Source organism: Pelecanus crispus, chromosome 10, assembly GCF_030463565.1.
Source record: "Pelecanus crispus isolate bPelCri1 chromosome 10, bPelCri1.pri, whole genome shotgun sequence".
NCBI classification, from domain to species: Eukaryota; Metazoa; Chordata; class Aves; order Pelecaniformes; family Pelecanidae; genus Pelecanus; species Pelecanus crispus.
In genome coordinates this window covers 22,395,973-22,536,307 of record NC_134652.1, presented here as the reverse complement: position 1 = coordinate 22,536,307, position 140,335 = coordinate 22,395,973, and the positions used below count along the sequence as shown (strand labels likewise).

General features: G+C 47.7%; 6 protein-coding genes across 8 annotated transcripts in view; 3 read left to right on the top strand and 3 right to left on the bottom strand.

Moving 5' to 3' along the window:
• Positions 1–7,216, bottom strand: part of WNT8B (Wnt family member 8B) — a 12,554-nt gene extending 5,338 nt beyond the window's left edge. Inside the window, exons 1-2 of the mRNA XM_009490642.2 lie at positions 7,158–7,216; positions 801–834 (exon numbers count right to left, since the gene is read on the bottom strand). Coding sequence (XP_009488917.2) covers positions 801–834; positions 7,158–7,216 — 93 coding nt within the window. The remainder of the gene's footprint in view (positions 1–800; positions 835–7,157) is intronic.
• A 29,314-nt stretch (positions 7,217–36,530) lies between these two features.
• SCD (stearoyl-CoA desaturase) lies at positions 36,531–54,278 on the bottom strand. The gene is made up of 6 exons (XM_075717773.1): positions 54,252–54,278; positions 50,148–50,436; positions 43,022–43,152; positions 39,388–39,593; positions 37,872–38,104; positions 36,531–36,730 (listed from the first exon to the last, which is right to left on the bottom strand). The coding sequence occupies exons 1-6, from the start codon at positions 54,276–54,278 to the stop codon at positions 36,531–36,533; spliced, it is 1,086 nt and encodes a 361-aa protein (XP_075573888.1).
• Positions 54,279–77,057: 22,779 nt separating this feature from the next.
• Positions 77,058–94,964, top strand: PKD2L1 (polycystin 2 like 1, transient receptor potential cation channel). Its single transcript, XM_009479092.1, has 15 exons — positions 77,058–77,352; positions 81,263–81,376; positions 83,303–83,430; positions 84,603–84,859; positions 85,747–85,971; positions 86,340–86,568; positions 86,929–87,099; positions 87,825–88,006; positions 90,225–90,345; positions 91,035–91,133; positions 91,866–91,987; positions 92,316–92,433; positions 92,674–92,810; positions 93,597–93,744; positions 94,752–94,964. The coding sequence occupies exons 1-15, from the start codon at positions 77,058–77,060 to the stop codon at positions 94,962–94,964; spliced, it is 2,559 nt and encodes an 852-aa protein (XP_009477367.1).
• A 10,868-nt stretch (positions 94,965–105,832) lies between these two features.
• Positions 105,833–121,473, top strand: LOC104032990 (broad substrate specificity ATP-binding cassette transporter ABCG2-like). The gene is made up of 15 exons (XM_075717627.1): positions 105,833–106,116; positions 106,690–106,749; positions 108,049–108,163; positions 110,531–110,683; positions 111,448–111,605; positions 112,698–112,849; positions 114,044–114,160; positions 115,003–115,268; positions 115,821–115,903; positions 116,286–116,375; positions 117,673–117,797; positions 118,165–118,319; positions 118,704–118,793; positions 120,040–120,152; positions 121,326–121,473. The coding sequence occupies exons 1-15, from the start codon at positions 105,833–105,835 to the stop codon at positions 121,471–121,473; spliced, it is 2,109 nt and encodes a 702-aa protein (XP_075573742.1).
• Positions 121,474–123,187: 1,714 nt separating this feature from the next.
• BLOC1S2 (biogenesis of lysosomal organelles complex 1 subunit 2) lies at positions 123,188–127,052 on the top strand. The gene is made up of 5 exons (XM_075717668.1): positions 123,188–123,239; positions 124,132–124,248; positions 125,082–125,201; positions 125,690–125,794; positions 126,333–127,052. The coding sequence occupies exons 1-5, from the start codon at positions 123,188–123,190 to the stop codon at positions 126,362–126,364; spliced, it is 426 nt and encodes a 141-aa protein (XP_075573783.1). The 3' UTR covers positions 126,365–127,052.
• Positions 127,053–135,976: 8,924 nt separating this feature from the next.
• LOC104029913 (cytochrome P450 2H1) overlaps positions 135,977–140,335 on the bottom strand; it is a 7,641-nt gene continuing 3,282 nt past the window's right edge. Inside the window, exons 4-9 of one of the 3 annotated variants that reach the window (XM_009481429.1) lie at positions 138,898–139,067; positions 138,321–138,491; positions 137,748–137,889; positions 137,269–137,456; positions 136,650–136,791; positions 135,977–136,158 (exon numbers count right to left, since the gene is read on the bottom strand). In XM_009481429.1, coding sequence (XP_009479704.1) covers positions 135,977–136,158; positions 136,650–136,791; positions 137,269–137,456; positions 137,748–137,889; positions 138,321–138,491; positions 138,898–139,067 — 995 coding nt within the window. Of the gene's footprint in view, positions 136,159–136,649; positions 136,792–137,268; positions 137,457–137,747; positions 137,890–138,320; positions 138,498–138,897; positions 139,068–140,335 lie in introns of all 3 variants that reach the window. The other 2 variants (XM_009481430.1, XM_009481431.1) reach the window with 2 other exon arrangements.

Below are 140,335 nucleotides of genomic sequence, written 5' to 3'. Positions count from 1 at the left end.
CTTGCCACCAGCAGCAGCAAATGTATTTTCTGCTGTGCTGTGTCAGAGCCTGAGCCTCCCGGGGGAGATGGCCAAGCTGTTGGCTCCTAGCCACATTAGATGTGCCAGCCAGCCCCTGCAATGGGGAACCCTTTATCTCTCCAGTATGAGAGGAGGCAGAGCCTTCTCCTCAGAGACCAGGGAGCCCCAGGCCAGCAGGTGCCTCAGCCTGCCTTCACCACAGCCCCAGGGGGACAGACAGTACTTTGGGGCAAGGTCACTCCACCAGCATTGAGACCTGTAGAAATAGCTAGGTGGGCTTGGAGGTGTTCCTGAGGAATAGCCAGAACAAAAATCAGGTGAATTTTACAGCTGGTCCTGGCTAGGAAAAAAGGCTTCTGAAAGAAGAGTGCAAGGAAGAGGAGGGTCAAAAATACTGGACAAGGTCCTGGCAATTCCAGTTGTGCTCCTCAGGGAAGTATGTTTTACAGCTCAATAAATGTGGGTCCTGATGCTAACCTGATCATCAGGAAGCAATAGATGACAGGTGAGAGCCTCAGCTGGTGCTAATAGACAAATCTCCAAAATCTGGCCCCAACCAGCTGAAAAGGGCCCCAGGCCAGCTTTGTTTAGGGCTGACACAGCCCAGAGAGATGCAGCACATAGCAGGTCATTCCTGGCCCTCCTCTGCCTTGCTGCTGGCAAACCTGGGGGTGAGGGGAGTTCTGGCCAAGGCTGGATGGAGAGGAGTGGGAAGGAGGAGCCCCTCCCGCCCTGGGTCTAGTGGAATCAGGGGCAGAGATCAAAGGGATTTCTCTTACCTTGGGGCCTGTCATCAGGAAATTATTCACTGACCTGGAAGACAGAGACAGTGTCAGCAGGGAGGGGGTGGTGGTGGAGGGGCCTGGGGAATGCCTGGCATCCCAGGGCTTTCCTTTTGCCCCAGCAGCCTGCCTGTCTCCTGGCTGCAGGCACCTTTGGTCTCTCTCCCTGTCTCCCCTTGCTGCTCCCTGTGAGCCAGGACAGTGCCCTCTCCTTCCCCCCCTGGCTCCTCCAACCAGGCTGTACTGCGCTGCAATGCCCTCACTGCTCCCTCCTTTTGCTTTCCTCTGCACAGCTGCCCTTGGTACCAACCCCCCCATTTTTTTAGTGCTTTCCTGTTCCCCCATCCTTGCTTTTTACCTTACCAAACTGATAGTTGGCTTAATTCAGGGTAGTGTTGCCCCCAGCCTCAGGAGCTGGACCTTGTGCCAGCACTGCTCTCCCTGTAGGACCACGCTGAGGGAAGGAGGAGGTCACACCGCTGCTCCTTCACAGTGTCTGTCCTGGCAGCGTCCCCCCAGATCACAGTCCCTTAGTTTTCCTGCGGTGCCGGCTGCCCACACTTTCCTCTTGGTCACGTTATGGTGACGGCTGAGCACAAACATGCTTGTCCTCCCCGCCCTGCTGGGCACTGTGCAAGGGGGAGTCGGGGTAAGGGGATTGGGGGTGGTCCTAGCCAAAATCCAACTTTCTGGTGTTCCCACTGAAGGTGTGAAGAGACCACCTCCAAGGGCCACAAGGCAGTGTGGCTGGTCTCCAACACTTCCTCCCAGGGGCTTGCAGAGCAGAGCTGATGCTGGCCAGTCTGTCTCTCCAGCGAGAAAGACTATTTCAAAAGTGCAAATGGTCAGTCAGCGTTAGGACTCCATGTGGTGCAGTGACCACCATTAAGAATCTGGAGGGTGGCTGGGTGAATCCAGCTTAGCTGTGTCATGGCAGAAAGGACTGAGGCTTTATAAAAGCCCAAGAGCCAACCCCAAATATCTCTAGCCAGAAATGAAGCAAGAAAAGGGAGGTTTCTCCTACAAACACCTCATTCCAGTCTCCCCAGGTTTGCAAAATAACCCTTGTCACTGTTTCTGGTGAGTCTCTGGAGTGTCTCCCTGCCGGCACCCCGGCACTCCAGAGAGATGGGTGAGTGCTCTTATCCCCAGGGGAGGGCTCTGAGGCCAGAGAAGTGGCATGAGTGGATTAAGACCTTGCAGTGAGTAAGTGAATGGGGAAAAAGCTAGAGCATGCACTGAGAGAAACTGGGCTCTTCAGCTTCTTCTCGAGATGATGTTCTGCTTCAAATGCTGGATGTCTCCCAGTGGAGGATGCCTCTCCTTTTCAGCTAATCCTCGCAGAGCCTTAACCCATGCTGTCCCTTCAGTGGAGCGGCACGCTCTGCTCTGCAGTTGGGCTACCTGGCATGCAGTGATGCTTGCTGCTTTTCTAGCTCCTCTCCATTCCCTGAAAATCCCAGTAGCTGGGCAGACCATGGCTGGATGTGGGGGACAGAAAGGCACAGGTTAGGGTATGGGTTTTCCTCCCTGTGTGTTTTCAAGCGATACCAGGTATCCCTGGTAAAGGAGAAAAAGGCACTGTCCTGTTGTGCTACAAATCCAGAGTGCAGAGTGCGGGGGCATCCCAGGGTGGGCTTGAGCACAGGCAGAAGCAGGCACTGCCGTCCCAAGCCGGGGGACAAGGTGTAGCCATGCTGCAACCCTGCCATGGACACGGGGGCAGACAGGGTGGCAGGACCGGTGCCCAGACATCAGACACGAGAGATTTAGGGAGGATGTTTCCCTGCCCTGGAAAACCGCTCCTGCAGTCAGCGAGCCCGTTTCACCTCTGCTAGAACTGCCCTCACGGAGATCCTCCCCAAGGTACATCACAAAAAGGAGGTCTCATTATTTTAGCTTGGTCAAAATCACAAGCAACCTGATCTTTGCTATTAGACACAGTTTAGAAAGAGTTGAGAGAACTAGTTTGCAAAGTTTCACTCTGGCAAGTCTAACTTTTTTTCTTTTTTTTGGTGGAAATGTGTCCATATTGATGAGGCTTGCTTTGGGAAAGATTCCCCTGGGTAAAAATGGGAGGGAGAGGGCTGTGCCAGGGCACTGCGAGAGCAGGAGATCCTTTCCCTTTGTTCCAGGCCTGGGATTCAGACCCGGCAGCGTTCCAGCCCCCATGGGTACTTTAGCACGAAGTCGATGGCTGTTTTGCAGAGGAATTTTCCTTTGGGAGCTGCTTCTGCATTGTACAGCTAATTAAATATTTCCTGGGACTTGGAGAGACGGCATCTGTAGCCGGGTGATTAGAGCATCGGGTGACCTGAATCACACAGGGCCATGAACCTGGGGCTATTCAGACTGTGTAAGCTCCATGGGTCCCCATCCTAACGCAACTGGGTAGCAGCATGAACAAGTCATTTTTCCATCTGGTTTCCCTCCTGTCCTTTGCCTTGACCTTAAGTGCTTTGCTATGGGGACCACACTCAGGATGGTGTCAGTGTGAATCTGAGCCCCTGGTAGCAGCTGTGAGAAAACTCTGGTAAAATATCCCTGTGTAGGCAAGATCTAGAGAATTGCAAGTCCTCTCTTGTCTTGCTTTTGCGGCCAAAACAAGAGATATATCCCATCTGCATTGTTTCCCACCTGGGTAGGAAAAAGCCAAATTCACAGTGTGCAAGAAGGATTTGTTTCAAACCCTCGCTGAGCAGTTGCAAGGGTGGCTTTAGGAGGGGTACGGTAATCCACAAGTTCAGGGTTTACAGCAAACCAGCCTGTTAGCAGGTGTCAATTGACATAACTGCATTGAAGCAGAGGATCTCTTCCTCCTGGGATAAACCTCAAGGTTCACAAAAAGGCCAAGTTCAGGATATGCCAATTCACCATCTGCAGCTGAACAAATGGTACAGTAGCAATTTCCCAGCAGGATATTCTAAACATTTTTATTAAGTCGGAGAGACAGAAGGCATTTTCCCCTGAGCCCTCTGATCAACAGGCAGGCACGCTGCTGGGCGGGTTTGTAGGACTTAGACGAGTAAAGGATTCATTTACACTGGTACACTTGACCCCCACTTTTAACTCTTGCAGCTGCAAGTGGATTCAGGAGAAGGGGAGATGGAACAGTCTGAGTATCAGGGTGCTGTGTGCTGCAGAATGGGCTGTCATATGGCTGGACGGTAGCTGAAATTTTTATTATTTATGCTGAGAGGGAAGGAAGGAGAATAACAGCGACAAATTCTGTGCGCTTTGTCTTTGCCCATACGATCTAGCTAAGAAAAAAATGCATCTCTATTCTGGATATAGGCTCCAGCAAGGACAGAGAGTAATTCAGCCACTGGTTCCACAGATGTAGTGACAATGCCACTAGAGTAATCTCTGTGCTGCAAATAGGAATTACTATGAAAATGAATCTCTCTTCACTTTTGTCTCTGTGGTGTGATTTTTATTCATTTATTTATTTTTACTAATTTTCCATACCACTGTAAAGGAAAGCAGAATGCAATCCTAAACTAACTAGCTAGCTGCATCCACAACGGGTGTAAACCAGCCCAATTAGCATGACTTCAGTGTCACCACACTGATTTAAAACTTTTTGAAATCACACACATGAAACACTTGAAATTATTTCTCTTCTCTGACAAAGCTTATAGGGTTTCTAGCTATCTAAACCCTTTTCCCTCCACTTTCAAACTCCAGGACAGCGTTACACGGACTGAAGTGGAGCAGAGACAGACCTCAGCAGGTAGAGCGAGGAGCCCCACCAAGTCCTTCAGCCCCCTCCCCAGCCCGTGCAGGGCCCTGGGCAGGGCACGCTGCTTCCCTCACTGCAACTCTATGCATGCATCCAGGTAAAAAACAAATCTGTTTTCATTGCATCCGATATTAGGAGATTATCTCAAAGCTAATGAATATCTATAGCAGGAGTTCTCTATCATAGTTTTATTGAACCCGAAAGCAAATAACCCTGCCAAGCAGCTGTCCCATTACATTTTACATGTCAAATAATAATAAGCCTCTGATAATTTCTGCTCAGTTACAACTTTAACCAATAACAGCACGCTGCTCCTCAGTTTAACATGCCCCAAGAGCTTTATCAATCCTCCCATTAAAGTATTTGTTTGATACTTATCACCCACTCATGCTACTATGCTGCTGGTTCAGCTCTTTAGAAAATTATAAAGCTGGATTTAGATCTTTACTGTCATTATTGTAAATACAGAAAATGGATACAATTTCACTTTGGATCTGAGTTTCGTTCTCAAGTACAACTCCCCCAAGTATTTAGAAAACCAGTGACACTGGAAACTAAAGGCAATCCCACCGCAGAAGTGTAAAAAAAACATTTAGAAACAAGCTGCTCCATTAGGGATTGTTATATTATTCCCACAGGATAAGAGACCTGGAGGCAACTCATTAACATTTGGAGCTTTACTCTTTTTTTTCTTCATATCTCTCTATTTTGTTATAGTTATTTGGTTTTTAGTTCCTTAATGCAACCCTGACATTTTGCTCGTCTAGGAACACTCTAGGACCAACCTAGCTAATATGGCAGAATCTAATCCACACTCAGAGAAGGGAAGTGGCCACATATATATATATATAAAAATTATTATTGATCTATATTGCTCCCCGCTCCCAATTCTCATGATTAAATCACAGGAAAAAAGAATCTTGCTGTGTTTTAAGCTGTTGGATTAGATAAAGAAGACCAAAAAAGTTTGCAAGTGGGATTATTGCATGATTCCCATGAACCTTGGTTTTTTTCTTCAAGAGTTAAGGGACAGGGTCTGTAATATGATCATGTCGAATAAAGTTTGCAATTTTCCTTTCTCTCAGGAAATCATGACCTATGAGCAAGACATGGAGAGAAGCAGGGCTGTCTTGGTCTATAAAATTTTCTCTTAGACAAAAACTTCTGAAAGGCAGACAGGGAATTTAGACATCCAACTTCCATTGAAAATGCCTGGGATTTCTGTATTTAACTCTACTTTGTGCTCTGAAATTTCTCCTCTTTGAACTGTTTCTTTAAAATGTTGATTTTTTTTTTTAATCTTTTAATGTATTCTAAACCTGTTTATATTAAGGAAAGCAAGAGACATACACAGGAAGAACAGAAAAATAAAAATAAAATCAGCATGAGGGTTTGCCTAGCCGTTCTGCATAACATACATATTCCCCTTGTTCCAGAAGGGAGATTTATCTTGAGTTTGCTACTGTATAATATTTAGACATGTACAAAATGTTGCACATTCTTTTAATGAAGGGAGTAGAAAATCTCTGAAAGAACATAAATTTCATTCCCAGCCTAACAGGAATGAATTCCCATTTACTCTTGAGTTTCTCTTTCTGTAATTTTGGTTTCTACATCAATGGTAATAGCCCTAGAGATCTGCTGTGGGGGAGGCAGGGGATTTTAGTAATTGAACAGGAAAATACTTCCCTTGCTGTTAGAGATAAGTCTGTAACCCACTGAGCAGATTCCCCAGAGCATCATAGAAATGGAGAATAAAGTTTGGGTACTCAGTAAAAATCACACAGGAAAAAATACCTACAGAGCCAGGTCATTTAAGTCCATCTCCATTTGAGCATGGAATAGATATACTCTGCAAGGAATGATACGACATTTGATGCAAGTGTAATCTCCTTCTGCTCACCCTTATAAAACCTTTCTGAAAAGAAATGTAAAACCACCCTTAGGACAGAGCAAGAGGCCCACAGGAGATGACCACAGGTTTGTGCACGGGAGAACTGGTCTGACGGGACCCAGGAACCAAGCTGTGGCAATCTCCATACTGAAAGGTTCTCCCCAGGAAATCCTAATACATGAATTTCAGACATGTGTAATCCTGACCCTGTGCCTGCCAAGGAGTCCGGGTCTCAGGCTGCTCATCCGGAGTGACGCTCCTGTGGATCTAACTCACCCCTGCTGGCTCTGAGCTCTTAATCAGGGACTGTCCTCTTCGGGGAGTGCGGGAGAAGCCCCACTTGATTTGATTAAGACAAGAGACAAGCAGACTGTGAGCCTTTGGAAAAACAGAGATCCATGTCTCTGCCATTGGGTTATCTTCCCAGTTGGAAATGAGGGGCTAGATCTTCCGCTCTCCTCTATTTTACCCCAGCTCAGGATTTGGCCCATTGAGTTACTTCTGGGAGGTGAGGGGGAAGAAAGGGACTTTCACTGCTCAGATTAACCTCTCTGCCAGTGAATGTGTTGGGACTTAGTTAAATATCTGGTCCCATTAAAGACCAGAACTGAGCTAAGTGGAAAAGAGGGGACATTTAGGAAGGTGAAGAGGAATTTCCTTAGGGTGTCCGGGAAGAGCACCTGCCTGTGACACAGACTGAGGTGCTCTCGATACTCACCAGGCACAGCAGGATTGGAAGAAGGGAGTGAGGAAGAAGATGCACAGATAAGGGTCCATGTGAAATATAAAATCCAAATAAAGAGGGAGAAAGGAGATCCTAAAAAAAACCTTGGGTACCACCACCACCAAAGAAAAGAAAAAAAAGAAAAAAGAAACACAACAAAATTAGGGAAAGGATGGAGTTATTTTCCACCCGGCGCTCCTGGTGTGATGAAGAGGCGTATGCCCCCTGAATCCCAACTTCTGCAAAGGGTAACCAATCCTAAAGTAAGAGCTAAAGGGGGTTGGTGAAATGGAGCCGCAGAACTTCCTAAGAAGAGATTATCTACTTAATTAAAGATTTTTTTTTCCCCTAAGTCCTTCAGCCAATCAGGACTCAAGTGCCAGAGAGAGACTGAACTGATGAAAAGAACACCCCAGGTTCCTCGAAGACAAATGCACCACGAAAGGGATAAGAGGGAGGGAAAAGGGGAAAACAAAAAAAAAAAAAAAAAAAGAAAGAAAGAAAAAGAGAGAGGGATAAAGAAAGAGACAGCAAATCCCTTAAAGTAATCACTAGATTCAATCTCCACCAGCACTGCCCTGCCTCTCCATCCCCTGCAAAGGCAACTGGAAGGGCTGCTTTTGGCATGCCCTTGCCTCCTCCTGCCTTGGAGACATTGCTGGGGCCAGGGTGCGCTGGGTGCTCTGCAATGGGGGGCTTGCGTTCAGGCTGCCCACGCCCGCTGCTTGGAGACCATGCAGCGTGCTTCAGGGAGAAGGCTGGGAAACAGATACGTGAACATCGTCTCCGCCTCAGACTACCCCAGGAGTTTAAGGGGAATCGGGGCCAGTTCCTACCTCCATCTGCTCCTCCTTCATCATGGTGACCTGCTCTTCCCACCTCCTCTTTGCAACACACCACCCTCACCCCAGGAGAAAGGCCTCTGTCTAAACCTTCCCTTTCTGCCTTAAATTTTTGCTTTTTTTGGCCATGTGGGACATCCCAGTTACTGTCACACTGCCTGCCACAGCCTCTTTGACCAGCCATAGGTCAACAGGACCAGCCACGCTGCCCTGTCCCAGAGCCACAGGAGCACCTTTGCACTGCACAGCTGATTTTCATGCTGTGGACATAATCAGCTAAAACATGGGCTGAGACCAGTCAAACTCATTTTACCTGGGCTGCAGCTGCTGGGCAGAAGGGCTCAACCAGGGCAAGATTTGAAGGGGAGCAAGACCTTGTGGCTGGGCCATCAGGCAGGGCTGGCTGGAGGCTGAGTTTTGCTCAGGGCCACCACAGGCAGATGAAACATCCCTTCTGGGTCGTGCAGTCTTGAGGAGGGAAACCTGCTGGCCAGAGATTTGCTCTCAACCAGACTTTGGCCATGCCAAGACTGGCTCTGCCCAGGCCAGGGAGCTCTGGCTGGGCAAGCACAGGGCACAGCATGCAGGGCACAGCATGCAGGGCACTGGGGGCAAAATGCTACCTTTGCCCCCCGCACTACCCACCCACCCAGCAGGGCCCCTCACCCTGGGGGATGGCTGGGCAGTTTGCAAGCACCTAGGTGAGGAGAAAATGCAGCCGCCAGCAATTGATCCCAGGGCCAGCTGTGCCTCCCAGCTGCATCCTATTACAGCAAGGCTGACGGTATTTGCACTAATTAAAGCCCCAGCTCCTGGAGCCGTGAGCATTTTAAAAACTAAGGTGTTATGTACACCAAGAAAAAGCTTGAAAATTTTTCTAGTAGAAGATAAAACCCCAGAAACTGAAAGGTGAGGGAAATAAGCCCTTTATGTTTTTCTTTTTAAATTATTGTTTATTATATTGAAAGCAAATTTCAATGCTGTGATGTTTAGCACAGTTTAATGATTTTGGTGGCCTAATTCAAGTACTGGGGGTGGCTGTGCTCTCCCTGCCAGAAGAGGCTCTCCCAGACTGGGTGTAGGGAGCTGCTGCAGAGGCTGATGCTGCTCTAGGGGACCTGAGGGGCTGCCCACCCTGCAGGGGCTCAGCCCCACCAGGCAGCGCTGGTGGGATGCGGGGATGCTGCCACCCTGCACTTGGCATTTATTTCTAATGGCAGGAAGAGGAATAATTTCCAGCTGTTTCTTGTAAGCCTCCAAACGTCTGTTTCAGGACTCTTGAACTGGAGTTTTCTCATTCCTTGGGTCCAGCAGCGACAGCATTTTGAAATCATACAGCACTTCAGGCATGTCTTGACCAACTGGAAAGGAAGGATACCACTGGGTTTGCTGGGGTGAGCTATTTTTGTTTACTCCAAGACAAATTAAGGGGATTGCAAAAATGAGGACAAAAATAATTGTAGGTGGATCCAAAATAAAGAGGAGGAATTTATGGTTTTATTAGCTGTTACAAAAGGCAGCCAGGCCTTCCTCCAAGCTCGCAGAAGCACCAGCAGCACCAGGTCACTTTGGAGCCAGCAGCCTCCCCAGTCAACTTCTAATTTCAATTAAATGCAATAGTCACTTTCCTGGAAACAAGCATGTTTTTCAAGCCAAAGAGGCTGCAGGCAAAGCCTGAAACAAAACTGTCCCAAACGTGTTTCAAAGCACTTAATTACAGCTCTCAAAGGCTGTTTAATTTAATAGACTCTAGGAGGTACTCTTTAGAGAAATGGGATGGAAAATTGTGTTATACTGTTCCTCAAATTTTGTTATTGTTACCAACAAAAGCTCTGCAAATTTTCTAAAATGGGCCCAGAGAGCATTAAAATTCATTTTATGGCCAGAAGGACTGGTATATTATCCCATCTGACCTGTTGGCCAATACAGATCTCTGTTGACCTTTGCATTGAGTGCTGTAATGTGCGTTTGACTATTTGCTCATCTCCCAGAATGGCAGACAGGGTTTGAGGACGACAGGAGATGTAGAACCTACACACCATCTGTGGTAATCTGTTCCAGTTTGTTAAAAAAACAAACCATACCATTAATATAAGATGTCTAGGTTTAATTTCCAGAGTATAGAGAAGATCTGAACTGTCCTTAAAGAGCTTGTACAAGTAATCACAGAATGAATAAAAAAGAAAGCCTCTAACGCTCTTGCTGCCTTCCACCTGGTACAAATGCAACTGATGGATATGAAAAATTAGGTTAATAAGTGGGAATAAAAATTCCAAGTCTGGCTCACAGATATCTCAAAAGTTTCTTGGTGTCAATGCAAAGTGCCTGAAGGACAGATTTTTAAAACAAAATGGCCATTAAAAAGGTCAAGAAGTAATTCAAAGTCTCTTATTTTAACAGCTATGCAAAAGCTATGAGGTCAAAATAAAAAGAAATTCATCTTGTCTAGGGAGCAACTGAATTCAACCCTGAAAGAGCTGAAAAATTTTCAGGAAGGTCTGGCTTCTCAGTGCAGTAAGCAGATTTCAACTGACTTGACTGAAGCTTTGCCTTTTGCACCAGCTAAATACGGCTTCATTAGTGCCTGTCAAGACATCCCCCAGCACCCCAAGAAAGTCTAAGTGTTGCTTGCAATCCTGTACTGAACATGGCCTGTGCTATTCTGCTCCTACAGTCAAGTGGTTCCAGAAACAGATAGACAAAGGCTGGGTAAATATAATAGCTTTTATTAGATCAACTGACACGCAATGGAAGAAGCAAACAGGTTTTTTTCAGCATTTTGGCTCTGAAAAGGCAGAAGAGGTGCTGGTGTGCTCAGAAGCCTGTCTGTCTATTTTTTTTTTTTTAGCTATATCAATCTGAGATTGTGCCATTAAAGACAGTATTGACACACCAGGACACGCAAATGGCTGTGTGACCTCTTTGCTGTAAGCTTGATTTTGTAACCTTTACGTTCCCTAATGCTGCGCTCTGCATGGGTGACGCATGCTCAGCGGCCTCCTGTAAGGTCTGCTTGTGCTTTACCAGTATTGAAGTTACCCTCACATTTGAAGGTTCTCCTTACGGTTCATGCAGGGACAGCTCAGGAGATCCTTGCCTACTGCAGTGAACTGTGTGACTGGACACATCCATCACACATCTCATAGGAAGTGACTTCTGCCTAACTGTGGGGAAAAGGAAGGAGGGTCAGATGTTTAGGCTGTTCTTCAGTTGCTGGAGAAAAGCCTAAGGTGTGCACAAGAAACAAGAAAATTATTTCACATCAGAAGGGACAGAAATATTGCAATGGCTGTAGAGGGTTGGTTCAAAGTTCAAGGCATGGACACCTACAAAGCACTTTCCACCTGCAGCTCTCAAAGTGCCTCAGTGAAACAGCTCCCCCACTTTTCCCATTTTACGGGATGCAAAACTGAGGCCCGGAGCTGGGCAGCAGTTTGGGGAATAGATCCAGCCTCCTGAACCCTAGGCTGGCCCCAGCGTCCATCTGCCTAGTCTGACGTTCAAGGCAGCCAGTTTTAAGGGAAAGGCAAAGGTCTCTAGGGAAACATCCTCTTTAGCCATGGTATGTAGAAGTTGGCCGTGCCCTGGAGCAAGTGAGTGTAGAGCACTTCAAAAGCTCCAGTTCATCCTTAGCCTGGGCTACCATGATTCCTTTACCACATATTCTCAGTTACAGTACTAGAGGATATTCCCCCTGAATGGTCTTGACTTGCCATGGCAGTGACTTGCACAGGCTCACACTGTGTTGGTCAAGAAAGTATTTCTTTTGAGAGTCCAGAAAGCAAGTATGGGTCCAGGGCATCTTTTTCCAGCACCCACTGACCAGGTGGTTGAGAGCTGTGAGAGGGAAAGGGACAGAAGTGCTGAGAGGTGGGGTATGTGGGGATGAAAATCAAAGGAAAATGAGAAGGTGGTGTGCCATTAAAGGACAAGCAGGATCAGCTTGGAGAAAAAAAGGCTGTGAGGGTGGGAGAGAAATTGTGTGTAGCACTCCAGGAAGGTGTAATTAGGATGAGCAGGACTGAGCAAGTCAAAGCACATTCCTGGCTGGCTCGCAGGAGGTGAGATAACCCTGGAGGTGAGAGGGACCATACTGAGCTCCCAGGTCTAGCAACACGCCCGGGCCACTTGCCAGCCACACCTCACTCCTGTCCCCATGCACCTCAAAGAAAAGCCAGACTCCCATGCAGAGTGACAGCTACAGCGCTCCCCAGCATGTCCCTTTGGGGACCAGGAGCCCAGGCCACATGCTGCTGCTCATCCTGGACATGGCCACCATCCTTTAGAGAGCCTTGCCTGGGCCACCACAGACAACCTCAGGGTCATGGGGAGTAAATGTCACAAGAGTCAATGCGGGTGGCTCTGCAAAAGGAGCCTCTCTTCAGCACCTGTGAGGTGCACCCTCTCAAGGGGGAAACGTGCTTGGCCCCTGCACATGAAGATTTGGGGCATGGCCAAAAAAAAAAAAAAAAAAGGCAGAGATATCCTTCTGTACTGGCCAGAAGGATTAGTAGGTGGAGGGGGAAAGGGCTATGGGTTTGAGAAGCGTGTGGAGCTCGGTGGAGCAGAGGATGAGGCTGGTAAAGAAGGAAGATGGCTCAGCAGTGCGGTGTAAATAATTGCTAGCTTGGGTGTTTGGCAGACCTAAGGAACCCAAGAAAAATCTACATGGGAGCTGCTTAAATGGGTCCACTGTTGCACCAGAGACATACATTTTGTTTCCCTTTCAGGCTCCCTGTGCTCCCCTCAATATTATTATTATCAGGAATATTTGGAAACAAAACCGCATTTCAAACTGAACAAAATCAAGCCCTTTTATTAAGAAAACTGCCCAGTGGCATGCTTTGATCTTTTTTAGCTGAAACCATCCACGAGCTCTGCAGCAGCTGCAAATAGCTCCATCCGACTTACAACTGGGTATCCTTCACCCAAGCGATTTTGCTCCGCTCTAGTGCAGAGACACTGACTGGTTTTGAGTCCCTTTTGTAACGCAGAGAAGAAGAGGTTTAGCTGACGGTTTTACGCAATCCTATGGTCGTCTTAATCTCTAATTTGCTATGCGGTCTAATGACCATGCAGCGGCATGGGTAGCTCCGAATTCCCCTGCGATTTGTCCCTCAGGCGAGCCAGCCATGTGCCGCAGCCGGCAGATGGTGCTCCCTGCTCAGCCTGCAGCTGGGCTGGGGCTCAGCGCTGCTGCTGAAGAGCATCCTTGGGTCACAGGCGTGCAGGGAAACGCTCTTGTGCTGGGCATTGCCATGCCCAGCACCGACAACAGGCTCTGCAGAGGATCCAGGCTTAAAAAAATCTTCTCTCCTCCTCCCTCCTTCTCCGGACCAAGCGCCTTGAGGCCTCAGCATGGGCTAAGACCAGAGATGATCATGAATGGTTCAGCGTTGACAGCAGTGGTGCAGAGCCGCTGGCGGCTGTGCCGGCGGGTGGAGGGCCAGCGGTGCCCTGATGTGAGCTCTCTGCAGCAGCATACTGTGGTGCAGCCACCACTTGTGTGCTGCAGCACACTACCCCATGGGCCAGCTGCTGTGGCAGCCGATGAGTCTTCTACCGACACCTGTCTTAGCTCGGGAAGGATCAGGTGCTCATCAACCCTCAGCAGGGAGATGGAGGTAAAACCATCAGCAGTATGCACAGAACATCTGGATCCACACTTTTTCACTGGTGTGCCCCCTAACAGGTCCTAGGATAAATTCCAAGGTCAGGGACCTGCAAATCTGGCTCAGTTCTTTGCCCTAAAACAGCAGTATAAACTGCACTGGCATAAGTCCACTGAGGTCCTTCCTCTTTGCCTACGGATGACTAACATGACTAAACCTCGGCATTTACCTGGAATGAGTCAGGCCTGCAAAATCATGAGACTGGCTTGAAAATAATACACAGTGGGAGCTATTTGTGTCCATGCCTTTAAGGGACTCTTGGGGCTTGTTTCCTCTGGAATCAGCAGGGCTGGGAACGTGCTGTTCTCTTGCATGAAAGGCAAGCTGAGAGTCTTGGGCTGCAGGCAATCAGGCTTTCTGATGAACACTGCATGTCAAAAGGCTTGCCATGAATCACAGGAGGCAGCGAGGCTGAGAAGGCATGTAAGACCTCTCTGTGTTGCCCAAAACTTGCAGAGTGTGGGTCCTGGCTGTTTGCCTGAGAGATCTCACGCGTTCAGTGTTCGTACATTAAAATACCAGATCTTTTTTGCTCTGCCCTTGGCCAAGAACTCTTGGCTTTCAGTGTGTTACTTGTTGCTACTCTTCACTTTAAGTAGCTGCATTTCAGTGGTGAGCATCAGATCAGCCCACGGGGTGCTGTGGCCCCAGCGAGCTGTAAGGAACGCTGAATCGTTTCCCAATATAACCCAGGGCTCAGGATCTGGCTCCAGCTCCAATGTTCCCCAGTGCCATCTGCACTGACTGGGACCTTCTCTTCTGCCAAAATAGTCAGTCAGTCCCAATAAATGGTCATGAGGAGCTTGGAGGATGAATCAGACAGCCAAGATGAAGAAACAGCCTCAAGATGGTCAGGGTAAACTGGCACCACAAAATCTATCACCAATCCTTTGCAAATGCCATTGCTGATGGAGCCAGAATCCAGCTTCCTATCAAAATCTTAAGCATGAGGCACTGTTATGGATGGTTTTTGCAAAAACGTTGTGGACGCTTTGTTTTTGGACAACCCTGACCTCTTTTATAAGGAATGGTGTACTTTAGGTAGTTTTGTCCTTACCTGTTGCCGCTGTGAAAGACGTGCCAACTCCCAGACTTTCTACTGTCAGATTTCATTTCACCCATTTGGAGGCAGAGTCCCTCTCTTCCTCTCCTCATTTTTCAGAAATATGGCAACATGATTCAGACCTCATGCCACCAGGGTGAGCAAAGAGGAATATGTAATGCGGAGTGGCACTGAAGGCACCAACTTTGGACATGTTTCCCCTGTAAATTTCCTCTCCGACTCGGGGATGGTGATGCTGTCTCAGCTCTTACTTCAGCCAATAATGCACACTGTGTGCTCTGTGAAGGGTTTTTTTTTATTAGCACCACAGGATGTGCTCATAGATGATTGCATATGACAGGAGTCATTCTTACAGCCACAGTCTGCCTGCCATTGCTACATCCAAAGCCTTGCATGCAGCTGCTGGAACAGCCCTTGTGCACCCATGGTTTGTAACCAGAGAAAGAAAAACATGTCCTCAGGAATTAAGTGTGCCTTGTTTCTGGGAGGCTTTTTATTATGAGTATTTACAGACCGTATCAGTCATTGGTAGGTAGTGATGCTAAGAGGAGACAGCAGATCCTGCTCAGGACACAGGAGCTTCTAGTTCCAGCTCAGCCTTTGACCATAGATAAATTATTCCTCTTTCAGGTGCTTCAGTCTCCTCCCCATTCAAGTATCTACTTAGACCATAAGCTTTTGGAGACAGTGGGTATCTCCCAGTGTGTGTTTGTACAGCACCCAGCACAATGGAGACCTTGGTCTTCGTGGCAGCCTTCACTCATAATCTTAATAGAAGCATCAAAGTCTTTATATGAATTAATTTACCTGAACAATCCTTTGGCCATATTGACACCAGATCACATGTGTGATAAGTAGTGACAGAGGAAAGCGTGTGTATATAAAATCACTTTCTGGGTTTGGAGTGACTGAAGGTGTAACATCTGGGTTGTGAGTGGAGGTGACTGCCCTCCAAGTGGCAGCACTGCAGCTCAGAAACGACGTGTGTGCCATCTCCACTGCCTGCTAGAAGCTTTCTTCTGTGTGGGAAAAAGAAGTCAATTCCTGGTCTTGGATCCCAAAGAGCAATTTTATAGCAACTGTGGTGGTTCTCTGCAGAGAGCAACTCCTTAGAGAGCAGGACTAATAGCACACTGGCACTGGAGAATTAACTGGTACCTTCATTACAAAGGGATACCCTTGACCTCTCTGAAGAGGGAGCAAAAACCAAAGGTTTGAGGAGACTGGACCCTCCAGTCCCTTTTCCATTTTTCACCACGGAGGAGGTATCAGTTCATAAGGGAAACTCCCTTTTGACTAAAAGAAGCCTGACAAAGGACATTTTTAACAGGAGGTTTTGTCCTTTTTCCATAAATAATGGGAGGACCACTAATACTGCTCCACCTGTCATTAAGAGAGTGAACTTCCTGTCTTGCACGGCAGAAGAGGGGATGCCACTGTACTCCTCACCTCCAATAGTACGACTTCCAGCTTTGCTGGGCTGCAAGGAGCTGATCTGTGTGCAGTCTCTACCAGAGAGGGCCTATTTTATTGGCTTACTACCTCTCTTGATCAAGACATCAGTCAGTCATCCAAAAGACCTGGTCTTGTTTTTCGCTGTGCTTCCTCAGACCAGTCTTGTGTCTTCTGTGTCTCCTCTGCCCCAGCTTAGCAGACGCACATCAGTACTGTGCAGGATCTTTGTGGCAACAGTAGGCATCCTGAAGCAACAGTAAACTTCTGTTCCTCATCTGCCAGCCAGTTTCTAATCCAAGTCTTGCTATTTTTATCCAGTTAGGATTTCTTCACTCCCTTAATAAATATATAATGTGGCACTCCATCAAATGTCTGGCCAAAGGCAGAGCAGATTGCAATCATTTCTGGCCATACCAGCCCAGAAAACAACTGACTAATCAAATGGCATCTTGTTTGCTGAGTTGACGCTAATAGCAAGTCTCCTCTCAGAGAAAGGATCTGGATATCAGGACTCTGTCAGCATTTCCAACAAACTGGGGGTCTCTCCCCCTTCTCTTCCAAAGCAACTGCATTAATGATGTAGTAGAGGAGAGTTCAGCAGCGTCCTACCATGCCCACCATCTTCCCCATGCACCGAAGGAGCAAGCGCCCTACATGTCACAAGAAAGGTTGTAGGACCTCCAAAAATATCACTCAGTCCTCTGAGATTTCTGCCCTCAATGTCCCAACAAATGGGAACAGTGCCCACTGCCATGTCCTCTAATAACCTCAGCCCCAGCGTGCCTTTCATGTGCTCTCTCTCATGCAGAGCTGACTCTTCTGTTTGCACCACCAGCAGACATTGCTGGGGCTTCATCTGAGCTGAGTCAAAGCACACACATTCAAAATGTGATAAGCCCAGAAGTCAGCCTCAGATATGTTGTTTGTAGCATCAGCTAAGTGGTAATTTGGAGCTGTTCTCCCTCCCCATTTGCTGGATTATTTTGAGAGGACAAAAGCCAGAATTCCCAGGGAACTAGTGATTACTAGCAAGTTTCCAAGAGCAGAACTCAGAAACATCTAGGGAAAAAAAGCCCAATCATAAGACCCTCTCTAATCCTGATTTCCAGAAAAAATAGAGCCACTTCCCTCTAAAAACCAGGACTTCACAGTATCTTTGACAGGATTTCCAAAATTATTTTCTGCATATGTAAACCTTGGGCTGGATGTCCTCTATACAAGCCTAAGAGATGGATCATTCTCTTACGCTCACCCAAATGTTAATACATTTCTTTCAGGCATAGCTAGGGGCTCAGCCTGTGTAGTTCAGGGAGCTTGTACTGGAATTAGTATAAGCTTGTAACTTCTCTGCTGAGGAAAGGTGGATTGACCCCTTACCAGGAGCCAGGCTGAACCTCAGCTGTGCCTGCTTCCCCATTCCAGGTGGGGGTATCGGTGGGGATACAGGGCAGCTGAGCAAAGTGGGATTTCCTCTAAAAAGAGCCTGCTGGGACAGGAACTTCTGGAAGGTTATTTGGGGGATGAGAGTATGTAGGATGTTGCTGACATTATGTGCTAGGGAAATGATGGGCTGCAGCAAAACTCTCAGTGCAGGTTTAGAGATTAAGCTTCAGAAATTCTGGTTGTGGTTTAGGCAGTTGTTTAAGGCTAGTAAAGCATCTGCTAGAGAAAAAGGGAGGCAGGTGTATTTGGAAATTACCTATTATGACTGGTAGCAATGTGGGGTGAAGGGGAGCAAAGCAATGCATGGTCTGCTCTCAGGAAAGAAAGCATACTTTGTTGAGTAGGGCGTTATCTTTAGCAGTTGTCCCTTGTTTCCATCTCTTTTCTGGGATCAGGTATATTCTGGGTAGTGTGAAAGAGAAGCTTTTAGGCTTTGATATTAGGAACCTGAAGCAATCATGAGGCTCCAGAGCCTGTAAGTGTTTCTGAAAGTCTAGATTCCCCTGTCCTTGTGGAAAGCAGTGCCTTTGTGCCCTTGGCCTTACATGCAGTCAAGGCTTCTGAAAGTCTCTCTTCTGATGATGATGTGACAGTCTGACCTCCTATGTGGCATTTCTCTGCATGTTGCTGGAATATCATTAAGGTCTAGAAGCTTATGAATTAGTTCTGGGGACATAGCTGCTATTTTAAGTGTCTTTGTGCCCTCTCCCAGGGGCATAGGAGAACTTTGTTTCTCGGGTCTCTGAACAACTTAATAGTTGACCCGCAGGCTCTTCCCCATGCTAAAGCAGGTCTGTTCTGGGGTGTCGTTGGCCAAGCCTGGACTGGATGATCTTAGAGGTCTTTTCCAACCTAAATGATTTTATGATTCTAAGCCAGGAATATTTCTCAGCTGATGACCTTGCAGATACTGGGGTGGAGGGGCAGAGCTCAGGAAGTGTCATCTGAGTAGCTGGAGGCTGAAGCCACACTTCAATGGGGTCTGTCCCTGAGCTGCTATCTTGGCTGGGTGATTTCAACTTTAGCGAGTGTTTGTGTGCCAGCAGTGCCTGATAAGGTCATTTCACTTAAGTAACCCCTTGCTCCTCCCATGTCAGAGAGTGTGGGGTGTGCATCAATCAGCTGGTTTCCTTGTTGCCTGGCATCAGTCTTATCGCCCATGAAGTTTACTGTTCTCAGGTTTCTGTGGTCAGCCAAAGACTCAGCAACTTTGTGGTGCTTGTAGACAAACAGAAAATCTGGCACTTTTGTTAGTGTGACCATGTCCCTGTGGTAGTTGGCAGGATGTCCTGTCGGAGGGAAAATTACAGATGTTTGATCTTTAAACAGTGTCCATAGGGAATCTTACTGGATCTGAACAGCTATCATATCTCCTCTGATATCTGAAGAGCAGATACACTAGCTGAAAGGTTTCCAGTGGCTATATTCTCTGCTGTTTCATCACTAAGCAAATAATCCAGTTGCAATGCTTCATATTACTTAACTACGTCAAATATTTAAAAGCATTTTGATCTGAAATTGACTTTTTTCTCCATCTGCAAAGAGTTCTTAGGCAAGAATGCAGAACCAAATAGGCCTTGGGATGGTTCAGAACCAAGTGATTTGCCAAGCCTCTGGCCATATAGGAGAGGTCCAATTATTCCTTTAATGGGTGCAGCAGTATCACATAAGCTGCAGTGTGGGTGTACTGCATAAGGCTCAGCAAGGTGGGGATCATTCCTTCTTGTGAAGAAGGAACAAGAAGGCATGGCTGATGTTGCTCAGCCAGTCAGTGGCAGAGTGGGAATGAACATCCAGACTTCTTGAGACCTAGTCCAGTTCATGTTTCATGCATCAGACTGGGGCAGGGGGAGGGGGGAAGTGCCCTCATGAGAATGAGAGAGGGAAGGGGGAGTTAGGAATTTCTACCCTGTTGGTGGAGGAGCTGGTATGTTCACCTTGTTGCATATAGACCCAGACCAGAGACACTTCTCTGAGGGGAAGGAGTGGGTGTCACTGGGGTTTAACTTGAGTAGGTGTATTGCTTAATTACTTCATACAGGTTCCCTCACCCATTCCACCTGCATTGTAATTAATTTAACTCCTAAAGTCTGGGATTTAATCTGAAGGTTCTTGCTGGCTCCTCTCTAGCAAGTCTAGTGACACAGCCTTGGAGAACTCTCATTTGATACCCTGTGGCTTTCTAAATGCAACCCTGCCAGACAAAGATGGCATCTGCTTGGGTTGCTGGCAGCAGTGGTTTGGAAACTTTAGAGGGCACTGGAGCCATGCCATCAACTACCCTGCTCGCTGATGCATGGGGGAAGTAGAGGGAAAGGCATGTTTCTTTCTGAAGTAGGAAGGCTTCTGCTTGAAGTGTGGGGATTTGATGTTTTGGCACCAGTAGAGAGGATTGGAAAGGAGTCCCTTTGGCTTTACAGCTGCTGATGTCCCACAGGCTTTTCTTGAAGTCTGAGGTAGAGATGCAAGTGTCAAAGTTGAGCAAAGTTTTCAGGACTGTCTCAGTAAGATTGGCATCACCTGTGTTTCACACAGATGAAAGAGATAAGAGGGGGGGGGAAAGGAAAGCATGCTTTGAGAACTTTGAGTAAAAATTCATGACTAATATCATTAAAGCAGAGCTGAGCCATCTCACTCTTCCCCTGTTCTTCAATCACACCCAATTTGGCTTCTTTTACTTGGGCATTAACTGAATCCAATGGCTGTAGGCAATACATAGACTCAGGAAGTCCCACAGGCTGAGGAATCTTCTTTTGCCCTTGGAGCAAGGTGCTGGGCACAAAAATGAAGGGCTTTGTTGTCTGCCTGAGTAGGCAGGTGACATCAGGAAGTCAGCTGCTGATTGCAAATGTTTGCTGACCGCAGCTCACCGGGGGTGCCAGCTCCGGCTGCCTGAACCCAGAAAGCTCTTAAAGCCAGGACCTCATCAGTGATGACAATGGAGGGGGGGGAACCCACTGGAAAAACACAGCTCCACGTCTTAATAGATCATGACGTTGCTGATATCAGTGTGCTGGGATTGAAGGAGTTACTGGAGACAACAGGAAATACGCTCACCAAGCAGAAAGTTTTGCTTGAATGGCGTTTCAGCTAGGCGTGGGTTAGCACTGCATTCACGTGCTCACAGAGGTCAGGTGTGCATGTGAAATTTCAGTGATCAAGGCTGGAACACCGCCAGAAAAGCTGGAAGGAAGTTTCACCTGTCAAAACCTTTGGTTTTTTAGTTTACTAATTTCCATCATGTTTTGGACAGATGGGTTTGAAACTATAACCTGGTGTCAAGAGACTGCATTTGAGTCTCAGCTTTGCCATGAATGCTTTGGGCTGCTTCTTGCAAGGCAAGGCAGCTCTGTGCCTGCATCTGTTTGTGGGGGTTTTTCCTCTTGGGTTATAAACTCTCTCTAGGGTAGGAGCTGCTTTTATGTGCAAGACCGTGTGATCCGGTTCAAACCTTTCAGCACTTACACGGAAGGAGTGCTTCACAGAGGATGAGGCTGTTGGTAGTTATTAAAAATGAAGGTCCAGATATAATCTGACTGTTCTTCTATAGGTCTCTAAGCATATGCTGCTGGCTGTGGTTAGTCAGAGGATACTTTTGGTCTGACTCAATAAAGCTAGTTTTGTTGCAATAGTTATTAAAAAACCCTCACGTTCTTTTTATAGATGGAGAAATCTGTCTGTTCCTTAAGTGGAGGTACAGACTTGACAGCCCTCGAGAGATGGGAACGCAGGTTACCTGGAGGCAGATTGAGGGGGAGGATTACAAGATAAAAAGTTGCGGGTCTCATTTTTTTGCAGCAGTGTGACTTGCAACACTTGTTGTTTTCCTGCATTAGAAATGCTGAGTCTGCATAGTTTCTCTGGACATCAGTGGCAGCCATAAGGCATCACCTATGAAGATGCTCTAAAAAAACAGCAAGACTCCAGCGACAACCCATGTCTGTAGAGTGACTAAGTGGCAGAGTTAGGTCTGCCAGTTCATGGTCCCCAGCCATGCATTGAAGCATGCAGAGAAGACAATGTGTGGGTGATGGAGCAGACAGCGGTTAGCTGGCTCTTACGTGGGACCTTCTTCCTTTGAACAGATCTTGCCCTTACAAATGCTCATGTGGTTCCTGTCAAGTCCCTCCGCAGGGCTGGATTTGACTGAATTTCCTATAGCACATTTCAGGAGGAAGAACATATTCCCACAGCCACCAGTTCCCTCTGGCAAGGAGTGGCAAGGATTTTACTGGGATTTCAACAAGCCATTTCATGGCTGATGGCTTGTTTGGTCAAAGAAGCTGTCCTGTGCTAACACTGTCTGACCTAGCAGACCTCTGGGTCTTCAGGTCCCACCATGAAGAGGTATGAATGCCACACTGTCTTTAGCATGTTTCTCCCAAACAGGTGGTATAAATCCCTTTTTTCTTGATAGGGGATAGTGTTAGGGGAAAACACAGATGACAACTGCTATTTCTTAAAATATCTCTTATTCATTAGCTGCTGCTGTTAATAGAATCAAGGTGTTATTAGTAATAGCAGGTAACTATTCACATAACACACCACTCATTCATGTTCACTTATTAGCTGGAGCAACCGTTGGGAGGCCAACCCCAGTGTGCACACTCAGAAGCAGAAGGTCATCCTGACGCACCAGTGGCTTCTAGGTAGGCTTCTAAATTCCTTCAGAGGGCACTTTGTTTCACCAGCTGTATACATAACTCTGTAGTCTTCATCTGCGTATAGCAGCCACCGCCCTCCTGGGTGTGATCCAAGTTGTATAACCTGTTGTAGATGCTAATGTGTGCTGGCAGCCTTGTACAGCACCAGGCTCTGGTCTCAGTTTTGACAAAACTGATAAAAGAACTGATTTCTTGCAAATTCATCAGGATCACCTGTCTCCAAAGCTTATCATTCCTTGGGAAACTTTCACATAATATCTTCTTAGCATTTACCTTTCTTGTCTTTGGCCTGTGATGTTTTCTGGTAACTATTTCTCCATCCAAATCTATAGAAACATATAGAACTTAAACACATAAACTTGTACAAAGGGGGCTTTTATGAAACCAGGCGGTAGCGCTTTAAGGGGGTGGTGGAAGATATATGTCCTTGGCAGAGTATGTGAAGTTTTGGCATGAGGCAGGCTCGAATTCTTGGGGAATAAGCTGGATCAATAGGTGGATGGATCAGTACTTGGGCACACTGACACCATCATCTTTACATGGATGGAGTCAACATTTATATTACTCCATCTGGTCCCAGAGCCTATACGTGACACTTCCAGACTCAAAGAAAAGGCTCCCCGCCACAGCTATCCTTTGTGTTTTGGAGACTGTCCAGGGTCCCCCCTTCCTTTGCTGCTCCCTGGATCTCTCCATCCATGGAGATGTAATTCCCTTCCCATTTTAAAGCCTGTGCATAGGCTTGTGACCAATGTATGACCAATCTTCCTGTCTCCCCTTTTGACAAAAACTATTCGGTTATACCTTTGGAGATGTATAAACATGAAACAAGTTCAGGCAGACCAAATCTGGTTCCTGATTTTTAATAGTATCCATGGACTTTTGTCCTGTGTCAGCATTTCTGTCTTCAGGACACTCCATCTAACACTTTATGGATTTGAATCTGGACATTCAGAGGTTTTTCTTGGTGGTCCAGCTATCTCATATGTGGAGCAATGACCTCCTCCCATAGCTGTGCTGTAATGTACAGCGGCCCAGCCTGACTGCTGGTGAAGAAGAGTTCCTTGCAGACTCAAGAAGGGTTAAAAGGAGCACTGTAACTGCACGACACCTAGCAAATTACATCTGTGCCGTATATGGGAACATAGTAGAGCGGGATGGCCCAAGCTTTCAAACCAGGAGAGAGCTTTCTGGGATCTTAGCCATATGGCATGCTGTGCTGGTTACTTGTGAATAGGTTTGCTTGGGGCTCTTCTATACATGTGGTTAATGAGATAGTCTACTTCTTCAGCAGGTCTCAATTAGTCTGGCTCCTTTGTGAGCAGCACTGGCTCAGTCTGGCAGCTTTGTCAATGGTCTCGGTTGGCTTTCCCTGGTTTTGCACAGATGAGTCTTGGTCTCCTGCTGCTGAAGGAGGAAACACCTTTGCTGGCTGCACAGCAAGGGTCTCCAAAGAAGTCCGGGCTGTAGCTGGTGCGTAGCTGGCAAGCCTGAATTTAACGCCAGCCATCAAGCCTGGAGAAAGGAGTGTTTATCATCTTGGGTGTCTACAGTGGAGGAAAGGGGTGAGTGCTCTGAAACTCTTCCTAATTCCAGCCCTGCCTTTTCCCCTCCATGGAGTCTGACCCTCCAAGAGGTTCCTGCCCTGAGCAGCCAAAGTGGCTGGGAATAAGGGTTGGGTAAAGGGACACTGCAATAGAGAAGTCTGTGGGCTCCTGATCACCATTACACGGGCCCTTCCCTACTGCAGGATCCCTCAAGTGTTGCTCCTTGTCTTACCAGGAGGGCTGGCCTGCCAGCTGGCTGGCATTTGGTGTGACTGGAGTAGCCAGCGGGGAGAGAGGACCCACGTGGTCTGATTGATGCTCTGACCCACATCACGGTCAGCTGCAGGGGAGCCAGAAGGTACAGGGGGATCTGACTAGTGTAACCAAGAGAACAGGAGGAATTGGCTTTTTAGAAGGAATCAGAATGGAGAAACTCTCTGAATGAATGATGTCATTTTTGGTGGGGAAAATTGAGAGGGTTGTGATGCCATGCTTGACAGCTAGCTGTGCAGCTATTGCCTATGACGGTGGAGGTGAGGTCGGCAGGTGTGCAGGTTAGCACATGTTTCACGTCTTTACATTTCTAGCATTTTCTGTTAGCATTCAGAAGTCCCACACAGAATCAGAAATTAAAAGCAGGTGGTGGTTTGTGGTTCATATGCTAAAAAGTATAAACCAGCAGGAAAGTGTGAAAAGGCCAAGCTGACATGCCAGTAAAAAGTCACTACTGTGGACTTAAGTGCTAAGTGAAGTGCTACAGGTTGTTTCTCAAAGCCAAGTTTCTTACCCAGCTTATTACAGAGCTGTTGTTTGGGAAGTCAGAGGCACATGCAACCCTTATTGACAGACTGTGCCCCGCATGGACTTTGCTGAGGGTTGCAGTGCCAAACACCTTCTGTTTTATTATTTGGTTATGTCACTGTGATAGACACCCTGCAGCCATGGCAACTGTGCTATTTGTTATCTGTCATGCCCTTAACTGGAATTAGCTCCCAGCCCCATTTCCCCACTGGCTCAAACAGCTAGCCAGGTTATTTCTCAGCCTCTGCTGCCTGTTTCTCGGAGATGGTACTCACATCGCTATCTTGCAGTAAGAATATTTTTGCATTGGTATCCCCATCTCCCCCAACAGGAAGAGCTGCCTAACCCTGTCCTGTCAGCCATGAAAAAGCTATTTCCAAATACAGGAGGAAGGAGACACTTTTTCAGTAGTTGTAAATCTGAGCTTTTACTGGGAGGTGCTTAATCTATGATAGTTGATCTAGCATGTCTCAGTATTTTTCAGTGAGGATGGGGGAAATTATCTTTAAGGGGGTGGATTATCTTTAAGGGGGTGAATTATCTTTAAGCTAACTCACTTTCTAAGTGAGCACTGCTCTCTTTTACTGCTGCACTGGGGCCCCCTCATGACCACGAATGGATCCTTTTCTCCCCAGTAGCCTTTTACAGAAGGGAAGCGAGTGCATTTAATAGGCTAATGTGCTCTGAAGTGGGGTTTGCATGAAAGATGCAGTGCCTGATTCCAGCCTGACCTTATAAATATTTACTATTTGATATGTCTGGAGCAGTCCTATGCATTTAAGTATGGCAGTGAACAGCAAGCACATGTATAAGTATGTGTGTGGTACTACCCTTTGTGCTAGAGCTGATGCCATGAGGCCAAGAACACTATCTGCCCTACTGCTTGGAGACCAGAGAAGGTCAGAGGCCATTGGCACTGACACCATATTCTATGCCCAGGCAAACATTTGGGTTAGAAATATTCGTATGTGCTGGCCATACAAAAGGAAGGTGTATCTTTATTGTGCAGCTGAAGGGCAAAGAGACTGTCCTTAGAATTTGCTGAGCTTAGAGTTTGCCTGTGCTCCAGCCCAGTGACTGTGCTGCTGAGCGGCAGGGCAGGGCTGGGCAGGTGACAGAGAGGGGTTTCTCCAGCCGAACGGAAATCTGTTACAGCACAACATGATACTGAGGCTGAGCAAAAGTAACTCAGCAGGGCAGGGAAAATTCAGCTGAGCTGGTTACTGGCAAAGACGTGTCAGGCAATTAGTGATCCTTGCAGTATATCCTGTACCTGCTCAGGTAGAAGAAGGAGCTGACAGTAAACATGCTGCTAAGGAATGAAATGTGTCCAGTTCCCATGGCAGAAGCATTCATTACCAGGCTGTGCTGTTCTGTTAGCTCAAGACACCCAGATCAGGATGCAGGCATAGAACAAACAGATATTAGGAGAGCTGTACCTCAACCCATCAATCATTCAAAAGCATTAAGTATTTAAATATGGAGTTAGAACTGATTTGAGTCTCTTGAGAGAAAAACCTGTGCATGCACCTCCTGGGAGGGGGTGCTTTAGTTTCAGTGGTTCAGTGTCTCTCATCGCACAGGTGTTTGGTTCTGGCAAGGGTTTCTGCAGCAGCAAAGGACAGGATGCTATTCTGCTCTGGTTTTCCTCAAAGGCTGAGAGATGTCCTGAGGACCTGCCTTGTGAACCTCACAGAAACAGGAATGTCTGAACTCTAAACAGAGCAGATAAGACAGAAGGTTTCTACCACAGCCGTTTGGGTTATAACATCCCTAACCACACGCTGGCTTCCCTATGCTAGATGTGGAACGTGAAGTCTCTCCTCCATAGAGCACTGCAGAAAACTTGGGAAGGAGGAAAGCAGCATCTGTGCCAATTCCTGGAGGATTAGGAGACCTGCCCAGCAATATGTGAGAAGCCAGTAGCAGAGGGGGAACCAAATAAATGCATTAATAGTGACTCAGACTCCAGACTGGCCCAGCCCAAGGGGTATAAGACTGCATCATCCTTCTGACCAGCTAAATTCCACTGAGGGGACCTCTTGCCAGCAGAATATGTGGTCATCATAACTGAAACACTGCCTGAAACAAGAAATATTATCTTGGGCGGGGGAGGGGGGGAGGAAACAAATGTTCTGGCCATTTTGAAATGTTCTGGTTTGAGTATTTTTGAAATTAAATGCTTCTAGCTTTTGCTTGGAAAGGACTTTTCAGCTATATTTGTGTGCAAAGGTGCTGATTATGTATATTATGATGGAAGGAGTCAAAATAAAAAAGAATGGAAGGAAAGCACTGTTAAGGCTGAAAGAGAGGACTGCCTCACAAACAGCCAACCAGTCTAAGACAGCTGGGAGGGCCTGGCTTTTTGTATATCTTCAGATAAATCGGAAAAGACTGGGAAGGTTTTCCTTTGATTTTTCACCTTTCAGGCTCGTTCTGAATCCAAATGAAAGCTAGTGGTGATATAGGTAATTTCTGTGAAACCAAAATTTCCATTTTTGATGCTCCTCTAATACAACCCCTTATGTTCTGCCTGCACGTGACTCAGTTTAATTGGAATTGGAGAGATTAGAGGCAAAGAAAAATCTCATAAACACAGAAAATAAATCCCACATGGATATTAAAAGAAAGCTAGTGCATTGTTAGTAGCGGTTCTAAAGAGCCTTGATATTTTCTGAAAGCTCCCATGTGTCTGCAATATCTTCCACAACATCTATCCCAGCATGTCATGTGGTCATTAGTCCAAAGAACATATTCATTCATTTATGAGTTTGAGATGGGCTCGTTAGTCAGGAGTGGCAAACTGGGTTATGAGCTTCATTCCCAAAGATTCAATATTTATTGTGTGCCATCAGGCATCTTGATAATTTGATGGCTGGACTTCTCAGAAGCTTGGAGTATTAAAAACAAAGCCTGGGGGAACTGAACTGGAAGATCTGGAAGGAATAACATGAAGGAATATGAGCACTGTCTCCAAAGCCGGGTGGGATCCTGGGGCTGTGATTCCAGCCCTCTGTGTCCCCACGCTGCGACAGGGGCCATTATGAGAGCAGCATTCAGAGTAGGGTAACTACTGGCAACTACTCCTTATCCCACTGTACCTGCCTGAAAATGGTGTGAAGCCTTCCTTTGGAAGGCTTCATACCGATGGTCCATCCTGCCCCATGTCATGCTCTCCATCAGTGGCAAGCGGAGAGGCTGTTTAGGGAGAGCCTGCAAGCCTGGGGGCTGTTTGAGGTCTGCTCCACTCAGACCTGTGTCCACAAACCTTTTCTGCGTGTGTGTGTGTGTGTGTTAGAGGGCATGTTTCTGCTTTTAGCATCTGGTTATGGACCTTGTTTACTGTGATTCTCTAAACCCTTTGTGAATCTGTTGATGCTGTGTGCTGCCACAACATCCTATGGCAACAATTTCAAGAAGTTTATCACCAAAAGTACCCTTATCTGTCAAGCACATCTAAAATTTTCCAGTTTCAAGTTTCCAGTAATTCTTCTGGCATTTTGAACCTCCTTAGCTCCAAACAAGGAAGCTGAGTCACAGACCAAAGCCACTGAGGTGCCTCAGATGACATGTTTTCTCACTCTGAGCACTCGGAGCCTGCACTTTCGTGGGTCACTGGAGAGTTGAGGGCTCTCCTTGATTAAAATCCAGGAGTGGAACTCATTGCACCAAACTCATCATCTAAAAGACAGGCATCCAACAACTAATCCAGGTATCCGTATATAGAAGTTACAGATGCGCCACCAGCAGATGATTCACCCTTTTCTAAAACAGGTATCTCAGATTGCTGCTGTGAGTCACTGCGGGAACCGCCTCCCTGCCTCTCTTGACTCTAGAGGATGCTTATTTAACCAGAGTGGATTTTTCATACATAAGTTTAAAATTGCTGAAGTTAGTTGAAACCTGCCCCCACCATCTTTGCCCTGTGAAAAGAGACACCTGAAGTGTCTAAGTCATCTCAGAAGAATTTTGGCTGAAGGGGGATAGTGGGCGGGTGAGTGCTGGGTAGCCTGATGCTCCGTCACCTGCTTGAGGTGGGAAAATATCCTGACCTCTGTCACAGCTGTAGCCTTTCAGGTCTTTTAAATTAATTATCTTCATTTTCTAATGATGCACTTCCCAGTGGTCACCCAAGAACGATGTATCTAAGCATAGCCTTTTTGGGATTCAAGGTCAGGCCAAATCTATTTTCGGTGATAAAATGGCGGTTAAATACATGATATTTGGATCACCACTATTTAATTAGGCAGCTCAAAAAGACAAGGAAGAAGTGCAATATTATGACTGTGCAAGTCTCTTCCTGTTTCTGAATGTTAAAAATCACATGGCAGGTGTCACCAGAATTATGTGTTTAGCCTAGAAACCATTAATTAATTTTATATATCTGTGTAAATGTGACAGGATGTGAAACCTCTCTGTAGATGACGGGACAAGTATTTACAATCATTTGGTCAAAATGACAATTTCACTTAGCTTATAAAGTGACTGGAGGTCACAGACATTTTGAAAAGGGATAGGCATTTCTTCTGAGTGCTGAAGTCCAGGGTTTTGTAAAAAACTATTTTAAGAGAACTGAAAAACTGTAAAACAAGCAGATGTGTTTGTTACAAAGCCAAACTGGCATGTAACAGCTGTCATCACTACCGTCTCCATTACGAAATACTATTTGTTCTGCAAAGTGCTATGTTTTTCCATACAGTCTAAAAAGAAATAAAAGACATAGTTTTACAGGTTGCTTTTTTTTGGTTAAGAATTCCAAGTTAAGGGAGGATTTGATCGTTGTCATGTAATGCCAACTTTCAATATACAGTCACAAAATGACCGGGTTATAATACAGCTAACATCTATGTGTATGAAAAATCTTGTTTTTAAGCCTCTCTCCCAAGTATCCTGCTTTATGATTGATACTCGTGTGTATTTATGTATGTATACATATTTGAGCGTGGCTATGTGTGTCCACACGCATACCGGATTATAATGTTTTGTTTCCTGGATTTTTTTTTTTTAATATACCGTCTTTTTAAAGCTAAAGCCGGAGCTCGTTTTTAAATGAAAGCCGAGGCGCTCCTTATTGCCCGAGACCCCAGCACCTGATGCTCTGTGCGAGAGCGCCAACACGGGCAGCAGCTGGGGCGGCTCTGCGCCATTAGCGGGGCGGGCTGCCGGCCCCCGGGGCTGCCGGCCCCCGGGGCTGCCGGCCCCCGGGGCTGCCGGCCCCCGGGGCTGCCGGCCCCCGGGGCTGCCGGCCCCCGGGGCTGCCGGCCCCCGGGGCTGCCGGCCCCCGGGGCTGCCGGCCCCCGGGGCTGCCGGCCCCCGGGGCTGCCGGCCCCCGGGGCTGCCGGCCCCCGGGGCTGCCGGCCCCCGGGGCTGCCGGCCCCCGGGGCTGCCGGCCCCCGGGGCTGCCCTCGGAAGGGGCGTTCGCGGCCTCCCTGGCGCCCGGCTCCGCCTCTCCCTCTCGCAGCCCGTCGGAGGCGGGGAGCAGGCGCTGCCCGCAGACACCGGTGGGTGGCTGAGACCCCTCCGAGCGCCGCGGGGCTCAGGGGGACGGCTCCGGGCCGGGTTTTCCCCGGGGGGCTGGCGTCAGGGCGGGCCGTGGCGCGGCGTGGGCCGGCGCCGTGCCGAGCGAGGCCGGCGGGGGCGGGATCGGAGGAGGGCGGCGCGTCGCCCGTGGGCCCCGCCTGGGCCGGGAGCGGCCGGCTGCGGTAAACAGGCGGCCGACACGCTGCTGGAGCCGTGGCGTGACCGGCAGTAACCCTCAGGGAAACTCGGCCCACTTCGGTTTTGTGGTTCCCCCCCCCGCCCTTCCCTTTTTGCGCCCCGTCAGCCGGCTGCGGCTCTGCGGGCGGGCGGCCCGGCCAATGGCGGGGGGGGCGTGCGAGGCTGCGCCCCGCTCGCCCGCGGCGGCCAAGGCGAGGGGCGTCAAAAAACGGGGCCTCCCGGGCCAAACCCGCTTCTGTGCCAGCGGCTCGTTCGAGCCCGAGCGGCCGGGGCTCAGCTCCCTTATGTGAGCCAGCACCGCGGGAGCGGGGAGCTTGCGGCGGGCCGGGCGTCGCTAGCATGGGGTACAGCCTGCGGGCGCCCGCTCTTTTGGGGTGCGCGCCGGCACCCGTGGCCCTGCTGCTGGCCACGGCAGTCGTGTGCTGGAGCGCTGCCCACCGCGGCAGGGCAGCTGCCGGGCTCCCCAGAGAAGAGGTCGCGCTGGGGCAGGGCTGAGGCTACTTGGCTGCTCATGAAGCAAATGCCGCCCACCCCATCCGTCGGGCACGCAGGGCTGCTGTAGTGCCGGCTCCTCCATGTGCTTTCCTGGGACTTTGTTCGCCCCCGGCGCCCCAGGTGGTCCCCGAAGCCTTCCTGGGGTCCTGGCCCCTCTTGGAGGGGCAGCAGCAGCCGCTGGTTTCCTGCTGTGGTGGGAGCCCATGGCTCAGTGCAGAGCTGGCACCCAGCCCTGCTGCTGGGCAGCTCCAGGTGGGACCTCTGCCCTTCCCAGGGCACCCTCCCTGGTCCCGCTCCCAGGGTCCTGGCCTGGGGATGCTGGGCCCCTCACCGCTGCGGTCACTGCATCCCTGCTCCGGGGAGGGGGTTGTGGCTGCAACCTGGTTCCGCCCCGGAGACCACACTGGCATCTCCTGCGCGTTGTGTCCAGGGTGAGAAGATGCAGCAAACCCTCCACCTGGCCGCTGACAGCCAGCAGCGCTGGCCCACAGCCCTCCCTGCGCTCCCTCGGATGGGGCTGAACAAGCAGGCACTTGTTTGCCTGTCCTCTCCTTCCCAGAGAGCTGCCAGGCGCATTAACCCTTCCCTTCCCTCCCCTTCCCTGGCGGGTGGGAGATCTTCAGAGAGGCAAAGTCGGGGTACATCGTTATTGCAATGCTAACTCATGGATTACATAGGAAATCAGGAGCAATGATCATGCGTGAAACACTTCCAGGCAACGAGCTCAAAATGCTGAGTTGGCGCTGCTGAAGGGCTTGACAGTATAGAACAATGTATTTTTGGGCAGGGGATTTAATAACAGCCTTTAACGAAGAGGGAGAGGCCAAGATCTGAGTTCCACTCATGAAATCTGGACAGAGGGATAATTAACTTTATTTTTAGGCTTGGCTGAGTAATCAGAAGGTTTGAAGATTTGCCTTCTCTGTTTCATTTGATTTAGGAGGGACTGTGCTGGCATAGCTGGGATCAAAAGTGCACTGGACTATCAGAAGCAGCACCTCTCTGTTGCTTCCAGGGGTGTACTGCTGTGACCAGAGCATTTTGTTTGCTTTTTTCCCACAGCTCAGGGCAGCCGCGCACCTCCTTGCCTGGGCTCGTCACACATCTCCGGGTGGAGAACGGGGCAGCTGGAAGAGCCCAGACCTTCCTCCCAAATAACCCTCTTCTCCTTTTGTCCCTCCCACAGGTGCACAGTCCCGTGCTCTCACCTGTGTTCCATTTTGCAGCATGCTGGCTTTGGCCTTCCCACCCAAAGGGCTTTCTAGCAGCAGAAGCTGCAGCTGGAAATCAAAGCATGGGCCAGTTTTGCTGAGGAATTCAGCATGCCGGCTGCAAGGGGCCAGCTGTGCCAGCGAACACGGGCTGGCTCAGTGGTTGCTGGGTGTTGCAGGTGTAAAGTTGCTGCAAACAAGGCCATCCCCTCTGTCTGCTCCCACATGGAGCAAGCTGGTGCCATGCAGAGATGGCCTTATTGGCTGCTAGGATCGCATGTTTGAAAGACGGTTGGGTGGGGGAGTGGGCAAACCAACATCAAAGTGAGATTTTATCCGGGGATTTCCCCCTTCTCCTTTCACTTCCCTCCAGCTGTGAAAGGGGTGGGGAGAGCAGGGATGATCGCTCTTGCAGGAGGAAAATTCCCCCTCGCTGAGGTTAATGAGCCCGGCTGATGCCATGACGGCCGTGCCTGGCCAGGGAGACGGGCTGCTGGTATTACGTGTTATGCTGCATGTATATCCGTCAGCCGCAAGGCTCTGGCAAGAGGCCCTGGCTGGAATTAACCTGCAGTAACCCCACGGCGCAGGGGCAGCCTTGGCAGGGCATGCTGCCCGGGCTGCGCGGGAGTATGGAAGCCATTATAATCTGTTCATTCACGGTGCTTAAAGAGCCAGAGGTTTTTTCCCTGGTTCTCCTGGAAGGGAGGAGGGTTTGGAAACGGTAACATGTCGCGTTTTCCATCCCGATAGGGTGCCATATGCTTTACCGAGCCCAGCCTGCCATGTCATCAGTTCAACAAGTTTTAAAGTAACGTTTTTATTATGAACAAATAAAATTTCAGATCAGCACAACCAGATGTCTGTTTCCATATTAGTAGAAATTATTTCAAAAAGTTTTTTTTTTTTCTTTTCCAGTACACAAAACAGAGATACTACTATGCAGAAATCTCTAGGCTGTGAAAAATCGTATCCTACTCACATTTCAACAGTGACAGAGCTTAGACAATGTGCAGATTCAACTTTCCAATCCTTCCCTGAACACCCAACACTTGGACATCTGCTCTTCACAATACCAGCGGGGCTGGGAACGGTTTTGGAAAACAAACCAGTCCATACTTCTGCCAGCAGCGGTGTGCGTGTGGTACGTACACCGCCCTCCGCCGTGCTTGCCCGTTTGGCAGCGAGCCTCACCACGCTCCTGGGAGGCAGGGCGTAACTCCCCGTTACAGGTAGGGAAACTGAGGCACAGAGAGTTTTTAAGTGACTTTGTCCCACATCACACAGTGAGCGAGTAGCTAGGCCATGAACAGGTCCCAGGAGAATGGCTGCTCTAGCCACGAGGTCCCACTGCTGCCTTCTCTGTTTCCACCTCTCACAGACTCATTTAGGCTAAACATACAGACGACGCGTCCAGGATACAAACATGCCACCAAAAATATATATATATTTATAGTTGTGTGTGTATATATATATCTCTCAAACAAGGTTCTACTTAAAGTGTTGTATCTGTTTCTTAATCTAACAAAAATTCTAACTCAAATACATTCAAAATCACCTGCACCCACAGTTCAATGTAGGCAATTAAATAATTAAGATACCCCTCAAATGCTCATAATTCCGCCAAAAAAAAAAAAAACAAAACCAACCTGCAAATAGCTGTCAATACTCCTATGTATATTAAAGAAAGATTTAAGGCACCCAGAGATATTTGCCAATCTACCTTTAAAGTGACTGGGCAAACACCAGGACTGTTTGGTTACTGCTCCTCAGCTTCCACCCTAATTCCAGATTCTGGACCCAAATCACTTGAAATTTGAAAAGAACCCTTGATGTCAAACCCTGCTTCTCTGCTGAGAGGATGTGAAATATTGCAGCATGTCACAGCACGCTTCTCTACCACAGGGAATGTCTCTCAACATGTTAAGGGCACCAGGAGCAAGGAACTAATTCTCCCCACCTTCTCCCTTCCCCACACCCCTTTCAAATTACTGACTGAAGCAAATTCATTGTCCCTGTAGACTTCCATCAGTTCAGAAGGGTTTAGACTAGAGCGAAGTCAGCCCACAATTACAGAGCTAACAGTGTTTCTTTTTTTTTTTGAGGGCTTTTTTTTTTTTTTTTTTTTTAAATGGTAGGATACAATTCTAGCCACAGCCCCTTTGCCCCAGCCAGCCCCCAGGCAGTCATGAGCCTGGGAGCAGTAAGGATGCTGTCTCCTGACCCCGTGAGCTAAAGGGCTCCCTGCTTTGCTCCTCCCTGTTGTACCTCTCGGCTGGAGACCACGTTGCTCCTGACGGCTCAAAACCTTGAAGGGTCCCATTGCTGAGCAATAACAAGGCAGCGGCAGGGAGGGAAAGCAGAAGAGAAGGACTTCTTTTCTGAGTAACAAGCGTTCTCTTGTTAAGGAGAGCACCACAGAGCTGTCCTGGCTCCTGGTGAGTTTTGCAGCAGCAGGAGCAAGTAAAGCTGCAGAGACTCGCTCCCACGAAGCTTCCCTGGCTGCTACGTGGCAGAGCTGAGGCGAGGAAGCTGGCAGCCACTCCGCCTCTGCCCAGCCTGGCCTGCCTGAATCAGGCAGACGCTGCAAACCGCACTCCAACATCACCTCGTTCTGGCCACCTCTTGTGCTTTCCTCCAGCTCCATTTGATGCATTTAAGCAGCAAAAACAATACTATTGCTACAACTAATAATAATAATAAAAAAAAATTAATAATAGTGGGGAGAGTTAAGGGGGGAAAAAAAGCACGTTCAGCCCAGTGAGGGGCTTGGGGCCACGACACCCAGAACCAAACCCACCGCCTGCACTCAAGCTGCGGTCTCTACAACTTGCAGGAAACAACACCCACAAGGACTTTTTTCCTCCAGCTGCGTGCCTACATCGGCTCGGTGATATAAGTGACCTTTCCACAGGCTCAGCTGCCCTCACTGCCGGCTGTGCCGGCGAAGGAGCCAGGTGGCAAGACAGCTTGCCGAGGGAGCCAGGAGGCAAGCTAAGGGACTAACGAGGAGCTGCTTTCACCTCCCATTCCTGCTCCCTCAGGAGTACCTCCTAGTCCCTCAGAGGAGCAGGGAATTGCAAACCACCCCGGTGGACCCTGGGCCCGAAAGCCCGGAGGTGGCCCACACTGGCGGCACTGTCTCGTCTCAGAGGTCTCAACTCCCTCAAGGCCCCTGTGCTGCCTGGCCCCGCATGGGTGTTTCTCAGGCACTTGTTACTGACCAAGCAGAGCCCGCAAGGATGGGGAGGCCTGCTCCCTTGGACACCCTCACCGCTCCCTATGCCGGCAGACGCTCCCTTGCCCCGTCCCTGCACTCAGCACAGGATGCGGATCCGCAGGGCGAGCACGGACACCAGGACATCCACCTGCCACCCAGCAGGGACCCTGTTCCTCCAGCACATAAAGCAGCTTAACTCAGTGGTGGAGCTTTGGTTTACATCCTTTTCCCCCCTCTCCATTTTGGCAAAGTTGTGTTTGCTGGCAAAAATCTCGGCAGCGGTGCCGAACAAAACCACCCCGGGCCGATGCTGCCCCGCAGCAGCCAGCGGCACAGCCCTCTGTCTGCCCCTCTCCTCGCTGTGGCTCTCCAGAGCGGCTGCAGAGCCTGGAGCCAGGCTCTGCCTTCAGTCCCTGGCTGCATGGGGCACAGCGGGCAGTGCAGGGAGGGAGGCTGTGACGCCAGAGGGAGGAGGTAATAAGGCCACCAAGGCTGCCCCTCCAGGGCTCGCTGCTGCCACCAGACCACCCTGGCCACTGTGGAGCTGGCTGCAGCCCTGAGAGGGTCCGGGGGCTCTCCTCTCCCCAGCCAGAGAGGCTATGCGGTGGGGGCAGGCGGGGAGAACACTTCCCAAGAGACACCTTGGAAAGAGACAACTCTCTTTCCAATTGCAAGGGAAGCGGATGGGGCTGCTTTTCCCAGGGAGGACAGTCTAGCCATGCCACATGTGTCAGCAGCCCTTGAGAAAGGAGGAGGGACAGAGGAAGGAGTTTTGGGGGGAAGGTGGTGGGGAGAGGGTCACTGACTTTGGCTCAACTCTTCAGCTGGCTGGCAGAGCCTTCCCTTAGCTCCATGGTACGTAGCCGGCTGCGATGGGCCTTCCCGGGCTGCTTCCAACCAGCTCCTCCTGCCAGGGGGAGACCAGGACGACATAAAGCAGGACACGGGGTAGAGGGGCTAGAAAGAAAGAACGGAAAAGAAAGGAGAGGAGGGAAAGGGGTGGCCTTGTGTTATAAAGGCAGAGTCCTAGATCTTAAATACATCACGTAAAATACAGCGTGGGAGGGGGATTAAAACTCATTATCATTATCTTAAGCAAACTGGTAGCATTATTCAGTAGTTAGTAAACAGAACATTAAACCTTTGTCCAGCGTGTTTGGAGGGGTCAGGGAGGGAGAAAGGGAGAAAAAAGGAGGAAGGAGAGGTGTGGATGTGTGTGTGAAGTGGTGCAGGAACTCAGCCACTCTTGTGACTCCCATCTCCAGTCCGCATTTTCCGAGCCAGGATGACCTCCTTGGAGACCTTCTTGCGATCGCTGGCCAGCCCCAGGAGGCACATGAGGTCGATGAAGGCTGTGGTTAAGTTGAAGCGCCAGCCAAACTCACTGGTGGAGTAGTCATAGGGGAAGGTGTGGTGGTAGTTGTGGAAGCCTTCTCCTGCAAAACACGACCAGGGAGAGGATGTTGCAGAGCTCTAGGCGATGGCCCCTTTCTCTTGGCCCAAAGCATCACATTCCTGAAACAGGCTCTGGATTGAGTCCAGGCTCCTCTCTCAGCCCAATTTCACCTCTCTACAATCCACCCCATCAGCATGCCCAGGCTGGCCCAAATGAGGCAATGACAGTCACAGAGGACCTATGGTGCTTTAGACGAAAACAAGCGTGTGGCAAGGAACCAAGAAAGGCTCTGGCTCACAGGCTGCACCAAAACACCAAGGGAATCCTAATGGCTTTTCCTCTGCCACCACAAGAAACCTTCTAGTATTGCTAGATCTGCAGCAAGTCCCCAACAAGCCAGGCCAGTCAATACCCCTATAACACTGGCACTCCTAATGCCAAATCCAAAGGCCATTTCCAGATGACAATAAAACAGACTTCTACTTCTACTTCTACTTCAGTGCTCACCCCTTCAATGACATCACCTGGACTCCTGCTCCTATTCCCTGAGTCTCTACAGTTCAAATCCCTCCCTACAAAAAATCCAGGAGCAGGTCCTTCAGTGGTGGAGATCAGTGCAGCCCCAGTGGTGTACACTGATGCAAACCAGCTGGGGATTTGGGCTTGGGAGAACAGATCAGGGCAAATGCTGACCCTGGGATGTACCTTCCTAGGTCCCCAAAATTTTGGGGAAACACACAAGATGATCTGGCTTGTCTCATAGTCAAGTACCCCCAAAAATCACCAGCTGCCCTGAGAACATGTCCAAATGTACATCTGCTGGTTTTCAAGTTGACAAATCTAAGGCAGATAAGCAGAGACTGCAGCACATGTTTTTCAGTCTGGTGAACGGGGCAGAAAGACCTTCGAGCAGGGTAAATAAAATATTGCTATTGAGATAAGGAGGTGCTGCTAAATGTAGCAGAGTCCTTTCCAGCCTGGAGAGAGGCGGGTGGGAGCTGATAACCCCACTGCCCTTATGTACTCAATGGCCCGCCTGGGAAACACACCCAGATGCAAAGGCTGGAGGGGAAGGGTGCAGGGGGGAATGGATTCACAGAAATTCCCAGAAGCTGCAGCCCTAAGGGGCAGTCCCCACTCTATAGTCTACTGGCAGCGAAAGACACGGATGCTGAACGTACCTAGGGCCCCCAGGCTGACCAGGGGGTTCTCCCGTGGGTTGATGTTCTGATCATAGGGCCGGTTGCCAAACATGTGAGCAGCACTGTTCACTAGCCAAGTGGCATTGAGCCCTATGGCGTAGCGCAGGATGGCTGGAATGAAGAAGCTGATGACGATGGATTCATCCCAGAAGTACCAGGGCACTACAGTGGGCAGCGTGAAGCATAGCAACACCACCGAGGGCTTGTAGAATCTGTAAAGGAAGGGACCAGGAAGAAAGTGCTCAGTGGCAGAGGCAGGACAGGAAGGGCTGGCTCAGTCCCCCCTTTGGAGGATTCACGCTCAGCTATACAGGGAAAATCAAGTGCAGAAATATCTCACCCCTGAGCCCTGCATCGTTTGCCCTGGATGTGCAGAAGCCACTCCTGGAGACTCTTAAGTCTCATCACTGGGCAGGAGACTCAAACTAAAGTCCAGCTCTCCCTGTCTCAACCTCACGTGCACAAAGCAATGTCCCCATCACCATGAGTCCAGACACGTGCTGCTGCTTTTGGCCTCATCTTCCATTTGCCTCTCAGCTCTATTGGTCCCCATAAAGGCAACCCCATACTTGCAGAGTCCTACAGAAGGTCCCTTCTTCACCTCTGGCCCAGTGCTGCAACTCCTTGCAGACTTGGCCATGCCTACCAATACACCCCACCAACAAGTGCAAGCAAGGGACACTTGTGCCATCAAACAGATGAGCATGTAGGGTCTCTCACACTGGAGGGGTGGGAGTAGAGGAAGCTGAACTACTCTGACGACCCACAAGAAAAATCCCCAGCACAAAAAGGAGGGAAGCCATAAGAGTTGCTTGGTTTGTCTGGGACTGAGCTAGGGACGTCCCAAGTGAAGGTGGTTACCGTATGGGTTCGGTCCCCCATCCCTGCAGCCCTAGTGACAGGCTCGCCTCCTCTGGGGATCAGTCCCACTATAGCTCCAGACAGCTGACAGACAGCCCATCCAAGAGGCACGAGTGAATCAAGACTGTCCTTCCCAGTGACTGCCTCTCTCATGTCCCCGTTTTCAACTCTTCATTCACCACACTGTTTCCAGGAGACTGATGGGAGCAGGGCGGAGGCACGGCCTGGAAGGTGTACCACAACATCTCCAAGGATGGCCTGGAGGCACCCGCAGGTGGGCTCTGGGCCAGCCAAAGCAGCAGCTGGGCTGTAGGCAGGCAGGTGTGGAGGTGCTTTGCTGTGGGAAACTCAGCCCGCCGCTGGCAAGATGCCACATGGTAGGCGGGCAAGAAAGGGGTGTGGGAGGGCTAGAGGTAGCACTAGCTCCTAAATACTTCCTATAGGAGAGGCACAGCTCATTTCTCACAGGGTTCATCCCACAGCAAAGCCTCGGACAGACCAAAGACTCACATTCCTCACCTGAAGCCCTCAATCCCATCATGCTCCATCAAAGGTGCTTGGGGTCCCCAGCCCATTTGCAGAGTCCCTGCTCCATCCCATACGGCTCTGTGCTGGGGCTGACCTCACCACTCACCTCCTCTGGAACATCACCACTTTGTCAGCCTTTATGTCGCTCAGGTCCAGCTTTTGGCCCTTCTCTATGACGTCCGGGTGCTTGCGCACCAGCAGCCAGCCAATGTGGGAGAAGAAGAAGCCCCGCATAGCATTGTGAGGGTCTGCATCTGTCTCGGAGAACTTGTGGTGGACGCGGTGGTCACGGACCCACTCGTAGATGTCATTCTGCAAGGCAACAGGAGTGGTGACTTAGGGCCAAGGCTGGAGATGTTCCCTTCAAATTAACAACAGGGCCTAAAACATTTAGATGCCTAAATCCCATTGACCTGAACTTGTATCAGTCATTCTACCTTTCTTTAGAATTTGTGGCTTTTGGCTTTTAAAATAGAGGTTGGATCTTCTTTGCTCAACCACTTCAATTTTCTTTGAAATCTGCTTCTTTGGTGGGCTGCCTTTTCTCTTTTTTTTTAATTGGTTACCTTTAGGTCTTGATTTGCACATCCTCTACAGCATCACAGGCTCTGATTGGTCAGCCTGTTCCCACACCCCTGCAATAGCCAGCCCTCATTGGCCAGTCGCCTCCTCCCTCACACGCTCAGCTCTTGTTGGTCACTTGTCCCCATCTCTACATGGTGCCAGCTGGGATTGATCAACCTGCCCCTTCCCTCCGCCCTGACATTTTCCATGGGTCAACCTGCCTTGCTTTTCCTGGGATTGCCAAATCAGATCTGTTTAACTTGGGGGCGAGTTTTTTTAACTTCTTTTATTCTTGGAAATCAAATGGTCTTAAAACGAAGGCCCCTCTTTAGAAATAGAATAAACACACAATTTCAATGACAATTATAAAAAATACCCCCCTTCAGCTCCATAACCGTTCTGTTTAAGCTGCAAAATCAATACAGTTTGGAAAATATCAAAGCTTTCATCATTTGTATTAAGAAATGATTGCTTTGGCCAGTTTTAAGAATAGACTTTAATGAGCCTGTGCTCATGCCTTTACACCAAGATTTTGATGTGCTTAAAGCCGTGTATTACACTCTCCTAGAAAATATGAAACAGAGATCCAAGCACACCTCTGTTGCCTGTATTACAGAAGATGCTCCTTAATCTCATACGTACATAGGACTTCTCCGCAAAACACTTTGAAGGTAGAGAGGTGGCATTATCATCCCTATTTCTTGCCTGGAAAGACCAAATTACTTTTCCACACAGGGAGCCTGTAGCAGAGAGACAACTCCTCAAGTCCCTCTCAAGTGCTGTAGCCACTCCTCCTTCAACTGAGATTAAATGATTTACCTGCAGGCCATGCAATAAGGCAATGACAGACATGGGCCAGGATTCAACTCTCCCTTGTTTCCAAATACTGGGAACTGCTGCCTTCCTTCCAGCCAAATCCTGAGCACCTCCAAGTATCACCAGCCCTCACTGATGTTAGCTGGAGCTTGGTCACTCAGCATCCCCTCTGAAGAGGGTGGCCCAGCAGCCTTCCCTATCCAGTAAGCAGAGAAGCACAGCCAGTACCTATGCTGGAAATGTTTCACCTGTGACCCAAAGTCTCTCTCACATCCCAGACCTTACACGGCATCACGTAATGTGAGAAATCCTAGCCTGAAAGCCGACAGAGAGCTTGGGTTTACACATCTGGGGAGGCTGTCTCCTGGAAATCCTTCTGCTGGAGGTAGGAGGCACAAGTTCGGAAAGAGACCATATACCCCACCTGGAGCACCTCATGCGCCATACTCTGTGCACAAACACAGATCAGGCGTCTCAAAGTTGCAGAGTCAGAATCTTGACCCAAACTTTAGCACATATCTTTTCTACAGATCTTATTTTGGGACCACCTCTAAACTGCAACCTTGTCTGAAAATCATGGCTTTCTGAGACGAGCAAGCAAAGACTAGGAGAATGCTTCCTTCCTTGAGAGTTTCCAGCTACAGGCTATAAGCAGGAGAGCTTCTGCTGTGCTGCAGCTGCCTGGTCTTGCAGGTGGAGGAGTCGATGAGGGGCAGAATTCCCTGAAATCACAAGCCACAGGTCTCCGAGCAGCCAACAGGCATTTTTTGGAGGACCTCAGATAATATAATTGGTAGTCTTCTCTGGCCTGAAAAGTTACCAGTCTGATCTTAGAGCTGCTGCCACTAACAGGAATGAGGTAAATTGAAAATAAACCTTCTCTTGATCTCACTGAAAGCACCTATTTAAAAAAAAAAAAAATCCATGGGGAATGGTACTGAATTTTCAGTAAAACTTTGGATTAGTTCCCATTGAAGCTGAAATATCTGTCTGTCTCTCATCTTTGTCTATTCCTATCCGCTACAGCAATAGCTCAGCAAATTCTTTCCCCCTCTGCCCTATAACCCTGTGAAAGATGGCCTTTGTGTGGGACTAGCCAATACACAGCAACCCATCCTGTTCCCTTGCTGAGTGCTGGACCAGTAGCTGGAATCAGCAGCTTGGTCCTTCCTCCTCCTCATGAAAGACTCTGGCTTGGTACTAACAGAGAATAGGAAAGTGAATTGTGTTTTAGAAAGGCTGAAAAAAACATCCCCACCCTGTTCTGATTACCTGTCAATGAAGTGATACCCTCTATGGCTACAGAGTGGGGAAAGGGAGATAATGTCTCTAAAATACCCGGTCCACTTGGGCTTTACCCTCCACCCATGCCTCAGCTGGAGAATTACTTAGGGGCACAGCACCGATACTTTTCTGTTTACCTTCTAGCAGAAGGTGCTGCACCCTGCCACCCTCCTGAGTACCTCCTAGACATGAGCAAGCCTGCATGAAGGCCCTTCAAGTACAGCTGGAGGATGGAGTGCCATTAGAGCTGCTTCACAGCAGCAAACCTGAGAGACCATCAGGATTTTTCTGTGCCATGCCAATCTGGGTTTTCACTCTAACTTCTTCAAAAGGGCCATCTCTGCTACTTTCTACAATCCCTAAGGACTTCCAGTTTGTTTGCTTTGTGGACTCTGAAGTGCTCTGGTGAGTGCTTAGGCAATACCCTGAGGTGCTTATCAGCTGTCTGCAGTCACTTGTGCCACTCTGAATGGGCCCAACCCTTCTCTCCTTGAAACATCACCGACCTGGGATGACTCTCTGGAAGCCAGTGGCGTGCCTTATAACTCACCACTTATTCCTAAATATCACTCCTCCAAACTGGACAAGCATCCCCCTAACTGTATCATTTCAACAAGTTCTTGGTCTTTCTGCAGCAGCAAATTCCACAGCGTGGCTCCCTGGGCTGTGCAGATACCTCCCCCCTTACAGGTGTGCAGCAGGAGGAGGGTTAGGCAACCTGAACACCAGGAGAGCACTTTGTACTTCCACACCTCTTTCACAGGACCTGGAGTAAGCATAGGGAGACTACACCTGGAAGGGAAGGGTACATTCCTGCTTTGGAGAGATTTCCTACCACTGGTCTTGGCCAACAGTCCTCTCCCCACCCACTCTGTCTCAGAGTCACCCTCTGAAGAGACAAGGTGAGGACAATGAGACAGATGCTAGCACCTCAGTGTTAGATGGAAAGGGTTGTTTCCTAACAAGAGGTTGTAGGAGAGAGAAACCTCTCCATCAGCTTGTGCCCTGTACCTGAGACATGGATTCAGGGGAGCACTTCCTTCTGAGGACCAGTGGCACATTGAGGAGGTTCTTACCTGGAAGGCCACGGAGTTTGCAATAGCCAAGAAGATCCGCAGGGGCAGCGTGGCTTTGTAGGACCGATGGCTCCAGAGGCGGTGAGATCCAGCTGTTATCCCCAGAGCACTCACCAGGAAACACAGAACAGCTGGAGAGGAAAAGAAGGTGTTGGAGCAGTTAGAGCAAGTCAGCCTGCAGCAAAGTTTCAGGCAGAGCAACACACAGGCAGGCCTTCCCCCAAAGCTGTATAAGCAAGAGAGGAACCCATGGAGAGCACAGATCGGGGCAACAAAAATCGATGTGAGAGTGCCCAAGCTACCACAGGCTTCCTAAGCAATGTGGGGCAAATCACTTCAGCTCTTCATCTCTGACAGGGGAGGAGGCTCCCCCTTACAAGACTTGTCACAAGGGCTGGTTCTTCAGCATAGTGCCATCTGTCATGGTGCAGGATTGTCAAAATTGTATAAAGCAACTGCTTCCGTGTAGCCCTGTGGCAACAGCTCTGTAGTCCACCAGGGAACAGCTTCCCCCTTTCCTCCCACCCCGAATAATCAAGGGTCTTGCTTTCCTATCTCACCACTCCTCACTAAATCTCTTTTGCATTCTTTTCACCTAGAGGTGGTAGATGATCTTACAGTTCTTCAGGGGGACAGCTCAACCCCATGGTTAGGCTTCTCTTCTGCTCCCTTTCTGAGCACACACTAGCTAGAAAAAGATCTAACCCACCATCCCACTGAAGCCTGGGCTTCACCTTCAGCTCCACCACTGACTTAAAATCTGCCCAGAGGCTCCCATTCCCAGTGTCTTTTTGATCTCTCCCTGTGCTCAGCTCCTGCACCATTTATGGAAGGAAACTCCAAGGCCAACAACTCATTGCAAGTTGTGCCTACAGCAGAGGCAGATGTTGCTGGGCCCAGTTGAGCTTTGAGGCTACTTCATGCATTCCCTCTCCACACAGGTCAGAAGGAATTCCTTGCCTCTCTGGCACCTAGTAAAAAACCACATCCCTCTCCCTCTGGATCGTGTGTTTATGTCTGCCCTGGTCTGTGTGTTCCCACATGTCCTCCTGGACCTCTGGAATTTAACCTGGGTTCCAGCATCTGGTCCTAGAACTAAAATGGAGAAAAGACCCCAATAGGGTCATAGCAGCATTACACTAGGAAGCTGGGGATAAAAAGAGAATTGGACCTGAAAACTAACTCTTTCTCTAGGAAGGAAGGGTCAGGAAGTTTGGCAGAAAGACAGAGGGCATTCAACAGCTGGTTTGCCCTGCAAGCTCAGACATGGAGAGGGAAGGGTGCACAACTGTGTATAGGTCAACTGATCCACCTTCAGTTCCCTGGGGGAAGTGACACCTTGTTCCCAGTTCCCCAGGGGAAACTCTTTCCTTGGTATAAATTTGCAGATTTCAGCCAATTGAATCAATCATGAAAACAGCTCCTTATTCTTACACATAAACCCATGGATAGGAATCGCTCGTATGCTTGACAATACCATTCAGTCCAGCCAAATGGCTCTCATCAAGCTTATCTTGAACCCTGAAAACAGATACTCTGCCAGAAACTTGTCTGGAATCAGGGATCTGAGATATGTGAAAGGCACTGTTGCCCTGTTCTTTCATTCAAAGTAATCCAGACTTTATTTCCTATCATCTCCCGCTCCCTCTTCCTTCTGTCACCTCCTTTTTGTTTTTCTACATTCCAAACCTAATCTCTTATCCACTAAAAGCCGGTCTCGGCTGATTTAACATCCTCTTCTGGCCCCTTAAACTTGCATGAACCCTCCTCACTCCCATCCTGCTGTCTAACAGCAACTTTCCCTGTCTACTGACCTGACCATGACTTCCCATCTTCATCTTCTCCCTTGCCTTCCCCACCTGCTGCCAAACGCAGTGCAAGCCTTGGACCAGCGCACCTCTGCCTCCTGTGTCCCAGCACCTCTGCCCTCTCTTGGAGGAGCCAAGCAGTCACTGGTCATAGCTATTTATAGGGCATGAAGAGGGATGAAATGCATGCAAATGCAGCAGGATCCAGCCTTTGTAAGAGAATGGAGCTGAGCAAAGGTCACAAAGCTGGCCAAACCTGGAAGCAGAGAAGGGAGGAATGCTGGAGCAGGACGTTTGGTTCAGGTCTCCCTTTGGCCTTACTGACAGGAAAGTACTTATGCTGGACACCTTGAAGGTCTCACCCAGCCCCATGATGCTGACTTGAAAGTTATGAACCAGCTCATGACCAGTTCCCTGTTGGTTTTAGATTTTAAGACTCATTTTAAATCAGTCACTACCCCCCCCAGACTCATACAGAAGCTCAAACCTTGAAAAAGCACCTAACGTGACTGATTTACAGAACCTCTCTGGCCTCAGACACTGCAATAACAACAAAACCGGCTCCTGGATGTTTCAGACACTTCTTACTAGCGGCAGAAGTGTGACTCACCACCATTCTCCCTTTAGCATAAGCTGCTATACCCTGCAAACTGCATTTCATAAAACCTCTGGGCAACTTTAAACCTACAGTGCGTACCTCAGTAGCTGAGGTAGATTCCCAAGGGTGACAAACAGTTTATGGCAGAGCTGAGAGCAGCATCCAGGAGTCTGGATTTAACATCCAGCCTATATGGACTCTATGAGAACATATATCCTGCCCATATACAGCAGATGTAGTTTACCTAAGGAGCAGACACTTTCTGTGGGAAAGGAGCTGATTCTCAATCTATGCATACGTGGCACCCAGACCCACAGAAACCCATACCCTACTTGGGGGCTATTAGCTCCATCAGCCATACCTACGAGTTGTTGTGACAGTGACCGGATACGGACAATAAGATTGAAAAGCCTGGTGGAAAACAGAAGAGCACCCTAATGATTCAGAGGGTTAATCCCCACAAACAGGTACAATGATGATCATTGCACAGCCAGGGAATGAGCATCTCAAAGAAGAAGAAAATCTCCTCCAAGATCATCCATTAGGAATGAAATTGGAAAGAAAATAGAGAAGGTGAAATAAAGTAGCACAGATTTTCACAGGTGCCTTGTGAAGCTGCTCCAAACTGAAGGACTTGGGGGCTCTACCAGCTGAGGTTTCAAAGTCATCTCCCACACCATGTTTTGAAATATCCAAGATCCAAAAGATTGTCACCTCACAGGTGATGTTCCCAATGACCCATTCAACTAGAACACAAATAATTATGACCACTGTCAAGAATACGCACTCAGTGCTCCAAGAATTAAACGCAAACCATTCCGGATTCAGTCACGTCTATATGACTCACTAGCCTTTACCTCTTCAGGGCCCAGATTCAGACCTCAAGTTATGATGGGAAGCCAGGAATGTGCTAAAGGCATTGTCACCTGCAGTCAACACCAAAGATGTTTACATGAAAAGGTGTCCTGGCTCCAGCAGGTGTCCTTGAGCTTCTGCTCAGTGCAAGGGAAAACTATAGCTTTAGACTGTTCTCTCCTTGCCTCCCAGCCCCTGCTCACCAGGTGGGTCATGCTGCTCTCAGGAGAAAGATAACAAGAGCAAGGAAATGTGCAGGCTGCGTAAGGGGAACAGTATTTAGAAGGAGCAATAGGAGCTACTGTTGCTAAAACCTAACTTCCCTATCTGGCAAAATCAGAAGTTCCCCTCCATGCTCGGAGGAGAAGCATACCACCTGCTAGTTAAGCCTGGAGAGGACTAAGTGGGGAGGTGTTGCCAGCAGTAGTCTTGATGGGAAAGTAACAAAAAACTTCTGTAAACATTCTGCTAGACACATCCCTGGGGGTAGTACTGGCTGAGACTTTCAGGCTGTCAGAGCTGCCCGAATTACCCAGCAAGATTCTCCTTGGTCCAAAGCAGCAGCAACAAAAAATGGTATCAACCCATGTTGCTGCCACGGCTGGCACTGCAGTGAGCTGGGGTATTGTCAGAGCACCACGTCACCATGAGAAGAACCGTCACTGTTTTATACACACTGTTGGCCAGGCCAACAGGGGTTAACAAAAATATCATCGGTCTGCTGCACCCGAGGGCCAGGAAGACAACCTGCAAATCATGTTTCCAGGGAGACTCAGAGCACCTAGAGAAGAAACCGTCAATCACCTTTCACCCTGGGCTTCCAGACTCAATCTCTATGCCATTTGGCACATGATGTGAAATCTGCCCATGATCCCTGAAAAGACTGCGCAAGACTGTGTCAAGTGCAGTGGGGAAGACAGGAAATAAAAGGCAGCTGGCTAGAAAGCCATAGTGCTGGAAGGGCTTGGAGAGCTCTCGTTATGGTGAGCTCTCACCTGATCAACAACCCCAGCTCGTTCTGGGAAGCTCTGTACCAGAAAGAGATCGGGGGATACAATGCACACAGCAACGCAGAACAGCAAACAATGCTGAAGGCAGGGCTGGAGAGCTTGCGAGACAAAGAGGAATTAGCACACAGAGAAATGAAAACAAAAGAGGACACAGTCACCAATATAACTGGTTTCAGAGGGACAGGAACATCAAGGAGATGGTGGCCTGGATGAAGAGGGTATAAGCAGGGGATTTCTCCTTACAATAAAATACAGAAGGTAGATGAGCTACCCGGCACCACAGCTGCCTGTAGCATCACAGCAGGGAACATTTGGGGCCATGTTAATTTCATATTATATGTACACAGCCTAAGGAAGGAATGATCTGAAAAACAAACAAAGAAACAAGCAAAAACCCCAGCAGCTCCAGAACTACCACTTGGAGAGCTCCTCTGCCATGAGCCCATGGTGTATTGCCAGGAGCAGCATAAGTCTCTGCTGGTCTATCTTTGTGTGTAAAATGGGAACTGTAGCCCTCTCCTTGCTGCCAGGGGGTGCTGAGAAAATAACAGCAAGTCACTGAGGTGACAGCCATAGATGCTTTGTATGTGTTAAAGAAAGGTATGAACTGAGAAATGCAAGAAGGAGCAAGGAGCCTTGCTGAGAAGTCAGACCTGTGGAGGATCAGAGTATCCCAGCTCCAGTCAGCACTGGAGGAGAATGGACTGTAGGGGAAAGCTCTGACTTGCTTGCAGGGTGCAGGGAAGGGTGGTCCTTTCCCAGAACACGTGCCACGGATGCAGGACAGGGAGCTCTGTGGAACTACTCCAGCTTTGGTAAGGCTGGATGTATCTTCAGCCAGTCCAAAACAGTGCAGTTTCCCCAAACTCCGTGTCCTACCATTCCCAGAGCATGTCGCTCCAGAAGCCACCGAGGAATCTTGCAGTGCCTCACAGTGGCAGGAGAGCAACTGGCACTCCACATCAGAGTTGACTGAGACAAGGCAGCATGGGGGACTGGCATCAGGTAAAAAGCAAGGCAGATTCCCATGGAATGCCATGGGATGCCATACAGACATCCTGAACAGGCAGGCAGTAGCAAAGACACTGCCTCAGAGACCATTTTGGGGTAAGGCGGGGCTTGGCAGAATGCAAAGCAGCATTAACCTTCTGGATCAAGATGATCGAGCCCACTTAGGTGTCTCAGGGGAGCTCAGAGAAGGGTTTGATGGATTTAGAAATCACAGCGCATCTCAGCAGCTTGAAATGAAATCAGTAAACCCGACTCACCTTTTCCCTCCTCCTTGCCCCAACGCGCTGGGGATATTTGGCTGGGGTTGGGAGGACCCAGGCTGTCAGTTCAGTGAGTGAAAGAAGCCAGCAGCCACTGCCAAGCCTCCAGCTGAGAGACCAGGGATAGGACACACAGAGCAGAACCGAGAGCCCTGAAATGCTCCTCCAAGGTCGTGCTGAGGCTGCATGTTCTGCCCAGCCCTGCCACCCCGGGGAAAAGTGCAGCCTGTCAGGTTTTCACAAAGGAAAGGCCTTGTAAGGTCTTTTGTAACAGCCCCCCGAAAGGCCATGCCGGCTGCACAGGGAACACGTCGGTGCCTCTGCCTTTGCAGATGCTACAGCCAGCCTCTGACCGAGTCCTGTGGCCTCCAGTGATGCTCATCCTCCAGGCCTCTGCCTGTGAGAAGCTGAGATGGTCCAGAAGGGAAAGAGTCAGTCTGGCCATCCAGGGAGCCATCTCCTTCCCAGTCCAGCTGTGATGCTTGTTGCTCACAGCCATCAAGAGGACAGACTTTGAGAGTGTGACAGACCAGGTGGATCTCTCCAGGGCCTGTCTGGGCTGGCCAGGACCCTGCTCCTGGCCAAGCACTTTGCGGGAGCATCGCTGAAACCAAAAGCCATGCCAGAAGGTCTCAAATTAGACTGTCGCTTTTTGTTTCAGGATGCTCTGTTTCACAGGAAGGCAGGGGCTGGATGCACTCTCTTGACCTTCCCACTGGGAGCTATTTGGCTTCTTGACTCCTCTGGGGATCCACACAAAGCCGCGTGGAAAGCGAGGCTCTCCTGCAGCTTGGGCCCTGGGCCCAGCTGCCTTTCAAGCAGTCAAAGGAGAAGTTTGGTTCCTACCCAGGGCAAGGTCTCTGAGAAAGGAGAGCTTCGCCTAGCTACCTTCTGCTGGGTTGTGCTTTCCACTGGAATTTGCTGCCTGGAGAGATGCTTATTTATTTTTCGAAAGTTGTCAGGCTTAGTTCCGGGATGATGGGGGCTAATCTGTGCTTTTGTAAGAATGATAAAAGACCTGAGCTTCAGACTTAACTCTTGACTTTTATCTTCAGCACAACTGTATTTTCTCTTTCCCCTCACACACACACATGGATGCTCTGCAGGATTTATCATCCCTTGGTAAGGGCAGGAAAGGTTCTTGTCTGTGGGCAGCAGCCTCGTGCCAAATAACATCCTGTACCCCCCCTCCCCGCCCACCCCTTAAAGTGCTCTTGATAGCACCTTTCTTCCTAACTTTCTGGGACCGTCACAGCACTCCATCAAACATTTCCTGTGTTTCACCCTGGAAGTGGCTGCACATTCAGTTGTGGGCTACTTCCAAGCCTAGTGCCTGTGAATCAAGTTTGCTCTTTAAGCAGCCAAGCAGTCCCCAGCCAAATCCTTCTCTCTCATGCATGACCTTACAAGAGACACTAGCAAGCCCTCCCACAGCTTGCTATGAAGCTGGCTGAGTAGCTTCTTCTAGCAGAAAACCTCCCTTCCTTCTTTCTCCTCCTCGAGTCTGTGGGCCTGAAGGACAAAAAATACCACCCAACAAACGGGTTTGCAGATGCCAAGAAACAAGTGGAGGAACGTGCTTACCCCACACCAATGTCTGGATCTTTGCAGAAGGTATCAGCATCAACCCGAATATGGCCCCTAGATGCAGCAGGCTCATGAGGATGATATTCCTCCAGACGTATCGCATGGGGGGCTTGGGGCCCTCCTTCTCCCGGTAGGTCTCATCAAAGATATCGTCTACCATGCCCCGGTCTCCTGCCAAGTCCTCGTGATTGAGTAAGTCCTTCTTCTCCATGACGGCATCCCCATTCCTGGTCACCCGGGAGGTGACGGTGCCGACAGCGGTGGTGCTGGAAGCGGAGGAGAACTCCTTGGAGAGGCGGCAATGGACATTTTCAAGAAAGGAAAAAGGGAAAACCAAACAAGAAGTTGGTGGTTACCAATGCAGGGAATTGAAACACAAATAGCTAGGCTGGCAGTACCAAGACTTGCAGCCTGCAGTTTCCCTGGCAGGCTCCATTCTTTCAGCTGGGCCCTTGGCACCAAGAAGAGCCCGCTCTGGCCCCACGGAGTCATGGCCTGAGAGGGAAGGGGCCTGATCTTTATGGGGAGAGGAGGTGAATGGTGGACAGGGTGCTGAAAGTAAAGTAAAAGCCTTGAAAGCCAGTCTTTTTTCCATCAGTGGCTTCAGTGAGATCATTTGCAGGCTGAAAGGATTTTCATTGTCCTTCAGTTTTATTAGTAGGTGTTTTTAGGTGGGCTTGTGGTCTGTGTTTGTGCATAAGCAGACAACAATAAAGGAAATACTGTGAATGAACAAAGAGGTGGGAGAGAAATACAGTCTGAAACACAGTTTTATTATAAACCATTGGGCTGCTCCTGATATCCTGCATCATTGTGTCACCTCACTAGGGATCACCAGAGGAACATCAGGAGGATGCACAGGGGGATTCCTCTGGGGTGCCTCCTTATCTCCCCCTGCCTCACCTTCCATGCTGGGACATGGCAAGACCAACACGCCTGGAGGTCAGCAGACAGAAGCAGTTGAGCGGTGTGCTACCAGTTAGACATCCTATCCCATGGCTGCTGCTAAGCCTCTCATCCCTCTCCCGCTTTCCACCCACAGGCAATCTGAGGCACGTGAAGACAATCCTGCGAGCCAAGGCCACCAGCACGCAGAGAGGAAGTTTTGAGCAGCAAGTTGGCTCAGCCTGGCTCCCAGCTCCCTCCTGCAACCGTAACACAACATTCCCTCTGCACACACTTGTTTGCCCTAGCTGAGTGACAGCCTGCCCGATCAGGCATGCATGACGAAAGGAGCAGGCAGGACTGACCCTAATGAGACAGGTCAATGAACCCTGAATCACCAATTTCCATCTCCATCATGACAGCCGCGTGCTTGCTGGTGCTCGCAGCCCTTTGTCAGGCCCGAGCACAAGCACCCGACTGGGCTCGACCCCGGGGGTGCCAAGCACGTAGGATGCGGGCGGTGGGAGGGCATGCCACGCCCATCCCCTCACCTCCCAGGAACCTGCCCAAAGTCCCTCCGCCGCCCATGCCGCTGCCTCCATGTGCGAAGGGGCACTAAAGGTCAGCCAGCAGGAACGGGAGAGCTGGGACGACACGAAGGAGCGTGGCCAAGCTGGGAAAGCTCCTTTCCCAACAGAAATCTCTCCTGAATTAACAGCAGACTCCCACCCAGGCACCCGGATTCATAAAAGACCACCATCCTGCCACAGCCTAGTTTCCTGAGGGAGGCATTAAAATCAGGCCAGGCAGCTTACGTGGCCACCCCAACTCCTCCCTTTCCCAAGGGTAGAAACTAGAGGGCTACAGACATACCTTCCTATGGGGAGGAGCTGGCAAAGCTGACAGATTCCCCACGTTTGGGAAGTAAAATGATCTCTACAGAGGCAGCCCTCTAATTTTTTCCTTCTGGAATCAAAGTTTAGAAAGGAAAAAACCTGGACGCGAAGTGTCCTGCCGCCTTCACTGAACCCAGGCAGCTGCTGAGCTTGGGACCGGCTCCTCTACATCCTGGCTACAGGCTGTCTCTGCCTGCTTTCCTAGTTAATGTTTTGAGCATAGGATACTCTGAGCTGCTGGAGAATTTAGAAGCAATCTACCTCCCCAAAAAAGTTGTGCAAAACATCTTCTAATCCCGAGCTTAGGCAAGGAAAAGTCCTGCCCATTCGAAAGTGTCAGATCCTCTCATCTGGCATTTTGGCAGGAAGGCACAATTTTCTTCCTTGGCTCGAAGACAATCTACCAAAAGGACCCAAGACTTGTCTACGCAGGAAAAATCCCCAACAGAGATCTGGTGGTATAATTAGACGGGTAACACTCCCCATATGGACATGCTGCTTCCAGAGTAAGAATGTGGGGTTGGAGTTGCATTTTTCTCCTCCGCGATAGCTTATGTCACTGTCAAAGTTACACAGGGGCAGAGGAGGAGGAGGGAGAGCGCAAAGGAAACAGCAGAGAGGAAAAAAAACCTCTTCCTCCAGAGTCGTAGTAGCCACATGAGGAATTTTACCAGCATACCTATGCTGCTGGCATTACACTCATATAATCAAACTGGTAATTTCTCACATGTAAACTAACCTTAAATCAAAAGGGCTATAAAACAGTTGTGAAACACAGCTCCACCGTTACAGACTCGGTGGGGGGAGTAATGGGGGAGGAGGGAGGGAGAGAGTAGGCAGCTATTTAGCTGGAGACCAGGGAAATGAGGAGGAAAGAGAGGATTTTTACCCCCTTATGGCCATAGTGGCTCCTGCAGCTCCTACCGAGGAAAATGGGGTGGGGATTGATCTGGGGTCTAGAGCTGAAAGGGGGAGGAGGCCAGCTAAATCATTTTCATGAGCTCTCCCGCATTTCTGAATGACTTTGCAGCTCTCATCTGCAGAACAGATGTGTTCCCCCATCTCCACACCCCCCCGCCCCGTACCCTACCAGCCCTGAACACGCCATAGGTGATCCTGGCACCCAGCCAGCTTATACAACCAACAGCAGCTCAAAAGGCTCCTGTGCTGGGTTTAGCCTAGGGGCCCCGGGGCACTCAATCTCGGGTCCAGTATATTTGAATATGCCCAACATGACCCAGGGACAGGATTCCTTCCAGCCTCCAGGACATGCCCCAACATACATGCCAAGACCATGAAATGTGGTCTGAGCACGCTGCCCTTGGCATCCATTTCAGGTGGGGAGAGGAGTAAAGTTTGTTACATCACAGTATCCCTAGAAGGTCATGGCACCTGCACAAAAGGACGGGGGAGACCCTGTCCGCTGGCGACAGGCAAGAGAGCAGGGCTGTGATTTACCTCCACTCCTCAGCATAGACAGAAGGGGGAAGGATGGGCAGGCGAGAGCAGGAATACCAGGATCAGCCCCTGCCTCCCCTCAGGCAAAGGGAGGCTGCCAGGAGGAGCAAAAATAAAAAATAAAATCTCTAAAGATCCAACAGCTCTACGTATCTTCCTGGTGCCAGGTTGTTATTCAGACCGTCTTATGCCAGAAATGGGCAGTGTCCCCATTGTATCTCTGCTCGGATCAGGCAATGCAGACACAGTCATTCATTTCATCTGGGCAGCTAGCCGCCTTCACCTTGCATCTGTCCTAGAGATGCTCCCTGCTGCAACATTTGCCTTAAAAATTCTGTACGTTTGAAGCCCTGTCTTATTAAAAAAAAAAATTAAGGAAACTAAAACAATCACGGTCTGAGCACTACCAAAACCCCCACAAGCTCTTGGCACAAAAGACCTTCCTGAACAGCCCTCACCAGCGCGCTCGGATGGATGCTTTTAAGATAAACCTGTATTTTGTGCTCGGTCTATCCGAGGGCATAGACTCCGCGGGGAGATAACCCCGGCGGCGGCGATCCCCGCTTCATTTGCGGTCTCCCCACAAGGCTCGGGTGATGTCTTCAGTTAGCACCGAATGCCTTCGCCTCATGGCTGAGAAGCGGCACAGAGAGGACACACGCACACACGTACGTGTGCATACGTGTGTGTGTGTGTGTGTGTGCGTGCACGGACACGCGTGGATGCCCAGAGCATTTTTTTTTTTTTCCCCCCAAAGAGAGCAGCAGCGCAGCACCGCCGGAGCCGCGGGGATGAAGGAGGAAGGGGCGAGGGGGAGACAAAGCACCCGCACCCCCGGGCCCGCCGGCAGCCCCCCGCTTACCTCCTCCTGCAGCAAGTGCGCAGGCATGGGGCGGCCCTGTCTCAGCTCCTCGGCGGCGTCCGCGGGCGCGCAGCTCCCCGGTGGCGGCGGCGGCGGGAGGAGGCTGGCGCTCGTCGGCCCCTCACCCGGCGAGCTGTGCGGCTCGGGGAGGCGGGCGCGGAGGTATTTAAGCGGGGGGGCCGCTTGCTCGGCGGCTGGCGGGGCCGGGCTCTCTGCGCCGGGGCCTCCCGGTGACCCCCTGCCCGCGGTTGGGATGCGCGGGGTCAGCGCGGCGGGGTCCCGGCTCTCGGGGTGCCCGGGAGGGGAGGCGGGGCGGGGCGGGCCGGGGGGCGGGAGGAAGGGTGCTGAGGAAGAGGAGGATGACGAGGGCCAGGCTCTCGCATGATGCCTGGCTGCTTTTTTTTCCCTTTTTTTTTTTTTTCTCTTTTTTTTTTTTTTTTTTTTTCCTCCACCTCGCGAGCCGATTGGCTGCGGGAAATTTGGTGCCACCTCGGCCTGCCCTCGCCATTGGCTGCCCGCAATCTGCTGTTCGCTCCCCGCGGCGCGCTGCCTGCCTGCCCGCCGCTCCCTGCGCCCACGGCTCCGCGCCCGCGGCGGGCAGCGCGGCCCGGGCGGCGGCCTGCGCCGGGGGGTACCGCCCCCGCGCCCCGGACCCCGGCCCCCTGCACCGGGGAGCAGTCGCCCCCGCGCCCCGGCCCCCTGCACCGGGGAGCAGCCACCCCCGCGCCCCGGCCCCCGCGCCCCGGGCCCCGGCCCCCTGCACCGGGGATGTGCCGGCCCCGGGCCCCGGCCCCCTGCACCGGGGAGCTGCCACCCCCGGGCCCCGGCCCCCTGCACCGGGGAGCAGTCGCCCCCGCGCCCCGGCCCCCTGCACCGGGGAGCTGCCACCCCCCGCGCCCCGGGCCCCAGCCCCCTGCACCGGGGAGCTGCCATCCCCGGGCCCCGGCCCCCTGCACCGGGGAGCTGCAACCCCCGGGCCCCGACCCCCTGCACCGGGGAGCAGTCGCCCCCGCGCCCCGGCCCCCTGCACCGGGGATGTGCCGGCCCCGGGCCCCGGCCCCCTGCACCGGGGAGCTGCAACCCCCGCGCCCCAGCCCCCTGCACCGGGGATGTGCCGGCCCCGGGCCCCAGCCCCCTGCACCGGGGAGCTGCCACCCCCGGGCCCCGGCCCCCTGCACCGGGGAGCTGCAGCCCCCGGGCCCCGACCCCCTGCACCGGGGAGCAGTCGCCCCCAGGCCCCGGCCCCCTGCACCGGGGGGCTGCCCTGCTGAGGCGGGAGGCCCTCGAGGGGTGCCGGGGAGCGGCGGGGGAGCCCCGCACCCCTTCCCCCGCTGGCTGCGGGGAAAGAAGGGGCTTCAGCGTAAAACGTCCACTCTCTATGGGCGATCTGTGTCAGGGGCATCATATATATATATATACACATAAAATCATACGTCTCTGCAAAGAAAAGCATGCCTGCAACTGCACATCTGCATAAACGCGTATCTGTGTAGGTGTTTACCTCGATACGCAAAAACAGGCTGGAAAATGTTGGCTGTAATGTTTTAAAAAGAGTCCTGGCCGTTTTCCCCCAGAAAGCAGTCCCTTTTGGCGGAGGGCGGAAGGAAAAAGGAGCAGCTCAATTTGCTATCAGCTATTTTCCATAACAACCTCCTCGCTAGGCAGTAGTGCCAGGCACCCTCAGCTGCTTAGCAGCAAGGCTTGGGGTGCCCTAGTGCCAGCACCCCAGCCAGGACCCGTTTCAGCTCCTTCCCCCACCCACGGTGTGTCCCGCATTCAACCTCTGCCCCCCACAGAGGGGGGTCATTCTGGGAGTAGAACAAGGATGTCAAAAGCCATTTTGAAGTGTGCCCATATCCTCTGACACGTCATGTCCAGGCAGCTGCCCTGCAGCGATGGAGCTGATCACACGAGGTGTACACGGACAACCAGGATCTTGCAGAGTCCGTCCCTGGGCTGATCCCGCTCAGATGTAGCAGGGCTGATTCAGTGGCAGCTGTCAAAAGTGAGCTGCATTGTAATCACTGGGGGGGGAAAGTGACAATGAAAAATAACAGTAGCCCTGTTGTTCTCTGGATTTAGGGGTGTCCAGCAAAGGGGGAAAAATATGTCTCTCCTTTTTCATTTCACTGTGATGGATGAAGAGGTCTGAGATGAGCCTGTGTTTTAGTTTTACATTAGGAACTTGAGTCTTGCCTACTTTCTGAGACATAGTATTAAAACAGAGTCCATGTCAGAAGATGTTCCTAGACAGTAAAAGCTGACATGAGTCAGAGAGCGACTTTTAGCTGTCCCTTTTAAGACTCTTCACTAAATGTTTGGCTAACAACACTGAGGGCTACTGAACACTGTGGAGAAATGATGTTTTAATTAAAGATTCTACCTGCTTTCTGTGTGAGTGTTGGAAGAGGTATAAACTGTGCTAAAAACTACCCTAAGGAAATCCGACTCCTGCTATTTCCAAAAGAAAAACAGGAAGGAAAAAATATAGTAAAAAAAGAAGAAAGTGCTACTTGCTGATTTTAAAAAATAATCTTTTATTAAAGATTATTATTTATTAAAGGCTCATGCCACATGGGGAAAATAATCTCAATGACATGAACCAGGGGGAGAACTGGCAATGCTACTGGTGGGTGACAGTGAGGCTTTTGGGGATTCAAGGTTTGCACTTTTGCAGATACTCAGACCCACCGGAGCCCTTTCTTTTCCCACCGGCTTCTTTCCTCAGACGTGGAGCGCGGCTAAAAGGGAACTTACAGGGCAGCTAGACTTTGTCATCCTCTAAAATTAACACCATGTCTGTCTGCTCCCACATGACAGGAATAAGTTTTCTGAACATGCCCCTGCCAAGTTATCCTGGGAGGTGATCGTCACATTTTTTTCTTGTACAGAGGGAGAGATGGATCTTGACCGTTGTTGGGGCTGTGCTCACCTGGCAGGTTTCAAGTCTTACACACTAAGGACAGCCCTGATGAAGGCCCTTCACAGCATAGTCAGCTTCTCCAGCTGGCATTATGATCACTTTTGAAACAGGTTAATGCTCCTGAATGTAGCCACAAGCTTTGGGCATTGACGTCTTGGCGAGGTGCACAGGGTAGTTTGCTCCAGCCTTGCCTGTCAAAAGGCTTTTTGACCCTTTGCGGGCTGGAGGCTTGGCCACGCCATGCCAGCCAGGCTCCCTCCCCTGGAGAGCTGCTGGCTGAGGCGATGGCCAGCACCCTGCATACTCCTGACCCCCCCACCAGACCTTGCCCATCTGAGTCTCTGCTGCAGACTCCCGCCTCAGCTCTGCAGCTCAAGGATTGAGACAAAAGGGGGGATCACTGGGAAGCGCAGGTGAGAAACCAGAAATGTCTAGTATAGACACAGCAATACAGCTTAAACTGGGCTCTTCCTGCTCTAGTTTGTATCTCTTCAGACAGGCTTTTCCCTCCTTCCAGGGACAGCTGCCCAGCTGAGCCTTCAGCAGAAGTACATCGCTGGTGGAGTTCACCAACACTGCTTAGCAAAGATTTGGCTTCAGCCGTCATCCTCAGGAAACTGAGTCAATTCTTCTGCATCTGGTGACTGCTGCCTGAGGTTGTGATCTTTCGTAAATGAGATGATGCAATGCCAGGGCCATGGTGCATGGCAGTGATGAGCAGAGCCATGCCACGGGCAGCACAGGCCATGAAATTCAGCACAGGGTTTGTTTAGAAATGCACGGTCTAACATAAGACTGTTTCCACCTTCCTGAGAAGTCCTCCCCACAGATTCATGACCCAGCTGAGGCACTATGCTAGTGGAAAGCTCTTGCAGAGTACTTTTTGTCAGAGGGTCTCACAGTTTTTTATCAGGGTTGGGGAAATTAGAGGCACAAACCAGCAGTGGGGTTTATCACAAGACACTACCTGTGAGCAGAGCCCATATGAGACAGAACGGTTGCATTCCTCTCCTGGGATGCACTAACCAGCCTGGTTTTGCTACCACAGTGCCAGGATGCAGAAAAAAAGCATCAAGGCTAAGCTAAGGACATTTCACCAAAACATTTTCTTTCCTACTCTCCCCTCAAAAAAAAAAAAAAAAAAAAGCATTTAGCAGTAAGTTTTGCAAGGAGATTTCATCTGGTGTCAACATCTTGGAAATTTTAGTGAACCTCCTCACTTGCCCCCTCCAAAAATGTTGAAAAAGCCACGCACACAAAAGCTTGCTGCAAGGGCTCTGCAAGGTTTGTTTCATGTTGTTTATCTTCTTTAACAGCATTCCCTGTCTCCCCCTTTTTCTTTTTCTTCTATTTCACAACTGGAAGTGGAAAAAAAAAGAAGAGGAAACTCAAATAAAGAGGGAGTAAGCTGAAAACTGGGGAAAGATCTGACCCTTACCCCTTCCCCTCTGCCAAAAATAAAGGTTTACAAAAATTCTCCTAGGATTATTTTCTGCATCTCTTTTATTGTTTTCCTGAAGAAGTATGAAGCAATCCCAGCTTTAGAGCTTTTTCTAGGGACAGGAGAATCATGCCATAGGCCTTTCATCCAAGGAGAAGTGCAAGGGTGGTTTTCAGTCATTTCACCAATCCTCCTTTCCTTCTCCTCCTTCCCCTCATAAAGAATCTGCTCTCCAAAGGCATCGAGCCCTCTCTGCAGAGCAGATGAACACCAGCGTGGTTCCAGCAGTTTCAGAGGTGAACGGTCCCCCTGTTTTTGACAGGCTGACTTCTGGGCACAGTTATGTGTTGCAGAGAAATGACATGGGGGCCCACGGCTACAGAATGAGTTGGGACAAGACCTGGCTCAGACTACAGGAGTTCGGAGTTAACGCCTGCTTCAAAGGTGATGGCAGTTGCAGATCTTTCAGGATTATCAGTCACAGGAGTTCAGATGCCAGGGGATCAGATGCCAGCTTGTGGGGTTGCCACCCTTGTTTACTGTTGCTTTCTCCCCCGTGCTTTCTTTTGCAATCTGGTGGCCTTGTATTGTATTTTCACACACTCTTCCTTGGCCAGGAGAGGTAGCAAATGGTTTTCCTTTTTGAAATGTAAAGCTAAGAGTCTTGTGTAGTCATCTGGCTCCAGCAAACTGCAACTTGAGGAGTCTGATATCATGGCATTTACCAAAAGGAAGATTTATGTTTACAAGAATTGGCATCATCTTGCTCGCTTTCTATCATGTTTCCCCTCCTCCTTAAAACACCATCAGTTGCTCCATAAATTCAGTGGATTCCACAAACTCCTGAAGATCCCCTGCTCCATCCTCACCCTTAAAGCATGGCTAAATTCAGTATGGGTTACCTGGGCTCTTCAGTTAACAGCTGCTGTTGGGAGGTCCCAGAAGGGCAGCAGCAGCCAAACCCTGAGCTGCCTTCCCTCAACTGCCTGGGGGAGGGCCAAGGCTGAAAGAAGAAGCTGGTGCTCATTTTGCCACCCCACTGTTGCTGAGTGGGAAATGTGGGGTTAGAGGGAGGCGATAAGGTAGCACAAATCACTGGTGTCTCATTGCCAGGGTCAGAAGGGAAAGCAGATGTATCTGGGGTGACGGGCCATGCCTCCAGGCTGTGACCAGGATGGCTAAATTCCTTGCCATTGGTGCAGTAATCTTATCAGCACTGACAATTAGGCTGATAATACGCTGATGACTGGGATAGGGTGCTTATCTCTGCACTTTGCCCCATCCCTTGCTGCCTGACTCTGTGCCAGACCCCCTGCCCATCCTCCTCCCGTCCTGTTACCCCAAACAGGCTTTGCTCCCAGTCCTCGGGCTGCCAGCAGCAAGAACCCAGCCGGTATTGTCTAAACAAGGCCATACAATGGGCAGCATTGTTGACACTGGATTTTTGCCCTCATTAAAGATGACCTCACAGCCCACCCCTTGGCCACTTCAGCCAGCCCCTCGGGACTGTGAGGCTGTCTTTTGAACTCGGGTAAATAAATTGGGAGAGGAGGGGGAGAAAGGGATGGGGAGCAGAGGAACACAGCGGCCTTTGTGTTGCCACCCTCTCTTCAGCACTGGTGCTCTCTGGTGTCTTTCTACCCACATCAGACATGGCAGGCCAGGTGCCAAGAAGCCGGCATGCTGAGCGCCCTTCCTCACCCTCCCCAGCCTGCGTTCGCTGGGCAGCGACACCCTCTGCGGTTCTGCAGCCTCCTTCTTCGGGATGCAGTTTGCTCTGGTCATCTCAGCTGTCCTTTCTCCTCCTCCAGGCCTTCTGTGCCTTCCTTCCCACACCTGTAGCCCACACCTCCTGTCCCTTCTCTTCAGGCTGAGACCATCCTCTCAAGCATCCCCTGCTGCCAGCACCGTTGAAATGCCAAGCAGGGACCTGGGGAAATGCCTCCTCCTAGCGGCAGATCTTCTGACCCAGCTTAGGTGGCATGGGCAATGCCACACTGCCTCCTGCTCCATGGTGTCACCCAGGTTTAGATGCAGCTAACACGTCTAAGATGCCAGCTGCATCTAAGGGTGGATCTCCATCTGTGTGGGGAGAGAGGTGATGCTGTGGGGCTGTAAGCGTGAGCCCTGGGGATGGATCACCACATAGTCAGCTCAGGGGCAAACTGCAGCACTGGGAAAGGATGAGGGCACATCCAAGATCAGTTTGCTGCTGCTTCTGTTGGACAGAGCGTGGTGTCCCATGCCACTGCGTATCCTCTTTGTGTGTGTGCTCTGCATCATTGCTTTCTACCCTGTCTGCTTGCTGCAATAGCAGCCTGTGTATTTGGGGACTGCCCAACACCTAAAAGAACAAAAATGGTTTCTCGAAGTTAAAAATAACCTGGGGTCTAATCAGGGAGACATCTCCCTTCCAAGCTGCCAGCTGAATCCCAGATATTTCTTCTTCTGGAGAGGTTTCTTATAGACTCCTGTTACAGGAAGCAGGCATACCCTGGCAGGGAGAAACTGGTGGGTCTGCCCTGAAAATGCATACATGCTGCTGGTATGAGAAGCAGGAATGACAAAGGGGAAATTTGCTGGACCCTCGTCCCAACCTTCCCTACTCTGGGCTTAGCAGTGGCATATAAAGGAAAACCTCAAAGATGGGGTGTGCCTCTCCCTGTCTGCCACCCCCAACTTTGCCTACGTCCATACCTCAGTCTCTTTAAAGTGAATGCTTTCTTTCCTCCTGGGCAATGGGACTAGAGCAGAGAGCTTTTGTATTCCTCCAGAAGCCAGCCTTGCTTTTCCTCCTTTCCATCTTTGCTTATCCCAGTGAAGAGCTGTATCTTGTGAGCAGCATTTTTTTGGTCTATAAAACAGGGGTGGTACTTGTGTCCTTTGTCTGAGTCCATTCACAACTGAAAATCCTTCAGGATTCCCAGCTGAGCAGAGTGCCTCCCCACCATGATGTGTGATGGGCTGCAGCAGCATGCATGGCTGGCCAAGGAAAGGACATTTGGAGTCCTGAAGGAGAGAGGTGCTACAAGCTGTTATGTTTCTGGCCAGGAACATTTTTAGGTCTCCTTGCTGGGAATGAAGTCCTTACCTGCCCGCCTGGTTTTGCTGCCTTTCCAGGTCTTTAAAGAACCTGTCTACCCTGTCTCCTTTAAAGAATGGAGCTGCAAACACACTCTTCCCTTTCCACATCTACTTCCTCACTTAAAGAAAAGGGCTGCAGATCTCTAGGTTCAGGTTAATTTTGGTGGGTAAAATGCCCTGTGTTAAGCAGGTGTTTGTGTTTGGAGTGTTAATAGGGGGAGAGATCTGTTGCAAGTGTAGAAGAAATCCTGGGCAGGTAACACTGAAGGCACCTTACAGCCCAATATCTACTCTTAGCTATTTCTGATTACCTTTTTAAAGTGTCCTTGTTTTGTCTCTTAAGTCTTGTGGCAGTGCTAACACAGAAGTCTTATTCAAAAAGCCAGTATACAAAGGCCTCTTACAAAGTCTGGTCCTCCTGGCACTAGAGAGCTGCAGCAGGTGATTGACCGCCACATGCATTGACACATTCACGCATTCACATGGCAGGCATTCCGTGTGTTCTGGAAGGTATGCGTTTTGCTTCATCCGAACCGTGTTTGAGGGGGTCATGTTTGCAGAGAATTCAGGTAGAAACGTCAAGAACAACCCACGTTGGCACAGAAATTACTTGAACCTTCTCTAGTTGATAATGCCAGATCTCAAAGATCCCTGAGTCTTTGAGAAAAGAAAGTAAGGTAAGGGTGAAGTAGCGGAATTGTATGGCTTTTGGTATAGAGTTACATGGCGTTATCACAACTGTTCTTACCCTCCTAATTTTACCTAGATGAGGATAGTTGTGGAGGTTTTGGGAAACTGGGCTAAGAGCACCCATTTTCAGCCTGAGAGTTGCTGGAACAGCTCTGGGATCCATACATGCAGTACAGCTACTCTGAATTTCCCTGCTGATATATGTGATGGAAGACAGATCAAGCTTCCTATTTCTGCAGACTATACTAGACTAGGAAGAGTGGAAAATGTGTTGGAGGTCACCCTGCTTAGATTTCCAGTAAGATCTTGGGAAATGGGATACACAGACTGAAATAAATAGGATGCAATTCACTAGACAAATACAAAGTTCTAGCTGGAGGGGAAGAGTTGACTGTCCAAACCTACACTGGGAGAGTAACTCGGTGAGATAGCAGTTCTGCAAATAAGGGTCTGGGTGCAACAGTGAACCATGTGCTCACAACGTCATGCTACGGTGAGCAGAGCAAAGTGTAGATGTAGAAATAGTAGCATAGGAAAGACAGATGGAGTAACCGTCTGGTTCTGCTTGGCACTGGGAATACCTTAGCTCTGAGGTTTTGCTTTGTTTGTCCATTGTGCCATTCTGCTTTTTAAATAGTCTACTGGCTCTGTGTTGTGCCTTGGGAATAACAAGATTAGCAACCCTAAAAGTTGAAGAGCCTTCCTGAACAGAAAAAAATAACACTCAGGGAGAATCCAGGCAAACTTACCCTGTCCTGCACCAGCAAAACTTCGGTGGCATGTGTGACACCAGGCTGTGCAGCTCTGGGGATGGATGCCTGTCAGGATGGCACCTCTCAAACCACTAGCAAGGGACTGCAATGTCATCCCCCCGAGGATGTCCCCACCTGATCACAGCTTCTGTAATATGCTGAGAGCACCCCACAGGGACCCCAGGATCCCAGCTAACATGCCTAAATGCTGGGGTAGAATGAGTCTGGAAAGCACTGGAACACAGGTAACAGCTAGCTGGTGTGCAAACACGCAATGTTGCCAGTGACTGGTAGGGCCCTGACTCCTCCTTCACCTCCTCTTTCTCAGCCAGTCAAGTTTATCCTTAAAGAGGTGGCTCAACTAGGTGATTGGCTCATCCCTGAATATCAAGCATGTGTAGCATGTAATCCCAAAACTGATGCCAGCCTCTGGCTTTTCAAATGGCCACCCGAGCCTTTCTTGTCTTGTTTTCCTACCTATAAAATGGGTCCTTCATGGATTATTTGGGCTGGCGTGGTTAGGAATGAGTAGAGGAGAACATACTGTGCAGCATAGTTCTGTGCAGGTTGAGTTGATATAATTGCACTGTGGACAAATGATCTTCATTGAAACAATGGTTTGATTAGAGAAAACCAGTGGACAAAGGTAGAAAGGTGGTGAATCGTTTGCAGCTCTGAGGAACCTGCCCCTCTGCTCTCTAGCCAGGACTTGGCCAGCACCATTCCCCCCAAAAATCAGTGGAGTGAGCTCAGGACATGCTGGTGTAGGACAAAGGCAGCTCTTTGGTGCCCAGCGGGTCCCTGCCTTGGTTTCCAAAGATGTCCCTGCGGCTCACGGCTGGATCTCAGGAGGTGCCAGGCCCTCAGGTGCAGGGACCCAGCTCTTCCCCTGGTGCTGCTGGATCTATCATGGACATTTCTTTCACCCTTGGGGACAGGGTCTCTCCTCTTTGGCATGTGGGTGCTAACGTGAGTCTCAGCCAGGGACTGAGGGAAAAAACAGCACCAAAATGTCAGCAGTTGACACCTGAGGGAGAGGGATACTCCTGCAGCAAGTGTCAGAGATGCTTGAGGTTTTGCTCTGGAGGTCCCTGATCTCATTGTGTGTCATCTCTAAAGTTTGCTTCAGGCATGACAGGAACAGGCAGGGTGAGTTCCCCTGGCCAGGTATGAGTTACATGACAGTTAACCAGTGCTGAGGATGTAAGTTTGAACTGCTAATCCAGTTTTATCCCCCCAGCCCCACCCCTTGGACTTTCCCTAAATTATCTGCATGGGATATCTGCATTGTCTGTCTCTACCAGAAGGCCCTGAGAGGGGAGCGTTCCAAAGGTCTCACCCAGCCCCTCTCAACACACAATGATTTAACTGCAAAGAGCCTGGCAACTTTCAGCAGGCGGCTGCTGATGGGGACTGTGGTTCTGCCCTCCATGGCACGTGTCTGCCCCTCATGCTGCAGCATGTGGATGATGTGCAGGGAGCAGCAACCTGCCAGGAAAAGCTTTCCCAGGTGGAATATATTGCACTCCCTTCATGCCAAACACCTGCACTGGTCCTCAGGCAGGATTGGTAGCTGAGTGCTCTGCCTAGCTCTTGAAGAAGACTGACTGTCTCTTACCTAGTTGGCAGATGTCTCTGTAGCTCTGTCCTGGCAGTGACAGGATGGGCCTTGTTGGGCCTGTGCTGGCTCTGTCTGTATTGTCTTTATTAATCAGGGTGACAGAGTAGGCAGTAATTGACTGAGTTTGGCAGAGGACAATGCCAATCTGGTATGGAAGGTGAGTGCTGGTGGGACTGGGATTCCTGGTGCTTGTGGCTGCTGGGGGATGTGGTTCCCAGGCAGTAGGAGCCAACTGAGGAGGGGGCCATGCAGGCAGGACCAGCCGCACCAAGGGGACAAGGCAGTGAGTGCCCAGGCAGCTGTCCTGCACCGCCTGGCCCAGGAGGCCTGGAGCTGCAGCTGAACCCAAGTCAGCAGTGGCAGAGGGTTGCTCAATAAGCTAACAAAGCTTGGGCTGTGGCAGCAGGAGCAGTAGAGGTCACTATGTGAAGTCATTCCGACACCAGGAAGGCACCAGCTGGAGAAATGTGCTCAGCAATGGGCACAGTGCCCGCAGAGAGGGAGCAAATTTTGGGACAATTTGGAAGGGAGTGAGGAAAATAGGAAGGAATGCAAGGTGTGTGCTTAGCCTGAAGGAGCTTGTTGGTGGTGGGCCACGGGAGAAATGAAGGGAGGCAAGGACAAGGCTGGAAGGAGACAGTAATCTGCTTCCTCTCTGCACTGAACAAGAGGGAACTGGGTTATGTTGCAGTAAATGAGATTTATATCAGGCCTAACTCCGGCTCGCAAACTGTGCTCAGCCTGCTGGGATGGCGGTCCAGCCTGTGCCTCCCCCCTGCTGTCCTCTGGCCTGACATGGGCAGGCTTCTGGGGAAGTCAGCGGGTGAGATGGTTTGCTGTCACCCAGAAGTGCCATCTCCCCTTCCACCCATAACCTGCCTGGGACCGGGAGGACCCTTGTGGAAAGGCAGCAGCCCCAAATCCACGTTACTGGAGAGCCCCTGGGACAGCAGTAGAGGTTTGTCCTCATGCACGGGCTTTGCTGCGCGATGCGTCGGAGGTCCGGGCCACCGCCGCTCCTATGGAAGGACCACCCGAAGAGCCGGTCGCGGTGGGAAAACGGCGTTACCCGGCCGGGGTGAAGAGCACACGGCAGCCCCTGGCCCCGCGGTTCACCAGCGGGTCCGCCGCGTCGGCGTGCCCGCCGCCGGGCCTCGGGCGCGGGGCTGGCGGGGCTCTGCCGCGGCTCTGCCGCCCGCCGTGGCGGAGCGCTGCTGCCACCCGGTGGCCGGGGCCCGGCGGCACCTCGGGGGTGCCGGGGCGGAGGGCCCGGGGAGGGTGGGAGCCCGCCCGCCTCGCCAGCGGGGCCACCGGCTCCCCGGGCGGTCGCAGGCAGGGGAGCGGGGACGGGAGGGGGCGCGGTGCCGCTGCCGCCTCGCGTGGGCTCTGCTGCTGGCCTGCCCTTGTCCTTCCCCTCAACACAAGAAGGACATTGGGGTGCTGGAGCGTGTCCAGAGAGGGGCAACAAGGCTGGTGAAGGGCCTGGAGCACAGGCCTTATGAGGAGCGGCTGAGGGAACTGGGGCTGTTTAGCCTGGAGAAGAGGAGGCTGAGGGGAGACCTTATCGCTCTCTACAACTCCCTGAAAGGAGGTTGTAGTGAGGTGGGTGTTGGGCTCTTCTCCCACGTAGTTAGCAATAGGACGAGAGGAAATGCGCTTAAGCTGCGCCAGGGGAGGTTTAGGTTGGAAATTAGGAAAAATTTCTTTACGGAAAGGGTGGTCAAGAATTGGAACAGGCTTCCCAGAGAGGTGGTGGAGTCCCCATCCCTGGAAGTGTTCAAAAAATGGGTAGATGTGGCACTTTGGGACATGGTTTAGTCTAGTCTACCCTTGATTGGTTTAGAGTGGACTTGGTAGTGTCGGTTAATGGTTGGACTGGATGATCTTAAAGGTCTTTTCCAACCTAAATGATTCTATGATTCCCATCAAGCTGCCGTTTTCCTGCTCAGTGCGGTCCTGTGCTGCCCCATGGCCCACAGTTCACGTGTGCACAGAGAGTTTTACATTTTGTCTGTTTACAGAGGGAAGGGGAGAAACTGAGAGACATATCTGGTCCATTGACTCCTGCAGGGTTGCCAAAGTCCAGCAAAAACTGGAAGTATAGGACTGCAGCCCTCGAAGCATCCTGCAGAGATCTCAGCTGCTGGATTGTACCCAGTCGGGGGGGCAAGTGTATGGGTAGGCTGGACCCCGATTGCTAAGGGCATTGAACACCATCCTCATGGGATGCATCCAGAAAGTCAGAAAAGGTCAGTGATGCTCCCAGTGAGCTTTCCCAAACAGAGCGGCCCTGTGCCTGTTTGTAGACAAGAGCCGTGTGCTATAAAATTCCTGGGAGCTGCCCAGCAAAACTAGGTGGTCCCCATAGTGAGTTTAAGAGCTTTACTAAACTCATAAGCATGTAGTTGGTAAGAAGATGAAAAGCAGTGAAGTACAAATAATAGCTAATGAAACCACACAATATTTCAATGCAAGATTTGCTGTCAATAAACTGAAAAGAGCATAGGCCTTACTTATGCTTCAGAGACTAAATGCTTGAAAAGATGCTGGTGCATCCGAAGGTGGGAACACCAGCAGGAACACAAGTTCAGGAGGAGGGGAAAGATGTCACAACAGAGACCACCTTTTACTAGTCTCCCATTACATGAATTATGGTATTCCATCAGGAAGGTGGATGTAATGATGCTGTTTTCCATCGTGCTTGCTTCTATTAACAAAGCTGATGGGAAGTCCATCTCATCTCTCACTTCCGATGCTTCCTGTTATTTTTTTCCTCTGCATTAGCACAACTTTCACCAGTTTAGGCCTGTACTCTCTTGCAAGCTGCTTCTCCTCTTCAACTAGCTCCTCCTACTTCTGTACATTTAAACTGCTCCTTAAGCTACCTTATCACAGAAGCGTACTGAGTGCCAGTATGGAAGGCCTCTTTGGGACTGAACAGACAAGGTATTGAATTCTTGGATGTGGACCTCTTCCCGTTGGGGTTGAGCTATAGAAAGGCAGGGTGCATCTGCCAGGAACCTAGTGGGATGGGAGTCTGGAGGTCTTCCTTGCTCAGCTCTTTGCCTGCCATAGAAGATCCAGCCAGTTTCTTCACCTCTGTGCCTGCTTTTATTTTCTTTCCTATTCATGTAGCCAGTAAGCCCTCTAAGGGAATGGGCTATGCAGAGGCTAAGGATTCCTGATTTTCTCTAGTTGTATAACACACCACTTAGTGGCTGGTTCTTCACTTTGTGTGCAGAGGCGTTGAGGGAAAGCAGCAAGCGATCTGTCTGAATAGTCTGTGGCTAGCGTGAAGGGTTCAGAGGAACAGGCCTTTTAAACAGGTGTTTAAAAACCAGCCTATGCTCTTTCAGGAGCAAACCAAGCAAGAGTGATCAGCATCCCTTCCTCTCACCACACATCACACTTACTCAACGCAAACTTGCAACCTGCTGTATTCTCAGGGGTATTACGCAGGGACTCACTGCATCTGGCAGATGGCTGGGTTGGGGAGGATGTCTTTGATCGAGTCCTGCTTTGTCTTTGCAGGGACACTGGCAGGTGTTTGCTTGTGATATGCCACGGGCCACAGGCTGTGTGTGTCCTTCTCTTTGCTGGCTGTGCCAAATCTGGGTCAAAGGAGCTGCCTGTAAGCAAACACCCTGCTACTGGCACTGACAGCAGCCTAGCCTACGGGAAGCTGCTCTTTGAGCGCCTTGAAGGAAGCTGCTTGACTCTCCGAGCATGGGTCACCTCTGGGAGTGAGCTGCTGGTTGGTTGCCACCCCAGAGCCAGTTGTGTTGCACAGGAGGAAGTACCTTTTTCTTTCAAGCCAGGCCCCTTAGGGCACTTGTGCTTCTTTAGGTGTGGTGCCCACCTGGATGTTCATCTCTGCCCACACTGCTTCAAAGATGGACTTTCCTTTCAGTAACGCCAGTGCAATGTTTGCCCACACAGCTCCTAGGAGCACAGAGCATGCAGCATAGGCTGCAAAGTATAGGAATTCTCAAAGAATGAGACATCTGGGAAACCTTAAACCTCTGTGATGATTATTAAGCTCCTGGAAGAAAACTAAAAGGACTGTTCAAAATCCAGATATACATGGTTATATTATAGAGCTGGACACTTCAGTCCTGGTCCTCTAGCAAGGGGGTAGGGGTAGGGAAGGGAGGACCTTCAGAGCTGAACTTCTAGTCCTGGTCAGAGCAGGGACTTAGTCTGTAACTGGTGTCCCAGCATCATCTCTAACTGATAAAAGTTCCCCTCATGGGTGCTTCAGCAGTGGCTGGTGAGCTGCTGGAGAGGCTGACCTCTTGGGTCTGGCAAGCAGATTTACCTTCAGTGTCTCAACAAGTGTCTGCTCTTTATTAACTGAACTTTTTTCTAACCATGAAATCTAAATGCTTTGTAGTTCTAATTCAGTATTTGATACTGCTGTTTTGGGCAATTTATGAACTCTTTGGTGCTCTCTTCTCCTTACACTAAGGATTTAAGAGTAGGACATTGTCTAAAGGTATGTATGCTTGGCACAGCAACCAGTAAATGGGATTTTTTTATGATTTGTGGTGTGTTTCATCTCACGTCTTACCTAGTGTAATTATTTCAGCATCTCTGACCATCTAGTCCTTTAGACTACCTTAACCAGTAGCGTGGAAGTGAGCACTTTGTATGCAAGGATCATGTTTGTTCCAGCTGCTTTTCTCACCTGATGTCTGGGTGGAGGGCACTGGGAGTGCTGAAGCTGGAGATGAGAAGGGGGAGGCTGAGCTCCATGTGGGAGATTAGGGATGCCTTGAGCATCTCCAGGCAGGCAGAACATTTGGGTAAAGTGTAAAAGAACGGGCTGATCCGCATACACAATCTTAACTCTGCACGAGTGTTTTGGCTGTGGAGAGGACAGCGTGTCTCTGTCAGCAGTTAGTGTAGGGTGGGCTCTCCAGGAGAGTGTGAGTCTTCACGCAGGCGTTCACTGATGTTGGGAGTATGATTGCAGGAAAAGAGGTTTACTTTGTGCAGGCTTGTCTAGGAGATGAAGTATAGGAAGTAAGAGAGCAAGTGGATGTGAATGGATGAAATCTGGTAGGCAGGTAGTTTTTAAGTAGATTTTGGATGGTTTGTAGGCACTTTTGAGGTACAACATAGGTGGCAAAGTTGGCTTTGTGTGGTACAATTGGATTGGCGTGGAAAGCTAATCAGAAGTGAGTTTTTGCAAGTGTTACTGCTACGCGATTAGAAGAAAGATGCTTGAGCTAAACCAGCAGAAAGGATGCAGTCCTGTAAACTGGGAGGTGGAAATGACACAAACTCTGCCCTCTCCCGTTGTCCTGTGATGCCTTCCCTCCCACAGTGATGCAGGTGGTGGAGCCGTCAAGCTCAGGCTATCCCTGGCAGGCGGTGACCCGAGGCCGTTCCGACCCTCTGCCGGTGTCCGGGAGCGGGCACGCGCCCCGGGCGGGACAGCGCCGCCCTGCAGCCGCCGGCGCGTGGCGCGGCTCCCGGGCGGTCCCGGGGTGCGAGGCGGGAGGCGGGGCCCGCTGCCGGGTGTGGACGGGATGGGCTCCGCGGGACGGGCGGGGATGCACGCCGCAGGCACGTGCCGCGTGGGCCCAGCGCTGCCGGGTGCGGCGGCAGCCGGTGCGAAGCATGCTGGGGCAGAGGGCGAGCGAGGGGCTGGCAGGCAAACACTGAGGTGACTTGGTGGGGCCACCCTGACACCAGCTGAGCGGGGAGGCTGGAGGGTGATGGCCAAGCTGGTTTCGGGGAGATGCCGAGGTGCCTCACCAGCCGCAACATCATGGCCCCAGACAGGGGAGGGACCGGGGTGAGGTGGGAAAAGCGAGAGTGGCTTTGAGGGAAGGGAGCCCCGGGCTGACCACTGGGCAGGGCTCAGATGCGGGCAGTGGGGCTGAGGGTGAAGCCCGTGATGAGGCCAGGGCAGAGGAAGGAAAGTGCATGTGAGGGGAGAACTGTTCCCATCTTGCCTTAAACAGCCTCTGCTTATACACTTCTCTCAGGGAGAACACAGATTCCCAAATAAAATGACATATTAAACCATAGGGTGTACGCTCTGCAACTTCCAAGCCCACCTTTGCATAAACTCACACCTACAATATTGCACTGCACATGTGATTTTAACTTGGAACCAGCTGTTGCAGTGTTTGGCTTTGGTGAGGACAGCGTGTGTTTGTCAGCAGTTAGTGTAGGGTGGGATCTTAAGGAGAAACTGAAATTTTTCATGCAGGAGCTGTTTGCTGTTGGAGTGTTATTGTGGAAGTCTTCACGTAGGCATTTGTTGATGTTGGGGTATTCTTGCAGGACGAGTGGATTACTTTGTGAAGGTTTGTCTATGAGATGGTGTAGAGAGAGTAGGAGAGCAGTTTAGAGTGAAAGGATGAAATATGGATGGTTTGAAGGTAGATTTTGGAAAGTTGTTGGTTGGACAGGTACAAGTGAGGTGTAGGGTAGAGGGCAAAGTTGACTTTGCCCGTGTGGTGCAATTGGATTGGTGTGGACAGCTAATGAGAAGTGGGCTTTTGCAGGTGACCCTAAAACTCCAGATCCAGCTGGCAGCCATAGACACTTCCCTGCTGCCTGGCTGGGCTGAGGAGGGCCGTACGTGGCTGCAGCCTTACCAGACCCCACGGGAGTGATGTGCTGCAAGCTTGAACCTCCACGCCTTCCAGAGAAAGTGTACCAAGGGGTGGAAATCTGGTCTTGAGCTATAATGTCTCGTACACGGATGGTGAATTCTCCTCTGTCCAGTAGGATTGGGTTAAATGTGCCACTAAGTCTAAAATGTCATTTGGGAAATAGACAGTATTGCCCATTGTCAAAATAAACTCCCCTCCTTAATTCTTATCACTTTATTGTAATTAGAATTAATATAGATATTCAAGCTTGCCATGGCTAAACTGGAAGAAAAGCAACAGCCATGTGTACCTACTAACAAAAATTGAATCAAATCTGCCATCGTGTTATCTTTGAGTGTTTTTTTACTGTGCTTGATTCCTTCCCGATGTACTGTGTCTATTAAAGCCTGATATCCACCGCCACAGTGGATGAATCTAATGTTGACACTTAAATAACGGGAACCATACCTGCTGCATAACTTGTTTGCTATCTAGGATAGCTACTCCATTGGACTTTTTTTTTTTTTTTTTTTTTTTTTTGGAAAAGGGCACATCATGAAACTGAAGAACCATCTAATTGTGTCATTATATGTATTCACTCCTCTTTTCTCTGCTTTATACTATTTGTAGCTTCTAAAAATTGAATTGTTTGAAAAGGGTTTTTATTTCGGCTCTGCATAGGCAGTCTGATATTCCTTCACAAGGGCCTTCCACCCGAGTTCACCATGCTTGTGCATCATGTAATCACAGTGCTACAGATTGATGGCAAAATTAGCTGTGACTTATACAGTTACAAATATAATAATATAATGGTCATGCCAGGAACTAACTTCACAGTGAATGTCTGAAGGAACCTACTGCTAATATATTTTTTTAATTGTTATTTGGATTATTTAGATGCAACAAAAATACATACTTTCTTTTATCCTTTGCTATACAGAAGGTGGTTGGACTTTTTTATAGCAGATTCAATCACTTGTTGTAAAGCAAAATTGTCATCTCCTGTGAAGAAGCCAAGTAGATTTATTCATACTGTATAAGCACCATAGATTAGTCCATAGGCTAGCTATATAGAGGAACAGTTTAAAAAAAACCAAAAAAACCCAACAAAAAAGAAAAACAACAAAACCCAAACAAAACCACACAAAAACTGCACAGGCTCCTGCATGCCCACCCTTTAAGTGCTGTCATGTCAATTTTCCTGAGAACCTTTGAGGGGATATCCCCATAATTACAAACACAGGTAAGCCAAACTATATCATGCCACTGAAAGAAAAAAATCTGTATTACCACGACCAGATTACCTCACAACCCTGTGAAAAGCTGGTGAAAAAGAGAAGGTTTGGATCAAGTTGAGAGACTGGTTACAGGCTCATGGCAATGCACGCTTCATGTTCACAGAGTTGACATAGCAATTGCCAGAAGAGTCGTGAGCGCTGGCCGCACGCCTGGCACATGTGTTCCTTGTCCCACTGCCATGTTCTGTCCCATGTCTGGAGATCTCTGCACAGGATTATTTGAGAGCTATTTCTGAAGGCTGCAAACTTCCAGAGTTGCAATGCCTGCCTAGCTGCTGCTAGCCTGTGGGTAAGTGCTGTAAAATTTAACCTTGTGATAGCAGTAGAGTTGTTATAGCTGTTGATGAGCTAAGTTATTGCTATTAACAAGATGGGGGTGTGGGGAAAGGCAATGTATTTTATTAGGCCAGAAGACATCATTGGGAAAAACATGTTTTTAGAAATCCAAGCCTTTTATTTTTTTTAGTGAGAAGATTTGCAGGAACCTGAAGGAGGGTCGATGCACTGAGGCATGTCTGTTGTTTCCTGACTATGCCAGTATAATAAAGGATATTCCTTGTTCTTACAGACTGTCTTTTTTTTGTGATAGCAGTGTAACTTAGTAGACACTATCTTTATATTTTGTCCTATTTAGTGCTGCTCATCAGTAGTGGCTCTAATGCTTTTAGTTGGTGGGGATCTTGACAGAAAATTGTAGTGGGGGTGTTTGTGTACGTGTACCTCAAGATAATGTGGTATTTGTTTTTATGTTAAGCATTTTGTTTCAATTAGCCATTTGAATCAGCAATTTAAGCAAAGCCAGAGCACTGACAACACTATGCAAACAATATACCATAAATAAAGCTTATTTGTTGGATTTTTTAAATGTAACTCTTCTCCCTTTCTCCTCTTCTCACATGATTTCCAATAGATTAAATCTTTTAATTAATTTTAAAAGGTCTTTATTCCCTCCAGTGTGGAAGTACTGTTTCATTCACGGGTGAATGCAAGCCAGCTGACAGGACGCTGTTCCAGCAGCGTGCTGCTGTAGCCTACTGCAAGACTTGAGACGCTCGGGATGAACAGCTCACAGGTAAACTAACAGAGCCCTGGGCCAGTTGACAGGGACTGGAGGCCTAATCCTAGCATCACATAATTCTGTGATGGAAAGAGGCTAGATGATCTCTAAAAGGCTTTCTCTCTCCTCTCTCTCCTTAACATCTCTAAGAGACTTTCACCTAGCCTATTCTGACCAACATTCTCCAACAACAGGGAATGTATCCCCTCCCTAGGTGAACTCTTCCATGGCTTTTTTTCTCTCACCTGCTCAATGGCTTCCCTCAGTGTCTAAATTAAATCTTCATCCCTGCGGTCACAACAAACGAATTATCTCCTTTTTTCACAGTAGCTTTTTATACCACAGAACACTTACTGTGTTGTTTCCTGGTCCTTGCTTCTGCCCCAGGACAAACTTTCAGGCTCCCCTCAGAGTATCAGAACTGACTCTTAGAAACATGTTGTTGAAAAAAGGAGCAGCAAACCTGGAGTTCCTCTACTGTAAATTCAGTGAATACATATGGGGTTTTTTTTTTGTTCGTCTGTGGCTGGGTGTGAGCAGTTCTGCTGACAGTCCTTCTGCTTGGGGAACCTCTCTGTGCAGTGAATGAGTGATCAGCCCAGGAACTACTCTGATCTGCATCACATTTTAAGGATTTTATTGATAGGAAAACTTGTGGGGCTGTGCTCCTTTGTCTTATCCTAACGCAACGAATCCCACTGTGATAGTGGTTTCTGATTTTAGAAACAGTCCTCCCTGGGTACTTCTGAAAGGTTTCTCCTAGGCCTGCTGAAAAATGGACCTCAACACAGAGGAGAAAAAAAGAGAATGGAGAAGAGAAATTCTGTTGGCTGGTGTTCACAAGAATGAAAGGTTGGTCAATAAGGCCCAAGGCACTGGAAGGAATGTGAGGTAAGTTCTGAAAGGTGCTGTCAGACACGTGTCGTTCCTTAGCCAGCAAATACTGGTGCTCCACAGGGTTTTACATCAAACACCATAGAGGGCAACACATAGCACGGTGATTTGTGAGGTCCTAAGGTTTGGGTCATATTCTCCCTGAGCTGACATACCTCCCTGCACCGTCTAGTGTAAAACGAGGCAGCTTCCTATGCAAATGCATATCCTGCCTCCTAGCAAAGAAGTGCTTGTGCCATTTTGCAAGCCGGATAGACAACTCAAGCCCCACCTAGATTCCCCTCCAAAACTGAAGCGTGCACTAACAGCACAGTTCAAGTTTACTGGCTGAAAAGGACCTTTACAGACCTGCGTTAATGAATGAGTCACCCCAGCCTGCCTGCAAAGCACTGTGTGGGTTTCTTTAATTATAGGGTGCTCTTTGTTCTGCCTTGTGTTAGGCTGTTCAGAATCAGGTGACACAGCCATGACCTGTCCTCTGGGCTCGGTGGGTGACTCAGACTTTCAACACTGAAGCTCAAGGTCCCCCTCTCGCCGCCTGCTCTGTGCCCTGGCCAGCAAGAAAGCAGATCTGCAATGTACCCTGGACAATGTGAAGTGGTGCTGTGCCACAGGCAGTGAGGGATGCACTGTGAAAAAACACGTGTGCTCCCCTGAAGCAGCAGCTCTGCACCATAGGCCATGCTGCTTGTGCATGGGCAGGGATATCTGCTCCACCGTCCCAGCGGTGTGACTGGGTGCCCAGCCCTGGCATGTGACCTTCCACTGCGGTCTCCTCCCTCCGCATTTCAGCTGCAGGAAACCTCTGCAAATGCTTTCCATCCATCCACCCCATTGACTCCATTCCACTACTCTCATTTTGCTAGGGAGTAATAAAAATCAAATAGCACTAATAATACCAAATTCACTCCAAGGATCCAGCCCAGACCTCTAACCTGCCAACCAAATTCCCAGCTGCTGCCCTCTTAGTGCCCTGTGACGAATCATGTCTTGCCTCACTGTTGTTCAAGCAGCTACTCAATGCCATCATCAGATAGGTGACATCTAGGGGACATCTCTGCACATCCCAGCTGGCCTGGCAACATCACCTGTGTGAACATTATAGCCCAGAGAAAACACCCTTGGCGTGTGGTCCTATGGTTGCAAGAATCATGTTGCATCCCTGGGTAATGCCAGAAAGATAGCTACTATCAGTACCCGTGGAGAAGCACTGCTTCCAAATTATGTATTCAGACCTGAGGAAGGACCAGGCTTAGGCTATACGTTCATGTATCAGCTCATCACCAAGACAGAAGCCTGTCATCCCAGGGTTAAGCCATCACCTGATCCTCCCGTCCAGGGGTACAGGGGTACAGTCACAGGCCTCCAGCACCTGTGGGGCCTCGGACCACTTCTTGCTGCTGGCCGGGGAGGGGGGGAACACCGGCAACCCCCAGCTATTATTATTTCCAGTTTTGCCTGGTATAATTCTGTTTTTTCCTCAGGTTTGCCTCAGGGCCAGCAGGCACTTGCAGGGCTTATGGAAATTCTGCAAAAGCAGAAGAGTCCAGTCCCTGGTTTCCAAAACCAACACTAGAAGTTTACTCCCGTTTTTCACTCCTGCTTTTAACAACGAGGCAGCAAAGAGGACGCTGTAGAAACGCTGACCGGGATGACGCTTTAGGCCAAAACCCAGCTTTCTCCTGAAGCGTCCGCAATGCTTGGCACAGGAATTGCAATGCCTCCCGGGCCTTGCAGGGTGCAGGCAGCTGCCCGGCCCGAGCTGCCGGCGCCACATGCTGCTGCCGCCGCTGCTGCTACCGCTGCCGCCGCTGCCCCCGCCCGCCGGCTCCGCGCCGCCGCCGCTCCTTGGGAGCCTTTCCGCCCCCCGGCGCTCCCTGGCCCTTCAGCCCGCAGCAGGGGCTCCCGCCCGGCCCCACCGCCCTCCCCAGCGGCACCCGCTCAGGGAGAGCTCCCAGCCCGAGCTGCGCCCCTCCGGAGCTTCACCTGGCGCCGGGCTGGGCTGCAGGCAGCCTCGGGGCTCCGGTTAAATCCCAGCCGCCTCCTCCTCTTGCCCCCACTCGACTCAGGGGCCGTCTCCTAGCAGCCCCCTCTTCCCACGACGGCATCTGGGTCTGTTACCTCCGTTAGGAAGCAGAGACGGTCTCCTGGATGTGTCGGTGATCCTAGGGCTGCTGGGATAATAGGGCTGGTGGCGGTTCCTAACAACGGGTAGTGCCACCCCTCTGATAGCTGTCACCGGCCGAGCTGCTATAAAAGAGAGAGAGGATGTGTGCTACCTGTGGGAAGCTGGTGGTGTGCCTTCTCCTGGGCTGCTGAGGCAGACAAGCTGTTTGCCCTTGACTGATTCTCTCTCTGCTAGCTTACAACTCCAGTCTGGGCAGGGAATCTTCACAATTCCAGTTAAAAAGTACTTTGGCTGGCAGTGGCTAGCCATGAGCTCATCTCACCTAAACAACAGAGATGGGAGCCACTTTCGAGCCTCAGAGCAGCATGAACTGGAGGCAGTGGGGAAGAAAGCTTGGGATAATCCTGTTTACAATGGCTCTCCCTCTACCTCCTTGAAGATTCGAGCTATCTACAACCCCAAGTCTATCCTGGAGAATCCCTATGAGAACTTTGAAGAAGTGGGGGATCCGCTGCCTTACCAGGAAAAGCAGAGCAAAGCTGTGGATGGGAAGACAAGTCCTTTCCTCAAGTGCTGTTTCTACATCTTCAGAGGCATCCGAGGTAAAGCTCTGATATCTCACTAGAAAGGATTTACCAGCTCTTGGGAAGAACAGTGGTATGGGAGGGGGGGGTGTGAGTGTGGGGATGGAGAAAGTAGAAACCCTGTGGTATCTGTGTAGCCCAGGAACCTGCTCAACATAGACTAGCATTACCCCAGAGATCATCTTTGGCTGACTTGGAGGGAGTAGCCTCATTCCATGTGCCTTGCTGTAGCTCCAGGGTCTGTCCTGTTACCTTTGCTACAAGGCAGAAGGTACAGACAGACTCAGTAGTGTGCTCATGGTCATGCAATGAATTTGATGGCAGAGCTTAGGTGTCCCGAATCCACAGGAGCTATTGCTCTGGTGATGAGACTATTCTGTCTTTGTGTGCATTTTCTAGATGGAGTTGTACTGGCCCCTGCGTTACAGTAAATTAAGAACAGACATAAATATCCACCAGAGAAAATCTATCACTGTCAGGACTGAAATGCAGATGATAATAGGAATGTATCAAACAAGGCTTTGCTTGAAGACAGCTGAAAGAAAGAGGTGCTAGTTTCCAGTTTCAAAGACAAAGGGGAATGAAACATTATGTAGGCTTATTCAGAGGCAATCAGAAAGCTAGGAGCAAGTTGCGTCTCCTGTAAGGATACAGTGCCAGGCAAGGGCATTTGTTGAACAGTTTCTTATAGAAGGCATAAAGTCCTAATGCTGTAAAAACAGGGAAGAAAAAGCAATAGTCTCGGGGAAACTATTATTTTCTTGCCAATGTGTCTTTCTTCCTGACTTAGAAGAAAAGCAACACCAGGAGCTCTGCTACCTGGTCTTGCAAGAACCTTTCTCAGAGCCGTGCCCTCTAACAGGACACGTGAATAACTGTATAGCCTGGTCCTGAGTTGCACAGCCCCTCTATGATCCATTCTTTCTTACTTGCCATTGCAGTTACAGTCTAACACTATTAATTCACATGGAAGCCAGAGCTGAGGCTTTAGAGGTTTCTCCTGGCCAAGGAGCAGCGCTGGGTGGGCTTTGTGGGTAATTACAGATTGCTCGGAGGCAGTGTATCATTTACATGTTTTATGCTGATAGCCTTTCTTCTAGGCATTGTTTGAGACTTAAAATGGAAAAACAAATCCATACTTTAGCATCAAAATTCCATTTGTGAGATGCCAGGGCTGAAATTGGAGCATGCAAATGAAAATACCTGTCAGGACACTACAGCATTCCCTTCTTCTGTGACTGTTGCAGCAGTGTGTCCTGCCAGCGAGGCGGGTAGATAGGGCTGTAGGACAGACCAGAGCTGGGAAGGTGAGATCCAAAGGCCAGTGCAGCCAGAAGAAAGGCCTCTATCAGCTTCACAGAGGTGGGGACTTCTTTCTTGAAGAATTTGCATCCTTCCTGTGCATCTTTACTAGGTGCTCATTATTTTTCATTCCCTCTCCAAATATTGCTGGTTCCCCTGCTGCCCTCCCCTTCTATTTAATCACATTAGCGTCTCGCATAGAAAATGGAGGCAGTAAAGATAAGTTGCTTAGCCAAGCACAGTTTGTGGTTTTTTTTTGCTTAAAAACCTTTCCTTGGGATTACGTGTCCATAGCTCTTCAGGGGTACTGATCAAGGATGGTTTATTGAGTTCTTTTCTTGTCCTCACCAGCTGCTGGGCTGGACTACCAGTGAGTAGCTGCTGCCTCTAGTGCCACTGCTCAGACTGTTCCTCTCTAAACTGTGTCCAAGCAACTCTGGATCCTTCGGTTCCTGCCTGCCTCCTGCCACCTCAGCTGTTCATGGCCAGTCATGAACAGACAGACAGACTTTGCTGGGTATCTGGGTGGCACGGTGGCCGGTGAGGGGCACCCAGCTACCCACTGCCTTTGGAAGGTTGTACCTGAGGTTGTGAGCTAGTCGCTCACCTGGGTCACAAGTCTGCTTTCAAAGCAGCCTCAGAAGATAATGTAGATGTTACAAATTAATTCCTACCAGTAACTTACTATCAGGAAGGCAAGAATTACAAACAAATTGCATTGATTGCCTGTTTTCTAGATTCTGAGTGTTTTTCTTTGCTCTGCCTTGTGAATGCTGGATAGTCATGCAAGATGCCATAAGGAAGCCTGAATGTCTTCTAGTCTGGAGCATCCTTCTACTCCAAATGTCATGTCCAAAACAGCTGCAACCCAAAGGGAGTAGGTGGGTGACACAGATGGGCACATGCTTCATGTATGAGGTGGTATATTTCCACAGCATGTTTCCTAAAGAAACAGCTAAAACCAAACCTTAACTGATACCGTTTACAATTACTGGATGCAATCTGAAAGGGTACTGGGCCAGCCTCATGGTCCTCCAGGTATAATTTTGGGCAAGTCTCTGAACAAAGTTTCCAAGGATATTTGAGTGTCCCTGAACAGGTGTTCCCACGTACACTCCTACTCCAAAAGCAAAGAAAGTCTGTGCCTCTGTTCCCAATGTGTGGATAGTAGGGGTTCCCTGCCTCATGGAAAAACAAAGAAACCTGTTAAAAATTTGTGTGTAGCCATATCTAGAGATGAAAGGGGTCATTTAAAAGTGTCCTGAACAGATGGCTGGTTGTTGGCCCCTTTCTTCTCCATTGTCGAGATTCCTGTAGACCACGTGCTGCTCTCTCCTGCACATGAGTTAATCCAGATCTTCTCCAGGCTCTCATTTCTGCTGGTGGTCTGCCATGTCCAGAACAGGCTACTGGTTTGTCTGTCCAGGAGCGAGGGTGGATACTGCAACAGGCACCATGGTAGCTGAAGGTGGAAAAAGCTCTCTGATCTGTTGAGATGCCAAAGAGCTATTGAAAGGACAGGAGTAAATATGCACAGACCACTCTTTGGAGCATGCAAAAGTGGTAAAAAGCCCTTTGTTCTCTGCCAGAGATGACTTCAAATGTATGGCCTTTGATCCTGGCTTGCAGGAAGACAATTATTGCGTACTACTGGGGATGGGCATCAGGGCTGAGCTCTCTAGGAGCTGCAGAAAGCAGCAAGACTGTGCGTATTATTGACATGGCTTCCATCACTAGGCTTTCAAGTGGACGTTCTTATGCCTTTCAACTTCAGGAACATTTCAGAAATCGCAACAGAAAGCCATTACAGCAAGAACAAACAAATACACTAATGGTGTCAGGCGGTTCATCAAACCCAAAATATCAAGACTCCTTTTAAAGAAAGTGTTTCTCTCTTTTTTGATCAACCCTGCTGATGTTTAATGAGTTGCTTTCACTGCATGAAGAAACCGGATCACTAGCTGGTGCATTTGGCATAAGTGTATCGAAGTCAGCAGAGCTCCATGGATAGACATCCTGAAGATAATTTGGCCCTAAATTTTATGCTGAAAATATTGAGTTGGGTTATTTGATTGAGTCTTATGACCTACAAGATATCTGCAAGAATTTTTAGGTAAGCAAGGGACAAATATTTGGGGCCTGATGGTTCAATATACACTAAAGGAACTAATAGTTGTAAAGCTAACACCAGATGCAGTTCTGCTATGGAAATCCTATCAGCTGTTGGCACATGGATGACTGAGATAAAGTTTTATGCTTTCAAGAGTACTTGTGACAAAGACTGAATTTCTGCAAAGAAGTAAGCTGAAAAACAGGCAGAAGATCAGTCTGTATTGAACTCAAACAGAAAACTGGAGAGTCATGTAGCAAAATAAGAAAGCAAATATATTTTGGTTTTGGTTAGCCCCAAATCTTTTGTTCATGCTGGAATGGTTCTTTTTAGGGATTATTTAATACATTTTTACAACTCTTAGTCAAGTTTTGAAAAGAAAAGTGGTTTTGCTTTGAAAAGTGACAAAAATCCAATGGCCAAGAGTGTTTTTTGGGAATGGGACTTCAGCTCCTCCTCTGATGGCCTTTGAGAATGGCCATCAAAACTCTTCAATTTTTTCTTTACACTCAACAGGTCTGTGGGGCACTACGCTGACTGAGAACACAGCTGAAAACAGAGAACTTTATGTGAAGACCACGCTGCGAGAGCTGCTAGTCTATATTGTGTTCTTGGTGGACATCTGTCTATGTAAGTAGCTGTCACATCTCATAGGTGTCTTTTCTGTGTGCAGCGTGAGGGGAATAATGTGAGGTTTTATTATTAGACTTCCTCACTCTGTTGTAAGTGTTAAATTTATTGTACACGCTCTCACTGCAGCAAGCGGGTGTATCATTAACCTACAGAATAACTTCTGCACACACAAGTAAAATAACTATTACTCTAGACCTAATTGATTTTGGTTAAGTTTAAACAGTATTTTCTGATCCATGTTATCAGTTCTAGCCATCTACTCCACAGTCCTGGGAGAATCTGTCCAGGGTCTTTTCTCAGTTTCACAGTGAATGTTCAAACCCCAGAGAGCAGCTCTAGAAACTTCCTGGGATCAAAGACATAGGGTTCAGAGATATTTTTCCCCTCTGGGACTGGGGGGGTGGCTGAGGTGATAAAGCAGAAGGCAGCTCACACTGTTGTTCTTGGATGGATTTAATGCATCCCTGTGCTGAATGCTAATGGGCTTTGTGTGGGTAGAACAATGGCTGTTTGTTTTTTGGGAAGGTTAATTCATTATCACAAATGAGCACCTGTGGCATGGGACAGTGAAGAGGATTATATTTCATGGACCCTATGGCAGGAGAGATAGACAGACAATACCAACCTGAGTTACTATCACACTGGCCCAGGGAGACAGTGCTTCAGCCAGTCTTCCTAAAGAACAAAGATACGGACACAGACGTACATGTGGTCACACACTGACTCATCCAGAAGTGGTGGTGGTGGTGGGGGGTGGTGTCTTGAATGTCAGCTGCTTTATTTTCATGGTGCCCTTTCAACAGTAGGACATGTTCTTAGTGATCACCATGATGGACACTTTTCTGCGGGAATGGTCACTGGAGAGTTAGAATCATAGAATCGTTTAGGTTGGAAAAGACCTTTAAGATCATCCAGTCCAACCATTAACCTAACACTACCAAGTCCATCACTAAACCAATTAAGGGGAGAGTAGCAATTTCATGTTTCCTGGCTTGGTGGCTGGATTATTTATAATGAAAGTAAAAACTAGGAATTATTAAGATTGGAAAGGACCTCTAAGATCATCAGTCCAATCATCAGCCCAACACCACCATGCCTACTAAACCATGTCCCGGAGTGCCACGTCTACCTGTTTTTTGAACACTTCCAGGGATGGTGACTCCACCACCTCTCTGGGCAGCCTGTTCCAACGCTTGACTACCCCTTCCATGAAGAAATTTTTCTTAATATCCAATCTAAACCTTCCCTGACGCAGCTTGAGACCATTTCCTCTTGTCCTATCGCTAGCTACTTGGGAGAAGAGACCAACACCCACCTCGCTACAGCCTCCTTTCAGGTAGTTGTAGAGAGTGATAAGGTCTCCCCTCAGCCTCCTCCAGACTAAACAACCCCAGCTCCCTCAGCTGCTCCTCATAAGACCTGTGCTCCAAACAGTTGAAACATGTTTGGGGAAGTTAGAGCCTGCTCCTGTTTGAAGTTTCTTGGTAGATGAGAACTTAACTGGAGCTTTCCACTTGGGAAAATGGGGTGGTCTCTATACCTTTATGGATTCAGATCAGAACTTCAAAATACAGATCATGGACTTTGTTCTGAGAGAGCAAATTTCTCTCAGAAATCTTGTCTGAAAAAAAATTGTTACCCAGGATATTCAGTTGCATCATCCAGTGGTCTTCTCTGGCTTTTAAACTCTTACAGTCTGTCAGTCTGACAGTTTAAATTCTGGAACATGCAACAGATAAGTCTGTAAATCCCTAACAAAGCACAAAGTAACATGATTAGAGTTCCCAAGGTTTTGTCTTTTGTGCCTTGCTCAGCTTACCTGTGATAGTATAAGCTACACAGAAAGTGAATATATACATATATTTATGTCAGGCTCCAATATTCAGGTATAAGGGAGGACCCTCCTCTTGTCTCTTTTCTTAGTGACATATGGAATGACAAGTTCCAATGCCTATTACTACACCAAAGTGATGTCTGAGCTCTTCCTGCAGACCTCTGCGGATGGCCGTGTCTCCTTCCAGTCCATCGGCAGCATGACTGACTTCTGGGTGGTGAGTACAAGTCTGGCCTGGCACTGGGAGCCCTGGAAATCTCAGCTAGACGGGGATATTCAGTTCCCTCTGAATGTGCTACCTAGTGCTTTCAGCAAGCAAGGCATTTTGCTGTCACAAGCTTTCGCCAGCTACTAGCAATAGTTACAATATCATTTGCATGCAAAATATCCTCTGATTGAAAATATATTTTATCCCTCTGAGCACTGTGGCTGGAATACTAGCTAGACGAAGTGTTGTGTGTGTCCAGAAGAGTCCATTCCCCAGAAACTTACCAGCTAGGCAGGCAGGACAAAATAAAAAGAAATTGCTGCAATATGATGCTCATTGCACAGACAGGCAGTACCAGCCTGGAGAGGCCAAGTGACTTACTCCAGGTTTCCCTGTGGCAGAAATGGCTTTGAATCCTACAGCCCAATGTCTTCATGCTGGTGTCTTAGTAAACAAGCCTATGTCCATTTTCATGGGCAATTGTGGGAACAGCACACTTAACCTGCCTGTAATTTATGCCTAGGCTGGTCTGATCTATAGATTCTTTTAAGAAGCAGCTGGATTAAAATTCGCACTGACTTTTATCAAAGAGAATAAAGAGGGGGAAAGGGGTCTAACACATTTCTGTCAAAGAACTGGTGAAGGAATAATATGAGCCACAGTGAATGTTGTTGAGATATTGCACCCACTTACCTCTGACAGTCAGCCAGAAATTGTTTGTAAGTTAGCTTTGTCTTTTCCTGCTGTATTAAAAAAGTAAAATGAACTATGGCACTGTTGTTTTTTCCCCACTGTTTCCAGGGCACTGGCACACCCCCTTTTCATAATTCATACCTCATGCTAGGACAATTTCTTGAGACTTGTGCTCACTAGAAGTGGAAGGGACAAAGAGGCTTGCAGGGCCCTTGTCTCCTCACTAACCCAGCAAGGTGCAGCAACCATATTACAGGCCTGTTTGAAGCCAATGACAACCCTGCTGCCCAGCATCCCTCCTCCACCCTCTGGCTCCACCAGCCCTGGTTTTTCTTCTCCTTAGCATATATCTAACACAAGCTTCTACTACTTTCCACCTTGGGGAGTAGAGAAGGGTGGGTCAGGTCTTACTACCTCAAGCCGAGGCCAAGAAAATTCCTCTGACATGTGGGCTATGAAGAAGTTGTTCTCCCCTCCCTCTCTTGCAGTATGCACAAGGGCCCCTTCTGGATAATCTTTACTGGACAAAGTGGTACAACAACGAGTCCCTAGCAGCGCATGGCACCCAGTCATACATCTATTACGAGAACCTGCTGCTGGGTGTCCCACGCATGCGACAGCTGAAGGTGAAGAACAATTCCTGCGTGGTCCATGATGACTTCAAGGAGGAAATCTCAGGCTGCTATGATGTATACTCTGAAGAAAAGGAGGAAAGAGTCTCCTTTGGACTCATCAATGGAACGGCGTAAGTACATCTTCTGCTGTTCAGGATTAGAAAATCTGCGATTTCTTTTTTTTTTTTTTTTTTTTTAGTTGCCCCGAATTAGTTTCTTCTAGTTAAAATAAGATCTGCTGAGCCACACAATGCCAGGGTTGAGCTTTTCATATAACGCTGGACTTCCCCTTGCAGTCAGTGACAGCAAGTCCTTTTTGTCTATCAACAAGGCCAAGTGTATCTGAGGAAAAGCACAACAGAATGAGTGGCAGAGTGGGACCTGTTGGGAAAGCCATGAGAAATCCAGTGGAGAATTAGGTAGAGATTGTTGTCTGTTTTTAAGAGGGTGACGATAGATAGAGACCTTTGGGACAAGAGCTATCAAATGGATGATGCTATCTGCTTCCCTCCTGGATTTCAGGAGCCATAGAGAAGGGAGTGCATCTCTTTTATCTTGAAAACGTATTTCTCTATAATAATGTGAGGTAGCTGCGATTTAATAATTCTTTGCTTGCTGCATGAGTCTTAGTCTGTGAACGAGAAGCTATTATTCATAAGAAAATATGAGTGCAAGTGTGTTCTAAGCAGAGGGTTGTGTGCAACATGGTAGAAGGCAATACAGCAGATCCTGGGAGTAACCTCCATGCAAACAAGACTGTGGCATAGCCAATGAACCCGCAGAATTTTCCTTCCATAGTATCGCAAGTCATGTTGTGCCACTGCTGGGAAGCACTAGATCAGAAATCTGTCAATAATGAAGAACTGATGTAGGCTCAGATCTGGAATAGGAATTAAGTGCCAACTCTTTAATTAAGAACTACTCTGTCCCTTGAAGATATAGTCTAATTTCTCTTGGCTACAAGGTCATATCCAAGCCTGGGATGGTGATGCCTTTGCATATGGCTTGTCTGTCGCAGGTGGAGGTACCATTCTGAGGAGGAGCTGGGTGGCTCATCTCACTGGGGAAGACTAACCAGTTACAGTGGGGGAGGATACTACATAGACCTCAAGTTGACCAGAGAAGAGAGTGCTGAAGCTTTGCAAGTCTTGAAGGAGAAGTTGTGGCTGGATCGGGGGACACGAGTTGTCTTCATTGATTTCTCTGTGTATAATGCAAATATCAATCTGTTCTGCGTTCTGAGGTAAGCAGAGTCCCATTGAATATTCTTCTGCCTCTTGCTTCTTCTTCAATGCCACACTTTCTTAAAATGCAAAGATTTTAATATGGTCCATCAGGGGGTAGGACTGACTGGTGTCAGTGGATGTTGCATAGATTACTAAGAAGACTTGATCTTCCTGACATAACTGGTCACACTTCTCTTCACCTTTCACCCTTTCCTATCATGGGCAGTGAAGCAGCATAAACAGATAAGGCTGCATAAACACATGCACAGCTCTTCCTCTCATGGTTTTGTGGATAGCTCATACTCAGGTTTGATGCCTCTCAAAATTATCTAAGAGCCTCCCTCCCCCCGTTTGTAATTATCAGAGTTTTCTTGTCCCCTTCAAGGTTAGTGGTTGAGTTTCCAGCCACTGGTGGTGCCATTCCCTCCTGGCAAATCCGGACAGTCAAGCTTATACGATATGTCAGTGCATGGGACTTCTTCATTGTTGCCTGTGAAATTGTCTTCTGTGTCTTCATCTTCTACTATGCGGTGGAGGAGATTTTGGAGCTGCGTATCCACAAGCTTCAGTACTTCACCAGCATCTGGAACATCCTGGATGTGGTTGTCATTCTGGTGAGGATCCTTACACACTGTTTGGGGGGAGCAATAGCAGGGAGGTACAAGAGTCAAAACAAATGAAGAAATGGGGAAACTGGTCTAGATAAGACAAGCTGGTGCATGTTTTGCTCCAATAGCAAAATAAACTAGCAGAGTAAATGGACACATACTCTTCTATCAACTGTTAGGAGAAAATTCTTTCCTTAGAGATGCCTGGGAGACTGTGAAGTCAGGGCATCATTCAGTGCATTAAGACTTTTCATCCCACACCAGTAGACTGCAGTTGTGAAGTGTGATACCAAGGAATTCTGTGACACTTTAATTTCTGCGGAAAGCATAGGCACAGCAGTCATTGCAGACTCTTCTTCTTTGCAGCTCTCCATCATCGCTATTGGGTTTCACATCTTTCGCACTATTGAGGTGAACAGACTGTTGGGAGAGTTGCTGAAACACCCTGACACCTATGCAGACTTCGAGTTCCTGGCATTCTGGCAGACACAGTACAACAATATGAATGCAGTCAACCTATTCTTTGCCTGGATCAAGGTATTGTAGGGGGTCTGGGAGGTGCCAGGCCTCCAGTCTCAGACCTCTTCCTCTAGATAGCTTGGGGATTGACTCTTCTATTCCTCTGAGTGAATGAGGGTAACAGCTATATAACAGATGACAATTTTCCTCAAAGTTGTATGCTCTGTTTTTCAGTAAATCCAGACAGCTTTTTCACCCTGTATTCTGAGGCCAGTTATTTAGAGATAACGGACAGGGAGATGAGATCAGATGTTGTGGTGTAAAAGTGGTTTTAGAAAATGCTGAGTACAATATAATTCTGTCCGTCCTGTACTATTTTAGTCTTTTGGAGGATAATCTGGCAAGCCATGTCTTCCTTTCATAATGGCCACCCAACAACTGGAAATGACTCATTTGTTGGCATGAACTTTGCATTTCAACCAAAGCATCTTGGCATGGTGGAAAGCCACACTGTACTTGGGGCTCCTCATTGGCCTCAAGGCATCTGTCCTTATAGCAGTCCCTCTCTGTATTTTCCTTTGATGCAGGTAACAAAGTCATATGTTTATGATCCCACAGGAAGATGGTGGCACACCTGGGACAAATATCCTGAACACTAAGCCACTGTTCCCCTAGCCTGGCTGTCTTCTTGGTGCCTTGGTACTATAGTGAACCTCTTGTCTTAGTAAGCATGTGCATATATGAGAGAGACTGACTTAGCTGATGGTTTGACCTTACTTTGTCCCTGTTGTTTCTTCTTGCAGATATTCAAGTATATTAGCTTCAACAAAACAATGACCCAGCTCTCCTCCACACTGGCTCGTTGCGCCAAGGACATCCTGGGCTTTGCCATTATGTTCTTCATTGTCTTCTTTGCCTATGCCCAGCTGGGTTACCTTCTTTTTGGGACACAAGTGGAAAACTTCAGTACCTTTGTTAAATGCATGTAAGTGTGTAAGTTAGAACCATGTTTCCATCATTTCATCAAAAGAATTTTAACTACTTTCCAACCTCTCCCCAATTGCAAATCTGAATGTCAGTCAGACACCTGTTGTATCTCATTGTAATAAAGCCAAAATGGTTAATAAGTCACCCACAGTCCTCCAGCTGTGACATCTTCATGGAGAAAAGAATGCAGTGAGAAAGTTGAAGGTTACAGACAGATTTCTGTTTGTCTGGTGTTTATCAGTAGGGATGAGAGTAGCTGATCCTACCAGACTTTGAGACTACTTGCAGGCCTACAATTCAATGGAAATCTTCAGCCTTGTCATGGGAGCATTTAGTGAGAAGTTTCAGTGTGCTGAAGCCTAGACAGGTTTTCCTTGATATGGAGTTGTTAGGTACACCGAGGGTACTCAGCATGCAGAGTGGTTTAATGTCTTTCTGCAGAAAAGCATCATGGCTCAGCTGATAATTTAGTTTCTGTTCTGCAGGACCTTCTGTCACCTGCTCACCTGCTCTGGGTCCGTAAAGGCTGTAGAATGGTGCTGTCTGACTGTCACTGAGACTTTGGCAAATTTGTGTTTCTATACACCAGCAGATGGCTTTAGGCCTAGTTAGGTTAAACTTCTGTATAATTCTGGTGGTAAGAACTCAATAGCTCAAAACAAGTGTTTTGAGGTAGGCTCAGAGTTTTGGGGGTTTTGGGTTTTTTGTTTGTTTGTTTTTAAATAAGGAAGAGGCCCAGATAGAAGCTCCAGAGTTTTGAAATTCTCTGGCTTCCAAATACACTTGCTGATCACATCATTTCAGTGTCTGCACAACAGCTGCTTGAAAACTTTTCTGGTTTTCATCAGATAGTACACTTAATTCAAACAAAGATTTGGAAGGAGTACTGTGTGTTGCTACAGGGTTTTCACATGGAAAAACAGAAGTGATGCATTTATCTTATCAAGATGATAGCTTTAAACACTGAAATGAAAAAGTCAGAAACTTCATATTTATATTATTTATAAATACATCTGATTTTGATAAGATAGAAGCTCTGCTTCATTTCTGAAAGTCGGTTGTCATATAATATGCTACTTTTAATACAAATTCAGTATGAAGTTTTCTAAAATATGCTGTAAAATAGGCTAAATAAGATTAAGTAGACATTTTCAAAGCAAAAGAGAGAAACATAATTTCTTACTGGAAGGAGACATTTCAACATCACTGAATTGGGACAATTTAAGCCAAAGAAGAGGAAGCAATACCATATTCCTCTTCCTTAGACCTGGAAAACATCCCCAGCTCCCTAAATAGTCCAAATGCAAGAAATCTGAAATGGACCTTTGCATTTCTCAGACAGGATTTTCAGGCTCCAGGCTCTCAAGGTCCTTTTCCCTGCACATGGCTTCACAGTCTGTGTCTGTCTTTCCGTCTGTCTTTTTCTTTCCTTTTATTTTTTCCTTTCTTTTTTTTTAATTGGAGGATATTTTTTTACAAGGGTCATTTCACTGATCAATCTCCAGAGAATCCCACAGACAACATATCAAGATGCCTGAGATGGGGGATGACCAGTGGGTGGATGAGCACCCACAGAAGAGGGTGTTGGGGAAAGGAGTTAAGATACCCAGTCTCCATCCATGGGCCTGCTCAGGCAATGTGCGATGTTACGGGAGGTACCTGCTACAGCAGTGGTTTTCAGCCTGTGTTCCACAGACCTCTGGCATCTGGGTCCTGCCTTTAAGGGGTCTACAAGAGATAACTGAGATAAGCAAACTTCTGATTGGTAGACTTAAACTTGCTTCATTATAGGGGCTACGAATCGCAAAAGGTTGGAGAGCGCTGTCCAGTACTAACACCCTCTCCACAGTCTCATGAACTCTCTTGCCAGAGAAGGCTTCAGTGAGTCAAATGCCTTTATAAGGGAAAATTCAGGTTATTTTTGTTTCTGACTCCTGTTTAGACCAAAACACACTTTGGACAACCAGAAATTTGTGTGGAAACCATGTTTTACTTTCCAGCCAGCTCTTGCTCTAACCAGATCAGCTTCATTTATCCCTGAAATATTATGGGTACATTTAACTCACCAGTCAGACTGAGTGACTTAGACCCTGCTCTGGCTTGTGTCTGTGACCGTCTGGGCCGCAGGCAGGTTCAGGGTTCACCTCAGGAGTGTCTGAGGAGGTAGGATAAATGTATGTGCCTTTCTGTGACCTTGTGCTACTCTTCTCCTCCAGCTTCACCCAATTTCGGATCATTCTTGGTGATTTTGACTACAATTCCATTGACAATGCCAACAGGGTCCTCGGGCCTATTTACTTCGTCACCTATGTGTTCTTTGTTTTCTTTGTGCTCCTGGTAAGCAAGAAAGCCCTCCTTGCCCCTGTATTGACAGCAGTGTTTTGAGACCCCTCCCGATAATCCCTGAGTTAGGTGCAGTGAAAATGCTTGGAGAGAAAGGAAGGTTCTGATAGCTTTGCAGTGCAAATAGACCAAAGTAGACAAAGAGCATGTCATTGCAATTTGAGATTTGATGATCAGGGTGATTAAGGGCCATATTCACATCCTTTAAGGTGAAGACTAAAAGTGACTGGAATACCACTGATGTGGTAGCTGAATTCAAGGGGGATAAGTTCAGCAGCTCTGTAGCAGGCAGTGAACAATGCATGGGGGACAGTCTCTGGCTTCCTAGGCAATGGCTGCAGAGGGATGCTCATAATGACCAGGTTAAATACCCAGTGCTAAGAATCCAAATGTAACCTAAGATCTTGCAGGAGAGGCTACCAAAGGTGGTATTTGAGCTGGGAACAAACGTACCTTTGGCCACTGCTTTAACTGCAAGGGCCTCCTCCCCAGTGAGAAAGTGCTGTGTGGCTGAAGTGGGCCTTCCCTTCACCCACTTTAATTTGCCCAAGGGATACCCCATGTGGAAACAGTTCCTTGTTTAACTGAGTGCTGCACAGCTATGCCTGTCTCTTGCTGCATCAGCTGCTGGAGCAGGACAGATGCCTCATGCTTATTAATCTCTTTTCTTCCCCTTTTTCTAGAACATGTTTCTGGCCATCATCAATGACACCTACTCAGAAGTCAAGGAGGAGCTTTCAAGCCAGAAGGATGAGCTGCAGCTCTCAGACATTTTGAAGCAGGTGATGAATAGTGAAAGCTGTGCCACTTTCTAGCTAAATCCTGAAGCATTTTCTGGAAGTCCCTGACCTATCTGGAATTTTCTAGAGTAAAACCATGGTTGCCAACTCCACATCCAGCTTCTTGGTGCACACAGGGGTCACAGTTCCTTCCTGGGATAAATCAAGCTCCCAGATCCTTTGGCAATGGGAACGTGAGAAAGAAGAGGTTGGGGCAATCCTGTTACTTGAGCATGCTGATGGTGTTTCTGAGAGACTTTTCTTCCCATGATAGTCTCTAGACAAAGCTCTTTCAGTCCTTGATAGAGTGTACCTTGATCTATAAAATGGCAGGTCCTATTTTGCTAAGCTGAGCATGTTACAGTGGTGCAAATCTAGTGGCTTACATCTGAATTTCCCATGGGCAAATTCCAGAAAAGGTCCTGGAAGTTCACAGCTCTGTGCTGTGGGACCAATATTCTGCAAATAATCGAATTTGAGACATTATCTTAAACAGCTGATGACTAGGAGCTCAGATAAAGGGAGAGTTGGGAGGAGAAAAGCAGAGGCCAAACTTCATCAGTCCTAGTTTAGAGATGGGGCTCATTCAGCAGTGTTTTATTTTTGCTTCTAGCAAGCTTAAAATCTCCTTGAATTACTTAACATCTGCTCACCCATATTGCCTTGTCCACTCTGCCCCATTTTTCACTGTTCTGCCCTGCATGACTCTGTGTCCGTTTGCACCTTTGATAACAGAGCTACAACCGGACACTCATGAGGCTGAAGCTGAAGAAGGAGCGGATTTCTGATGTGCAGAAAGCACTGCAGAATGGAACAAAAGAACTGGACTTTGAAGACTTCAAGAACAGCTTGAAGGAGTAAGTGGGTCAGCTTGAGGGTTGCCTGCTTATCTCTTTCTCTTGGTCATACAGGTAATTTAAATTCTCTGGTTTTCAAGGCTGGGAGAGCAGTTAACTCAGATCTGGGCAATGTAAGACTCAAAAAAAATAGTTACCATCTTTCCTCGCATGTTTAATCTCCTGTTCTAAATGGGCTTGTGTTGCTATCTCTTTCCCGTTTGGGATGTTTAGGTTTGTCACTGGCAGGAGGAAACAATGCACTGATTTCAAAAGGTGTGCTCCCACACTGTTAGGGCCTAACAGTGTAATTCAGTGCCTTGAGCTTTCTCTTTCTATTCTTTTACAGACTGGGCCATGCAGACCATGAGATCACAGCAGCCTTCTCCAGGTTTGACAAAGATGGCAACCACATCCTTGATGAAGAGGAGCAACAGCAGATGAAGCATGACCTAGAGGCAAAACGGGTAAAAAAAAAAAAACACAAGGGCAAGGGCAAGGAAAGAAACCCTGTTTGGTAGAGATCACTAAAGTGGCCTCAGGAATCTTTGGGTCTGTGGTATAAACTAAGCAGGCAACTCAAATACAGCTCCAGCTCTGCCTGGAGAGCAGCTGAGTATATGACTGCCTGTGAAGGTCTGTGTTACAGTGAAGCTGACACAGAGTTAATACCCAACTTTGCTGGATTTTCTTTATCTATCTTCTAGGCTGCTCTGAATACAGAGATTGAAAACTTGGGGAAATCCTATGGTGAGAACAACCTGGATGAGAATCTGACCTACGTGGAAGCAAAGAATAACCATGCCAATAAGGCCAGCTGGGTCTCCAAAGAAGAGTTCCAAGTGTATGTTTGTGCTGGCAGTAGGTCAATCCCTCTGTAAATGAGGGGTCTGATTCCCTGCTGCGTCCTTCCCTGATGTAACTGTTTACACTGGTGCTGAGCAGTTTCAGTAAGATCTTGTCCCTTTTTATCTTGTACATGTGTAAACTAGCAGGTCAGGAGAGAACTGGGACACTTCTTGTAATGTAGTTTGCTTGTTTCTGTAAAAGATTGGGTTAAGAAATTTTGCTTTCTGCCTCTTGAATAACCTCTACAGCTGTCAACTGGCCACAGGCAATATGCTGTCATGTTTCAGGTCAGAAGGGAGCCCAGATAACTGGGCCAGGAGAAGTTGATACCTTTACAGAAGGTCCTATGGGAATAAATATCCTTGATTTATAGCCTAGTTGGCCTTCATCCGCCAGGTCTGAGAATAACACTTGGCTGTTTCTTCCACAGGAGGAGCATGGGATAAATACAGCACAGAGAATCAGGAGATCCTGATTCTGCTACTGAGAAACACTGAGCAATCCACATAGGGCCATATCAAAGGAGAGGCAGGTGCAATATTTAATAATGGGATTATATTGTGATCCAAAGTGGTTGGGATCCATCCTAAGCAGAATCACTGATTACAGATGAAAACACAGTGTAGCAGGGAGTGATGTCTTCCGTGGATATGAATCAGTTCTCTGATGCGGAGCATTCACTCCTGTTTGAGGTCTGGCCCATTGTCCATAAGATTTCTGCTGCAAATCCTGCAGTTCATCACAAGAAGCAGCTTGCAAATGCTTTCCATGTCTTCCTCAGCCTCCTGCAACGTGTGCTGCAGCTGGAACAGTCCATAAACAGCATTGCCTCCAAGATTGATGCAGTGGTGAACAAGCTGGGTGTGCTCGAAAGGAACAAGCTGAAGAGGAAGGACCTGTTGGGCAAGCCACTGGATAATGTTAGCAAGGTTGGTAGCCCTCCGCCATGCATTAGAACCAGCTTCAGAGTAGGTGACCAGCCCTGCTATGTGAACGGACCTGGTATCATCTTTGCTTTCCCAGTCCCCGTTGACATAAGACAAAAAGGGTTGGGTGGGGTCAGCATTTTGCATGATCAAGCCTCCTGTTCAAGCAGAGTGACAAAAAGCTTCTTGCTTTCATGTCCCCCCAGTTAACCATGGTACTCTTAAAAACAGCTTCCAGCTCTTTGAAGGCCAAGCTCATTCCTGTAGCAGTGGATGCAATTCACTTTGTTCAGTTTCTTTGCACCTACTTATCCTCAGATGTCAAAAAAGATCATACTGTCCTTCCCAGGAAGAGCAGCTCACGACAGTATTGTGGACTGTGATCTTAACACCTTGCCTGTGGATTATTTGTCACACATGAGGTGGAAGATTGTTAGCGCTGTGCCCATAGTGCCTCATTGCAGACTTCTGACTTTTGCCAAAGACTGCCTGTCAGTCAGCATATTTTGAGTCTTCAGCTTTGAAGTCAAAGGCAGAAAGGCATGCAGGAGCCATGTCATTGCTTCATGTCTTCATGGCTTTCATAACGTGACTAGTCCAGCAGCACACAGTGACCTAGCTGAGTCAGAAAGAAGCCCCTCTCTTTTGCAGAGTAGCTTTGAGATCCCTTCCCATCTGAAAGAGTAGTTTGGAGGGTCCTACTTCTCATCTGAACATTCCCGAAAGATTATTCGAGTGTTTGCTTGCAGATTTGCTTTGCCCCAGGATTTCTGTGAATGTTCTTGTAGGGGGTGAAAAGGGATGACTGTCTAATGATTGAATGTACATTCATCAGTGTATTGCAGCAAACAGTATATTGGATCTTTAATAGACAGGCAAGTTGTACTAATTTCTGGAAGAATCTGGGAAGATATTTGAGTGTCATGCACACCTTGTCTCTCTCCTGAAATGTTGCTAGACTTCTTGGTAGCTTGCTGACAATGCAGGTCACTCTTTCTTCGTGTTCACAGGAGGAAGAACCCAGTCAGGAAGAGCTGCTCCCCCAGAGCCTAGACCAGCTGGGGAGAGAAGAAGCAGAGAGCTGGGGAACGGAACATGTACGGGGAAACAACATGAGTGGCAACTGTTCCCAAAATGGGGTCTACCCTGTCTTGCCTATGTCAAGTGTGCCGGGATCTCAGGTGCCCAAGAACATCCAGCCACAGTCTGATGTGCACTTCTAGCGAACAGCCCACTGCTCCCAGTCTGCCTCCCACAGTACTAAGTCACTGTCAGTTGTTTCCCCACTATTAGAAAAATCAGGACAGCTGGATGCATATACCACTGTTGCCAGGAACTGGTGATGTGAAAAATCAGAGATGCTCTTTTCCAGCATAATGATGTGTAATGTCAAAGAGCTAGAACTTCTGGCCCCCATATCTCTGGAGTAGGTAGGAATTTGGAACCAGGTATTGTATTAGTTTTCTGCCTTTGAACAGCCTGATGCAAAGTCTTTTATCTACCCTTTCCCAGAAAGCAGAGACCCCAAAACTCTGTGAACACTTACGTCTAGAGTGGCACATTGCAACTTGTTCCCAACACACATAATTGTCTGCACAATAAAGATGTGGTGATCATGTAAATTAAGAAGAATATAATAATTAGTGTAAGATGGAAAGGAGAAATTTAGTTATTTGTGTCTACCTGGTTACCAGCAGTTTTGTTCTGTTGTAGTTTGTTTCCAGAACACTTTGGTAATCCTCTCTGTACCTTAGATTCAGATGTTGAGAAAAGAGAATACTAACACCTTACTCTGGGTAACTGAAGTCTGGCACTGTGGGAAAGATCCAAGCAGTAACTTGTCTGCTTCAGGGAGTTGATCCTGTGCTGGTAGACTCAGTGGAAGATATGTTGCTGGCTGAGGCTCAGCTCCTTAACATAGCAACACCTACTGTGAGGACAACAGGATCCTGAACTCGGGTCCTGCCAAGAAAAATGAAGGTGGAAGTGACTATCTGTAAGGTCTGGCTTTACAAAGCCTCAGATTTCTCACAGGTAGAGTGTTGCTTGGTTGTTCTGCTCAACAGAAAAGGTGGCACAAGACCTCCCTCTTTGCATTGCCCAGTGTTCCTGTTCCCCTCCCGAGCTGTGCCAAACATCTGCAGGACCAGCCCCACGGATAAGTTGCCCACTGAGGCAGGGATGCTGCAGCCGCTACAGCACAGCACAAGAACCCTCCTGTCACTACACACCAGGAGGCAACCTCCACCACCCTGCTCCTTTCTGCACAGGGGCCCCCATAAGTGTCGGGGAAGGCAGGTGAGACAACAGGACAATGCTGTGGCAGCTGGGTGTACAGTGACCATCGGTCCCAGGCAACCAGGTCACAGGTAATGTGGGATGCTCTTTGGGGCAGCAGGAGGAGCAAAACGGTTATGCTTGTGCTGCAGGGTTTGTTCACGCCTGAATCCGGGAAGCCACCTTTCCCCTGCGACGGGAGAGCATGGAGTCCCTGTGGGGCCGTTGCAGCTGGGAGGGATGTCTGCCCTCACTCTGCCTGTCCGTGGCAACCACAGGAGCAGCAGGCCCAGCTTGCCAGGGCTCCCTGCTTCCCACTGACAAGAACAGCCTGGCAGCCTCCTCCCCTTTGCGGTGAGGGGCAGCAGTCAGCCTGCCCTGTTGAGGAGCCATGAACCAGCTCTGGCTGGGATCAGTCAGGAACCACAGGCTGCAGTGGTCTCCTGTTGTCATCAACAGCCTGGTCAGTGAGCTCCTTTCCCCCTTTCTGGCAGAAAGAGCACTCCCTTCGCCCCGTGCTGTGATTTTGGTGATGCCAGTGCCACGCAGCGTAAAACAAGTTCTGTCACTGGTATATGCCTCTGCCTGCATTAGTGTCTTCTCTGACTTGTACATCTCCATGCAACTGTGTCTTGTCTGTTCCTTGTCAACATGCTGTCATGTATAGATGTGTCCTAGAGTAGGGCAAGGCAATTACTTGTCCCTAGCAATTGCTTGTGTGTAATTGTCAATTGTGTGTTCAAGCTGGTTAAGAAATAACATAAATACACTGAATGGTAAGTTCATACAGCTGCTCTTTTCAGATATGTGTTGTCGAGCCTCCCATCCGGAGCTGGCATTATTTAGATGATATATGTCTCATGGGGAAAGTAAAGTATTTTTTCCTTGACAGCAGTTGCATGGCTGTGTTTTGTTCCAATTTGCAGAGGGTCACCTTCCAAACTGCCGTGTCTGGCTGGGAAGCCCCTGTCTTGCAGAAGACAGCTGTGCCTTGAGGTGGTTAAAAATCTTCAGGAGGAGGTTTGGAAAAGTATAAGGTGCTTTGAAGAGGTATCACCACTATGGTTATGGTTAAAGCCCCACTGTGGTAGGTGTTGTGTGTGCTCCAAAGGAGAGGCTTGCCTTAAGGCGCTCTCGGATCCAGCCATGGGGGAAGAAAGCAGTGCCCTAACCACGGTGTCAAGGCACAAATGAGGCACGGAGGGATTCATTGACGTGCGCAAGGAGGAGCATGGCAGAGATGTCTGAAAGCAGGCTCAGGCATCTGGCAAGGGGCAGCCCCACCCAGCCGTGGCCACGAGCGTGGAAAGCTCCCAGCAATGTCTCTTCTCTTCTCCAAGAGTATGATGCGCTTGTCTCAACAACGAGCAAGCCTAAGTTTTCGTGTTTAAAAGGAACACGTAAATCCCCAGACCCGCCCCAAATACAGCCCAGCTTCTGGAGGTACCTTATCAAGTGTGTTTAGTTTACCAGTAGGTGTCAGTCAGCACCACTCACAACCCTTCGTGCCTACAGACCCTTCTCTGTTCCATTTTCCAAGGAGGTCGATAGCAAATCCCCCATCTGTTTTACTGAGAGAAACTGAGCCACAGAAAAATTACTTTCTCAGTGGCAAAAGACAGAAGCAGAGTCCAGGGTTTCCAAAACACGCTTTATGATACTAGATCCTCCCACCTGAGTATTTGTTGCAAACTTTTCCCATCTCTGGCAGGTTACAGTTCTTCTGCCTCCAACCTTTAAATAGGGTTAGTACAGGTTTTGCTCATTTTTTGCAGTCTTGAGAGAAGTCATTAATAAATGCTAGTATTAGCCTACAGCTGCTGCTGACTGGTCAGCCTTTAGCACAGGAGATTGTTGGCTGGAGACTGCCCCTGCCTGTTTTACAAACACATCATAGCAGGAGTCACTTACAAAGAAAAGAGCAACATCAGAGAACAACTATCAGTATTCACAATGTTTATCAGTAACTAGGGAAAAGGGAGGGGAGAAGCCAGCATCATCTGATGAGCTAGCTGATTACAAACCCAGATGAAGTGCCATGCCGTCCTTTTGCTGGTCTCAAAAGCCCTAACTCAGGGCCTCCAAACCTGAAAGCAAGGAACCTGGCACTGGGAGAGCAGTAGAAGTAGGAGGAATTTCAGTGGGTGCCAGGTCCAGCCCCTCTCTTGAGCTCAGAGGCCAAGGGATACATTAAAAAGAATATGCCAGGTTTTGGAGAGACGTGGCAGAATTCAGTGCTTGAGGAACTGTCTAAGAAGCCTTGCTCATGGCCCAATTTCAGAGGTGGCAAATGCCAGGCGTAGCTCATTGCCAGCGAGCCATGCTGTGCACATGCCAGGAGTCAAATATCTAGTCTGTCCTACTGCTTTGGGTTTTCTTTGATAGCACTTGCTAACCTGGTGGTTCCTTGTCTCTCTGTCTCAGTTTTCCTATTGGTGAATGTGATTTTCCTGCAGCCTGCATCAGAGTAGGGGACAGCTGATATATCTGAGCCTTTGCACTTTGCCTTTTTCTTTCACCTAATATGATGCTCTGCCCTGTGTTGGAAGGACGTGGCACAGTAGTTCTCTGTCAAGGTCTTACAGCACTGTTACACATCTAGGAAGGCACAAAGGAAGGGGGAAGTTATGAACAAGACAGCTAGTTTCTTATCTCTCCTCCTCTGGAATACAAGCTGTTTGCTCTCACGCTATCTCATGTTCTGCTGTTGTGCAGTATCCCTTTGGGGAAGGACACTCTGCAACTCTGGGTGTACAGCCACTACTGCAAAAAGTCTGAATCTGTTTGGGGCTGCCACAACAAATACTAATGGCAGCAGCTCAGGCCTTGGGAGCGGACAAAAGTTAAACAGTTTTTTGGAATGGGTGGTGGGACAGCCTGGACTTTGCTCCTGAGGAAGGAGGTGAAATGTCTACGTAACATTGTGTATGTCAACATTCATGTCTAGGGAGGGAGCTGACCTCTGGAGAGCTGAGTTGGGACAGATAAAACACACTTTAAAACTGTTAACCTCCTGTGGACACTGAGGCCCTCAAAAGGGAAGCAGAAGGACAGAGTGCCCATTCCTGACTTGCAAATAGCAATGCAGACTGTACTTGAGGGAGTCCTGTCCCAGGAGCTTGGGCTGAGCGTGGGAGAATCTTGCACTGAGGAACTTGTGGTGTTGTCCCAGCTTAGCTTGATGCCGCTTCTTAGTTTGCAGTCCCAGGCTTTGCCCTAAAGGTGTAAGAACATGTGGCAGTCATGACTGGTGTGTCTCCAGATCTGCTGTGTTAGAGAGGACATGGGAGCTTCCTTTCTTCTTAGCAGGCTCCCAAAGCTTACCTCCCTAGTAGCTGCTACGCAGCATGGCTAAGATGTATCCCTGGTCTAGGTCTCTATTCCCAGCTTTCTCATCAGACCTCACCATTTCTGTTCCCTCTGCCTGTGTTAGCTCCCTCTCTTCATCTGTCTAGATGATGAGGGAAAGGAGTGTCTCTCTGTATTTTTATTGTATATCTTACAGTAGTCCTGGGTTCTCTGTAACATTACTAACAACAGCAATTTGGAGCTGTACATACCTAAGCACATTTATGATGTTAGCTTTTTAACTACTGAAGAACTGCAATGGTGGTTTAGATATGCTGGATACTTTAGAGTACAAATATTATATCCTTGTATGATTACTTCCTTTACCCAGATAACGCCCATGTGTAGTTCTGTTGATCCTATAGTTTAGCTATTCATGATTTCTGTCAGTCAAGGCCATGATATCTCAGTGTAGCACACTAGTTAAATATTGATTTCCTTTACTCCTAGACTTGCTTGAATCCTTTCTTATCTTTAACCAATTAAGGATTTAGTACTACTATTAATTCAGATAATGGACTAAATCATTAACAAAACTCCACAAAGTCAGATTTCTTTGACATAATCTGAAAGTCTTGCAAAAGCCAACTTCCCCAAGGCAAGCAGCTCTTTAACCAAGTAAGGGAGGCCAGTCAGCACTAACTTTGACATGATGAGCAATCAGGATATTAAAGGCATGATGAGATGTTTTTTTGTGCCTAGGATGGTGAATTTGTAGATGCAGCAGATTCAGCACATGTGTACACATCTGTACAGGGTGTGTCTTTTAGAATGGTTTACTGGAGCTTTTGGAAAAGAAGAGCTACGAAATATCTCTCACTCATCTCTGATATTGCAGTCTTCTGCATTGATCTCAGAGCTGCTTTTGTATGGAGAACATTGGGATCTGCTTCTTGCTGCATTTGGTAGAGAAGGCAATAGCACTCATTAGCATGCGATTCCTCCTGCACATATTTCTCATGCATTCTCTTGCTGACCCAAGCCCCTGAAATATTTTATGAACTTTATGAAATTCAGCATTAGGCAGGATTAAAAAACAACCTGGATCCTCAGGGCAATGAGAGCAGCATCCTAAAGAAAGCAGTGGAGAAACAGATCTGAAAATTTTGTGTCTGGCGATTCTGCTAGACAAAGCCATGTCTGACATGATCAAGTGGAAGCAAGTTTTGGTCCAAATGGAAAGCTGGACTAGAGGGAACCCCCAGTACCCCTTTCAAATAGATGTTTTTGTGATGCTGTGGCTCAGACTGCAGGAAGACAGGAAAAAGAGGCCAGGACCTTCAGCAGAGAGTGGAACTCATAGTCCTCAGCAACTTCTTATCCACTCCGTGTGCTGGGGCACATGTGGGACATGTCTAGGGTGACGAGAACCCATAAGAAAGGAGCAGTGTTCAAATTAGATGCAAATGAGAATGATGCTTTTCAGCGGGGCTCCTCAAAGCCTGACAAAGCGTGAGGCCCCTTCCGCTATGCCCAGCACAGCATCATGGTATCTCCTGCTCTGTGACCCTGTAGTGGCAGACAGATGAGAGGCTCAGGGCAGCAGGGGCTAAGGAGCAAGAGTGAAGATCCCAACTCTGTGCTAAAACCTGCATGAGATCTGAAACACAGCCCAGGTTGCTCTTGTCTTGCTAGCATAGCGTATCAAGGCAAGGCCTGTAGCATTATTTGTTCAACATCACTCAGTAAAACAACAGGGCTTTGTAGCTTAGTGTTTGCTAGAGCTTTATGCTGGGCTAATGCCTTTGTTGTCTTTCCGAAAAGACCACATCCTTTAATCAGAAGCAAAGGCTGACAGTTTACAAGGCAAATGCCCCTCTCTGTGGAGCTGCAGCAAAAGCAGTGCTGGCACCCACCAACCTACAGAGTGGTGCAGTGAGAGAAAAGTACAGTGCGTAACATCGGGCTCTCCTCAGGCTTGTTATGAGTATTCGTCTTAAAAAACCACACGCCTGGCCGCTGTTTTCTACCCCTGTACTGGCAGAAATCTACCTCAGCAACAGTATCAGCTAGATCAGCTGGATCAGTAAAATTATACAGTTGAAAAATACTCCCCCAACTGGAGTGGGAGGTGAAACAGACTGAGGATCAAAAGGCCCTTGAAGAAGCCCAGAAGACTGTTATTGAAGAATGGGCTAGAGGATAGCCAGAGCCTCCAGCCAGATGCTGTAGTTGGCAGATCTGGTCCCTCCCCATATCTCAGGTCTCTGGCTATTTCTTTGCCATTGATGTGCTTAGGCACAGAGGGCAGAGAAGTAGTTTTTCAACACCATGAAGCGTGGGAGGAGCAGTGCTGTTTCCTCAAATTACCAGCATGAAGGCATCCATCACCTCTGTCTGAGAAGCAGCTGAGGAACTGAAACAATCAAAAGTAACCTGAACCTTTAATTGTGCTCCTTCAGCAAGCTGTTCTCCTACACCACTGTGCAGGCACTATGTGAAGCAGCAAGTTCATGACTCGGAAAATGCTCACCTCTGCTCCCGAGCACACAGACTTTTTTTTCTTACTGTCCCAGGCACGTGACAAGAGGATTGTCACTGCAGCACATTGAGGGCTAGTGAGTATTTAGGGTTGAAATATGCTTGGAGATGGAGAGATGTGTGTGCTTGGTGAAACATTAGGGCAAAAGTCTTCAATGTAGGCAGATTTTCCTTAAAAGAGGAAGTTAAATCACAAGTGAAATATGAACTCAAGTCTGCTTCTGACCCATAGGGTGACTGAAGATAACATTCAGCAAGCTTGATCCTTGGGTGTACCTATGGTAAAACTTGCTCTCCTGACAGATCTCTAAGGCTATTTTGATACCACCATAATCCCACCTGCTCCGGACTCCTGTCAGCCCTGTAGAGCAATGCAGCTGCATGAGGTGTGAGAGTCTTCCACCACGTGCATCAACGGCATTGAGTGCATCAACATGCTTGGAGGGAGGCAGGTGTCAGAAAGGGGATAGGTGAACCTTTGGAGTTTTTATTATTCGTATTGATTGGGTAGCCAGAGGTATGCTTCTGCTTAGCTGAGCCTTAAATTGATCTAGCAAGACGCATTGTTAAGAAAAAAAGCAATGCTGTACGGAACTGCAGAGGGCAGTCAAACCAGAGGCAATTAATATGGTGACTTGACAGCTCTGCTATAAATCATATTTATAAACCATAAAAGTGGGCTTTTCCTGCATTCACAACACCAAGGAGTCTGGGGAGAGCGAGCTTATTTATAAAAAGACAATAGTGCTTGGGAACAGGAGGCTGAGGAGAAGCCTTGACAACAAACCGAAGGAAATTGGCTCTTCCTGCTTTCCCGCATTCTCCTAGCTGGGAACATAGGGCAGCACAGAGGGGCAGCCCGATGGACCACAGGTAACCCCAGCCGGCTGCTGGCCCCCCCGGGCGCAGCGGGGAGGAGCACGCTGCCTCTGAGGGGCCGAAATCAGTGCGGCAGCGTCGCCCTCGGAGGGGATCCCGGGCCGGCCTCCGGCCTCAGCTGACCCAGCCGGACTGGAACCCTCCCCTGGGTGCCATGACCTTTCCAGGAGGTGGGAGGGCGGGAGAGAGGGTGCTGCCTCCCGCCCCCCCAGCTGTACCCCTCTGTGCCAGGGATGCGCCGGGGCCGCGGGCAATCTACCGGGCATCTGGTGTCCGATGCCCGTCCCTCCCTTCGGTGGTTTCCGAGCAGAGGGCAGGGTTGCTCCCCGCACCCCGGGAGGGCGGGGAAACAGCGCGGGGCAGCCCTCGGCATCCCCACAGACGGGGGGCTCCGCCACGCCGCCAGCCCGGACCGAGCGCCGCCGCCGGCCGGGGGCCCCGGCTCCCCCAGCGCTGCCCGCACGGCCGGGGGGCGGCCCGGCTCAGCGGCGGCACCGCCCCGGGGGTCGCGGCTGCCGGGCGGAGCGGTGCTCCATCACCGCCGCCGCCGCCTTTGCCCGCGTCCCAGCGGGGTTTGCGTGACAGCGCCGGCCGCTCCCCGCCGCCGTTTATGTAACCCGCCGCCCGGACCCGGTTATAAAACGCCGCCGAGGCAGCGCCGCCGCCGAGACCCTCGCTGCGCCGCGGCAGCCGGGAGGTAACGGCGCGGGCCGGGGCGCGGTGCGGCGGAGCGGAGCCCTCCGGGGCGCAGCGCAGCGCTCCCGGCTGGGGCCGGGGCACCGAGCCGCCCCGCTGGCGGGCGGGCGGGCGGGGGTCTGGGGAGGAAAGCGGAGCAAAGCGGAGCGTGGTCGGCCGGGGCGGCTCCGGCTTAGCGGCGGAACCGGCCCGCGGGGTGCGGGTGGGAGGCGGGAGGGGCAGCGCTTGCGAGGGGCGGCTGCTGCCTCATCCTACCTGTAGCCTCTGCTAAGCTTTTCGCATCCTCCGATCGTCCTTGCAGTACCCGCAGCAGCGGTTCAGCTTGCTAGTGCTAATCGGTAGGTTTGCAAAAACACCTATAAAAGGGTTCGCGGTGTAACAAACTACAAAACCTATCCAGAACAGATGTGAGGGATACAAGACAGTCAAATGTTCAAAAGCCTAACCAGGTCTTTGCCCCTGGTGCCGCTGTCATCCTGACTTTTTTTTTTTTCTCTCCTGATCTGTTGTGCAACCTTTCAAGCATATAAGCCTTCTCTTGCTGATGTAACCAGCATATCCTTTCTTGTTTCCCATAAGCAAGGCTTTCCCCAGGGGTGACCAGCTTTGGAGTTCAGGATGTGTCCAAGCTAAAAAACCCTTCCTTCTCCCCACCACTTTTATTTTACTTATACAGGGGGGAAAAAAAAAGAAAAAAACACCTGCAACTTCTTGAGCTTTAAGTGATAGGAAGAGGCAGAGAGGAAAGGGCAATTCCTTCTTCTTTAAATCTGGCTCTTACAGTTCCAGTTTCTTAAAAGGGTGACCATCTTTCTCCCTGAGAAATCCACTACTTCTGTAGTGGTGGATATTGTTGGTCCTACTGGTTATTCCCCTCTCAGTCCCAGGAGGAAAAAGTGCAGATGGTGGGAAATGGGTGATTGGTGGGATACATCTACCTTCCCACAAAACTCAGGTAACCAGCAAAGGATGTCTTTGTGGACAGTTCTCTCTCCTTGCTCTCTTAACCTGGTGACTGCCTTAGCTTTCTGCAACATCACAGTAAATTTTTAGCTTTCCAACAAACACCGTCATGCCAGCAGCTAGAAGGGAAGTAAATGATTAGACTAACTTGTGTTGGCCTAACCTGTCGTGTTCAATTTCTGGAAAGGGCATGTAGTAATTCCTCTCTTCCTTGCTGTAGTTCCCTGGAAAGGGGACAGGAAGGTTTATGGCTGTGAGGGCAGCTGGCTAAAATACAGGGTACAAGTTATGCCCAGGCCTCGCACAAGCTGCAGAACTTGGGGACTGTAGGGTTTCCAACTTCTTCACATGCAACATCAAGGCAAGAACTTTAATCTTTCTCTTTTTTTTTAAATGACTGAATGGATCTAAACTTGGTCTCCGTCAGTTACAGCAACAGAAAGGGAAGGAGTCCCTTGCCAAAAGAGCTCTGCTGCTGTGACTAGTAAGTGAATGCCTATTAATGGTTATACCCATGCCGATGTATTTCCTACTATGTAGGCCCTGATGCATGGACAGGGAGAGCAGTTCCTTCCCTTTGCTGTTCACATGTCCTCCCTTTCGGGTGCTCCCATCCTGAGCTACAGAGGCAGCCTATCTGCTTGAACCAGAATGCTTTATAACTTTGTGATTACAAATATATACCATATTTAATTTTCCTTAATGTACCAGTTTGTACCATGTTTTTCCTTGCTGTGGGATGTCCCAGATTCCTCCCTGTGGGAGGGGGAACTCCTTACTCCTTCAGGGTAAATGGTGCCTGCAGACAAATCCGAATTTATCTTCCTATTTGTAGTTATGAAGTGTCTCGATACTGGTGTGATTGAAACATGATGAGCAACATGTGTAATTGCTATTTTAATGACATTGGTATCTCTGAAACAAACTTGTGCCAGCAAACAAGGTGCATGTGACTGGCCTTCATTTTCAGAAGCACAACTGTTTTTCTTTCCATGGTTCTTCACACAGGTTCATCAATAGGTTTTCTCTGCCGGCCTTGTGGGTGTGTGAGGGGAGGTGAGAACATTACACCTGAAGGAGGGGATCTTGAGTCTCTTTAGCTTAAGTGGTAGCAGCTTGCATTTGTAGTCCCCACTGTGTTGAGCAAGATGGTGACCACCACAGATGGGCTTGGTTTTTACCTCATTAGATGCTCTTGGAGCTAGTGTCACTTCAAGAACACACATCTCATTCTTAAAGGCTATGTGTATTGTTCTAAATCTGTGGGTTTTGTGCCTTTGGGGACTACTGGATGTTTTCCAGTGCGGATGTCTATCCTTTTGGAAACTTGGCACGGGTAAGGATTTGGTGTGGTGTGCGTGAACTTGTTTTTCCAAGATGCTTTCTGCAGAACTCTTTGCTCACATGTCTCCTTCCCTGCATGTTTTTGTATTCTTTGTCACAACAGATGGGAACTGCTCAAAACAACAGTGACCTCAAAAAACTCCACGCAGTGGAACTTGACCTGTGTAACAAGGACATGATGGCAGACACATTTGATCACAGCATTATTTCTGTTGGAGAAGAGGAAGGAGCAGGCAATTTCCAACGTTCTCTTCCAACACGAGAGTCACTCCGATCACCTCGGGGCTCTGTTGTGAGTTTCCATAACATCCAGTACTCCATTAAGCAGTCCAGTGGATTCCTGTGTAAACGGAAAACTGTGGAAAAGAAGATCCTTCATAATGTTTAGTAAGTTCTTGCATAAATAAAATACCAGAGGGTAAGAATTAATCTGCTGCTGTGAATCGGTGACCTCAATGTCACCTTCCAGATCCAGCTGTGCTGGTAAAGAAATGACTACCCTCCTGCCAGTCTGCAGTTCATGTGAGCACTTTCTAATTCGCTTTTAGGCAAAATAGCCAGGACATAGCTGGAGCAGTTTCAGTTATTGATCTGAGCAAATTAGGACCAAACTTGTGCGAACTCTTCTGCCAGAACATCTGAGGGTTCCCTTAGCTATGGTTCAAGCTGCAGTGGGAGGACACAAGCAGCAGAGAGCAGCTGCTTATTCTTTTCAAGACCCAGGTCAGCAGGGAAGACAATTATATCTTTTGTAGATTGCTTTTTATGTCCAGCTCTGGTTCTGTTCTGACTGGCAGTCTGTGGCAAGACAGGAAAAATGCTTATTGATTTCAGATTTAAGGAGAAGTTTTTAATAATCTCTAAGTTTTCCTTTCAACAGCATTTTGTTCACACCGTACCTATACTATGAGCTGCATGTGAACAGTCCTCCATTTGGAAATAACTCTTTCCTTCTTCCAGTGGCATTATGAAGCCAGGCTTGAATGCTATCCTGGGGCCAACTGGGAGCGGTAAATCTTCGTGAGTATTTTCTTCTGCTCCTTCAAATGGACAGTCAGCTGTGCAAAGAGGATTTGGGACTCTGAGGGTTGGGGAAGATGTGAGAGATCTGCAGGCTCAGATCTTTGTGTGCCTGTGAGAAATCTGGTGATGCAGTCTGACCTCATGGCTCTCTGCTGTTGGCTTTGCTGGAGTTCTTGCCCTGCAGCAGTGCCACACTCCTCATCTGCTCCAATTGGTGGTCCATATTACTGCAGTCACCTTTGGTGGTGGCCTGAGTTAAGATACCAGGCTGAACTGGGGTGACTGGAGCTCAGGGGTAGGCTCTGTCCTAGACCTGTCACAGGGTGGGGAGGGGGCAAGCTCCTTTGGGGGCAGGAGGGATGTTGTCCCCTGTGAAGCTGCTGCAGCAAAACTTCCTTGAAGATGCTAGGCCAAACCCCTCTCTGACAATTGACAGAAATATAGTGTAATGTCAGTCTTGTAGGGTGCTTTGGATCCTCACCCCAACTTGGCTGTGGCCTGGTGGTGGGGGCGCACATGTGCTTGAGTTCCTTGGACGCAAGCACAGAGAAATACCATGCAGACTATCTCCAGCCAGTGCTGATGCTGTTTTCTCTCCTCTATAACCACGGCAAGAGAGCTCCCTGTCACTCTCTGCCTTTGAGAATGTCAGAGACTGGCAAATACGGCCATTGTTCACACAGGTGTGTCTTTGTGGTGACCCTTGATCTTAGCCTCTAAGGAGACTGCTGGCTAATCAGGATGTTGTCAAGAGCAGCACTTCATCAGGGCGGTGTTTACTTAGCTAGCAGACAGGCTGGCCTCTGCATTGGCAGTAAGGAGAATCCAGTGATATGTTAAAACAAAATTACTTTACAGAATTAATCTTGGCTCTAGTCTTGTTTATACCCATTTGGATTAATTTCCTTGAGATCAAAGTAGTTGCTTCTGTGCTCCCCTGGCTGGAGAGCAGACTGCAGCTACTCGGCAGGGCGCTTTTGTCTGTGTGCATTTGAGGTTAGCTGTAAATATGGAGACTGAGTTTATGTCTGTAGGGGGTTGACTGCTATGAATTGTGAGGGTCTATATACTACCATACTGCTATGGCACACCTTGTGCTGGAAAATCCTGTATCTACACCAGGCTTTCTGTACAAAGAGCTGAAGCCCCCAGAGTAGAGGAAGCCCCTTTCTGTGCCCTTTGGTTTGCAGCATGCCGCAAGCAGGCTGTAACTGCAGTCCTGACTGGTGATACTTATCCAGTTAAAGGTAAAAGCAGCTGTTATGGCAAAATGTAATGCCTGGCGTTTGTCTGAAGTCTCCTAGATGTGCTGGCTGCCAGAAAGGACCCAGCAGGCCTGTCTGGAGAAGTGCTTATAGATGGCATCCCACAACCTCCAAATTTCAAGTGCATCTCAGGATATGTTGTGCAGGTGAGTAACTGCCTTCAGTGGAAGCCTGGGAGTCCTTGGGAGGGAAGACTGCATAAGATGAGCAAAGCATGAACTACTAGGATAGACAACTTTCAATGATCCCTACAGAGTCTAATTTGCTAACTCAGATGCTACAGTATTTAGTTTTTTCTGGGATATGGAAGACAAGAGGATCAAACTGTTACTTCAACCAAGCCAAGCATGGAGGTGTTTGTCTTCTCAAAGCCACATGGATGCCCAAACCACTGGACTACTGTGGCTTGTTCTTTGGGGTCTGCCCTGAAGTACTAGCAAGGGTTTAAAAAAAATAAAAAGGTGAGGAAAAACCCCACAACACCCAAAATATCTCGTAAAACTCAGAAGCAGTTCTAGCTGGCAGAAGTATCTTCAAGCTATCGGACAATAATTCTAGGAAGTAAATAGATCCCTGCTGTTCTTCCTCTGATTCTGGCTGGCTGGGACAGAGCTTCGTTCCACTCAGAGACAGGAAAAGCTGGCTGAATCTGCGGAAGTGGGTGGAGGCCTGGACCAATAAATAGACCCTCAAAGCCCTGGGGGAGTAGAGAAGAAGGGGGTTCTTGGCAGCCATATGAGCAGCCAAATCTGGAAACTATCCAGGCTTCTGACTGCAGGCAGATGTGAAATAGGCAGCTTTTCTGAAAGCTGCCAGCTGGGGGGCTCTGGGAAGATGCATGTGATGAGATTGATGCTCAGTCTTGATCCTGCAGGTCAAAGATCCCCAAATCCTCAGTGTTTCATGAACAGCCAGGAAGTTTCTTGCAAGTGGTCGCACTTTGAGACATTTGTCTCTCAAATGTCCAAAGCAACCAAACTTAACCTTAAAATTATAGGCAACTAGCTGAGACATTAAATGGTCTCTCACCCTTCCCTCCCCTGTGCAGTACTCCTGAGATCAATAAAGATGGCCCAAAGACTACAAACAACACTTAAGGCCTAAATACATACATATAGGGTCAGTTTTATGCAGATGAGCATATAGACATGCTAGGTCATGTGTTACCCAATAAAACTGCTGGTGGTGTCTCCACTCATGCCTTGCAAGTGAGGGTGTCATGCCACAGTTTGTTACATTTGGTATTAAGGTAGCTTAAATTCACAGTTTAGTTTCCAATCTGATGACCCAACAGTTATATTGGTGGATCTGAGGATGGGGAATGGGAGGCTAGGGTGAGAGACTTAGGTATGTGGGGAGGGAAGTGACGACAGGAAATTCCTAAACCAGTTTTGGCAGCAAAGCCAGTTTATCATAACACTACACCCTGAGTAACCTGTCACACACTTCTAGCACAGCAGCACATTCAGTTTTCCTCTGTTAACTCCAGTGCCAAACATGGTTGGCTGGCACATCCTTTGTGCTGCTGATCAACTACATCTGATGTGGAAGGAGTCCCAAAGCAGGCAAAAATCTGCTGCCCTACAGCTTAGGGGCTGTGTCTTCCAAAAGGGCACTAGATTTGAAGGGTGCCTGATTAACAGGCATGTTTCTCAGCAGCTGCTCAGTGTTGCAAAGCTTCTCCCATCATATGGTGGGATGCAGAATTAGCTTGAATATCAAAGCAGGGGTTGCTGGAGAGTCATGGAGCTCTGGATGGACCTGACATCAACTCTGTTTGGCTCATGGTTGCTACAGGTTGGTGTAGGCTGCTCAGATGTTTGTCAAATGGATAGATTTGATTCTTACTCAAAATGCACATGACTGCTGAATCTTTTCTAAAGGGGTAGCCCTTAGAATAAGGTCTTGTGCCTAAGTTATAGATAGTTGAGACATGGAAAAAATCAGGAGCAGCTTGGTGCAATACTCTTGTTTCCCTGAGGAGCTGCTGCCAGCGAGGAGCTGGGGAGAGCTCCTTGTTGGTAGCTGAACTCGGCAGGTGCTCTGGACCACGGCAAGATATTGCTTGTAACCAGAAACAGAGCTGACTTGGGTGATTCCCTGAGTGTCTCTACCTTGAACACTGAGCAGTAGCAATGTCCCTTGGCTTCAGCTGGACTGGCAGAAGTTTAACTCTTTACAAAACCAGCTACCTGCTCTGACTCCCTTGGTAAGTAAAATACACATGCAGTACAAAATGGTACTGTCTGCTCTTGAACTCCTGAGCCTGAAAGCAGGCTAAGGTGGTGCTTGGTGTAAGCTGGGAGCCTGCAGAGCTGCACTCTCCCCTTGACTGCTACTGAGTGGCCTTAAATTTTGTGTCATGTAAGTTTTTAAGCAGGGATTGCCCCTCAGTCCAGTTTCCACTATGGTCCACAAACAGTTTATCCAGCAACTGCCACTACAGGGACTCTAGTGCCCAGTCAAGTGGCTGAGAAGGAGGCTTGCCAACTGTCCATTTGTACTGCTTTCAGGATGATGTTGTCATGGGCACAATGACGGTGAGGGAGAACCTGCACTTCTCTGCTGCCCTCCGACTCCCCAGCTCCATCAGCATTAAAGAGAAGGAAGAACGAGTCACCCAGATAATCAGTGAGCTAGGATTAAACACAGTGGCTGATGCTAAGGTAAGCAGTGAGAATACCTTTCTCAGAAATGATACTACCTCTGGAAACTGAACTACTCAACTCTGTGCAGTATGGCATACATAGTGCAGCTACACTAAGCTAAGCAGGAACCTGACTAAACCATACTGCACACAAGAAATCAGTCTCCAGCTCAGGAGGTAGCTTGGAAAGAGGTATGTGTATTTGCTACTAAAAGGGGAAGATTTTTGGACTATGTCCAGCATGTTGTATAAGTTCAGAGGGGAAAAAGTTGCCTAGTCATAGCACCTTGGAAAGCTGCTCAGTCGCTTCCTGGCTTTGTGGGACAAGACAGGGAAATTGTTTCTACTGTGCTGAAAGCTGTGAGGGATGGAAAGCTGGGCTGTGATGGAGAAGTTCTGTGCAGAGCTTGTTCCTTCCAGCAGGATTTTTACTCTTACTTTTACTTTACTTACCCCACTCTTGAGCAGCAGGTGAGCTACCAATGAAAGGCATCCCTGAACATCAATGCCACCTCTAACTGCTCTGGCTTCATTCTGGCTCTTCCTTGTCAGTGTCATCCTTGCTCCCTGAAGTTATAAGGTGCCTGGTACCTCTGAAAATAAGGCTCTGCTTACTGCTGCACAGTCCCTCACACTGAGTAAGACCCATCATCTGCTGCTGGCCCTAGAGTTCACTAATGGGACTCTGAAAGTGAAAAGGGCTGCTGGATGTGGAAAGCCCTGAACTCCAGAGCGTGCACTGACCAGGTCTTGTTGCAAATACTTGATTTCTTCTTCTTGTAGGTAGGAACCGAATTGATCCGGGGAGTGTCTGGAGGGGAACGGAAGAGAACCAACATTGGGATGGAGCTCATTACAGAGCCACCAGTCCTTTTTCTGGATGAGCCAACAACTGGCCTTGATGCCAGCACAGCCAATGCAGTCCTCATCCTCTTGAAGAAGTAAGAGTCAGTTCTTCAGGGCTCTGCTGCAATTTTGTTGTCAGCTCATTAGTAAAAGAAGGAATGCTGTTATGACTGACTAGCTACAGTGCTTTTTCTTAAAAAAAAAAAAAAGCTAGACAAGTAGACTCAGAAGTGGTAGTAAATTCTTTAGTTAGGTCTTGTCCAAAGCCTTTTGAAGTTGATGGGAATCTTTCCACAGCAAGCATTGGATTGGAGCCCAAAAAGCAGATGTAGCTTGGACAGCTTCCCTTTGCCACAGAGAGGGGTGGACTGGGAGGTCAGGCCTTGTAATCATAATTTCTTGGCCTTCCAGCTGAGTCTATTACAAAGTCTCTTCCTCCACTCTGGCAATGGCCTTGAACTCAGATTGCACTTCACCTGCAGATTTACCCTCAGTGCCCTCTGTTTTCGAGATGAACTGTCTTTCGGTACAAAGAGGACCAAAGAAGGATTATTTAATGAGAATGAGTTCTTAACCCTCCTCCTGGATTTGTAGCATGTTGTCTGGTTTTGCTTGGGGAGACATTTTGCTCTGCTGTTTGTGGATAGATGTCTTTGATCGGCAAGGATACTTGTTGGGCATCAGTGCTAAGGCACTTGAAAGACTGTCTGATAAACCTGAAGGAAAACTAGTTTTGACTTTTCTAGAGAGTAAATCTTCAGCAGAATAGCTAAGGGAAATCTCAGCTGACCAGACTTCCACAGCCTGCTATGTAAAGCCCGGCACTGCCATTGAGGGCAGTAGGACCATTCCAGTTGAAGGTTGAAGCCTGACTATAGAAAACATGTATGGAGGGTTTATACACAGCTGTGGCCTCAACCTTTGCTAGCTACAGACAACGTCATACTTTGTCTACCCAGACTGCAGCGATGGTCTTTTGTAATGATGGGTGCTGTCTTGAAGGTCTTGTAGGCAGCATCTGACATAATGACAGAGAAGGGGGAACTACAGCTTTTCTGGGTTGAGACCCTGAGAAGTTGACACATACTTGTCCTGGATTTGGGTATTTGTTTTTTTGCTTGGGTTAACATGACCCTTCTGAAATGTGAAGTGTGGTGTATTTGAGAGATGTTTTGTTTCTATTTCAGGCTCTCAAGCAGAGGGCGAACCATTATATTTTCCATCCATCAGCCCCGCTATTCCATATTCAAGCTGTTTGACAGTCTGACATTACTAGCTTTGGGAAAGGTGCTGTACCATGGTCCTGCAAAGCAGGCCCTGGAGTACTTTAGTTCTGTTGGTAAGTCTTCTGTGCCAGGAGCAAAGACAACTGGCTAATGAGTTTAATCTGTGGGTAGATTCTTACCCTAGCACTGGATAACAATCCTGTGCTGTTTTATCAGTAGGAAACTAGAGGCTGTACACATACAGTCTGAACAGTGTTACGTTAGAACAGGAAAAAAACCAAAATGATAAAAATGAAATTTTCCAGACAACACAGAGCATGGCTCTCTCCTGCCTTGCATCAGGACAAAAACCCAGAATCGCTTGGACATTTAGAAGCATGATGCACAACAGACAAGATGATGCTTGTAGTTCTGCCAGGCCTAGGTGGCAGACCCAGTGGGTTTTGAACCACAGCCTGCAGATTAGCAGCAATCTGTAGGGGCTGATCCAAGAATCTGCTCTAGTATGAATGCAGGTGGGCAACTGAGAGGACAAAATCATGGTGTGTCTTAAGACAGGTTAATAATTGCACTGTTGGGAGGCTGCTCCCTCTCCAAGTGAGCAGGGTGAGGGTTTCTGACTTTAATGGACAGAGAATGTAGAGTGAATTTCCAATCTAGTCTAGATGCAGCCATGGACACATTGGATTGGTTAAAGCATCTCCCTTAAAGCCGGGGAAAGCTTACAATCTGACTACTCTACTCTTAGTATCCCACCTCACTTCCTTTCTCACAGGAATGCTATAGAGTAAGCATCCTTGCTTCCCCTCCCCTGCCCCTTCCTCCTCGTCCTGTAGCTAGAAGTGCATTATAAGAAGCTGCTCTTGGACAGCGCTTCCTCTTCCTTGTGACCAAGGAAACACAAGCACGAGTTAAGCTTCTAGAGCAAGCATCTGAGGCTGTAGAGCAGACATCCAGCAACCTCTACTGAAGAACTGTGTGTCCTTCAGAGTGTGATGTGGTTGAACAGCACTGGGAAGGAGGCAAGAGTTGTCCATGCTGAGCTGTGTAGAAGCAAGTTACAGGTTTCTCCTCACCTGAAGTCAGGGGAGAATAAGCAACTTTGAAGCTCTGTATAGATACCTCAGATTCACCATCTCCTAAAGCCTGTCCATTTTACTGCTGTAAACTAGTGCTCATGGAAAGCAGTGACATTTTGTTGCAAGAGGTTTGTGGAAGAGTGATATAGTATTAGACCTGACCTTCCACGCTGCGCTCTGTGCAATACAAACATGTTGCATGTGTGTGTTTTGGTTTGTTTTTTTAAGGATATGAATGTGAACCCTTCAACAATCCAGCTGACTTCTTCCTTGATGTCATAAATGGTGATTCAAGAGCTGTGGCAGCAAGCAAGGAAGATCACAGACCTGTGGACACAGGAAAAGGTAAATTGTGCAGGAGAAATCCATTGTTGGCTGGTGTAGAAGGGAAGTTGTATGTGGTGACGGCAAGCTTTTATCCTCTGGGTTTCCTCCTGTCTAAGGGCACTTGGTTATCTTTTTATTTTTCCTACTAATAGATATACTTTGCTTTGGGCTTCTCTAAAGACTTCAGAAAACTTTTTAAATGTTTTTTTTTTATTCCTTCAGTAATATAGGAGAGCAGTGATAAATCAGTAATCTAGAAAACCTGTGTGGGAAAGACTGAAAAACTAAAATGGCTTAGTCTCGAGATAGCTGAGAGAAGACATAAGTTTTCATTTACATAAGAGGCTGCTGCAGAGAAGATAGGGTAGATAGGCTAAGGACTGATGGATTTACAGGGCAGTGAAAAAGACTGGAACTAGATTAGAGAACAAACTCTCTAACAATATAGTGAGTGAAACGCTGGGACATATTTGTTTGGGGATGCTGTAGCATATCCATGACTGAAGGATTATAAGGGAACAGTTTTTGTAATGGTGCTTTTTGAGGATGGGGAAATGTAAACATTGATTTCCCAAAAATTCAGTGAAACAAAGGTTTTCTGGTGCCTTGTTCTAAGAATATAGCCATTTTTTGTGCCACAAAGAACAGGCAGATTAGCTATGTTTGATTAAAACTGTACAGAAACTCTCTCACTCAAGCTAGCCTCTTAAGCTCAGAGCTAAGGCCTGAACAATTCAAATTCTCTGGGCATTCCTACTTTTCTTTATTCAGCCTCCAAAGTGGCTGAGTGTGTTGATGGGCCATGTCTGAAGGTAGGGTTCATGGGGAATCTCAAGTCATATCTTGTCTTTCTCACTCAGAGGTGCACAGTGAAAATGGAGTGGCAGAAGATAACGTGGGCAGCAGTGTGGTAGATGTGCTGCACCAGAAATATCTCAACTCCACCCTGTATCAGCGCACAAAAGAAGCACTGGGAAAGGTGGAGCTTGGACGGGGAAGCATGCAGAGAGTATCCAAGCAGGGGCATGAGATTACCTACGCAAATGGATTCCTCACCCAGCTGTACTGGGTGTCCAAGCGTTCCCTGAAAAACCTTATCAGGAACCCACAGGCCTCCATTGCACAAGTAGGTAACAATTGCTAAAAGTCTCAGACTCTCTCTGCTCTTAGTCCTGCAGTCTGCAGTTTGTAGGATAGATTTTGCTTTCAAAGGCAGCTAGGGAAACAGCAAAGTCCTGTGCCACTGCCATTTAAGTGGAGTGAGATGCCCAGCTACCTTTGTTGCCTTTAAAAAAAAGTCTCCATTTTAGTTTAGCGCAAGGACTACTGCTGAAGGCTGGGGAGTGGGGGAAACGCTCCATTCTCTGGTTCACATAGGGAGCTTCTAGGGTGATGTTAATTTTGTGCCTCACTTGAAATTTTAAGCTGGGTTATTCTTTGAGTGTGCTTCTACTAACCTTTCCCAGCCAAAGAAGATCAGAGAGAAAAGTGGAGAGGATAAACTCAGAAAATTTGCCATAAGGCTTTTAATTGTGTGTGTCATAGGTATACATCGACTCACAACAGGAAAGTTGTAGGCAGGTGTGAATCTTAAACCCTGCATATGCCTTACTGTTAAGTTTGTCCCTATTTACTTATCTGAAGGACTCCCTTTTCCCTTTCTTCTTTTAACTTCTAGATTGCAGTGACCATAATTCTAGCCTTAGTTGTGGGTGCTATCTTTTTTGGTGTAAAATTGGATCGAAGTGGCATTCAGAATCGGTAAGTTGGAAAGCCATAGCTTTGCTCATTTTTCTGTCTGTAGCAGACAGATTTTGGCCCCAGGGAAGGCCTTGGGATCCACTTGGACCACAAAGGAGGGTTGGGTTCACAAGCCCCAATGTACTGCAGCATGGTGTAGCTGGAGGTCCTAAAAGGACCACAGTTCTGTTGGGCTCACACATATGTACAAAGGAGATGTGAAAGGGAAGATAAAGGAATAAACCTGGTTTTACAGCTAAGATCTAGAGTAGCACAATTAAATATTTCCATTCTGTGAACAGAGACAGAAGAGCACTGATTTGATGGTATAATGATGTCTGAGGCTGCCAGTGTTGATCTAGGCTGTTCCCTCACTTTTTGACTGTTCTGTTTTGCCTTCTAGGGTTGGATCCTTGTTTTTTGTCACCACAAACCAGTGTTTTTCCAGTGTCTCTGCAATTGAGCTGTTCATCAGAGACAAGAAACTATTTGTGTAAGTAGTCAGGCACTTAGGCTGTCTCATACCCTGGAGTGAGGTGGCGGGAGTATCTTACAGGCTAAACAAAATGATTTCCACCAAAGACTCGATTGCTTCCTTGCAACATCAGGTTGTAATAGTAATGCTAAATTGGTCTGTAGAGCAGGGAGCTGAAATGCTAAGAGGTGGGGGAAGGAGGAGAGAAATACAATGCTTTTACTTGCTTGCTGTGTCACAGTTTGAGAAGTGCTTTTCCTACCCCCTTTTGATAACAGCTGTTTTGAAGTTTGCATGTGAATCCTGCAGACTGTGAACCCTGCCTGCCCTCTTGCTGACAGGGTTGAAATGCTGTCTTGCAATGGTCCTGAAGTGGTAAGACTGTGCAAAGATGAAGGGAGAGTTCTTGGAAAAGCTTCACAAGGGATGCTCAGATGAAGAGGGCTGCTGGCTGGCTTACAAGAGCTCCCTAATAATCAAGCGCATCTCTCTGTCTATATATATATGTTTGTATGTGTGTATATGTATGTAAATATTATATACACATATTTTCAAAATGTAGTTTGGAATAGGCTCTAGCTCATGGGATGGAAGGGCAAGAGACAGATCCTATGCAGTAAAGAAGAAGCTGGAGATTTGTGCCTGGAATGCACATGTCCACCCACAGGTTGCTCAAAGCAGCTTAATATTGCCCCATTCAGGAGTGAATCTCCCCTACACCGACACTTCTTGCTAGTCTGCCCTGCTTACCAGCTTAGCTTACCAGCTGTGTCAATGGGGATTTTGGTACCTCACCAATTAAAGCATCTTTTCATGAGCTCCATTAAGCAGCATGAACAATCATAATGATATTTAATTGCCCTGTGAACTGGAGGTGAGTTGATGTCCTAAATGTGTTTTCCCATTGTTGGGTATCATTCCTTCTCCCCTGGAAGCAGCTGTACGAGTTAGCTGTGGATGAAGCATTCCTCTAGTTAATAGCAGTCTAATACTTTCCCATGCTCTTGTGTTAAGGATCATTCTCTTTGAAAAGAGATTTAGAAGTTTTTTTCCAGTATGTTACTTAGCAGTCACATAGCCTTTCATTCACTTTCCTTAGAGGGCTCTCAGTATGACTGCAGGGCCTGTGAGAGAGATCAGCCCTTACTTTACAGAACTGGAAGCAACAGCACAGAGAAAATAAGCAACTTACATATAGAGGAGTCAGTGGTAGAGAGAACAGAAGGCAAATCAGGATAAACCAGGCATGCATGCTGAGCCTGCTTCCTAGATAACCTCTAAACCTGTCCAACTCCCCTCCTTCCTGTCCTCGCAGCCATCAGTACACCAGTGGATATTACCGTGTGTCTGCCTATTTCCTGGCCTTGATGATAGGAGATCTGCTGCCCATGAGAACTGCTCCAGCCATCATATTCTCATGCATCAGTTACTGGATGATTGGTAAAGAATTGATGCTTTTGTTGAACCTGTCATCTTTCAACACATTTGATTTCTAATTTAGCCAGAGTTTAATTCCTGTATCTATAACATGAAACTAGTTGAACCTTCAACTGATTCAAGTGCTTGGCATCGTAACTTCAGACGACTCTGGGGCAGGGGCAGAGACACCAGCAATCTAAGACAGGGACCTGCTTGACCACATCTTTCGGTAGTGCTCTTTGGGCCTTTGGAGCACGCACAGTTCCTGCCAACTCCAAACTTGGTCTTTCTTCCTGCTTTCCCTGTCTTGTATAGGAGTCCAAGGGTACCTCTCTGGGATTCATAATGTGGTTGTTTAGTGGACACTTTCCTTTCTGTTTTTTGACAGGATACCAAGCTCTTGCAGGCCGGTTCTTCTTCTTCATGCTGACCCTGATACTGGTGTCCTACACTGCCACGGCCATGTCTCTGGCTATCAGTGCTGGGATGGATGTGGTGGCTGTGGCCAATCTGCTCATCACTATTTGTTTTGTCCTGATGCTTGTAAGTATATAAGGGTGCGTGTGCTCCTTTGGTGGAGGTGAGGAAGCAGCTGAGACAGGCTGAGAAGACTGGATTGAGCCAGCCCTGAACAGGCTGAGAATCCACAGTCCAGTAGCATGTCAGCCCCATGCTTCTGATTTTATTGTCACTATAGTCAAATATGTACTTCCGCCAACTTGTAATCTAAGGGTCAAATCATTGCTCAGGTGCAATTGAGTAGGTGCGATGCCGCCAGAGCTTTGCAAACGGTGTGCTCCAAGCAGCAGTAGGGGGTCCATTTCTCCCAGTGCACCTCTGCTGGGCAACTGTAATACCTGTGCAGGAATGGCGTTTTTTGCAGTAAACGCAGCTTGTGACTCATTAGTCTCCTCTGTTCTATTTCAGATCTTTTCAGGCCTCTTAGTAAACCTCCCTTCTGTAATGGGCTGGCTGAACTGGCTCAAGTACTTCAGCATCCCCCGATACGGTCTCACTGTGAGTAGAAAGTAGCATCGGTCTCCTGTGAGTAATGTAGCCACACTGCTGCTTCCTGCAGAGGTTTCAAGTATAAATGAAATCCTCTTAAAAGTCAGGTTTGGTTTCTTTCCTTTCATGACCATGGTAAAGGAAGAACAAACCAGCCAGCCCCAAAAAGGAAGCAGAAGTTAATCTCTGTGTGAGAGGTAGAAGTCTCAGACTGAACACATCCTTTGTGCCACAAAATTAGTGCTTCTTGGACAGCAGCAGAGTGAGCTGTCCAGTGAGGCACTAATTCCTAGCCTGAATAGTTGATCCCTATGGTTTAGAATAAAGTCAAGTATTGTATGGCATCTCCAGAGACTGCTGTTTGGGTGGTCAGTCTGAGGTTAATGACTGTCCAACTGGTTGAAGGATTTACCATAATGCCTGAGTGTCTCAGTCTTCAGTGTGGCTTCCTCTGAAATGAAATATGACTTGCTGCCATTTCTGAATAATAAGGAGCTGGGGTACCAGAAAGCTAAGGGTGCAGCTGCTTGAAACACAGTAACTAGACATAGCAGGTCACCCACTGGTCACAGGTGCGAGCTGTGCTTCCATCTCCTGTCTTCATCCTGGCCAAGCCTATTTGGGAGGAATAGTTTCCTACCTTTGACTAAAAATCAGTGAAATGAATGCCGGAGCTGGTGCAGGGTGGTGTGGGCAGGACCATGTTGACCAGCAGTGGAAGAGAAAGGTGGGATCAGGGAGGGAGGGAGATGTGAGACCTCCCCTGTTTGGGTATCGCTGAGGTACTTTGTCAGTCTTGCTGAATGTGGAAGTGTCCCCTGAGATTGCAGTTAGCCCAGGATGCCAGTGCAAGGGAACCCTTCCCCTCTTGCCTTGGCTGACCATGCCACCTGCTTCAGTGTGCTGGTGCTGGGGTGTCTGTGTGCAGCCACATGGTTTTCTGGGTCAGTAGATTGACCCAGATGAAAGTGGATGAAGGGGAACTTGTCGCTGGCAAGACAGAAACCCGTGGCTAAATCAATGAAATGTAACTTTGAAGCCAAAGACTCAGACACCAAACCATCCTGCATGTAGAACTTGGAGCAGTTCCTCAAAAAGGCAGTAATTGAGAGCTTCAAAATAAAAAGGAACATAAACATACAGTTCCAAAAATGGTGATACGTGTCTTCTAAAAATCAAGTTCCTTTTGAGGTGTTTCAGTCTTAGCACCCCAAATCACTAACTGTAAAAATCTGATGTCTGCCTCTTTCCCTAGGCTCTTCAAGTGAATGAGTTCAGAGATCTCTACTTCTGTGGTGAGAAGAATCCAAATGTTACAGTGTCTGTGGGAGATGCAGGCAGTTGTCCCCCCAATATTTCAGGAGAAATGTAAGTCTCTATCTCATGGTGGTTCTTGGGCCTGACTTGTGATGGCTTGCTTAAAGAGAAGTCTGTTTCAAATGTTTGTTATTCACAGAATAACCATTCACAGGCCAGTCTCAATAATATGTGCCAAAACAATGTATTTTAGGATTATATAGTAAAACTTCACAATTACCCAAGATGAAGTAGGGATGAAACTTTACTCCTAAAAATAGGCAGATGAACTAAATTAATTTTTTTTTTTTTTTTATAACCTAGCCCTGGCTTATCAGTTTTCTTAAACCCAGGGTCACTTAGTAATGGAAATGCAATGTGTGGACAGCTACAAAGTTGTTGGGAAGCAGTAGTCCTGTGATCAGAAGCATGCCTGCCGCTCAGAGCTTGTTTGTAAATATTAACCTCCCTGCAGGTACAGCAGAGAGCCAAGGTATATATCTCCCAGTGCTACTGCCCCATTTGAAATACTCTTGACTAGTGATACCTTAAGTTGTAGCAATGCAAGTATTTCATGACACATGCTAGAGGGCCGGCAAACTGAGGCTATTGCAGGGAACAGTGCTAGAGCACTGTTTCCACAGCTTTTGGACTCCAAGCCCCTGCTATGGACCTCCAATGACTGCCGTGTGAAACTAATGCTTTTGTACTTATTACAGTTCAATGTAGTTCTGAGGTTTACTCATAAATTGCTAGCTATCTATAAACAACAATTAGGATACTGCTGAAAAATGATGAGTACCAGAGATCCAGATTTGTCCCTTAAGCTTTTTTTAGTGACAGTTTATGAAGTTACTCTATTTCTGTCACCTGTTTTGCTCAGTTGAGGGTAGAAGAATCTTTATGGAACAGGAATAAAAGTAACTACCTGAAGACTTGCACCACATAGTAATACCAACTTCTGCCCCATGCTTCTCATAGAATCACAGAATGCTTTGGGTTGGAAGGGACCTTTAGAGGTCATCTAGCCCAATGCCCCTGCAGTGAGCAGGGACATCTTCAACTAGATCAGGTTGCTCAGAGCCCCATCCAACCTGACCTTGAATGTTTCTAGGGATGGGGTCTCCACTACCTCTCTGGGCAACCTGTGCCAGTGCTTCACCACCCTCACTGTAAAAAATTTCTTCCTATATCCAGTCTAAATCTACCCTCCTTTAGTTTAAAACCATTACTCCTTTTCTGCAGGTGTTCTGGTGAAGCATACCTGTGCAGCCAAGGAATCGCACCTACCAACTGGGCAATGTGGGAAAACATAGTGGCTCTCTTCTGCATGACTGTGATCTTCCTTATCATTGCCTATGCAAAACTCCGGTTTATGAGAAAGTTCACGTAGATGCCTGTGTTGCCTTGCTCTGCAGCTTCTCCGGTCTTAAAACTGCAAAGCTTGTTAGGGCCTACTGGAGATTGCCAAAAGATTCCAACTGACTTCAGCGGACATCAGATGGGAATCCTGTCCCCTTGTTTCTGGAGCATGATCGCCATGATTGTATGATTCTGGTTTTTAAGAAGAAATGCATTCATGTATATTGCATAAGTGGGGTTTTTTTATTGGTAAGAGAATATAATTCTTGTAATTCCTTAGGTACATATCACACTCTATATTGTAAAGCATTATTCTTCTGTGGCCAACTTTGAACATTTCCTGTATAAGGGAAACATTATCCTTTAAACATGTGAGCTTCTCCATCACAAATGGTATAAGGTGATGATGTCATTTATGCATTGATATGTTGCCCCTTGTTAGTGCCCGTCACATCTGAGGAGAGCCAGAGACTACTCACAGTGTGTTGGAGATGCATTTGAGTTTGAAGTCAGTACAGGGAATGAGCGCTCCTTGCCAAGCAAGAACAGTTATACTTCTAATAGCTTCTCCATGGAAGCTACTTGGAGAAACTTCTGCTTGATTAAAAATGAAACAGTAGTGGTGTATGACATCTCATCTAAGAAGAGTGAGAAATATATACTGTTGTACTGTTTAAAAAAACAAAACTCCAAACCAAAAAAACTTCAAACCAACCCCCCCTCCCCAGCAAAAAATACATTTACTTCTTAAGAGGAGGGGAGGAAATTACCCCCCCCCCCTTTTTTTTTTTAAATAAAAATTTGTATACCTAGTGATGGCAGATCTTTTTAACAGACTTAATGCTTAACTGCACCATTTATATATAGTGCTACTTACACTGTGGATGGAAAAAACCCATGCAGACACTGCTGTAGCAACTATAGCAACGCTTACCACAGTCACCACAGGATGGACTGTAGTGTGCCAGCAGTTGTCTCCATCACCACATCTGCAGCAGAGCTGCTTTTAAGCTGCATTAAGACCCCTGACATGCAAGTGGACCAGCTAAGCCAGAGGAAAATGTCCTCAAAACACCAGGCTAGAGAGTTTGCTCGTGAGGGCTGGGCTAGCAGCAGCCCTTGAAACTGGCCTGCACTGTGGAAGCACTTCTGTGCCCTTGCAGTAAATGTTTCGGTCGTGGGGTTAGAAAGAGGGAAATAATCAAACTGAAGGCACAGCCACGTCAAGCACAAACCACGCTCTTTCTGTACTGCTTCACTGCCTTTTACAGCTAGTAAAAAGTAAACTCGTGCCCCACTTCACATCTCGGTATCTGTCTGTCCCCTCCTGCCCGCGGCGAAGGCTGTTCGCTCTCGCCCGCTCCCGCAGCGGAAGCGGGCACCCATCAGGCGCCAGCTGCGCGCGGCAGCGGAGGCCTCCCTCCCCTCACGACGCGGCCAGAAGCGGGGGGAGGGCAGGCCCCGCATCTACGCGCGGGGCAGCGGCCAGCCCCCGGCTGCTGCCTGACCCGGCGGGGAGCGGGCCGGCCGGCCAGGGCCCAGCGCTTGAGGGCCCCGTCCCGCCCCGGCCGCCGCCGCCGCCGCCGCCGCCGCCGCCGCCGCCGCCGCCGCCGCCGCCGCCGCCGCCGCCGCGTCCTCCTCCGGCCCGCCCGCAGTCGCGCCTGCGCCGCGGCGGCGGGGGGCGGGGCCGCGGCCTTGCGCGGGGTCGAAGGCGGAAGCGGGCGCCGCGGGAGGGGGCTGTCGCCATGGCGACCGCGGCGGAGGGGCTGCCCGAGGCCGGCGCGCAGCCCGCCAGGCGTAAGGGGCCGGGGCCGGGGGGGGCCGTCTCCGGGTTCGCCCCTCGGCCGTGTGGCGGTGGCTGGGCCCCGCCAGGCCGCGGCCCGCTCCCGGCGCGGCGCAGGGAGGAGCCGCCCGGCGGGGCAGCAGCCGCCCCGCGGCGGGAAGGGCTCCGGCGGTGGGGTGGGGGCCGGCTGCGGGGCGGGCCCGCGGCCCCGCGTATGTCGGCCGGCCGGCTGGCTGCTCCCCGGGAGTCCGGCGGCTGCATCCCGGCAGGGGCTTACCCCCGTGTGCCTGTCAGCCCCCGCGCCGCTGCTTCGGCCGCCGGGAGCCGCGGGCCTCGGGGCAGCCTTTGCGTTCAAGCCGGCAAAAACTGCCGACAAAGGAAAGAGGCAACCTTTCGGGGTGAGGAAGAGGGGCTGAACTGCTCCTGCGAAGAGCAGAACAAGGGCAGGTTGTGCTAGAAATGGGTTTCGAGAAGAAAAGCGGTGATTATTGCTTTCCACAGGTGGGGATCTGTTGTAGCCCCGCGTGAAACGGGGGCGGGGCGGGGCTGTTCTGTTTTGAGTCAGTGATTAGAAATAAACATCAGTAGCATTGTGCACAAAGTCACATTATCCCTAAATTCCTTTCCTGTCGTCTAAACGCAGGAGGGGGCTGATACTTGCAAGTGTGGTCAGGCCAGGTGCCTGTCCCTTAAATGCTCCCTAAAGTATTATTTTGAAATAATCTTGATGCTACTTCAAGGAAAATGCCTAGGTTTGTTACCCCTTAGTGTAAAGTAGATGACTTATATGGAAAGTAGGTGTAGTCAATCTGAAGGGGGGGAAAAAAAAGGACCATTTAATCTTTAATGTGTGTTTCTGTACCTGCTAACTTTCCCCTAACCCTGTAATATCCATACCCTGATTAGAGGATCCTGCTGTTGAAACAGCGGAGGAAGCTAAGGAACCAGCAGAGGCAGACATCAATGAACTCTGTAAGGACATGTTCAACAAAATGGCCACTTATTTAACAGGTGAACTGACAGGTAAGGCACTGCAATACTGATCTGCAAGTAAGTTTTTGTTTCTTTTCTTCTAAAGAAATCTGCTGCATGGTTTGTCTATACTATACCTATTTAGATCATATCTAGCAAGACTGGCAGTTCAAGTCTGGCATGTTGCTAGACTACTAACAACACTGAGATTAGTCGTATTAATGAAGTCCCAGAATAGCACATTTTTCAAAGTAATTCAGTATAATATCAGCAACTGTAAAAAAAATTATTTTTAGTCTTGCAGAATCTTGGGGTCTAGGTTAAGAAGGACTAGAAGAGAAGCACAACTGAGAGTGGAACATGTGCAACTCTTGTTTCTGAGTGAGAGCAAGGATCATGCACATGTTTTCCAACATTCATGCTTTAGAATAAACTGCTGTGCAACATTAACTGGAGCAAAGTAAACTGCTCAACAAATTAGTGGATTCCATAGGCTCTAATTTTGAAAGCACTCCGCAACACTACTGATTTGCATGGACTTGAAGGGTATGTGGTACAGATTACCAGTCTGGATTTGTGCTATCAGCTTTGTAAGCATAAGTGTATAACTGACAGAATAAGAGTAGAAATATGAGGAATTAGTCAATATTTCTCTCAAAAAAAAAAATTGCAAGTGAATAAGTATTCATCAGTCCAGTTGATTTTTACAATTCACAAAATGTCATCTCTCTTTCTGTAGAACATTATACTAATACCTGTATTACCATCTAAACTATTCTTTGTTACATTTGGCTATTGGTTTGAAATCTCTTGTCCTCCTGAAGAGTCTGCACCCAATTCAAACCGCATCAACTTTTAATTAAACAAACTCTGTTCTTTTTAAGCCACCAGTGAAGACTACAAACTCTTGGAAAACATGAATAAGCTGACTAGCTTGAAGTACCTAGAAATGAAAGATATTGCTATAAACATCAGTAGAAATCTGAAGGATTTAAATCAAAAATGTAAGTAAACCAAATAAGTTAGGGATATAACAAAGAGTACACTTGTTTGGGAAATGAAGCGCTTAAGAGTCAGATAGTTCACACTCCATTAGGTGCTGAAAGAAGGAAAACTCACTGAAGTAGACATGCTGCTATACAATGCCAGTCTTGTTATTTCTTTACAGCTATGGACTATGTAGACTAGCATAAGAGAAAACACATCTTAATATATGTCCTGTTTTACCCCAAATTTTGGATCTGGTAGGAAACTACGCTTCTTTTGACTCATGATACTTGTGTTGAGTCTAGGCAGTACTCTCAAACATTTCATACTTTCCTGGAACATGGCTATCAGTATCACCGCTTGATTTTGGGGCAGGGGAGGGAAGGAACTTTCAAAATGTTCTACCTGAAGAATGTCATGAGAAATTCTTGTGTTTCAAGTGTCAACTTTTTCTTGGAAGTGAATTACTGAGAACTGACAGATACGATTTTTCTGCTTTTTTAAGATGCTGCTCTTCAGCCATATCTGGAACAAATCAACCTAATTGAGGAACAGGTTGCAGCTCTGGAGCAGGCAGCTTATAAATTGGATGCATATTCCAAAAAACTTGGTAACTATTGTCCTGTACTGTTACTACCTAGTAGCATAGTCCCTTGCAAGGGAATTTAAAAATACAAAGCAAACTCCTCTGTTTAACAAGTCTGAGCTGCAGAGTTGCCTGTGCTGCTTTTGAGCGATGAACATTGTATGTGAAGTGGCAAGTGTTGGGAAAAGATTAATATATCAAGTTATGTGGAGATGGACTAGTATAGGAATTATTGAACTACAGCTTATTAGTGAGGCTTGATTTCTCTTTTACAATATGCACTGACCCAAATTTTAAAGACAGATGTTTAATCCTGCAAATAGAGGGATCCATAAAGTTCCACCTGGCACCCAAGTCCCCTTGGCTCAAGTTCATATTGGTTGTCTGAAGCACCTGGTTCTTAAAAATTTTATTGTACGATTATATTTTCCTAAATGCTTTAGTGAAAAATGACCCTGAGTGATACTGTAAATTAACTTGAATTTTAAGATGTATAGTAGCTTACAGGATTCAAAGCTTTTACCTATCCAGTCCTAAAACATTGTTATTTTTCCTTCCGCAGAAGCCAAGTACAAAAAACTGGAGAAACGATGAAATTACAACAGTCTTTAAGTCGGAGTTGGGCTATGTGTCAGACTGACCCCTGTTTAAGTTGCACAACAGCAGTTCTGTATGTTGACAAGGATTTGGTTAAAGCTAACATCAAGACTGGTAACTTTTTCTATCTATTGAATACAGTAGGCTGTATTCAGGCTTACGGACGAATAATATTTTCCTCTTCTCAAGAGGTTCTGTTGCCTCAGTTGTTCTGCAGTGAAAAGTAGAAGCCTGTCCTTAACTCGTATGTTGATATTGGCTACCTGTGTGTTAGTCCTATGTCCTACATGAAATCCTCTATCTAGGAAAAGCCCTCCATAACCTATAAAGACATTTTCCCTCAGTAGCAGCAGGACCTAAACTTCATTTTTTCCTTCATTGAGCTCTGCGCTGAGAAGATATCCGGGCCTTTGGAGTTACAAGCATGGTACTGAAAACACTTCATTTTCTTATCCACCTTTATCTGTTTGAAATAGAGAGACTAATTATTATAAATTTACAATAAAACAACTTGCTGCATTTGTCTCTCTGGAATTTCAAATTCCTGTTGGAAAGATTATGTAAGTTGTCTTTATTTTTTCAAAGTGTCTGTTAATAAAGACAAACTCCTTCCAGCTACTGGAGATCATAGAAGAGAACATGTTTTAAACTTTGCGTCAAGTATTCCTGCAATTATATTCTTTGACTGTCTGGACCTCAGGTGGAATTGCAAGACTTATTGCTTTATGACATGCTCAGTTAACTTAGTAGATCCTTTCTCTACTTTACCAGTGAATTTTGAATCTAGTAGTTTTTGAAGAGGCATGCCCAGGACAAAAAGCTTCTCTACCAGATTAACAAGTGTTCCAAATAGCTAATTTAGCAGAGCCCTTCTTACTGAACAGGTGCTCCTACTCCAAGGTTTTTTTTTCCATACCTATTGACCCTGACTAGTACAAGCTGTCTTTTGAGTGAGTTGCTGATATAGGAAAGAAGTAGTTCAAACTTCCTACAGGCTGTTTAGAAGAATATCCTGTCAGATGCCAGTGTGGTAAAGATCATAATGCTGTCAACACACAGCCACTGTAAATAGTCAAGATGGACAATTTTCCCTAGTGCTATTTAAAAGCAGTGAAGCAGATGACCTTTGAGTGCCTTCACCATCACTTTAAAAATTCTGGGTTTAAAATAGAAAATACTATTCTGTATGGCCTTGATGTTGGATTTGAGAAATGGTTGAGGTCACTGAAGAAAGGCCTTTTTGGAATGAGCATCTTTAAAGAACATGGTTTAAGTCTCCCAGAGGTATCCAGCCATTTGCATCTGTATTGCTTTTATCCATAGTTAGCTCACTGATGACTTTTCTACCTGTGAAAGCAAATTAGACATTCAAGAATTGTTGTTAAAGTGATATCCTCCAACCCAACAGGAAGAGGTACCAACAGATGAGTTATCATTTCTGTGTTGGAGGAAATTATACCATGTAGAACAGCAGCCTGCTTTAAGATCTGACAGATCGTCATCTCAGGATTCATGGTGTGTTTGCAGTTCTGCTGGACAAGAGGATCTAGCCAGCCAGATCTCAAGTCTTCATGCCTAGAGACTGTCATTTGAATGACAGCCTTAACAGTGGCCTGCTTGGTGATCTCTGGTGCTGGGAAGTGGTACCACAAGGTGGTAGACAATCTAAAAGTCCTATTTCTCCAGTGTTTCATGCATCTGTAGATTATACAAGAGCTAGATGTGATTCAGCCAAACTCACCAGTGTTTTTGATAGTACCATCCTTTCTCTTTGCCATTGTGGAGGAGAATCACAGATGTTTGGCTGCTGATGTAGAATTGGGGGTGCTGCTCGGAGCTCCTCTGTCCCCTGGAAGAATGATAGGTGGACATCACCTAGAGCTGACTAGCCACTAAAATGCTTACCAGGGCAGGTTGTTCTAGGATTGAAACAAGACCACTCATTTTTCAGCCTAGCTCTTTCAGGGATGATGGTGCTAGAGGCACAGAGCGGATACTGGCACATGAAGGGATTGTTCTCCACTGCAGGGGTGCAGCTGGCCCTGCACTCTGGCTAGGTGCAGAGGCCAAGGTGAAGGGGTGACAGAGTTGTATCCCAAGGAATTACAATGGAGAGCTGAACATCTGCTGTCTAGAGAATTGTGATCTTCACCATGTGATAGGAATAATACCAAGCCCTAAGTGCCAGTGCCGTGTCCTATCACATGGCGGCAAGCCAAATAAGTTCTGCTCATGGCAGAAAACCTGCAAATCAAGTATTAAACATAGAATGGGACATGGCCGAGATGCACTCCATGCTCTAATGGCAGCACACTGCCAATGTAGTTGCAAGTCCACTCCCTCACTGGATGTGGACTATATGCTCAGATCCTCAACGGGGGACAGACTCCGCAGATCTTAAGCCGGGTATGGAACTGGAAATACGGCAGCCCTGCTCTCTTTTAAGATAAGTCCCAGTCACCTTCTGTTTTCCTTAACACAAGACTGTCCACATTCCAGTTGGGATGCCAAAACTCATAGTTTCATAGTAATAAGGATTCACTGTCACTGGGATCATAGCAGCAGCCTTGCCGTATAAATTCCTGAAGCCGCCAAAAAGAACAGCATGGCTCTCCTCTCTGTTTTGTGTTCACATCCTCTAGCACTTCCAACTGCCTTGGACCCAGTAGGGCACCTTTTCGTCTTGAGACCATGAGGAGGCACGTAATAGTGAAGATGTTTCAGGGCTGCTAGTTTTTCGTAACAGAAAAGAGGGGACGGGTATATGCCTCACCCTTCTTAAGCATGGTTTAATGTTTCAAGCTCATCCTGCAGCAGCAAGACTTTCCTTCCATAGTGTGTGCCTGGAGCATGCTATGTTGCCAAAGGCAGCTATGGACATGACAGCAGCCCAGTAGCAAGTTTCAGAGTGTTTGGGTAGAAAGGGCTGCACTCAAGGATAGGCTAGTGCTAGCTAAGCAAGAACATTCTCAGGGCACGAGGGCTAGAGTTTGTCCTCTGCTCAGCAGAGAACTGGAAATTTGTGGTTAAGCAGATTGTGACTGTACAAAACACCACTCTGGAGCACATGCATACTAGCTGTAAGCCCTAATCACTTCTCAGGTCACCAAAGATGTGTCTGAAAGCAGAGGATGCTGCCAGTGTCATGACTAAAATTGGAATGGTGTCCTCTAAGACAGCATCCATGCAGCTGTTGTTAACAGCTATTGCTCCTCACCCCTCAAGGCCAAGGGGATCAAGGGGACTGAGTGACAGTGGATAGGTAAATATGGTCACATGAAAGTAAAACCATTGTATCCTGTTCCCTCTGTAACTTACCTCACCTGGAGAATGCTCAGTCTGTATGGAGCTTCCTGGCCTGCCCCATCCCACCTCTTTGTAGTCAGAGGCCTGATGTCCCGTTTGTATGTTTATAGCAAGGCAAAGAGCAGGCTCAAGAATAGGTCTCAATATAATCCAGTGATACTCCTATTCGGATCTGGTTTTGTAGAACTGCTGGCTTAGCCACGTCTTGTTTTAATCACAGGTGCATTTGATAGTTGCTTTGATGACGAGGTCCACTCACCACATGCAACCCAGCATGCTGCTGGAAGGTCTAGGAATCTGCATGATTGGGGCATAGAAAATTTCAAATAAAAATAGTATGGCATTTCTCTGCTCATGGTGTTTCCTTGACAGGATTGCAGGAGGGCCACAGGAGGGCGGTGTGTCAGCAGGAAAAACTTCCACACGATAAAGCAGTAAAGGCAAAGTAAGGGCCAAATCTTGCTTCTGTTGAAAAAGTTGCTTTTCTACGTATAGAATATACAATCCTATTTTAAAAATACAAAGATTAAAACCTCCAGGAACTCTGAAGATGGCAATCCATTTAGCCATGCACTGCCAGCAAGCGCTTAATGTTTTCAAGTGAGAGAGCTAAGAAATAGCAAATTTCTTCACAAACTCTTGAGTATCCCACCTCCAGGAAGCAGAAATGGGAAGAGGAGCTTGTCCCACAAGTGACTTTTTATTGGGAGGAAATTTTAGAGACTGACCACCTGGCTGGCTGAAGGGCTGTTTGACAGTGGCATCCCAATTAGGCCAAGAGCTGACAGCTGTGTTCCCAGTTCTGTCTCTGAGTAACTATTCCCCTCTCTGCCTGAGGGCCCTCTGTGTGACTGGTAGAATCCAAATCAAGGCAAGGATGGCAGGTCCTTGAAGAGTAGCACCACAGAAGAGACATAGCTAGGTGTGTGTGAACAGCATTGTACTGCGGCAATGTATAGTCCAAAAGCAGAGGCACAACTTGGTTGCTGCTCAAACATTTTGCCTGGAGAGTCCGTGAGAAGTTCCAGAGGAAGTACAGAGGTATAGATGGAGACTGAATTTCTATCTCTTCTCTTCTGCAGCATTTCCGGTGGAAAAGATAATAAGAAAGTAGCAGGCGCTTGAAGGGAAGAACATGGAAGAGAAAACAGGAAAGGGAGGGCTGACAGATGAGAGTCAAGGGGCAGAGTATCTCATCAAAGCGGTCGATGCAACTGCTTCAGAGCTGAAGCAGTTCTTGAGGACTTGGCCTGCAACTGCAAACCAGGCAGTGAAAATCAGCCTAGCAAATACAGCTCTTTAAGCAGAAACAGAAGAGTTCAGTTCCACAGGAGGATTTTTTTTTCCCCCAGCACTTTGATGCAGTTCTGCTTGGCTGCTCTAACAGGTTACTCTGAAGTCATCCAACTTTCAGAGCAGTACTTTCTGGAGATGTCCACAGTCTTCAGATTGGGCTCTTAAATCATTAGTGGAAACTGCAACATGTCCAACAGCTGAAAAACAACTTTTCTAGAATGGAGTATACTTTTTAACCTGAAACTCTGTGTTCAATAGAAATGTTAAAAGATACCCAATGGGATGGTAATCACAAGTGTATATAATGGCCTGAAGATAAATACATTGTTGTATTTGCAGCATGCCATCAGAGGACAAACATATAAGCAATAGTAATAGGCAGAAGGCAAGCATGCTATAAAAGTGTGACAGGGTTTGTTAACGATTATATGTTTGGCCCTGCTTTCTGATATTACAGTAGAACAAGGTTGACCTTAAAAAATGTCACAAAGACTTAAAAATTAAAGCAGTTCATCCAAGTTTGTTGGCAGCAAGTGATTTTTTTCTAACCAGTACGTTTAACCCAGAGGAAATGAGCAGCTATTGATTACCTTTGCACTGTTGTTTTTACTGTAGGCTTCATAAAGTGAGCCTTCCAGGATGCAGCTTCAGCCCTTCCTGATCCCGCATCCCTGTTCCACGTTACAATGGAACCCCTGGGAGCCACAATGGTTTTCTTGCTGATTTGCATTATCTGCCTCCTCGTCTGTTCAGTGTGGAGGAAGAAGTCTCAAACAGGGAAGCTGCCTCCTGGGCCATTTCCTTTGCCCCTCATAGGAAACATGCTGCAGCTGAAGAATAATTTGCCTGAGGCAAGTGGATGTAACTTAAAAGCTGTGTTCTTTTTTGGTAAATTGTTTCAGCTCAGTAAGAAGTATGTTCACAATATGTTTGGGCTCCGTATGTGCAGGGCTGTTGTATGGACCCTGTGTTGTGAAATAAGCCCTGGCTGATTGATGAAGGTGTAGAGCTCAGTGGAAAAGGACTTACGCCACTCTCCCAAAAGTTCTCCAGAGGAACAGGTACTTTTCTGCAAGATTCTTCCTAGGTAGATGTGTTCTTTGGGGAGGATGTAACTGAGAAGTGAGAAGTGGGAAGAGCTGATGTTTCATTTAGTATAGGAGCAAAGCCTGGCAGAATCTGGAGAGACCTTTGGCTCACTGGCATTAAATAGTCCTAGTGTCTTGCTGTTGTAGACGACAGCTGTTGCAACCTCGTAAGGTCTGGGTTATGACCTGGAGAGCAGATGGCTGTGGTGACATCCTCAGACAGCTTTCCATCCTAGTAACTGGGTATGTCATCCCAGTGGGACCAGTATGTCCTCAGATAGCCAGGACTACTTTTCACTAGGTGCCATTGCCCTCCCTCTCTCTCCCTCATTTCCAAAGAGTTGAAGTAGCAACAAAGGAAGTTCAGGCAAGTTGCCATAAAGAAACCAGGCATCTCTCTGACATAATAGCAAGTTAAAGAATTTTACTTAAAGGCACTGTATAGGGAATAAAGAGAGCAATGCAATACAGACATGATTGAGGAAATCCATGCAATAAACCAGTATGAACTCTTCGCAGTTTGAAATATAATATAAAATGAAAATGGGAATCAAGGTAAGAAGAGTGAATAGCTGTTCAAATTTAAAGGTAAAGGTTTCTTTGAAAGATGCTAAAAGGCATTTAACCTGGGAATTATGGCAGGAAATCTTATCTACCTTACCTAATGTTGTGGTTTAGCTCCAGCCAGCAACTAAGCACGACACAACCGCTCGCTCACTCCCCCTACCCCGATGGGATGGGGGAGAGACTCAGAGGAGTAAGAGTGAGAAACACTCCTGGGTTGAGATAAGAACAGTTTAATAATTGAAATAAAGTAAAATAGTAATGATAATAATAACACTATAATAATGATAATAATATACAATAATAACGATAATGATAATGATAATAATATGGAAAGGAAGTGATGCACAATGCAATTGCTCACCACCCATCGACCAATACCCAGACAGTTCCCGAGCAGCGATCGCTGCTCCCCGGCCAACCCCCCCCCCCCAGCTTCTATACTGAGCATGATGTCACATGGTATGGAATAGCCCTTTGGGCAGTTTGGGATCGACTGTCCTGGCTGTGCCCCCCCTCCCAGTTTTTTGTGCACCTGGCAGAGCATGGGAAACTGAAAAGTCCTTGACTAGCATAAGCAGTACTTAGCAACAACTAAAACATCAGTGTGTTATCAACATTCTCCTACTAAATGCAAAACACAGCACTATGCCAGCTACTAGGAAGAAAATTAACTCTATTCCAGCCAAAACCGGGACACTTAAGTACAGAGGCCAAATTTCATCTGAAGGACAAAAGCCAATGTGAAGACCAGTTCATTTTTGCCTTCTGAAGTTTCTTATGACTAATGTTCCCTGGACTGTGCAACCTAAAGCCTTGCTAAAGCTTAACTGGTTACTCATGCTTCTAACCTACAGCATGTACAATCATTTTATTCTATCTCCAGTGGTTAACATATGCTGTTTCCTATAAAAGAGGCCACATTTTACCCCATGAAGAGAGTTCAGATTAGCCTGCATGGCTCTCAGAGCTAGTTATTTCTTCCAGTGTGTGAGCACCCCCAGGATGTGGTAATACTACTTGGTGCTCAAGCGAGTTAACCCAGAGGAGTTATGAACAGTTATTGGTTACCATTGCACTGCTTTTTGTATCACAGGCAACACAAAATGAGGCTTCCAGGACACAGCTTTAGCCCTCCTCTAATCTCAAAGCCCCACTGCGTATCATGGTGGAGTCTCTGGGAGCTAAGTCTGCTTTCTTGCTGATTTGCGTTGGCTGCCTCCTTGTCTCTTCAGCATGGAGGAAGATGTCTGGAACAGGGAAGCTGCCCCTGGGCCATTTGCTTTGCCTGTTTTAGTCATGGCACAGCTGAAGAGGATATATGGAGTGCTTTCTTCCTTTTATCTGGTGAGAAGACTTGTAATAGTCGATCCTCTGGTATATGTTGATAAACTAGATGGTATTTTCATATATCTTTCTTTCATTCATATTTCCATGATTCTGTGATGTTTGTGACTTGCCTTTGCAATGCCATGCTACCAACTCATGGTCTATTTAGCTTATTACTTTGAAAGGAGAGAAGTTATGCCTGTTTCACATAAACAATTAATGCTGTTGTGGTAATATTACAGTTGCTGTCTTTTTTCCACATAGCATGGATTCGGCTCTCTGTATTCACTGTAATCGCTATAAATTACACATTGCAGGGAATGTGATCAAGTTAGGAAACGCCAGTCCTACGTCTGTACATGTATGCTTGGCAACTCATGTGAACACTTTTTATCTTTTTTTTTCCTGATTGTAACATTGCTGTAGTGATCTTTACACACTTCATGAAATAATGGGAAGATGCAAGCTGCCATTCATCTGGCAAATGGCACTGGGGTAATCCCAGTGTTATTTAATTTGTCCTCTTTTGCCACAATGGACAAAACTGTAACCACAATTGGGGTTCTGGTAGGTCTCATAGCGTCCATCCAGCCTTATCCCACATTGTTACTGAGAATGGAAGTTCTATAGGTCATTGGTCAGCTCACTCTTCAAGCCGTAATACATTTCATATACATGAGTGAAATGAAACAGTCAGATATGTACAAGACTTGGAAGACATTTGGGAGTATAAGCTTTGTGGAGGCAGGTTTTTCACTAAAAGATGTTCTTCTGGGATCTCAGCAAAACAACAATTCAGTGTATTACTTCTTTATTTTGCAATATAAATTGTAATTTCACAAACCTTCATTATAATCACACAGGAGAGGACCCATCTGTCCAGTCATAGATAAGCTCCATCCCCACCATGGGAGACAATATGTACTGGGGCAAGAATACAGTAGATTATCATCTTCTAACAGAAAAAACCCACTGTTTTACACTTACTTTTACAAATAGGTCACAAACAAACTGAAAATACAGAGGAGAGGTACCTCAAGCAGAGTCTGTGGAAACCCTGGAGTACAAGCATCTTTTCCTGCTGTGCTGAGAAGATCAAGCGATAGGGACAGCAGCAGCAGGGCTCTCAGAGCAATAGTCCACACACCCTGACATGTCAGGATGTCAGGAGCCAGATAGGAACCTGAGCTAGGTGAAGTAGGTGCAGAGGAGAGCCTGTATAATTTTGCACAGGGAGCTGTCTCCTTGCCTATGCAATTGCCTACTCTATCTCTGTGTCGTGGTTTAGCCCCAGCCAGCAACTAAGCACCACGCAGCCGCTCGCTCACTCCCCCTACCCCGATGGGATGGGGGAGAGAATTGGAGGAGTAAGAGTGAGAAACACTCCTGGGCTGAGATAAGAACAGTTTAATAATTGAAATAAAGTAAAATAGTAATGCTAATAGTAACAGTATAATAATGATAATAATAATAATGATACACGAAGCAAGTGATGCACAATGCAATTGCTCACCACCCGACGACCGATACCCAGACAGTTCCCGAGCAGCGATAGCTGCTCCCCGGCCAACCCCCCCCCCAGTTTATATACTGAGCATGACGTCATATGGTATGGAATAGCCCTTTGGTCAGTTTGGATCAACTATTCTGGCTGTGCCCCCTCCCAGTTTCTTGTGCGCCTGGCAGAACACGGGAAGCTGAAAAAGTCCTTGACTAGCATAAGCAGTACTCAGCAACAACTAAAAACATCAGCATGTTATCAACATTCTTCTCCTACTAAATCCAAAACACAGCACTATGCCTGCTGCTAGGAAGAAAATTAACTCTATCCCAGCCGAAACCAGGACACTCTGTTTAGAGCTGGCTGTGGTGATTATAAAAGCACCATATAATTTTCTTTTCTAAGTGTGTTTCTCTCCATAAAGTAGCTAGCAAATAATGTGTTTCAGTCTCAACAGGTTGGGAAATGACTGTCATTCAACCACAGCTCTCATGAGTTTGGGAGCTGGCAACTGTCTTCACTTGGCTAACGTGGAAGAAAAGAGACCTCATAAGGTCGGGGCATGTTTGCCAGAGTACTGACTAATGGGGAAATGTCAATGTCCTTGTGATCCACAACAGGTTTCAAAGTAAAGTTCTGCAGGATGGCTGTTAAAAATATGAATATCTCCATCCGTGCCAGACCTTCTCCTACACAGATGCGTTTTCCTGCAAGCAAAAAATAATTAAAAGTGAGGTGACAGTGGAGTATCTTGCTGGTAACTTATTTTAGCCACTGTTCCATGAAAGTTCAGACATCTCAGAATGGACAGGCAGCACTGCAGCATTTTGGGGAAGCAAATGAATTAAACTGGGGCATAAGTGTCTAGAACAATGAGAGTGCTCAGTGGGTGAAGGCAGCTTGAAGGCTTCGGTTTCTCATGTTTTGCTGCTGTTTGATGGTAAGTTTGGAGAGAGAGAAGTTGCGTGGCTGAGTCCCACTTCATACATCTCTTCTTGCAGAGTGCATTGGAGGAGCTTTTGTGATTGCTAGAAAAGGAAGTCCACTGAAACTCTAGTACAGGGGTTAGAGCTGCCCAGAAGTGACTCTAGCAGATCACCAGATATCACTGTACAGACTGTGGTGATGGAGCCATTAAAATCTTCAAAGAGGTTCTAGGAGAGGATAGTCTAGGATCTGAAATAGAAAGAGGTCTTACCTGTAGAAAATGGCATGAAGTAGTCACTCTTTTTAAAGGTACCATTTGCATTCAGGAAATGTCCTGGGTCAAATTTTTCTGGATTTGGAAATTCCTTGCTATCATGTAGGACAGAAGTCAGCGCAGGGAGTATCATAGTGTCCTGAATTAACAAAGAAGGGAGAAGAAAGTTAAAATGGAGACATGCTAAAGCAAAGAGGCATTGAGAAATTCCCAGAGCTGAATAGAAGGGTAGTGAAAGTTTATTCAGTTTAAAATGAGCATTTAATGAATAAAAATGTGTGCCATTGGTATGGCAAAGATGTTTTTTAATGAATTTTAATGCTGAGTCTGATGAGAGTATTTAATACTGCTTCCAAATAAATTAGAACTTTGCTTACATTTACATGAAAAAAATAGAAAGCTCTATCTCTCTCTTCACACAGAGGATGAAAAGTCTTTTTTTTTTTTTCAAATACAAGGGGTTGGACTCAATAACTTCCAGAATCCCCTTCCAAAAAAAATTATCCCAATTCTATATCACATTTCAGTGTTTTTGAAAATAAAATAAAATACAATGAAGAGAACACATAATTGTTTTCAAGAGATTATGACCTTTCTCAGGTAGAGTGGAACACACCTTGGGGATAAAATAGTCTCTGAACTTGGTGTCTTTCATCACAGCATGTGGGACATTAAGTGGAAGGAAATCAATGAATCGCTGGATTTCATGGACCACAGCATCTGTGTAAGGCATCTGGCTCCGATCTGCCATGCAGGGGCTTCGGTCTCGGCCAATCACACAGTCAATCTCCTTTTGAATTTTCTCTGTTAGGAAATAAGTAAGTGTTGAATGGACAAGTCCCCCATCTGTTTGCCTAAATTTCTCCCCATATTTACAGCAAAACTTGCTTTTAGCACACCAGGAATATATGAATGTACTTGGTACTAATATCTCTTTCCTCTGAGTAGAACTAAGACTAATAGACATTTCCACACTGCAAATACATGTTTCCTTATTTGGGGGACCATTGCCACATATGGTAGTGACAGGAATTGTCCAAACTGAGCCCATGACCTATTAAAAAGTTTTCAATTATTTGTTTCCTTTTCTATTACCTACTATCTCTGGGTATTTCTGGAGAATCCGAAGTCCATGTCTCAGTGTGATGCCGGTGGTCCCTGTTCCTGCAAGGAACAAGTCAAGCGTGGTTCTGCTCAAGGTCTCAATGGTGAATTCTGAGTGACCATTCCCTTTCTCCTGGAGGAAGATTTGGTAGAATGTCTTGAATGACAAAGCTAAGCAGCTTGTTTAAAAAGGAAGATCCTGTACCCATAATGTATGTTTTTAAACACATCTAATGTCCTTTCAAAAATACGACACTCACTCTCCAGAACACCAGCATTTATAGTAGTTTTACTAAATAATATTATGAACATTTTTTAATATGGGAGGAGCATTGAATTATATCAACCAGATTGGTCTTCAGCTTTCCTAACTTTGGCTAGTGCTGTTAATTCTGTGCTTAAAAATCCTTGATAAGAAAATGGAGAGGATAGAATGAAGTTGATGGGCCAAGAAAAGCAAGTTCCTCTGTATTTGCAAAAGCCCAGTGCCCTGCCAAAACTGAAAAGAAGCTGGGTTTCAAGCAGTATTCTTACAATCCAATAAATCAATCTCTCTTACATTACCTGTTCCATTTTGTTAAGAAAAGCATCAATGAAATCTCGAGGACAAGTGGGATCCAGGGTTTCCTGGTGTTTCGCTATGATTTCGAAAGTAAATTGATTAACTTTTTCAATATTTTTCATCATTTGTTGATGAGGCCCAGGTAAATACTCCATGACAGTTGGGAAGAAATTGTATAGCTGTAAAAATAAAATGGTGGAAAAGCACATTCTGATTAATGTGGGTGCAATAAAATGTTCCCCTAACTGTAACTATGAAAGTAGGGCAATTAAACTGTTTTGGAACAGTAGGTCTTTCTTATTCAACTGGATTTTAATGCCTTTTACTTTATGGTTTCACTATATTCAAGGCTAGACTTCACTTGAGCAACTTTTGCAATGATATCCTTCTTTGGACGTACAATGGCAATTCCATAAGGTAAGAAACAACACAGGAATTGGTTGTTTAACTGCCTTTTTTGCTTTCAAAAAAATTTCTCCAAATTTCGGAAAATCTACTCCAATTAAAAATGAATAACATGAATAAACATTCATTAATAACATATTATAATCATTAACAAATGTATTAGTTAAATGAAATTGTACACACCTGTGTTTGTACAGAGTTCTGGAGCTTGTTGTTTGCATCTAGCAACTCAATTAAAATTAGAAATTTCTTGTCCTCATAGTCAAACCGATCCCCAAAGATAATGGAGCAGATGATGTTGGAAGCAGCGTGGACTAGGAAGTTGCCAGGGTCGAAGGGTTGCTCTGCAACAAACCCCCCCGCCAGTATCTTGCTTTTAGTATTTCAGGCATCATCCCCTCCTCTGACACTACAGGGAACTTTTGCATCCTCTTGAGATGCAGAGTTTTGCAGTCTTCTAAAAAGATGGTGAAGGGCTTATCCAATTTATTCTTCTCTACTGGAAGTGAAGTGATTTCCCTGTTTGCATCATTTAAGTATCTCTTTTGTACTGTTCTCAGCAGAACACTGGCTGAGTGACTTGGTTCCTCTTCAGCTGACACACGCCTGTCTGCCTTATAGACTGTTTATTAGAAATGGCCTAAGGATTCCCACCAAAACCCAGTGAAACCATAAGGACTTTGCCTGAGCCATGTCTTTAGGTTATTGCACCCTGTTTATGAACTCTATTAGCGTAATCTCAGCTGCAAACCCCTCTCCTAGGGGTTCAAATGCCCGTGATCAAAGTCTAGTTTTGATAGCACAGCTGCATAAGCTTCTAAGAAGAGAACTACGGTGTGAGAAAAAAGCAAGATTAGACCCAAGACAGAAAGGGAAGGTATAATTGCAGATAGTGATAGGGTGCATCTCAAGGTTTCAAGAAGAGAAACAACAGCATGAAAATGTATAAAATCCTAAAAGAAAAACAAGAGTCAGAAAATGGCAACTTGGCAGCATTGAGGATCAGCCTATTCCAAGGACCAATGGCACCAACCCTTCTCTGCCTGCCTGATGACTCCCTGGCCATTGATGGCTCAGGAGATGTCTCCTCAGAGGTGGTGAGTATATTAACGCTAAGCCTCGTAGGTAACTAGTCCTAGCTATTTAGTATCTGCATTAAGAGTAAATAACAGCCTTATACTTTTCAGCTGTAGATATCTTGCTTGCAAAGCCTTTTCATACACAGTAAAAGATGCCGTAACAAGGTGAGCCAGAGATGGAGGCTTGCAGTAGGGCATAGGAAATACCATATTACTGTGCTAGTGAAAGGATAAGAGCAATGCAGGGGAGACTGTTTTCTCTGATTTGTAGCTGGAACATTTAGCTGTGAAGCCAGACTGAATTTTCTAGTGGCTCATGGGAAACAGTGATGCTTCAGCATCCTTTTAGATCCATCTGCTTTTTTCCTCCTTGCAGAATAAGCACACATTGAAGGCTGGCTGTGGAAAGGCAGCCTGTGGTCCAGGCTGACACTGTGCCACTCTCAGGGGAAGTACTTAGAAGTAACATTGTCTTATACACTACCAGAAAACACATTTATAGGTTGAAACCTTTTGCCCTGCCCTCAAAAGCA

Excerpts from the sequence above, each read along its gene's own strand:
- LOC104032990 (XM_075717627.1), top strand. The coding sequence starts at position 105,833 with ATGGGAACTGCTCAAAACAACAGTGACCTCAAAAAACTCCACGCAGTG. Across the intron at positions 111,606-112,697 it reads GTCCTCATCCTCTTGAAGAA|GCTCTCAAGCAGAGGGCGAA; the intron begins GTAAGAGTCAGT and ends TTTCTATTTCAG. Across the intron at positions 116,376-117,672 it reads AGAGACAAGAAACTATTTGT|CCATCAGTACACCAGTGGAT; the intron begins GTAAGTAGTCAG and ends CTGTCCTCGCAG.
- PKD2L1 (XM_009479092.1), top strand. The coding sequence starts at position 77,058 with ATGAGCTCATCTCACCTAAACAACAGAGATGGGAGCCACTTTCGAGCC. Across the intron at positions 87,100-87,824 it reads TATTCTTTGCCTGGATCAAG|ATATTCAAGTATATTAGCTT; the intron begins GTATTGTAGGGG and ends TTCTTCTTGCAG. Across the intron at positions 90,346-91,034 it reads TTGTTTTCTTTGTGCTCCTG|AACATGTTTCTGGCCATCAT; the intron begins GTAAGCAAGAAA and ends CCCTTTTTCTAG.
- SCD (XM_075717773.1), bottom strand. The coding sequence starts at position 54,278 with ATGCCTGCGCACTTGCTGCAGGAGGAG. Across the intron at positions 43,153-50,147 it reads GATCCAGACATTGGTGTGGG|CTGTTCTGTGTTTCCTGGTG; the intron begins GTAAGCACGTTC and ends TTTCCTCTCCAG. Across the intron at positions 36,731-37,871 it reads GGTCAGCCTGGGGGCCCTAG|GAGAAGGCTTCCACAACTAC; the intron begins GTACGTTCAGCA and ends CGTGTTTTGCAG.
- BLOC1S2 (XM_075717668.1), top strand. The coding sequence starts at position 123,188 with ATGGCGACCGCGGCGGAGGGGCTGCCCGAGGCCGGCGCGCAGCCCGCC. Across the intron at positions 123,240-124,131 it reads CGGCGCGCAGCCCGCCAGGC|AGGATCCTGCTGTTGAAACA; the intron begins GTAAGGGGCCGG and ends TACCCTGATTAG. Across the intron at positions 124,249-125,081 it reads TTTAACAGGTGAACTGACAG|CCACCAGTGAAGACTACAAA; the intron begins GTAAGGCACTGC and ends GTTCTTTTTAAG.